The sequence below is a fragment of the Ascaphus truei genome, chromosome 2, assembly GCF_040206685.1.
Source record: "Ascaphus truei isolate aAscTru1 chromosome 2, aAscTru1.hap1, whole genome shotgun sequence".
Taxonomy (NCBI): Eukaryota; Metazoa; Chordata; class Amphibia; order Anura; family Ascaphidae; genus Ascaphus; species Ascaphus truei.
The window spans coordinates 46,310,296-46,454,474 of NC_134484.1; the positions used below are offsets into that span (position 1 = coordinate 46,310,296).

The following is a 144,179-nucleotide window of genomic DNA, read 5'->3' on the forward strand; positions in this document are numbered from 1 at the left end:
CAGGCTCCTCTGGGGCAACATCGTCATACTGTATGGCAGCCCCCTTAGGAAGGATGTTCTTCTGCTCAATCTCCTGGTAACGAAACTCCAACTCATCTGCCATCTCCTGGGGAGAAAAGGCACCTACAACCCACCAATGGTCGACTACGTTATTCTTTATCAGCAGGAACCGTGTACGGTCCATACCCTTGTGGTATCCTGTAAATAGCGGGGCCCACTACTTGTCATGGTGCTCATACCTTGACACTGCACTGGTGGTACCTGTATCTGACTCTATTTGCGATGACACCCCTGACGTGGCCACCTCAGTAGAGTGCGAGCCTCTGAGCCTACCTCTGATCACATTGGTAATAATGGTGGGGTTCATCTTCTGCACTACCTTGCTCACTAAAGCCGCTTCTGCAGTGGTATGGGACCCTCGGGCCCTCCCTCTATGCACAGGAGAAAATGGTACAGGGTTAGATACATGAATCACACTATCATACGGTATCTTCCCATCAGACCCTTGATCACTGAGTTCCCAATCCCTCCAATCTGTAGAGTACTTGGGATTCTTATTTAACTTATCCCTGCTAGGGCCCGGTGTCTTGACTCAGGACGGGGCAGGGGCAGTGGCCGGGGCAATGGCGCTAGGGACAGGGACTGGGGCATTGGAAATGTCCAGGAAAGAGTCTCTCTGCCGGGCAAAGCCACGACCAGTGGGCATAGGTTGACTTTCCCTTTCCGGCGCGCTTCCTGCTCCTCTGGAAATGCCTTGGGCCTTCAGTGTGGCAAGTGCAGCTGCCACGGCTGCTCTTCTCGGGGAGTACAACGCTTCCGGGCCTCTTTGCCAGCCGGACCCAGAAGTGACGTCATCACTGGTGCCCGCGGAATCTCCATCCGCTCTGTGGTCTCGCACCGGAAGTGCGTTGAGGACCGGAAGGGGCGGTGGTGAGCCATCCGGATCACGGACAGGCAGGTAGGCCGCAAGCCTCTCTCTCTCGCCCTCTGCAGGTTCTGTCTTTGCCTGGCGGGAGTAAGAGGGTGGGGGTGTCTCCTTACCGCTCCGCTGCCAGCTGGTGATCTTGGGTTCCTCTGGAGCCGTCTCGGATCCCGTCTCCGCCGCACTGGGAGTCACCACGGCCGTGGGACTTCTACGCGCCTCAGGCCACACCAGTGCTCGCCGTCGGTGGGTGTCCGGACTCGTCTGCTCCCTTTCTCTGGTAAGTTGACCGCCATCTTTGTTACAGCTGGGGTGGTTCGCTGGCAGGCGCATCGCCACCGATGATCTCTTTCCTCCGAAGACGACTGTGCCGGTTCCTCCACTAGGGAGTCACCTGGATCTGTTGCCGCACCGCCAGTGAGTATTGGTACGAAACAGGCCCGCTCCGAGTTCCGAGTATTGGTACAAAACGGGCCCGCTCCGTTACCCACCTCAGCGGTGATACAGGGAACCAGGGCAGCCTTCTCCGCCGCCTCCGCCGCCTCCGCCACCTCCGTTAGGGTTCCTTGCGAGGCACTTCGTGGCGTCTTTAACATAGGCCATGGCTCGACAGGCCATAGATAGAATGTGCCATATTGAGGGCATCGTGCTGTCGTGCTTGGGGCCAGTCCGGGTGTCCTGCAGTGTACGCACAGGCACCGGAGATACTCTCGGCCGTCCAGCTCCACCACCAGGAAACCTCCTGGAAACTGGAAGGGTGTCATTTTTAACTCAGACATCTTTTGCGCAGGGGTTGAACAGTTCAGTTCTTTAGCTCCTTGCTCTTCAATGGTTAGGCAAAAGTGAAGTTCCTCGCTCTCACTTCCTGTCCCTCCTTTCTCTGGAGAGGACAACTCTGATTGGCTCTTGATGTGCCCCCTCCCTCTGGTGGAAACAAGAGGAGGGGCACTCTCTCGCTCAGTGTGACGTGGCTGCTTCTGTCGGCCCGTCACTGCACAGGTGGGTGGGCTTTCAGCTTTCACGCCGCTCCTTCTGCAGGGGATCTGGATTTGGCGCCAAATCCCTGCACATCGCTCGCCACATTTCTCTTGCAGCTTGCTTGCACGCGGCACGTGCACGATCCAGGCTTGGCGGGAGTCGCCATTTTGGAACGGCTGCTAGCTGCTGGGCCATGGATGATGCTGCTGTCACCATTTTTAACTCCTTCATGCTCCGCAGAGCACATGTATTGACGGCCGCCATCTTTAGTGAGCCCTCCAAATGTACAATATCGCTACGCTCAGTGTCTAGTGTGTAACTCGTTCCTAGACACTGACTGCTCTCTGACTGCTCACTGACAGCTCTCTGCATGTTCTCTGGATGCTTTTACCCACTGATATGATGTATGGCATACCCCAGGCAAGGCAGAACTCTTTCTTGGTACACCGCACTCGCTGACTGTTCCTGCAAGTACTCTGTGGTGTGTTTTATGTGGGGGCTGGCTAGTGTACCGGGCATCTACCTAAGTACTGGGTATAGCCACACACCCCATTTACAACACCCTCTTAGGGTACCCAGGGCGTACTGTGCGAGAGGACATACTCTCCTGACTACCCCTGATGTGCAATTGCGCCCTACTTTCTACAGCACTTGCATGGAAGATGTACCTAACACTTCCAGCTCTGCTTTGCTGTAAACCTGTCCTCCAAATGTAACCCATCTATCCCCCCCCCCCACCCCCCGGGTCACAGATCGGACCCCTAGGGTATACGGTGGTCTGGCTACATATGTCTGGGTGGTGCATACACTGGCGACACACTTTATTCGAGCTCGGCTAGTCCCACGAATTCGGGTATACCCGGGTGTATTGAGGTTTGTGACTGTTTTCTGCCCGAGTGCATTGAGGTATTTTCCAGGCAGGGATTGAAGCATTTTATTCCCGCTGGCTGCAATACTGCACAGTATATATATATACTGCATTACAATTCATGAATTTATGCCATCTGGTAGACACGCGAAGCATTGCAGCCTATTAAATCCTAATCATTATCATTTAACAGATCAGCCGCCCGTCAGCCAGGCATGAACCCAGGCTGGGAAGGCAAACGCAACGGGGCTTGTCAGAGGTGAGGAGCGGCGCATTCCAGGTATCTGCCAGGTACATACTGGGTATTTTCTCGAATAAAGTATGTCGGTGCAGTACCTGCTGGCAAAAGAAGGGCCTGAGTCTCCCGCGATGGTATGGGGGACAACAAGGACAGGTTTCTGGGGTTCTTGCCTTCATCTTTTAGTGGTGATACAGCGCCTCCATCTCTGGCAAGCCCTATCAGGATAGGGTGAAATCCTTCCAGAGAAACACCCTCAATGGGGTGAGAGATTTCAGTCTCAGTCCTTGGTAAAAGTAGCAGCTCTTTATTGTTCACAGCAGCACACAGCACACAGCAACAGCAATCAGGTACAGGGTCTTCTCTCTCCAGACTGTACCCCTTCAGGGTGGGCTGTCTGGGGCTCTCTGTTCCTCTACCACCACTCCAAGTCACAGGCACTCAGGGTGGGGCTAACTCTTCCCTCACCCCCTAAGCAGGGTGAGGGGCACTGGACCACCGTAGCTCTATCAGCTCTACTCAGGGCCTGCCTGAGCTCCTCCTCCAAATGTAATACATAACTCTCTTAGAACCAGAACAAGACTCAACTAAGTAAATAGCAAAGAAGCAAGAACCCAAATAAAGCACTCAAATTTGAAGGTGTTAGTGACAACCTTAAAAAATCTTTAATATTAAACTGATTAAAATAATTGGTTTTAAAATTCAACAAAGACACACATATATTAACCCTATGTCAAGTGTATGTGACACTCCGGGTACTACAAAGAAGCGAACAAGTGAGGTGGATTAAATCAAATGTCCGGTGAGGGAGCTGGTGTTCAGTATTCCCTAAATACAGTTGCTTCAGTTGAAGCAGAGGTGAGGATGCGTAGTAAACCTGCCTATATGAAGCAGGTAATAACCAACCAATTAGGGATGTAGTACATGTATAACTAGTAATAAGAACAGCTGACAGATACCAGGTGACGGTGTGGCTGAATGAGTATGCCTGTGCACATATTGATAAATGTGCTCAACCGTCTGGTACTGTACTAACCAGGATACTGTAAGTAAACATGCACGTCCCTAAACATAGATGTCACCACTAAATGCTGCCTATAAGAGGAGAATCTCCGAATAAATACAGGCTAATAGCAAATACTTCAGTGGATGAGTGACTAATAAATGCCCAGTGACGGTGTGGCTGTGTGTATGCCTATGCACATATTCATGAATGTGCGCCACTGTCCTGGGTAATGCTGCCACTGTAGGAACCTTGGTAGGTATTAAACTAACAAACAATCACCTCTCCGACGATCTCGAGTGAACTGTCAATACTCTAGCCCAGTATCAGAGGGGATGCACGCGTGCGGTCTGGCAGCTGCTCGCAAATGCGAGTCTGAAGGCTGCCACGTCAATACTGACCCTGCGCGTGCACGTGACGGGTGCCGACACGCGCGTTTCGCGAATTAAACGCTTTCTCAAGGCTTAGGTATGAGGGGGGGGGGTCCCGTAGCTGCAATCTGGTATTTTATATGCTTGCGAGTGTTTCGATTGGTTACCTGGTTCAGCCTAGGAGCGTGCTCAAAGAGTGCTGATGTTAGTACTTATATACAGCACTGCTAAGTGAAACAATGAGAGGCCCTTAGACATATATATAAATAATAGCACAAGGGGATGCATCAGTCATTGAAATTAATAATCTGCTGATGCTCATGCTGCTTCGGCTGTGTGCTAAATTGCACACTGTCTGAAGTGAGGTATAGGGCTATATGTGAGGTCATAGTTTGATTATGTGACCCCAAAAGCAAAGATGTTGACTATGCTTATGTATATATGGGTGAAATAGTAGGTTATGCTCTTAATCAGAATAAACATCATAGTCTGCTAGTGGAATGTACTAATAAAATTAAGAATACAATTAGACAGTCATTAACCTTTGTGAATGTATATAGAGTAAATTTTAATGTCAGATTTTAAGTGGCCCTTGTTAGTCAGCATGAAAGTATTAAATCATGTAATTAGCAATGTGCTGTTGATAGGTACATGTGACAATATCCATATATATATACAGCTAAACCCCGTTATAACGCGGGTCTCGGGGTCCACCCCGAGACCACCGCGTTACTAACGGGGTCGCGAGAAAAAAAAATGGCCGCTGCGCTTTAGCGCATATTCATCCCGCGGGACAGGAGATGGGAGCGGGCATGTCCCTCCGCTCCCCGCTTCCCCCTGTCACCGCGGGACAGGCCGCGGGGCAGGAGATGGGAGCGGGGATGTCCCTCCGCTCCCCGCTTCCCCCTGTCACCGCGGGACAGGCCGCGGGGCAGGAGATGGGAGCGGGGATGTCCCTCCTGTCCCCGCTTCCCCCTGTCACCGCGGGACAGGCCGCGGGGCAGGAGATGGGAGCGGGGATGTCTCTCCTGTCCCCGCTTCACCCTGTCACCGCGGGACAGGCCGCGGGGCAGGAGATGGGAGCGGGGATGTCTCTCCTGTCCCCGCTTCACCCTGTCACCGCGGGACAGGCCGCGGGGCAGGAGATGGGAGCGGGGATGTCTCTCCTGTCCCCGCTTCACCCTGTCACCGCGGGACAGCCCGCGGGGCAGGAGATGGGAGTGGGGATGTCCCTCAGGTCGCCGCTTACCTCAGAACCATGCTGCCTGCATGGAGGTTGTAGCGGGGGGTTTCTTCTCCCCACCGCTGTCCCCGGTGCTCCCGCTGCCTGCGCGGGAGGAGGGGGGGGAGCGGGTGGTGGTGCTGGTCGCGGCCTTTCCTCTGCTCCGACCCCACCCCCCGTCTGTGTAGAGTGAGAGAGTGTGTGTGTATGTATATATGGGAGAGAAAGTGTGTGTGTGTGTGTAAGTGTCTGTGAGTGTGTGTAAGTGTCTGAGTGTGTGTGTAAGTGTGTGTAAGTGTGTGTGAGTGTCTGTGAGTGTCTGTGAGTGTCTGAGTGTGTGTGTAAGTGTGTGTAAGTGTGTGTGAGTGTCTGTGAGTGTCTGAGTGTGTGTGTAAGTGTGTGTAAGTGTGTGTGAGTGTCTGTGAGTGTCTAAGTGTGTCTAAGTGTGTCTAAGTGTGTCTAAGTGTGTGTGAGTGTGTGTAAGTGTCTGTGAGTGTGTGTAAGTGTCTGAGTGTGTGTGTAAGTGTGTGTGAGTGTCTGTGAGTGTCTAAGTGTGTCCAAGTGTGTCTAAGTGTGTGTGTGTGTGTGTAAGTGTCTGTGAGTGTGTGTAAGTGTCTGAGTGTGTGTGTAAGTGTGTGTGAGTGTCTGTGAGTGTCTGTGAGTGTCTGTGAGTGTCTGTGAGTGTCTAAGTGTGTGTAAGTGTGTGTGTGTGTGTGTGAGTGTGTGTGAGTGTCTGTAAGTGTGCGTGAGTGTGCGTAAGTGTGCGTGAGTGTGTGTGAGTGTGTGTGAGTGTGCGTGAGTGTGTGCAGTGTGTCAGTGTGTGTGCAGTGTGTCAGTGTGAGCAATGAGCAGTGTGTGTGCAGTGTGCAGTGTGTGTGCAGTGTGGCAGTGTGAGCAATGAGCAGTGTGTGTGCAGTGAGTGTGTGCAGTGTGTCAGTGTGAGCAATGAGCAGTGTGTGTGCAGTGTGCAGTGTGTGTGCAGTGTGGCAGTGTGAGCAATGAGCAGTGTGTGTGCAGTGAGTGTGTGCAGTGTGCAAAAAAAAAAAATGTAAAAAAAAATTTTTTTTAAAAATTGAAAATTTTTTTTTTTTTTTTTTAAACGGGAGCCACGGGAAAACCGCGTTATAACCGAATCGCGGTATAACGAGGCGCGTTATTACGGGGTTTAGCTGTATATACAGTGTTCAACAAACCTATACATTTGCTCGCCCCGGGCGAGTGGATTTAACCCCCGGGCGAGTAAATATTGGCCCAAGCAACACACGTTTGGTACTAGGTGGCGAGTAGATTTTTTTGTGTGGCGAGTAGATTTTTTGGTGATTTGTCAACCACTGTATATATATATATATATATATGTCTGCAATAACATATATGCAATTCACCTATATATATATATATATCTACATATATATATATATATATATATATATATATATATATATATATACTGTATATATAATAGAAAGGTTAAAACAAGGTAAGAGAGAGTCAAAAAAAGGAGAACAAAATGCGGGGTGCTGGGAGAGGCCAAGCGGAATATATAACTTTAAATGAATGGTGTAAACAAAAACCCTTCATTGAGGCCCTTAGGTGATGACGTTTGATGTGTATATATCCACTTAGCCTCTTTCTGCAATAAAGCGGTATCCCAGTCCCCATGTCTTTGATCCATGGAAAACTGATCCATGCCAATAAACTTAATGATGTTATGGTCACCTTGGTGAACATAATTAACATGTCTCGCTAGAGGTTTGTCTGTTTTATTTCTAATAGTGCCAATATGTTCAAGCACCCTAAACTTGAGGGGGCGTCTCGTCTTTCCCACATATACCTTTCCACATTCGCAAATTGCTTGGTAAATTACACCAGAGCTTTGGCAATTAATGAACTTGCGAATGTTATATGTTTTGCTGCCATTCCAATTGGAGAATACCTTGGTGGTCTGCATGTGATTGCATGCCTTGCATCTCCCACATTTGAATGACCCCTGGGGTTTTGGGGGGAGCCAAGTTCTTGGGACAACTGTGTTGAAATGGCTGTGGACTAAAACGTCATTGAGATTTTTTGCCCTCCTACTGATCATGGAGGGGTGATCATGTAGGAACTCACTAATGATATTATCGGCCTTCAGGATGTGCCAGTGTGTTTGAATTATGTCTCTGGCTTGTTGCCATTGAGTATTATAAGTGCCGATAAATCGTACCACTTTGTCGTGTGGCTTTGGTGTGTTGTCTAATAGCAAAGAACCACGTGTTTGGCTCTTTTGTATGCCAATTTCACTATGCGTTTACTGTAGCCACGTTGATAAAACCTTTTGGCCATGTGTACTGCTTGTTTCTCAAATTCGATATTGCTACTGCAGTTGCGTTTCAATCTGAGAAACTGACCAATGGGAATCCCATTGATTAGTGACCTGGGGTGGTGGCTACTGGCAGTGAGAAGACTGTTCGTGGCTGTAGACTTTCTGTGAATTGTTGTGTCGATAACATTATCAGTACCTCTTGAGATGCAGACGTCTAGAAACACTATGGTGTTACGGTTGTGCTCTAGGGTTAGATGTAAGTTGAGTTCGTTGGTTTTGAGAATTCCAACGAACTCTTGAGTGTATTAATGGGGCCATTCCACAGCATCATCACATCATCGATATAGCGTACCCATAAATCGATGTGTGATGTGTATGGCTCCATTTCCTCTGTAAAAACCAGCTCGGATTCCCACCACCCAAGGTATAGGTTGGCGTAGGAGGGGGCACACTTAGTACCCATGGCCGTGCCTTGAATATGATGATAATATGTATTGGCAAACAGAAAATAGTTGCGGGTAAGTACAAATTCAAGTAGCTCGGCCATGAATACATTGTGTGCTTGATAGAATGTGCCCCTTGTGTTTAGAAAATGCATGACTGCTTTTATACCGGCCTCGTGTTTGATGCTTGTATAAAGTCCTTCCACGTCCATGGTGACAAAAAGCGTGTCTTCAGTGATCGCTATGCCATCTAGTCCCTTAGTACATCCTTAGTATCCCTAAGGTATGACGGTAAGGACTGGAAAAAGGGTCTCAAAATGCAGTCAATGTAGGAACTAGATTTTTCAGTCAAGTTCCCAATTCCCGATACAATGGGTCTACCAGTTGGAGGTCTCTTATTTTTGTGTACTTTGGGAAGGCTATAAAAGGTAGCTGTTTTAGGGAACTTAACTGCCATATAGTCGAACTCCTTTTGACTGATTACCTTCATGTTTAGTTCCTTCTGTAGGATGTTTATCAGATCTTTTTGATACTGGGTTGTGGGATCAGACTGTAGAGTTTCATAACGTTTTTGTCAGAAAGGAGTCTCAAGTTTTCCTTTTTGTATTCATGTGTGTCTAGTACAACCAAGTTCCCACCTTTATCAGCTGGTTTGATGGTTATCTCTTTGTTATCTGTGAGCTCTTTCAGTGCTTTTCTCTCATGTACTGATAAGTTGTTATGTTTATGGTAGCGAGTGAGTTTCTCAAGATCATGTGTAACTAGATCGACAAAGACATCTATATTTGCATAGCTGTCACCAAATGGAAGAAATTTAGAATTCACTTTAAGGTCCGTAAAGGGACCTTCCCCAACTGTTCTCACAGAATCTCCCTCCAATGCTAGCAAGCTGTTGTAGGCTGCCATATCTGTGCTCTCCAGACCAGGGATATTGAGCAAATTGGCCTGTCTGGTTTCCCTGGATTTGAAGAACTTTTTCAACTTCAGTTTGCGAGCAAACAGGTTGACATCTTTTACCCACTCAAATGTATTAATGTCTGTGGAGGGGGAAAAAGGTAGCCCTTTGCTAAGCAATGTAAGGTGAAATTCACTGAGGGGGAAATTAGACAGATTAATAATTTGAGAGGGTATTTCCTCTAATATCTCTGTTGTTTCCTCCCTTTCTTGGTGCCCCGGCTGGATGATGCCCCTCTGGGCCTTAGCTCCCAAACCTTTCCCTCGTCGTGTTTTTGCCTTTCTTTTGGGGCCGACGCTTGCTGCCCTAAAAAGGAACCTGGGAAGGTTGGGTGGTGGAAGTGTCATTAGAGGTGTCCCTCTCTTCTTCATCAGAGGGTTCCCAGTTGGCGGATGAGTCCTGACGTTGAGGTTTGCTTGTATTTTTAGATGTTTTTTTCTTTTTAGCAAATTTGTAACGATAGATTTTATTTTCATCAAAATCTTTAACATCCCTATTATACTTATTTCTTTTTCTTTCCTTTAGTTCATTGGAGAATTTTTCAATATTGGTCTGAAGTTTTGACTCTAACTCTATAAACCTTGCATTAGTCTGCCACGTGTCAACTTCTTTCAGCTTATCATCAATTGTTGTGTTAATGTCTGTTAATCTTTTTTTCTGATAGTCAACTAGAAGTTGCATCAGCATTTTTGAACACTGACCCAGGACCAGTTCCCATGAATGGTGGAAATTGTCATCAGCAATATGATGCGCAGGGGCAAGGTTAACCCTTAGTCCTCTAGGTATTATCTCTGTTCCTAGATATTTCTCTAGACTATAAACCTCCCACCACGTGCGTATTCTTTGTTTGTCCAATTTGTCCAATTCATTAAAATAATTAGAGATATCTGGTACTGTGTCATTGTCATCAGCTGCATATTCCGGTGCAAACATGTTATCAGCTTCCTGTTGCCATAGCTGAAAATCTGGGCGACTCGAAAGGAAACCTGACATGGTGATTGTAAGCGAGCTGGGGGAGATGAGGTCAAAGAAAACCTCAGAAACAATGGATAATCAAAGTGTAAACCCCGCTACAGCTAAATACTGAGTATGTATGAACAGTAAGGTGCTATGGGTAATATAATATGTAAATAGCAAAGAAGCAAGAACCCAAATGAAGCACTCAAACTTTGAAGGTGTTAGTGACAATCTTAAAAAATCTTTAATATTAAACTGATTAAAATAATGGGTTTTAAAATTCAACAAAGACACACATATATTAACCCTATGTCGAGTGTATGTGACACTCCGGGTACTACAAAGAAGCTCTGGTGTAATTTACCAAGCAATTTGCGAATGTGGAAAGGTATATGTGGGAAAGACGAGACGCCCCCTCAAGCTTAGGGTGCTTGAACATATTGGCACTATTAGAAATAAAACAGACTAACCTCTAGCGTGATACTGTATGTTAATTATGTTCACCAAGGTGACCATAACATCATTAAGTTTATTGGCATGGATCAGTTTTCCATGGATCAAAGACATGGAGACTGGGATACCGCTTTATTGCAGAATGAGGCTAAGTGGATATATACACTTCAAACGTCATCACCTAAGGGCCTCAATGAAGGGTTTTTGTTTACACCATTCATTTAAAGTGATATATTCCGCTTGGCCTCTCCCAGCACCCCGCATTTTGTTCTCCTTTTTTTGACTCTCTCTTACCTTGTTTTAAGCTCTCTTTTATATATATATATATATGTGGAGGTATCAGTACCGTGTTAGCCGAGCTTCAATAATAAAAAAAATAAATAGATGATACCGTTCTGTGGCTAACGAAATGCTTTTATTTGTGCGAGCTTTCGAGATACACTGATCTCTTCTTCCGGCGATGTTACAATGAAATGAAGCAATATATATATATATATATATATATATATATATATATATATATTATATATATATATATATATATATATATAATAGGTGAATTGCATATATGTTATTGCAGATATATATATATATATATATATATATATATATATATATATATATATATGGATATTGTTACATGTACCTATCAACAGCGCATTGCTAATTACATGTTTTAATACTGTCATGCTGTCTAACAAGGGCCACTTAAAATCTGACATTAAAATTTACTCTATATACATTCACAAAGGTTAATGACTGTCTAACTGTACTCTTAATTTTATTAGTACATTCCACTAGCAGACTATGATGTTTATTCTGATTAAGAGCATAATCTACTATTTCACCCATATATACATAAGCATAGTCAACATCTTTGCTTTTGGGGTCACATAATCAAACTATGACCTCACATATAGCACTATACCTCACTTCAGACAGTGTGCAATTTAGCACACAGCCGAAGCAGCATGAGCATCAGCAGATTATTAATTTCAATGACTGATGCATCCCCTTGTGCTATTATATATATATATATATATATATATATATATATATATATATATGTCTAAGGGCCTCTCATTGTTTCACTTAGCAGTGCTGTATTTAAGTACTAACATGAGCACTCTTTGAGCACGCTCCTAGGGTGAACCAGGTAACCAATCGAAACACTCGCAAGCATATAAAATACCAGATTGCAGCTACGGGACTCCCCACCTCATACCTAAGCCTTGAGAAAGCGTTTCACTCGCGAAACGCGCGCGTCGGCACCCGTCATGTGCACGCGCAGGGTCAGTATTGACGTGGTAGCCTTCAGACTCGCATTTGCGAGCAGCTGCCAGACCGCACGCGTGCATCCCCTCTGATACTGGGCTAGAGTATTGGCAGTTCACTCGAGATCGTCGGAGAGGTGATTGTTTGTTAGTTTAATACCTACCAAGGTTCCTACAGTGGCAGCATTACCCAGGACAGTGGCGCACATTCATGAATATGTGCATAGGCATACACACAGCCACACCGTCACTGGGCATTTATTAGTCACTCATCCACTGAAGTATTTGCTATTAGCCTGTATTTATTCGGAGATTCTCCTCTTATAGGCAGCATTTAGTGGTGACACCTATATTTAGGGACGTGCATGTTTACTTACAGTATCCTGGCTAGTACAGTACCAGACGGTTGAGCACATTTATCAATATGTGCACAGTCATACTCATTCAGCCACACCGTCACCTGGTATCTGTCAGCTGTTCTTATTACTAGTTATACATGTACTACATCCCTAATTGGTTGGTTATTACCTGCTTCATATAGGCAGGTTTACTACGCATCCTCACCTCTGCTTCAACCGCAGCAACTGTATTTAGGGAATACTGAACACCAGCTCCCTCACCGAACATTTGATTTAATCCACCTCACTTGTTCGCTTCTTTGTAGTACCTGGAGTGTCACATACACTCGACATAGGGTTAATATATGTGTGTCTTTGTTGAATTTTAAAACCCATTATTTTAATCAGTTTAATATTAAAGATTATTTGAGATTGTCACTAACACCTTCAAAGTTTGAGTGCTTCATTTGGGTTCTTGCTTCTTTGCTATTTACCTATTATATTACCCATAGCACCTTACTGTTCATACATACACAGTATTTAGCTGTAGCGGGGTTCACACTTTTATAATCCAAGACTCAACTAAGACTCACTAAATTGGCTGTGCACTGCCCTTTATGACTTTGGCAGGCCCTTCCCCTATGTCTCTTGCCTTAGACATAGAGTCAGGGGGCCTACCTCCACCAATCAGGGCAGGGCTTGAAGCGGGGAAACCCATGATAACTACTGGCAGCCTGTCCTTAGCAGGGCTTACACCAGTAGGAAGATAGATATATAGCCCAATTTATTTCCAGGGCTACACCTATATCTTGCATTTAGCCAAATTCCCTCATAGCCCCCCTCCCCTCCATTGCTCTCATGCCCCAGTGTTCCCTCTGTACATTCCTCCCTTTTTATTTGTATGTTGTTGCCCCAAATAAACACTTCAACAAGTAAGAAGGTTCCCTTGCTTGATATATGGGATTGAGTTAACCTGCCTGTCCCTACGCATCTCTCAGGGTGTGCTTGGGCCAGAACACTCACAATGCGCCTTGGCATATTTTATCTTGTACATGAATGCCTGATAGATAAGAAAGCAGGAAGTCTTAAACGGTTATTATTACATATCACTCTAATCCCAAACGAAGGGAAAGTGTGGACCATTAATTTAAAGCAGATGCAAGAAACTAAGGAAAATCACAATAATGTACAGATGTTGCAGGCTCCATTGCCCCTCCATATTGCACAACACATCCTGTTATAACACAATATCACAGAATTTGCATATAATTCCATGGCAGTAGAGGTGCCGAATATCGCATCAAAAGTGAAAAATGAAGCCTAAACGTACCCTCTGTTCATATCTATGGCAATGCATGGGCCAGGGTTGCAGCATAACATAGAAATGACTGTGCTAGGTGATTCATTTGGTAGTTATTATCATTATAAGTATTATATTATATTATGGTATAAGTACTGGCGTGACTAGTGCTGCTTTTACAGCAGCTCTCATTTCTGTCATCCATATTGCTGTCTTCTCTCCGGATAACGTACTGCCAGGAGATACATAAAACCAGTCATTAAGTCTGTTTTGTACTTTAGTATTGGAAGGCAGTGTCTCAAGGACTGCTCACCTTTTGTCTTTCTTTTGCAAGTTATTTTATCCTGGATAAGGGCACTATGTAAATGTTGTTATAAATAATAAATCAATAATTTTGATAAAATACAAAACAAGTGTACTCGAAAAAAACAAAACATCCCAACTTGAATAATATTTAAACTCTGGTAAAACAAAACTTAAATATATTAGTCAAAAGCATTCTTTAGATGTGAAAGTAATACAATACTGTATATTATTATATATTTTTATGGAACATTCATATTTTTCTTATTCATTTAAGGCAACCTTAAAATCATCCAAAATGTACAACATTTACAATAAATATCAGTCTTATTACAAAGCATATAGGAAAGGTGGCAAAACTAAACTATAGTAGAAAGTGGTGTTCTGACTTCAATGTGGGGAGAGCTTTCCATTTCCATTTACAGTACAGAATAATGCTCACTATTTTTCAGGAGAATGCATCTTAAAATCTAGAATAAAATAGCTTCTTGGACTTTCTCTCTGCAGAGAAGCTCTCTCTCTTCCTGCTGACTAAACTACAGGCACCAGGCACAGCACACCTAGGGTTAAACAGGTTCCTAAAAGAATTATTTTCGTCATGAGTGATTCAAGCTCAGCCAGCTTCCTGTTCTGGGGTCTATATAAAAGCCAGTCGGGTTAAATCTGGGGGATATCCTAGGAGTTGTCAGAGAAGGACTGTGTGTTCCCAGCCTCTGAGGTTTCCCAGCAGACCACAATGTACAAGGTCATTAGCTGCACGCTTGTGGTGGTAAGTACTGTGTGTTTCTTCCACACTCTCTGTGGCTGGGTGGGTTGGTTTAGCTTCAACTTCTGAGCTGCAATAGTACAGTGCCTCTTATTTACAGATTCACGTTAAGATTTTCCAGGGGGAAAGTAATAAGACTTCATTCAGGTCACACATTTTAGAATTCAGATAGCTTTACTTGTGTTTTTCAATGACAGCTCAGAATAAGGGATGGTGTAGTATGGGTTAGCAGCACAGTTGTAGAAATGGTTGCAATGCTTTTGAATGGATAATCCTGATAGGAGGCAGTCGCTCCACATGATAGATGTTCTATAGAGTTTGTTGGGGGTGATGCAGTGACATCTATCAAACATTGGATCAACATGTGGTATCTATCTGCTGATATGTCTATTAATATGATTGACACCCAACATCTCCAGTCAGTGAGACTCAATTCAAATGAGTGATGTACATTATGCAAGGTTTGGATTTATTTGGAAAGTAAGCTTAATGATTTTATGCAGCTTACATGGCTGACTATATCTGAATATGTTTGAAGAACTGAAAGAAATTAAATCCTTTTATCCTCACTTTCAATCAATGAATAGCACTGAATAGATAACAAGCACGCCATGTAATCTCTGTTGCTTGTATTTATATCCATTTAAATACTGTATGTTGAAGTTGCATTTAATAATAGACGATCACCAACATAAAGGTACATATTATATAGAACTTGTAAGCGTTCTTCAAAAATTCCATTTATTTGTGACTGAAAATGGATAATTACATTAACATGTAATCCTATTTTAAATTACTTTGGAATTCCCCTGCTTTATGACTCTAACCTACATAAAGCAGACATTCAAATAAATTGCATCCAGGTGCAGGTTTAACAGTTGAGAAATATAAAACCAGTGACTGTAACTTTTAATTACTTAATTATGTAATCAGATAACATTGATGGGAAGAGATACAAGGATTCAAATTATATAGAAGTTCAAGATTAATTCCCTAATTTCTTTGATATGTTTTGGTATATTTTTTAAGATGTTTTCCAAAAATACATTAAAAAATATATATATAAAAATATGTATATATATTGAAGAATATACATTACATTATACTATATTCATTCATTTGCGGTTTCTGTTTAGAACTTGAGATAGTGAAAAGATAAGTTTACTTTACTTAACTCATGCATGTACTTACTGAATAGCTGCTCTCATTCTGCACTAAAGTTAGTGCCCACGCTTGATAAAATATTGACTCCACAGAACCACCATTTGAAGTTTGCTGTGAAAGAAGTTGGGATCAGTACGTTTTATTTGAATCACTTTGCTGGTATTTGCTTGCAGCATTTTTACCACTCTTCTTAGCTGTTTCACTGTTATAGAACCAGACTCGCCTCTGGAACAGTGCCAGAAAGCAGCGCATTCATTGTACACTGTTATTATCTGGTGTACTGAAAGTCCTCTTGATGCAAAGTATTCAAAGCAATGCAGAACAAAAAGAGAAACTATAGTTACCTTTGGTATTTATAGAAAGGAGTAAGCATTGTATGCATTATTTCAAGTTTCATGGCATTCAAGTGTTCTGAAAAGGAGTTCAAAATGACTGGTAGCCGTGTTGGTCCTGGAGGAAAGCAGGTTTGATGTACTGTAGGTTGTGGTGCCTTTTAGCCGTTCAACATTACAGTTCTTCATAGAAACATAGAATTTTATGGCAGATAAGAACCACTTTGTCCACCTTGTCTGGTCATCTAACTATCTGCTGTAAAACCTCAGAGCTCATTTAATCCTTTTCTTCCTTTTATATTTATGATTGTCTAATGTCTATCCCAACCATGTTTGAATTCCATTACTGTATTTGCCCCTACCCCCCCTGCTGGGGGGCTATTCCATGAATCCACCACCTTTCCATGAAGAAGTACTTCCTTACATTTCCCCTGAGCCTGCCTCCCTCCAGCTGCAGAGCATTTCTCCTTCTGTGAAATATGTTTCCCCCCTGTACTTTGTTGAAACCCTTTATGTATTTGAAAGTCTCTATCATATCCCCCTCTCCATCCTCGCCTCCAAGGTGTATATAGTAAGGTCCTTTAATCTTTCAACCTCTCTCTCTCTCTCTCTCTCTCTCTCTCTCTCTCTCTCTCTCTCTCTCTCTCTCTCTCTCTCTCTCTCTCTCTCTCTCTCTCTCTCTCTCTCTCTCTCTCTCTCTCTCTCTCTCGCTCCCCCCATCCCTTCTCTCTCTTTCCCCCATCCCTTCTCTCTCTTTCCCCTTCTCAGTCTTGCTCTCTCCCCCACCATACAAACACACACACACACACTACCCTCCCCACCCCACAATACAAACCCACACACACTACCCCCCCACCCCACAATACACACACAAAAAAGCTGCCCTACACTATACACACACAATACACCCCCTGTCCCACAGTACACACAAGCACACACAATACCCCGTGCCCCACAATAATCACACACACACAATACCTGCGCCACCGTACACAATACCCCCCACATATCACCACAATAACCCCCCAGCCCCATATAAGCCCCCATCCCCCACAATATCTCCACACCTGCTGTCCTCGCCCACAATAGCCCCATATGTCCACCTCCCCCACAATGTCCCCACACCTACCCTCCATCCCACAATAGCTCACACCTTCTCTCCTCCCCAGAATAGCCCTAAACCTGCCCCATCCCCCCCAAAAAATAGCCTCACATCTTACCTTGGGGGAGCCTATAGTACCGTGCAGCCGTCTTCCGATGCGCACCAGCGGGGGGAGAGGTGGCGGCGCACACCTGTGGGGTAGAAAGGGCAGTCATCGTGCACGGAACTCCTGTCCCAGCTCTCCCCACTGTCGTCTCACGATTGCGGGCTGCATGACGACACCTTATGGGCCGCATGCAGACCGGGCCATGAGTTTGCCAGTCCTGGTGTAGATAATGCACCATTTTAGTAGCCATTCTTTGCGCAATCTCTACTTTAATTATATCAGACTTCATTTCAAAATGCTATAACAAGCACATTCCTACCATTTTTGCTACCCTCCCAATCCCTAATTTTCCACTGTGGCCTGAGTGAATGCACCCAATAATTTGTAACGTAAAACTCACAAGTCAAAGAATGATTAGGTAGTACAGTATGTATATATGTATGTATGTATGCATTGATGTATGTATGCAGTAGTTATAGATAGTACACTCTAATACAGTCATCAATAACTAAAACTGAAGGGGCAAGACTGCCTGACCCCTCGGCTTTTTCCATGAGTGGGCCTCCTCAGTTCAATATGGAACCACATCTGATTATTTTCTTAGACTCCTTTTGCCAAACCTGATATAGTTCTCTATCATCTTTCTTCTGTGCCTGCTAATATTTAATACAAGCTGTCTTTTTATCTTTTACAACACCTGCCACCCACCGGCTTTTATTTCCGTGTGCTTTTACTAACCTCCCTGACACAAAGGCTGTTGTTTTTAGTATGGCACCTTTTTAGTTTTTCCCACTGTGCCTGCTCTCCACTCAAATACCCCCCAACCCTGCCAAAGAATCCCTTAGATATTTTCCCATCTCTGAAAAATCAGCCCTTCTAAAATCCTTGATTGTAGGAGGCCTAAATCCTGCTCCACTTTTTAGAAAATATGTGAGCATAACCATAACTTCACAACCAAGAGAAGCAGTAATAATGAAAGAGACGTAAGTAGATGTCATGTCGGAAAAAAGCAACTTGTCACAATGTCAAACAAACTCACCACTTATTACAAATATCCTAGTTAGGCTTTAAAAGAAGTAAATACTGCAATTATTTAAATTCCTTAAATGTTTGTGTGCATATATTCTCTTTAATCTTGAAAGGTTTTGGTTTACAAGAGCAAAAAGGTCTAATAGGGTGTCATATGAATGATATCAGTGTATATATATATGCATACATAAATATATTTGGGCATATTTCACATTAAAGGCATCAAGCAAAATGACCTCAGATCCCCTAGAGCAGTGGTTTCCAACCTTTTTTTGGTTAAGGAACCCTAAGTGAATTTATGAGGAACCCCAAATAATCTCTAATAGAAACTCTGTGATCGGATGCATTGTAACTTCTTCTGTATTTGATACAATTTTGAAATGACCAGAAAATTGCAGGGAATCCTTTAGAGATGCTCAGGGAACCGAAGGGTTCCTAGGAACTTTTGTTGAAAAGCACTGCCCTAGAGAGTATATAATATTGTAATGCTATACCTAGGGTCTTAATGCAGTTACGGGCAGTCCTCGCTTATCCAACAGAATCCGTTCTGGAAGTAGTGTTGGATAGTGAAATCGTTGTAAAGTGAGTCCCATGTTAATCAGTGGCAGTGAGCATTGGATAACGCCCGTCAGGAAATGTGATGTCACTTGGAGGCGACCCGTAGCACACTAGCCCTGCAGCCGTGACGTCACATTTCCTGACGGGCGCAAAGAGGGGAGCTCTGATTCCAGATACCGAGCAGTGGAAGCCAGCCAAACACCTAGGGAGGCGGTGAGCAGTTCGGCAAACCTCCAATTTCACCATTTGTGTGATACATGCTTGTTTTTTATTGGCACATTGTAAGTGCGCATTTTTATACCTTCGTTTTATACATAAAGATTTATCAATTTGATCGCACTATGTAGCTTTCTCTCTCATCTTATATATTATGTAACCATTGCTGACGGAGCGTTTGGAAGGGGGGTCCTTACCGCAACGATCTGTATGGGTGGCAACCCTATTTGCCAGGTGCCTTTTATTTGCTGACGTCTTGTGAGTAGATCAACCATATGAGCCAAGACACAATCTAATATTTCATTGATTCCATTTACGTCTGCACTTATTTTTGTATCTTTTGTTTTCTTTTACCTATATGCTCGCCCTGGATTGTTTGAGAAACTGCTTTAACCTTGGAACCCGTGAAACAGCTCCCACCAGAGGGTTTGAGCTGGGTGTTTAAAACATTATCTTTTTCACTACCTAACACTTTTATTTTTATTTATTCACACTTTCTTTTAAGTTGTTCGCGCTTTATATCACTTTTTTCACAATATAAGGACTAATATGGAAAGAATGTAATAACTAGCAATGCGCAAACTTTGCAGTTTTTGTGAGAGAGTGAGAGAATATACCCCCTACAACCAGTGGAAAGATACCAAATAAGATGCTATTTGTCATTTTAATCTGAACTTTCTTATTTAAAAAGCTGTAACGATCTTTTTGGCAAATGTTCGTTTTTTTCTAAAGTTCGAGCGAAACATAAGCAAAGTCAATATGGACAGGTTTGGGCACCTCACTAAAAATTGTTGGAAATGTCCAGTTGGTGGCAGTGTAGAGCCAGCATTTGACATTTTCAGCTTTGAACTGTTGCATTCTTAATTGGAGGTTAGTATCAGTCAGTGCTGCTGAAAAGACCTATAACACCTTGGATGCCTTTTTATGATGTTTAATCATGTTGCTGTGATAGGGGCCAAAGTAACACCTATGGCAGAGAAAGAGTTAAAGAATGCACGGTATTGTATTTTTCATATGCATTACAACAGTCGGGGAAAATAAAAATAAAGAATGAATTATTGCAGTTTAAGTTACCTTGATGTCAAAATAGTTCAAGTTATAAATAGCGACATCCTAGATCACAGCTCCAAGTATTATCCTATATATTATCCTATTATCCTATTTCTGATTAGATTATAATCATAGTTTTAGCTCTTGGTACAGCAAATTAAAATACTACTTGTGAGCACATTCACATCTCAGATAGGTCCGCAAACCTGCCTTTACCTCTCGGCATACACTGCTTTCACTGCAGCCAGGAATTCTGTGTAATTTCATGCAAATGAGCACTCAGTGTGCCACTTTTTGCTTCATATCATTATAACATGGATCCCTATAAACGTATGCCTGCCGTATTACGCAGCTTTTTCAGCACAACCTGGGTTAAAGAAATGCATGGTCAGTAAACCTACTCACAGACAGATGTTTTGACCTTTTGTGTCTCATCAGTGTGAGGATGAGTATGCAATGTGAATCTGGTAGTGCTTACAGCTAGACACTTAGAAAGTTATGCCGAGTACACACTGTGAGTGCTCATTTGCATGTTATTACCCAGAATCCCTGACTGCAGTGGAAGCACTGTATGATAAGCGATAATGGGAAAAGGCAAGTCTGTGGACCTGTCTGAGACATGAATGTGCTCACAAATTATCATTTTATTTGCTGTACACTGTACGGTGGGAGGTTTTTGTAACTTTTTTACTCTGAACTTTCTTTGTCTAGTCCTGTGTACCAAACAAAACAAAACCAGCATTCCAGCTAGTACCGAGCTCCTATCGAGGCTGAATCAAAAGAAATGGGCCCAAGGGATAAAAACAGTGCTTTTACCTGATTATAAAAATGTTACGTGGTAAGGTAATATTGCAACATGTACCTTTCACACTATACCACATATTGTGGTCTTCAGTGTGTCTGGTTATACAGTTTCAGCATTTTGATCAAGTTGGAGAATGCCTACGGTTACACAACAACCACAGAGTAACTATTTTAATGTTTCCTTTTAACATTTAGCTCAGTAAAAACTATATTTAGAATTATTTGAGATATGTATCCTCTCTTTCTTAATGCAGCTCCCTTATTGAAACCATTGGCCCTTTTCCTCAATTATCATAACCCAAACTACAACAGTTTGTACACAATAACAATCTCTGCTGTTTGACTTGCAGCTGTTTGGTTTACTATTTCCTCTTCACAATGACTACATACAGTCCGGAACCTGCTATTTCCCAGGCAGCCTTCATACCTAATATTTGCATCCTAATAATTGTATTCCCAGCATGGTTTTGTCACTCGCTTTTGCAGACTCATCATAAACACTGACCCCACTGACACATTTGATAGCACGTGGATTTGTGTGGTTCCTTGTTATTACAAACTTAGTTGGTTTTACCTAGGAGACCAGCAGTGATGGGGGCACTTGTAATATTCAAAGCAGTGATGGGGCACTTGTAATATCCAATGCACTGTGTTTCTACATTTAATTGACTGTAGGTTGAGAAATCTAATGCCAGCTGGTACACTTCCAAACCAGTTTCGCATAGTGAATAATTTACTGTACACTGACCAGATGTCTACTGTAAGTAGCTGTTAATAGTATTTAAGCTCCTACAGTTGTTTATTACTCTTTTGGCAATAAGTGTCATCTCAATAGCAGTCATCTAGTATTTATTGTGTGATTAGTGCGATTGAAAAACAAAAATAGAACAAAATTCCAAGTATAATGTAGTTAAAGAAAATAATCCACACCTACAAACAAGTGGGAAACAAGCAGCACCAGTGAAATTCCATGTTGAAATGGTAGAGTATCCATCACACATCACTCTTCCGATAGTTCTATTTCCATGATGCCATCAAAATTCTATAAAGGATTTTAAAGTTCTCATTTTGGAACAAGCATAAAAAGGGACAAAATAATTAAATGCTGATATCTTTCGTGAGCTTAGATTTTAGAAGAATAACAATAGTGACTTTAAAAGAAGCTCTAGCATCGGTGTTGGAATGGTGGTGAAGGAATTTTTATCTTTGAGAAGTGTCTTAAACATATAGGTAGAATGTAACCTGCGAAGATCACAGAGCCATCTCTAAAATCACTAGGTGCATTAGGATTTGGTTCTCTCATTTTAACAGCTCTTCTTTGTCACCTTTTCCAGTTTTTTTTTTTACGAGAGGTAGGCAGTAAAAGTAAGAAAGTCTCTTATCTGTTTCTGTTGTTGTAGCTGTAGGCTTGTGCAGTCCAACCACTCACAGGAATAACAGTCGGGTCTTTCCTCTGTCAGCATAGTAGTATGCTCAGGAAAAACTCTGCACAGTCCTCCTTCTCCTTATGTCAGCCCAAATGTGAGCTAAGGAATCTCTCTCCTGTTTTTTCCCATCAGACTTCTCTCAGAGCCCTATCAGCCAGGTGGAGTCTGGTTCATTTCCTGTGTGCAATTAACCAACTTGCTTCTGGATTTAGAGGCAGTTTCTCTCAAACAGTGATAAGTCCCTGTTACATACCTCCCTTGTTTGTGGGAAGCTCGGGCTTACCACGGCCAAAGCCCATCCTTCCACTCTCACTCAAGAATACCCTGCGACTCGAATGAGAGTGGATGGAGAATGAGGACCCTCAGTCTGACTGGGATTGGAGCCCTTTCTCCAGGTTATTAGTGTCTCCTCCAGAAGGTGCTTAAGATCAGCACCCCTCATTTCCAAGTACAGTCTTTCTTCTGACCGCTTGGTCATGAGTTTTCCCCTGTGTCAGGCGACCCTTTCTTTGTAGGCAGAATGTATGGCGACAGTCGCAGAGTGTTTCCGCAAATAGCTTTCTCTCGTCATCTTTTTCATGGACTCCAATTTAGCACTAAATGTCCATTCCTTGTAACCCTTGCTCAGGTCATGCAAAGCCTCTGTCAGCTTACTTTTGAATTATGTCTGATGTCCGGAATCTATTTCTACTATCCTAGACATGTGCCATTTCATGGTATCACTTAAAGAACATTCAAGAATAGCTATTTGAGTTTTCAGCTCTTGAAGCTGTCCTTCTGCACTTCTTTTTCCACTCAATGAAGTTGCCAGTTCAGCTTCTTTGGAGTTGGGTCATGATTCCACATCTCCCAGTAGACTCAAAGCAAGGCTTAAATCTGTTTCCTTTTCTCTATTTCTGACCTGTAGCTGTTGGTGCTCCTCCTGGACACTGTCCAGCTCCAGCCGGGCCCTCTCATTGGCCATGTGCTCCAGAAATTTGTGGGCATCGGCCATCTTGAACCTCATGGTGCAGTGTCAGGCTGGCCACTTGACGAACAGACCCCTCTTCCACTTTCTTCATTTTTGGTGAGCTGTATCTTGAACTCAGTAATCTGCATCTGCAGAGCTGTAAGTTGCTGGGATGTGTGTTTAGCTGTCAGCTTTAGCTCTTCCACTTCTAGGCTTTGCTGCAAGTTCAACTCTTCAGCGAGAGATCCCTGTTTCTTGAGTGCATCCTGCAATTCTCCTCTCAGGGTCTTCATCTCTTCACTGTGCTTTCTCTAAGCTTGTTTCCACATATCCTTCATATTTTGGAGCTCTGCAGATTTCATCACCAGGGTCGTCGCCTCTTTCTCCTGGCGTACTGACTTTTGGTGATAGAGCAGCTGATCTGCTTCTCCATCTCTTGCTCTAGTTTCTGGACCTTCTCATGCTCCCTCTCACACAGAGCCACCTGGTCTCTAATCTTGGCCTCCAGCAATGGTCTGGTGATGCTCAGGGGAGCCTTCAGTTCCTCATGCTGTTCTGCAAGGACATACTTGGTTCTTAGACATTCGTGCAGTACTTGTACTTCTTTAGCAGTCTGCAGATTTTGTTCCTGCAGAGATCGCTGCTTCTCCTTGGCATTCTGGAGGTGCGTATGCAGACCTTGAAGTTGGTTCTGCAGTAGGTGCTCTGCTTGTGTGCGTTACTCCAATGCTTCTAACTTTTCATATTCAAATAGTTTAATCATTTTTTCTAGCTCATGAAGCTTTTAATTTTTTTCATTGACATGGTCAGTCAAATCAGAAATTTCTTCTTTCAGCTTTGTATTTTCTCTTTTTACGGTCTCTGTAATATTCAGGGCCTCCTTGTAGTCCTCCTTCCATTTACATACTTCTGAGTTGAGACTCCTGGCCTCCTGGCGTGAGACTTCTATCTCTAGGATGAGGGTGTGAAGCTCCTTTTTAGAGACTTTAAGATCCATTCTAAGACTGTAAATAGCTTTTTGAGAGATGTCCAGCTCCTCAATGAGACGGTGAAGTTCCTATTTAGAGACTTCCAGTTCTGTATGATGATTGCTGATCTCTTGGTGGGAGGCATCCAGTTCTATGCAGAGAATAGCAACCTCGTTCTGCGATATGTCCACCTCTGCCCGTATACTGTTGACCTTCTGGTGTGAGGCATTCAGTTCTATGAACCTCATTCTGAGAGACTTCCACCTTTCTATGGCAATTGTGAACCTCTTTCTGAGAGACTGTAATCTCTTTCAGTGCATCCTTATATTTCTGTTTCAACTTACCAATCATGCTCTATACTCTATGTATTTTTATATTCCAAAGATGAGCTGCGCTATTCTCCACTCTGGGTCCCTCTCTCAGATCCAGATAAATGTACTTTTAGTTTTGCATTTTCCCTTTTTGTAAATCAAAATGGCCACTGGGTCAGCATCCCTCCTGCATGCTACGTAGCAGAAGCAGCTGCAGTCTCAGAGAAAGATATGCCAGCTTCCTATCGGATGATCCCAGATGCCATGTTGAATCTTTTTATTTCATCTCACAGGCAAATTAAAAGGTACAGTCGAGCTGGGAACCACATGTTCCAGGAACTGTCAATATTTGCAGTTTAGATATGAATAAACACAAAAGGGAGGAAGAGACATCTCAAGATCCTAAACTCTTAAATCAATGATGTGTCTGAATGATAATGATTAATTATTGGTTCATTGGTTCTTCAAATCCACCAGAGCCTAAGAAGGAGGTTGCAGTCTCTGCAGGTATAACAAACTAAAGTTCGAAGGATGAAGAAACAGATAGCCACTAAATGAAACTGCACTCATCTAAAGTGAGGATTTAGGTAAATGAAACCTAAAATATACCTTTTATTGGATCAACTAAATGCTATAAGTGGAGCACTATAATTCAGACTTCAACAAGAATTAAACCAATGAATGGGATGATGGGATGGTGATTGCTTTTAATTCATATTTATGTTTGAATTTTAGTGCTCCACTTATAGTATTTTAGTTGATCCAATAAAAGGTATATTTTAGGTTTCATTTACTGTATTGAAATCCTCACTTTAGTTGAGTGCAGTTTTATTTAGTGTTTCTTCATCCTACTGTACTTTAGAAATATGGATAAACCCCAACTCTGAAAAACAAAGCAGGGAGGAATGTTATTTGCTTCTTGCACCAACCGCATCTCAAATCTAATAACAAAACTGTCAAACTTGTGTGAGAGTGAACGTTACTTGTCTGGTTTACTTTTGCTTACAAGAAAAAAATGAGAATGTGGCATATGTCATTTAAGATCCTTACTGCACTTCTAAAGGAGCAAGCCACAAAACAAATTTTCAGTACTTTGTACAGTATTACACTTTGGGTACACGTGCTATGTACTGTATGTGATCCTTTCTTATCTTGCTTCTGCTGTAACTCTGGGTATGACTGCTGGGAAGTTTGTAGGTTTCGTTTGATCTCACAAATGACTGCAAAACCTGGTTGGTCAAAAATACTTGTTCGTCTGCTTTCTTTCTTTCTTTCTTTCTTTCTTTCTTTCTTTCTTTCTTTCTTTCTTTCTTTCATTCTTCCTTCCTTCCTTCCTTCCTTCCTTCCTTCCTTCCTTCCTTCCCCTGTAGTTTATACAGTTATAGGCTAAGAAACCCCCAGTGATGTCAAGTTTCCAGTAGAGTGTATGCCAATCTTAAAATCCATTTAAAAAATGACATTATTATTAACTAACACTGATATAATAATTTTGAGAATTACAGCTTACAATAATTAAGTTTATATTCTAAATATAAAATCTGATTATTTTAACTTTCACAGAATGTAATTGTAGACTGTTGAGTAGGGAGCCTAATTCAATTACTAGCGCATTAAACTCAGCATCTTCCCCTCAGTGGAACATTAAATGTTTACATAGATAATATTATAGTTATAGTATTTAATCTTGTCCCTGGAGTTTTTTTCTTCATTTTAAATTTTGCAATCTCCAGACAGACTATTGTTACAGTATCTGATTCATTTTCGAGGTTCAAGAATTAATGTGTTTTAATCAGCTTCCCTTAGGTTAGATTTTACAAAATACTGTAGTCATTTTTCTTAGATTACAGACCAACCCTGAATCAATTAGAAGTCAATTATAAACATTCACTACTGTAGTGCCGACAAGTATTCTAAAACAAATCTGGGGCAATCACCAACAAGACCCAGGTACATCCTGGGTACATGCTGGGTACATGCTGCAACATTTCAGTGACATTTCTGCAGACAGACTAATGGCCCATTGGATTAATAGCAGGGGTCCCTGGCAGTCCCATTCAAACTGAATGGGACTGCCAGGGACCTCTGCTGTGTTAATCTGATGGGCCATTAGTCTCTGCAAAAATGTCACTGAAATGTTGCAGCATGTACCCAGCACGTACCTGGATCTTGTTGGTGATAGCCCCAGATTTTCCAAGGCAAGTTTAAGGCAAGTTTGAGAATAATCGTCGGCGCACCTGTACATCTAGCGATTGCAAATGGTGCTAACAACCTTCCATTTATCTATAGCTTACTTATATTCAGAGAAAATTTGTACCATTTTAAGATTTCCTCTTTATATTGTCTTGTTACAGAATTATTTACATGTCCCGGCAACTCATTGTCACCATGTTTTGGTGTAGTACCCGTTTTCACACCATCTGCTAACTGATTGACTCACTGACTGATATACTGTATATCAAAGTAATTGTTTTGATCAGTTCTATCTATTATGAAGGCTGTTTTTGGACCTCATCTCTCAGCATTCTTTAGTCTGCTAGAATATGGTCCTGTTGTGATCGGAATTGTCTTGCTTTATTTTCTCCGTCACATGGATACATCCAGATCAAACCTCAGAGATGTTTGTAAAATGCTTGAGGGAATTTCCTAATACAGTGTTTCCCAACTCCAGTCCTCAGGGAACCCCAACAGGTCAGTTCTTAAGGATATCCCTGCTCCAGCACAGGGGGGTCTATCAGCGGCTCAGTCATTTTGACTGAGCCACCTGTGCTGGAGCAGGGATATCCTTAAGACCTGACCTGTTGGGGTTCCCTGAGGACTGGAGTTGGGAAACACAGCCTTAATCAATATCAAACTGTTTCACCTAATCCAGCCCCTGTTAAGTAGCAAGCTAAGCCTACCTACAGTAACACTATTTTAAAATGGTTTCCAGTATATAACTATCTTTATTAGTGTGGGATACTCCACTGGATGTACAGTATAACTGATTGTTATGTAATTACTTGTAGGGATGTTTGGGGATGATACAATCAGCATAGTGGTCAGAAATAGTGATACTGCAAGCCTTCATTTTCTTTTAAGAAATTGGACATAGAAGGGACCTGAAGTGTTTAACATCTGGCTAAAGACATATTCTTGATGAGTGGTCAGATAATTAATACTTCCTCTGTGTGTCTCTGGAGATAAACTAACGATGTTAATAAGAAAAAACAACAGGCAGAATGGCGCACTGAGTGGCAAAGTAAAATATTTGCCACTCAGTGCGCTATTCTGCCTGTTGTTTTTTCTTGTCTGTGAGCTCCCCTCCGGGAGCTCACATTTTCAGAAGGTGTGGAGTCCCTTAGGCAGACGGCAGCAAGAGGGCTGATTTTCCATTAAAACAGCACCAGCGCGGAGTGACTTCTCTGTTTTCTAGCGATGTTAATATGTAGGCATTTTTTTCATTGAGAATGGCTCTCATAAGACCTAGGCAGGTCTTGAATGGCATACTGTATAACGTTGGATCTTTGTGTGATACCTTACATCGGCGCTTAGTAAATTTCCCTCCCAAGGTCTTCTTTTTCAGAAGGATATAATATGATGAAACAGTGCTAGTATTTAATTCTTCATAATGGTGTACTGTATCAAAAAGAGGTGTGGAAAGTTTGAAACAGTACAGTTTGTGCATAAAGGCTTCTTACAATATAAAATGGTGATAGAAAGATCTTATATACCTTGGTAGGGGTTAGTGAGGACAGCCAACGATCCACATAGCAGGGGAGGACCCCCGCAGAGACATCTCCACACACCGGATGATGCCCTGGAAATAATAGTCCTGTTCCTGCATCAACAAAGAGGGCGAGAAGGGCCCGCTTTCCCCGGTCACCGCAACCAGTAAGTCACACTTATAGTCACAGTGTGGCAGAGCAGCACTTCCCAAAGACTGGGTGTTAGAAGTGGGGCTATGACTATAGTGTTCCTGGCAGGGAGTGTAAGCAGCCACTCTGGGTAAAGGGCGAAATAGTTCATATAACAAGTCCCGATAGCCTGTCGCAACATCCTCCGATATTCCCCCGATGAGCCTCTGAAGCTGCCCTATCATCCGGAGAATGGTAGGCTCCTTTCCCGGGTAAGGCATGGCACGATCAGGGTCCCCCGGCTGGAAATAGGGAATGTGCACATTGCTGACAACGGGACCTTACCTCTAACTCCCCCCGAGAGCAACCATAGATGGGACAGAGTAATTGTAACAAGTCCTTGCCCTCAATAGTGATGAGGAGAACTCCTCTTGGCAATGCCAGTCATTGGGCTATAGATTCAGCCCTGGCAGTAGATGACATCTTGGAGAGCCCGGTAGTAACAGGTCTTGTCTGAGAGGTTACCACGTTTGTCTGCAGGGTGTGATAGCTGCATCCGGCTAAACCCCACATGGCAACCATTGAATCTTGTCTCCTTCCCCTGGTGGATCCAGGAGTCCTGGGCACTGTACAAGGGTTTGGCTATGGCTTTTGCACCATGCCACACATACTTTGCAAAATCAGAGCTTGCTTTTGTAAACTCTGCACACAGTTCTCCCGATTTTGGTGGGAATGACTCCTCGGCTTCAGGATCCTTCTCATGGACCCTGAATTTACTTGAGTGAGTTCCATTTTGGGGTTGCTATTTTGCAAGCAGCCACATGGCTGGTCATACTCTACATGCACTGTTCACCTCCTCCGCAGGTGGGTAGTCCCAGATTGGGGGTACTATATTGCAAACCGTCCACACCGTTGAGCACTCTACCTCCCCCTGCCATTCTAGGACATAGTAGTAGTAGTTGAGCACACGCCTGCAGTCCCAAATTGGGGTTACTGTCTTTCAAGCGATCCATACCGTGGGCATACTAAAGCGTGTCCTCGGCTGATACCATGGGTTTCACACATCTCAACCCTGGAACATGTAACAATTTTAGAGTGCCTCGCAGGTAATTCCCAATTGGGGGTGCTGTCTTTCAAGCGGTCCACACCGGAAGCATATTACCCATGTGCACTCGGCTGATACCATGGGTTTCAAGCACATTACGGTGGGCTTCAGGCACCTCTCAGTTCATGCAAATGTCCCAGTCAAGGTAACAAAATGGCCCTGATACAGTGAGTGCCCCATTCACTTCTCAGTTCGGCAGCAGTGAGCTTGCACTCATAAGCTGGATGCTTCCCTGTAGCGAGCACCCCGGCTTGCAAGCAGTGGGGATAATTGACACGGATACAGCAGCTGAGCTCCGCTTCTCCTTCCGCATTACCCCTTCCCTTTTGGCTGTTCCCCTTGCCCAAAAATCTCAGCAGTGCCTCCAAATGTAACACCTTTCCTCCCCCACCCCCCCCATATATATGTGTGTATATATGTGTGTGTGTGTAGCGCACTTTCCCCCACCCCATGGGAGATATGGCAGCTACGGTATGTGTGATGCTTTACCTGCGGCTCACAGGAGGCCTGAACCTCCGCTGCTGGGAGCCTGGGGTGTACCTGATTAATTGGTTGACAGCACCTCCACCTGCGCAGGATCCTAACAGTGTTAAAGGCCATGTCTATACATACTGCGCCATATGAATGCACACACAGCTGTCTCCTGCACATTCAAATACACAATGTAATTCTATCCCTATATACCAATAGGGTCCACATAGTATCTACACACACTTACAGTATAGTAATGCAACACCCTCTTACATTTCTACACCTGCCCACACCACTATATACATGTCCACCACACACACCTTTTGTAAAGCGCTGTATACTCTGTGGGAGCTTTACAAATTTATATTTACATACACACACACATCACTTACATTCAGGGACCATTTAACACCTCAAGTCATAAAACGCATACTGCACAGGGGGAAGGATAAGCTTCAATTACAGATCACATTCCAGTATGTACTGTTTAAAAGTAAAAACCCCTTTTTTGGCTTCATTTATTGTGACATGGCCGGAAGAAGAGATCAGTGTATCTTGAAAGCTCACATAAATAAAAGTTTTTCGTTAGCCACAGAATGGTATCGTCTATTCATTTTTGATTATTAAGCTTGGCTAACACGGTACAGATACCTCTACATAATCTATCTATCTATCAATCTATCTATCTATCTATCTATATATATATATACTGGGTCCCCCGTCTGCCCCCTACCTCTGGCTGCAGCTGCGTCTGGCAGCGGAGGCTGGAGGAGAATGTGGGGCGGTTGCGGCTGACGACCCGGTCGCCGGAGACTGTCGGCGGCTCACTTTGCAGGGCGCCGCCATCGTAGTTACGATCACGCATGCGCAGTGCTAGGGCGCGAGGCGGCCACAGAAGGAAAGGTTCTCTGCGGACTACAAGCCCCAGCAGCCCCTGGGACTTCAGCTCATGTTACACCGCAGCCAATAGGGCGCTAGTATTCCCCTGGTGAGGAGAATTGATACATTCCCCAGTTGTAATCCAGGGGGAGCATGAAGGGAAATAGAACAAAAGACAAAAAACAATAAGATGTAAGTCAAAATCAAGCGGTTTTGACACACAATGGTCTCTGCTAGAAGGATTTCTCAACCAGGTAAGTGGAGTCTCCAACTCTCAGCTCAGCAGCAATGTGTATGCAAAAGAAATGATAACCATAGTGCAGACCAGTACAATGAAAAACTCGACTTTATGAGGTTAAAAATGAACACTTACAATAAAAACAAGTGGTTTAAGCATATGTCACAATCATTGTGATCAAGGAGAGAAAGTTGTTAACTTCAGGCTCACCCGCCTCCTCCGGTGTGACTCTGTGTGGACCACCACTCTCTGGGACTCTGCACCTCCGGCGGTGAATGCCGTCTTCCAGGCCTTTTCCCCTCGTGGGATCCCTCTTAAGTGGGTTGTTCTTCTCCCATTCGTAGGTGTTTGCAGGCACTGTAAGGGTCTTAACTTGGAGCTCCCTCTCGGGTGGATGGTCCTGCCTTACTCGCTCCGATGCGTCACTTCCACTCAGTCCCGATACGTCACTTCCGGTCGCGGTTGTGTGAGTACAGTATCTGCTCCCAAATCTCTCCTCTCTCCTCTCAGGGTGGCTACCACTCTACGTGTTTCGCCAAAAAGGGTGCGTGGCTTCCTCAGGAGTGTCAGGAGAATAGATACAGTGCATGCACTTGGAGCACACCAGTCGGAACTGGGACGAGGAAGGGGTAGGGTGTGTAGGTGCAGGGCGACTATGACACCTGCACTAGGCCAGAGACCCCCTTAGGCCCAGCTAGGCCCCGACTCAACTCCGTTTGTGGTTGTTGCAGGGACAGGCCCATCAGTTAGGGACACGGCCCTTGTAGTACCAGAGAGAGGGACACAGCCAGAACGAGGCGGCGAATTGGCGATCCGGTGGTCTGGGACGAGACCACTATATCTATCAGAGACTATCTTCAATGGTGATATCATCCACGTGGTAGATCACCCCACATGGTGGCGTGCATCGTCGTTGACTACAATCATCGCTGGATCTGTGGATCCCATCCCCCCGTTGTGGCGCTACCGGGTGCTGGAGTACCCGGCAGGTATCATCAAGTGCACCAACTTTACACATGGTAGTTGTGGACAGCGCTGTCTCACACATTCGGGTGGGTTGCTACTTGTAAACCAAGGGCCCCTCAATACTTTGGGGGATATTCGATCCAAGGTGGACATTGTGTTGGAGGGCAGTGTGAGGATACGGCCGTACGTGACCTAGTTGGTGTGAACTGGTTATCATTGTTATTCTTATTCATGAAGTAAAACTGTTACTCTTTCCAGTGTGTGTATTATTGCATGGGGTCCTGTAACGGGGTTATCCCACATAGTAAGATCCGTACAGGTGGAGGCGTGGTCACCCGACAGATCAGGCACACCCCAGGCTCCCAGCAATGGAAGCCCAGGGCTCCTGTGATAATGCACCACATATACAGTAGCTATCATATCTCCCAGGGGGTGGGGGAAAGTGCGCTACATATATATATATATATATATATATATATATATATATATATATATATATATATATATATATGATATGTTATGTGATATAGTAACTCAAGGAATTTCTGGCCATGCCCAAATAGAAGCATTTGAGGTTCTTTAGGGGTTCAATGTTTTTAAGCTGTTTTCTTCCAATATACAGTTTATGTAATAAATTGTTTTTCATTTTGGTAACCTGACTGCTTGTTTTGGGATTTCTCTCTTAATATATAGCAATACGTTACCCAAAGACTGTAGTCCAGTGAAATCAGAAACAGCACATTGCAGGGTTTGATTGTCAAAAAGTTGTATTAGGACAAAGCACAATACAATGGAATTAACCAATGTTTCCGTCCCAGAAAACGGGACCTTCCTCATGGTGGTGCAGAGACATGGACAACCCGCAGGATAGTGTCCAGGCATTGGTTGCTAGGAGATCCTCCTGCTGCGGGCATGCCTGTGTGCACCTAAGGGGTAGAAAACTGTTCCTGTACCAAGCGGCCAGGAACAGAGGCAGGCAACACGACAAACATTAACAACTAATGTGCCACCAAGTGAATGTGTGGGAGGAAATATACAGAGCACACATATGTGTGTGTGCAAAACAGAGAAAAAAGCAGTGCATCTAATCAGCATGAAAACATGTACACTAAAGCTGGGTAGGTACTGGACGCTGGACTGGTGAGATCACATAAAGGCCAAATAAATGTGAACATAAAACATGAGGTAACACTAACCCTACTGAACAGGGATGACAGACATTTATAGGGAACCAGAAGTAGTTCAAAATGTCCTGAAATTGGTTGTAAAACTCAGGATCCTCAGTAGTCCGGTACACAGGAGATGCAGGAGGCGGTGGATCTTGAGCCAGTTGTTGCCTGCAGCTAGCGATTCCCAACTCATTGTATCCAGGTGCCATGTGGCTCAGGTGTGTACTAATCATAATTGTTTGTTCTTGTATAGCGCTGCTAGTTTTACGTAGCGCTTTACAGAGAAATGTTTCAGACACAGTCCCTGCCCCATAGAGCTTACAATCTATGTTTTTTGGTGCCTGAGGCACATGGAGATAAAGTTACTTTCCCAAGGTCGCAAGGAGCCAACACCAGGAATTGAACCAGGCTCACCTGCTTCAAACTCAGTGTCAGCGTCAGTGGCTTTTACTCACTGAGCTGCTCCTTCTCCTGTGTATCAGTAATCTGTCTGCTAAGTCTTTAGATGCCCAGAGGTCCAAAGCAAAAAAATGCCTGTGTTACCATCCGCCGTTGTCGATCATCACAAAATCCATTAGTGCGTTTTGGCTGGCCCATGAATGTAAAGAAGTAATGAGTTAACAGTGTGTGTGCACTAAGCCCAAACTCGACAACGGATCACACAATTGGTTGCTGTACTGCTGCGACACACTTTATTCGAGCAAATACCCAGTATGTACCTGGCAGATACCTGGAATGCGCCGCTCCTCACCTCTGACAAGCCCCGTTGCGTTTGCCTTCCCAGCCATGGTTCATGCCTGGCTGACGGGAGGCTGATCTGTTAAATGATAATGATTAGGATTTAATAGGCTGCAATGCTTCGCGTGTCTACCAGATGGCATAAATTCATGAATTGTAATGCAGTATATACTGCACCGACACACTTTATTCGAGCAAATACCCGGTATGTACCTGGCAGATACCTGGAATGCGCCGCTCCTCACCTCTGACAAGCCCCGTTGCATTTGCCTTCCCAGCCTGGGTTCATGCCTGGCTGATAGGCGGCTGATCTGTTAAATGATAATGATTAGGATTTAATAGGCTGCAATGCTTCGCGTGTCTACCAGATGGCATAAATTCATGAATTGTAATGCAGTATATATATATGTACTGTGCAGTATTGCAGCCAGGGGGAATAAAATGCTTCAATCCCTGCCTGGAAAATAACTCAATGCACTCGGGCAGAAAACAGTCACAAACCTCAATACACCCGGGTATACCCGAATTCGTGGGACTAGCCGAGCTCGAATAAAGTGTGTCGCCAGTGTATATATATATAATATGTTGTATCGGAAATATGATATGTGATATGTCCACTTATAGCGTTTAATTTGGGTTTGTTGTTTATCAAAGATACCAGCTACCAAATTATTCATCTGTATTTAAGTCTCTGTTCCACTTAGCTATATATAGATTTGTGTATATCGTAATCTATTAACTCCAGACTCAATGTCTCTCATCTGTATATATAGTCTAGATCCTATATTTAGTAATACTCTTGTTGTCAGATCTGACTAAATTTTCTGGTCCCTTCATTATCAATAAGCTTGATGTGTCATTATGATGATTTGCCAATACACTATCCAAATATAACATATTATTGACTTCCAGTCCTAAGTACAAATCTCTCTATTGCTGGCACTTAAAGAGTTGGCTCTAAATTATTTGCTAAAAAGAACCTATGCCAATTTAGTGAGCTCTGGCAGTATTTAAAAATTGTATATATGCATATTCTAGCCTTAACAATGTATACAACTTGTCTTAATGGTAGGGGCATTAAGCTCCATTTAATTCACCTTCTAATTGTTCTTGTGTGTGTATGAAATTTTGTTGTGTTTTCTGTTACCCAACCTAGCGATTCTAGTTGTCATACAACATATATAGTGTCTAAATTTCTATTCTAATATCAATTGGCACAATTAGATATATGAGGTTAACTTATGTTCCTCAATATGATCCCTGATTAGTTTATGTACTCAATATGATCCTAGATTAGGGAAACAAGAGATTATGGCATTACAGCCAATTGACTCTATAGGCTAAGGCATAAACCAGTATTGTCAAATGTATACATTATGTAATTATCTCTTCCTAAAGTACACATAGGTATCGCCAGTCTGGGTAATAGGAACATTTGGTTCATCTTGTGTTCACCATTCGTTTTTAATTAGTACCCGTCACGGAGGTAAAGTGTTTAATATAATTGTTTGCAAGCATCCAATCAGTCACAGGAGGTGGGTATATATACCAGGGGTGGGGAGACACAATGGTATTATGCCCCTGAGGAAGCCCTAGAGGAGAAACGCGTAGGGCAGACCCTGCAGTCATTGCAGGCATTGCAAACCGAGCAGAGTGAGACGCGCTGCAGAACGGAGTGGAGATAGCGCTGTGACGTCATTGGAGGTCGAAGTCTCGCGAGAATTGGAGCCGGAGCACGTGACGCGGAAGTAAACCAGGCTAGCAGCAGTGCAGTGAACCGGACAGCTTACTCTACGAGTGTGAGAGACTCAATTCAAACTCTCAACTGCTTGAAATTATTTCACACCATGTGAGTGAGATACTGTTTGTTATTTTTTAGATCGTTTTTACAATAAAAGGTTTTATACTATTTTTGTTCCATTGTCCCTCTGCCCCTTCCCCCCCCCCTCCCTGGTGAGCTATATCCCATGTTAAGGAGACACGCAGCTGCAGATGAAAAGGTGACCCCTGAAGCAAGCAGCAGTCGTGGAGAGTCTGAGATCCATGCAAACAGCAAAGAAATCCCAGCAGCAGTGTTCCTGAATCCCAGTGGTGGATTAAAGGCTTATATTTGGCTGATTAAGTGTAAGTGTATATCTTACCACCTTAACTCTGAAAGTAACAGATATACTGCCCTATGATATTTTTCTCTTTGTTTCTTTCCTGGCTTATTTGCGCCTAGGTCATTTCTTCTCTATATATATATATATACTGTGCAGTATTGCAGCCAGCGGGAATAAAATGCTTCAATCCCTGCCTGGAAAATAACGCAATGCACTCGGGCAGAAAACAGTCACAAACCTCAATACACCCGGGTATACCCGAATTCGTGGGACTAGCCGAGCTCGAATAAAGTGTGTCGCCAGTGTAGCTGTACCTAGCTCAGGACCATTTTTTAGCATCCATGCTACATGGCGGCTGTATCTGCCAGCCAGCTGGGAACACAGAGGCTCATCTGTATTGCCTCAGATGAGTCGAAAAATGATGATACATACATACATGAATTGATGGATCCAACACAATTGAGGTACTCAACATTGTAGGCACATAAAATCAGCTCAAGTATGGCATCCCTACTCAGTTAAGGGTGCCCTTAGCTGTCTACAGAAGCATGGCAATTTGAAATCCTCATTAAGCCCCCTGGGTGAAGTGTGCTTAGTTGAAAAATTATTTTGGCTTCCAGGTGAAGTAGTTCTTTGTTGCGGTCACCACCCCGGAGTATTGCAGGTACGTGCATGATTGGCATGCATCTCAAAGTAGCCAAACTGTGGTTGCGTTCCTTAAAGTGTCTTGCTACAGGCTGGAACTTCAGGTCGTCCCTGTATACTGAAGAGCCTTTCTGATGGTGGAGGGGTGTTGACAGATCTGTTCTTAGAACATACGTGACGTTTTCCCAATATAGTAGAGCTCACATGGGCTGGAGATAAAGTACACCACATATCTTGTTTTTCACAGTTCATAAAATCACTTATCTTCAGTTGATTGCCATTATGTGGGTGGAAGTATGTTTTACCTTGTAGGATGTATTGGCAGTTGATAAAGCCATGGCATTTGTAAACTCCTGGAGTCCTGGGCAGCCAGTGGGGTTGAGTAGTGTATTTAGAGACAGGGTCTGACCGTGTCAGGTAATTATCTAAATGACGTCACCTCTTAAAGCAGAAAAGGGGTGGTTTTGTAAAGTGCTGGCCAATGCGCCTAACACTGGCTAGTACGTGCCAGTGCTTCAATATGCGGTTTTTGATTAAACATGAAGCAACTTGGAGGCGTGGCTTGGAGCTCAGGCAAGATGGACGTGTAGTGCTTAAGCTCCTGGATAGCAAAACCACAAGCTTTATCCATCACAGGGCATCGTCGCTCTAATTACCAAAAAAGACACAGATTTAGAGTGTAGTAGAGCTGGGGATCACCACAAACTGAGACTTGATCAAATCGGACTATATTTGGGGAAATTACCCACTTATGGGGCCTAGATGGTGTGGCTGCATGTAAACTTACTGTAGGCCGAAGAGACACGAGGCCCTGCAGTATCAAACGGATAAACAGGCACTCAATAAAACCATAAAATCAGGCACTCACACACAGATGCAAAATACAACATATTTGACTTTATCACAGAACAGAAAAGTATAAGAACAGAGCTGAAAAAACGTGAGTTGGATTCTGCCCTCTCCTCTTGAGACCCTGGAGAATACACAGGCGAGCTGACTCGCAGATCTGTCCCCCCAACCCCCCTTTAAACAATTAAATTGGAACCTGGTCTGCCTCCCACTCCTGCCAACCCAAATTAGGAAAATCTCTCTTCCTGGACACCCCTCCTCCCACGGGTCTCGGCTGTAGCAGAGCTGTCAACTGCCAAGCCTGTCTCCCTATTCCCGAGCGCTACACACCCCTGTCACTCGGCGCCATTCCACCTAGGGGGCTCACGGGTGCTGCGAGCTGTACCCACACCTGAGCCTCAGTCCCCCGGGGCCTGATCGCCCTTCCTCACGAGTGCTGCAGCCTGTCCCCCGCCTGAGCATATCTCCCCCTGCGCGCTCTGGAGGAAGAAGTGAGGGAGTAGCCAGCAGACTATCAGCGGGACATGGCACCCAAAATGGCTGCCATTGCTCTGTGAGGGAGAGAGAGCTGAGTACCGGTCATACCTTCCCCCGGCCAGCGGTCCGTCAGAGCGCGCCTTCCTGCTCCGTGGTCCTGCGCTCCCCCCCCCCCCCCCCCACACCTCCTGCCGTCCCTACTGGGGACTGAGACTACCTGTGGGGTCTGCGGGGGTGGCGGAGGGCTCGGGTGCGACTGGAGGCTAATTAACATGGCCGCCATGGCTCTGTAGCTGCACGCAGCCCTTACCTCTCCCGGCCGGCAGAAAATCTGACCAGCGCGCCTTCCTGCTATTCCCCCCGGCCTCCCTGTGCTGCCATCGATCTGCCTGCACTGTTGTGGTGCGGAGGGGGGCTGAGAACAGCTGCTACAGCAGGATCGGAGCTGCCTGGATCTCTGCGTTCCAGCCTGCGTGTCGGCGAAATCCAAGATGGCCGCCGCAGGTTGGATTTAAAGGTATATCTCCCCCCAGGCACATAAATAAATAAAAAACACCAAAACACAAAAACTAACCAGCCTGAGTAACACACAAGCATATGCACCACAGAAAAGCTGAAAAACAGGGCTCTGAGTTGTATTCCAACACACTCTCTCCCCAGCCCTAATCTTCACAATAAAAAAAAAAAAAGAAAAAAATATATATATATACAGCCACTGTGCAGAAAAACCTCCCCTGACGTTGGAGCTCCCCAATGCTTGGCTACCTACGATTAAAAAATAAAGAAATGAATGCGCGAAGGCTAAGGGAATGGATGCGTGAGTGAAGAGCTCCTTCCCCCTCGCCAGACTAGAAGCATTTAAAGTGCACTAAAACTAGCGTGAACGCCACAAAACGGGATTAAATCACGATAGGAGCATACAGAGATGCAAGCCAAAACAAAATCGGGCAAAACCAAGGCAGTTCTCACTACCTACTTTAATAAAACTGATCCGGCCCGCACCCACAGAATGGGACCCTCACCACCGCATGTCACTTCTGATTCTGAGGATGATCCGCCTATGGAACAATCAGAACTCCGGTCCACGGAAGCTATGACACGCAGGATCATGAGAGAGTTCTGTGATGAACTAAAATCTCACTTACACTCTGAACTCTCTGATCTTCGCAGAGACATTGCCGGAATTGGCGCCAGAACCGACGAAGTAGAGACGCGGCTAGATTCAACGATCAAAGCGGTCCGCAAAACTGAAAAAGTGACCACAAACTTGCAGGCACAAATAAATGAACTTGCGCTTAAACAAGAAGATGCCGAAAACCGCGATCGGCGCAACAACATCAGGGTGAGAGGAGTCCCTGAGGAGATCGCTGATCCGGAGGAGTTCCTCACAAAATGGCTGACAAGCCTGTTCCCTGACAGGCCTGAAGCGGATCTCCATCTTGACAGATGTCACAGGGCCCTCAGGTCCAAGCCCCAGCCAAACGATCCCCCGAGAGACATCATCGCAAGGCTACACTTTTTTAGAATTAAAGAAGCAGTCTGCCAAATCGCACGCGCAAAGGGATCCGTGGAGTTTGAGGGGATCAAACTCCTGATTTTCCAGGACCTCTCACCGACTACCCTGCTTAAGCGCAAAGCCATTGGCCCGGTCACCAGACTCCTCCGAGACAAGGGGATCAAGTACCGGTGGGTATTCCCCTTCGGTCTCCAGGTCCTAAAGAATGGAGCCGCACACATACTACGCTCCCCTGAAGACCAAGTCCGCTTTCTAGTGAAGCTGGGCCTCAAGGAACAAATTACGCACCTGCAAGTCGCAGAAACAGCCTCCCCGGAGCCGGGCTGGAACCGAGTGACTCGCCAACGCAGCAAGTCACGGGATATGGCCCTTAACTGAGGTCCGGCAACAACCAGTTGAGCCTTAAAGCGGCACGACCACTGGACTGCTCGTTTGTCCATCCACGTTGTCCATAAAGTTGGGACCTTCAAAAGTTTGGTTTGAGACGGCGGCCATCTTGCTACCCCCGCGGAAGCGCTCTGCACTCGGAGGCGGCCAGCAGCCATCTTGAAGGGTCCATGCAGCACTGCAGAAGAGGGAGACACAGATGACGGGGGCGCCCCCCACTCCCTACAGGGGGCACACTAAAGAGTCCCGATATATGCGGTTGACGCATCTGGCGGCCGCTTCTCCCCCCATATCCACGCCCAACTCACCCCTCGGTGTGGACAGCTGATCCTGCGGCGTCATGGAGGCGTCATCACAAAGGACTTCCCGTTAGTCCTGGGGGGAATGTGCACACCCATGGGCATAGTGGCACAGAACACCCAATGTGATGGGGGGGGTGGGTCAGTGTTTATCGGAGGGGGTTGGGTGGGGTGGGGGCGACGGGACACGGGGCATGACCGCCACTATATAGAAAGAGAGTCATGGTTCGCCCCCTCCCCCCCCCTGCCGCCTGTATTATATATATATTGTGCGATACCTGGGGAAGACAAGCAAGGGAGGGACTGTGAGCTAGAGGTGCTAACTAGTGATCTCCACATTATCAATGCCCTTCTTAGCATCGTAAGAGCACTGATCCCACAGCTGAGACCCCCCTAGTATAAATCCCTCCCTATGAGGAACTACTCTCCTGACAGGTAGCTGTCCCCTTAATGCAGACATCCACCATAGCGTCCGCCTGGCTGGTCTCTGGGTTACCTTATCCCCATATAAAAAATAAAATAAAAATAATGGGGAAAAAAAAAAAAAAAAAAAAAATTGTTGTTATGCAAAGTTCACGCTAGTTGTATTTTCATCCACAAAAGTCGAGGGGGAGTCTTCTCCCTTCCCTGGCTATCGTCATGAAGCCGACATGGCATGTCCTAGCTTATTATAGGACAAGCCACAAAGTCCTCTGGGAGGAGCATGCCCCAAACTCCAGGGGCAACTGCACAGGCTGTGCAGATAATTGCTGGCAATTTGCCCTCCCAAAGGCAAGAGATCCACAAGAGTCTTTGACCCTTATTGGTTCTCCACTGTTGTTTATGTTACTAATGTTTTTTGTCTCCTTTCCTCCCCCTCCCCTCCCCACCGGAATGCCGCGACATCTGTCCGAAATCAATGACCGCCTCTGCAACACACTCGCTCCAAAGACACTGGATGTACAGGTACCACACCCCACCACTCTGTATAACACACAGATCCCACTTACACTAGCCCTCCAATACATCTTACCATGGGGCTGACTATATTATCTCACAATGTAAAAGGCCTCAATAGCCCAAGCAAGAGAAAGGTAGCTTGTACTGACTATCAAAGAAAGCAGGCGGACATTATCCTAATCCAGGAAACACACTTTAGCTCTAAGAACACTCCAAAATACCTGGACAAACACTTCCGACAATTCTATACCTCCTCGTCTACTACAAAAATACGAGGAGTAGCCATCATCTTTCACAATAAATGCCCTTTCCATCTAGAGAAAACCCTCAAAGATAAGGAAGGCAGATACCTAATCCTAATAGGCACCCTAAATAATCAACTACTAACATTGGCAACACTGTATGCCCCCAATATCCAAGAGCCACAATTCTTCACGACCTTTTTCAACAAACTACATACAACTGCCAAGGGTCCCATAATTGTAGCAGGAGACTTTAACCTAGCTCTAAATCCCAAGCTCGATAGGTCACATCAAACTCAGCGTTACCCAAAGGCTATCCCAAAGGCCCTACGTAGGGGTCTAGCAAAAAACCAACTGCTAGACATATGGCGGGAACAACACCCCCACGACAGGGATTATACCTTCTTCTCCCACCCGCATTCAACTTATAGCAGAATCGATTACTTCTTTATCTCTAGCAGACTGGTCCCGCAGATCTCCCATACAGGGATCCATGATATTTCATGGTCAGATCATGCGCCTATAGAGCTACGGTGCACCCAGCTAATTCTGGACAGACCTAGAGCAAACTGGAAACTTAATGAAGCCCTATTAAAGAACCCTTTCACCGCTCAATTAGTGGCCAACGAAATAGAGCAATTTTTCCAACTGAACGATGGTTCAGTAGACTCCTATCTATCCCTATGGGAGGCTCATAAAGCCACGCTCAGGGGCACACTTATTAGTATAGCGTCTAGAAAAAAGAGAGAACGTGAATACAAGTTAAATTTACTACAACCTAAATTGAAAACCCTAGAAGACAAACATAAACAATCCAATAACCCCAACCTACTCAAACCAATAAGAGATGCCAAAATAGAAATAAATCTTCTATTAACATCCCAGGCTGATATGTCCCTGAATTGGTCAAAGAGGAAATTTTTCGATAAAGCAAATAAGCCAGATACTATGCTCGCCAACAAACTGAGAGACAGACCCCCTAATTATAGTATACAAGCCATTAAAAGATCCTCGGGCTCTATCTCTGGCAATCCATCTGTAATTGTTGAAGAATTCAAGTCATTCTATGAGAAACTATATAATGGGGATAAAATAGTACATAACCAAAATACCGAACGATCTCGTGAGTCATTTCTCTCGAGTTCAAAACTACCAAAGCTGACGGTTGAGGAGAGAGGGCGACTGAGTCTCGACTTTACCATAGAAGAGCTAGATCTAGTTATAGACAACCTTAAGACCTCGAAGGCCCCGGGTCCAGATGGCTTCTCGGGCCTCTATTATAAAAAATTCAGCAAAATTTTGGCCCCATACCTGCTCAAAATGTTCAACGCGGTTTTGGCAGGACAACCCTTCCCCGAAAACATGCTCCAAGCGTCAATCTCCGTAATTCATAAATCTGGCAAAGACCCATTAGATTGTAAAAGTTATAGACCTATCTCGCTTATCAACACGGACATTAAAATCTATGCTAAATTGATTGCCAATAGATTAAGTCAGATCCTACCTAGACTAATACACCCAGATCAAGTCGGATTCATTAAAGATAGACAAGCGGGAGATAATATCCGTCGAATCGTTGATCTGCTAGAAGTAGCCAAATCGCAAAAAGTAAAAATTATGGTGTTAAGTCTAGATGCAGAAAAGGCCTTTGATAGGATCGACTGGGCATACTTAAAAGCTACACTTGGAGCATTTGGTTTCGAGAATAAATTAATATCAGCTATTATGGCGCTGTACTCTGGTCCGACAGCCAAAGTGATGCACCAAGGCTACCCCTCGGACATATTTAAGATCAAGAGTGGCACGAGACAGGGTTGCCCCCTCTCGCCCTTACTCTTTGCCATGTGCATGGAACCGTTAGCGGCACATGTGAGAGAGAATCCGGATATTTCCGGTCTCAAATTAGATAATCAATCCCACAAAATAGCCCTCTATGCTGACGATGTGCTAATGGTCTTGTCTAAACCACTCACCTCCCTCCCTAACCTCTTCAGCCTATTAGATAAGTTCAACAAAATTTCAGGATTTAAAATAAACCAGTCAAAGTCAGAAGCCCTGAACGTTACCATTCCAAAACCAGAAGAAAAACTGATCTCTTTAAACTTCAACTTTCGCTGGCAACCTAAGGCAATTAAATACTTAGGGGTATTTATTACAAGTGAATATAAATCAATTTATAAAGCAAACTATCCCAAATTAATTAAAGCACTGAAGGAGGATATAAGAAGGTGGGCGAAATTCAATATCTCTTGGATAGGAAAAATATATAGCATAAAAATGAATGTTCTCCCACGCATCTTATACTTATTCCAAACCCTCCCAGTACCGTTAAATTTGAAGGAAATTAGAGATCTACAATCCGCCATTTTTACATTTATTTGGGGAGGCAAAAAACCTAGAATAAATAGTCAGATCCTAATGAAACACCCAACAGAAGGGGGCTTAGCAGTACCTTGCTTAATTTCATACTATCGAGCGGCCCAATTATGTCAACTCTCCCAATGGCAAACAAACCCTGATTTGAAGCGATGGGTCGCATTGGAAAGCAAAGCCTGTTCCCCATTGGAACTAAGCAACCTATTATGGACTCCAAAAATAGCAAGAAAATCCGCTATACTTCAGCCGCTATCCTCAATGACCAACTCATTAGCAATCTGGGATGTTACCAAATTTCGATGCGGACTTACGTCCAAAAAATCCCTGATGACAACCCTATGGGGTAACCCACACTTTGCTCCGGGTATGCCTAGCGCTAACTTTCAAATTTGGAAACAGCATAATATTATGAGATTACAAGATCTGGTGGTGGACAACAAACTCATATCATTTGCACAAATTAGAGAAGAGAAAAATATCCCACAATCAGAATTCTATAGATACCTCCAGATCAGAGCCTTTTACAACAACTCAACCCCATATCCACCATTGACAACTTTCGAAAAGCTCTGTCTGAATGAGACTAATACGAAGGGACTCACATCGCAGATGTATAGAGAAGTGATCGGTTCTGGAATTAAAGTCACCCACAAACTAGGCTACATGCTAAAATGGGAAACAGACTTAGGGGAGACCCTAGATTTAGACGAGTGGACACAAATAGCAACAACAGCTGCTAAGAGCTCGATTTGCACAACATTAAAGGAGAACGCATATAAGGTCCTAATGAGGTGGTACCTCACCCCGCTTAGACTATCCAAATTTGTACACGGTAGTTATCCGCTCTGTCCTAGACAGTGTGGAGAACCCGCTGATCTGTTACATATGCTGTGGTCCTGCCCCCGGCTGAGTCCACTATGGAAAAAAATCATCAATTGGCTTCAGAGGCTTTTAGGCCTCGACATCCCATTTGACCCCGGGCTCTTCCTTTTGGGAAGAGCACGACAGGGCTTCTCAAAGGCAACTCTTAAACTAATAGCTCATTTTGCTACAGCCGTGCGGTGCGAGATCGCAGCATTATGGAAACAAAGTGAAATTCCTGTTATCCCCAAAATTCGGAACAAAATTTGGTTCATATGCCAGATGGAAAAATTGACAAGTTTAGTCAATGACACTGGCGAAAATTTCCTAAAAGTCTGGACGCCTTGGCTGGCCCAGACAGACATCCCTGGGGTGGAGAGTTCCACCGTTTTGCTTTAATAGTAGCTAGATGCGTTCTCCGGTGATGGAGTAGCCCACCCAGCAGCAACAAATTAAACTAGACATCGGTCTCGGAGGCGATGAGCAGAGTCGCGGCATCCCGTCCTCCCTCCCCCTCCCACCCTCTTCCCCTCCCCCCCCCCACCTAACTTTACTTTATGATTATTTATTATTTAAGATTATGTCAATACTTATAACTATGTTTTGATGACAATGTTTGCGCTCAGCTGTTATACATAAGAGATATGAATAATGCATGTCACAGTACTGGAAATAAAATGTATATATGCTGTATTTTCACAAAAATAAAAAATACAAGTTAAAAAAAAAAAAAAAAAAAACATGAAGCAACTTGAAGCAGTGCTACAGTAATGTGCTGACTACACAATAACGGTCTTGTTTGTCTGGTCTAGGTTCCGGGTGTAATAGTGAGCTTCTGTCAACTACTGAATGCTAGCCATTTCTAGGGCAGTCTTAATTTCAATCTAGTAACCTCTGTGCCATTGTCTGTAATGCTACCTCGACCCCAGCTGGGTCACTTTTGACTGCGTACCATGAGAAACTGAGAGTATGGGAGACCTGCTTTCAACGGTACAGGGTGATGACTGGAGGCATATAGTAGGGTGTTTTTTATCTGTCGGTTTGTGGTATATCTTTGTGGCTAGAGAACCATCTTTTTATAGACTGTAGTGTCTAGAAAGGATACTTCTACAAAGCTGAAATTCATGGTAAAGTGTATAGTAGAAGGTATGTTGTTCAAGTAGCCAATGAACTGTAGTAGTGTTGATTCAGATCCCTTACATCAGGGGTGCGCAAAGTTTTTTGGCAGTGCCCCCCCCCCCTTTGTCTTGGTCACTGCACTCGCACACCCCCTCCCGAGTGACCCGGCGTCATTTGACGCTGCGTTGTCATGGCGACGTGAGCAGAAGCTGGCTGAATCCCGGTAAGTACAAGTTGCAGAGGCCTCGCACGGTCCCCTGGCATTTAATTTAAATGCCTCTGGGAAGTGTGCGGGGCCTCTGCAACCGACCGTGCCCCCCCACAAAAATATAACATGTCTGACTCCCGTGTTAAGTAATATGGTTTATAGAGTATAGATTGGGTTAAACGGTCCCCCCTAGAATGACGAGTACTACAGAGTATACAGTCCCAAATATTGTAGGGTGTAGGAGGACATGTGCAGAGGTACACAATGGAGACTGTTTTACGGTGAAATTAAAACAAGGCTTTATTGTGCCTGTCGCTTTAAACACAGCAAAAATCAACATAAGAGAATAAGCCAAACAAAAAAACCTATCTCTGCTTTGGAGACTATCTACACATGTAGCTCAGCCCTTTCTGACTGGGTTGGTTAGCTAAGCTATTTACCAGCCCCAAATCCTGGAGACATTTATCAATACACATAGACATAGATAATAGTCTTATACAAAAAGTCTTATCTGTTAGCTTGGCTGCTGTAGGGGAAGCTTCTCTGCTCTCTTGGAACCGCACCCTTGTGTGCACAGGCAATGTCAGGCTCCAAGTTTAGAATCTTGTCCCCTTTGTCTTGTGGTCAGCTTGTCGCTCAAGACATCCATCCTTCCTTGGTTCAGCCCAGTTGTGGACTAAGGAATCTCAGCTCTGTCTCCTAGTTCAGCTCAGGTGTGAGCTAAAGAGTCTCGCTTCCTGTCTCAGAGGCAGGGTTTTTCGAACGCCTGTAATCAGCCAGGTGGTGTTGGATAATTGCCTACCAGCAGTTAACCACCACACTGCTGGATTAGAGGCACATTTGTGAACAGGGATAAGTCCCCTGTTACATACCTCCCCTGTTTGTGGGAAGCTCGGGCTTACCACGGCCAAAGCCCATCCTTCCACTTTCATTCGAGATCTTTCTGTGACTTGAATGAGAGTGGATGGAGGAAGAGAACCCTCTGTCCCGCTGGGATTGGAGCCCTTTCTCCAGTTTATTTTTGTCTCCTCCCGAAGGTGCTTGAGATCAGCACTCCTCAGTCGCTCGAGGAGGACTTTTTCCAAGTAAAGTCTTTTTACCGAGTGCGCGGTCATGAGATTTCTGTTGCTTCGAGCACTCCTCTTTTTGTAGACAAACTGAATGGCAACAGTTGTAGAGCAGTTAGGACTAGCCCTTAGAGTTTTCCGCTCTTGAAGCGGTCTTTCTGCACTCCTACCTCTGTTTGTTGCCTGTTGGGCAGCTGCAGGTTTGGCTAGTGCTTTCTTAGGTGGCTCAAACTTCGTAATCTTGTTTTGAAGGTGCTTGGAGTCCCCAACTCTCACTGTACCCTTGTCCTCACGGGCATTAGTTACTGTGTGATACCGGTGCTTGGGCAGAGCCAATACCATTTCCCGTATTGGAGGAATCTGTAAGTTACTGGTCTGCAGAGTCTCACTCTGTTTGAGTGCGTCTTGCAAGTCTCTTCTCAGGGAATTTATCTGCGCACATTGCTTTCTCTGAGTCTGTATCAGTGTCTCCTTCATATTCTGGAGCACTGTAATTTTTGTCGTCAAGGTTGCCGCTGCGTCTCTTTTCTCCTTGGTGTACTGACTCAAGGGAATGGAACAGTCTCTCTGTCTCTCCAGCTCTTGCTCCAGTTTCTGGGCCTTCTCCCGCTCCCTCTCATACAGAGTCACCTGGTATCGAAGCTCCGCCTCCAATGATGCTCTGATGACATGCAGCGTGGCCTGCAGCTCCTCATACTGCTCTGTGGGGACGTACTGGGTATTCAGACGTCCCTGCAGCGCTTGTACCTCGTTAGAAGCCTGCAGCTTTTCTTCCTGCAGCGTTTGCTGCTTCTCCTCGGCATACTGGAGGTGCATACGCAGACCTTGCAGTTGGTTCTGCAGTCGGTGCTCTGCTTCAAACTTTTCATCTTCCAAAAGTTTATTTATTTATTTAAGCTCGTGCAGCTTTTCATTCTTTCCCTTGACGTGTTCTGTCAACTCAAAATGTTATTTTTTTAATCTTAAATTTTCTCCTTTTTCAGTCTCTGTACTATTCAGGGCCTCCTTGCAGTCCACCTTCCATTTTTGCACATCTGCTTGGAGGCGGGCTGTCTCCTGGCATGACACTTCCATCTCCAGGTTTAGGTTCTGAAGCTCCTTCTGAGAGACTTTGAGATCTAAGTTAAGATGTAGGATAGTTTTCTTTGACATGTCCAGCTCCTCAGTGAGACTGTGAAGTTCCTTTCTGGAGACTTCCAGTTCTGTGCGGCAGCTGTTGATCTCATGATGTGAGGCATCCAGTGCTCTGCGGAGTGTATGAACTTCCTTCTGAGATACGTCTACCTCTGTCCAGACACTGTTGACCTCCTGTTGTGAGGCATTCAGCTGTATGCGAAGAGTGCATCTCTTGCTGAAAGACTGTCATCTCCTTCAGTGCCTCCTCATACTTCCACTTCAGCTTAGCCATCATTTTATCAGATTGGCTCTGCTTTTCATCCATGGCGATAATAGTAGAGTTTGCAGTATCTAGCTCAGTCTTGAGATCATCCAATTCTGTCCTGGCCAAAGAGTACATTGTGAGCACATCTTTCTGTAGCTTCGCGTTATTTTCCCAGAGCCGATCACAGTCACGCCTGGCAACCTTCAGGGCATCCCCAGGGCTGGTCAAGGGATCATCACTCACCGGTTCCGGCTCTACTTCCCTGGGTTGGTTGATTGAGGTTTTTTCACTATTAGAACCGGACAGACACTTCTTTGGGGTACACGACTTCTGCCTTGGGCCCTCTGGATATTCGGTCATCCGCGAGATGACTTCTCCATTTTCTCTAGGCTGCACGGCATTTCGGACCCCCTTTTCCTCCGCAAGATCTGCAGATGTGTCTGTTCCTTCCACGGTAAGTAAAGAACCGCTTTTCTTTTTTTGCCTTTTTGTTTTGGATGACACCGTCCCATCAGGAATACTGGGGTCTCCTTCTTCATTTGAAATTTTAGCAGCGTCACTGGATCCACCTGGCTTTTCTTGCAACTGTAACAGCTGACGGAAATACTCGGTGATCCACTGCTCCCACTCTTTCTCCTGCTGATCATATTCGTCATCATAGGGAGCGGTCTTTCCGGTTCGTACCGAGTTCAGGCACCCCCACCATTCTTGGGGTGTTTTGTGGGTGTGACTCAGTTTGGGTTCCCCCTTTAAGAGATGTCTTCCTCCTCATCGGACTGGAAGGGCAACTCTTCCGTGGGGTAGGGTTCATTACAGGAACGCTGCATCTTTTCCTCCATTTTGGGGCTATCAGGTGTACTTTTCTTCCTGACCTCAGGAGGCGCTATTGCAGCTGTTGCCACTGTATTTGCTAGAACCCCAAAAAGTAGTCCTACAGGTGGGCATATTTTGCTTGTAGAGGTCGTAGCTCTCACAGGCCTCTCTGTAGACTTTTTCTTCCCTTGGGTAAGTTTTACAATATTAGCATTCCTGTGCATGCATTCACTCTCGTCGTCTGAATAAGGCCTGAAGGGACACTGCTCCGTGTGGTGGGGTTCTTTACGCCAGGAACACATTTTCTTCCCTATTTTTACAGAGTCTGTATTTGACTTCAGCTGGGTGGCAATTTTAAATTCCCAGGGTTCTATTTCTTTAAATACAGTGCTTGCTAGCTGCCCATTTGCTTTACACTATTTACTTGCTATATGCAATCCCTCCGCTTCAGCAACAGAATTTGGTTTTCTGCTTGAGTTCAGTAATTTTCAGTCTCATCTTTGGATATTATGGCATTCACTCTTCACACTTTGGGTGCCTGTTTTACTCCCAAGATACATAGGCAGACTTTTTTACTTGCAGAAAAAAAAACATTCTTTGCAGTGGAATATTTATTTCACTCCCGGCAGGGTGAATCAACACTCAGCAATTGGCTTTGGAATACGTTTTACACAGTTCAGCAATCCCTTTTTCCCCGGTAGGGCAATTTTACACTCAGCATTTGTTTGCTGAAAATTCCCCTGCTTCAGCACAGTCTTGCATCAATTTTCACACTTTTCTGCATATACTCCATTCACAGCTGGTAGTCCTATGCAGTGTGGCAACCTTTATTTGCAGAATCAGTACCGCTCGTGGGTCACCATCTGTATTCACTGCTTCAGCGAAATATTTGCAAACAACAAACGCCTATCCCTTTTAAGGGCTAACTCACTTCTTGAACCCTGACTATGGCTGGAAGGCAAACCCCCTATTTCAATGACCATATTACACTTTATTGTGATAGGCACTGTGGCAGGACGGCCTCGTGGCGGGGTCAGTAAGACGCTTGACACGATGGGAAACTTTAAACACTAGTGGTTTATTAGCCACAACCAAAATAAGCACGGGTGCACTGTCCCTTTAAGAAACTACTTTCTTGCAAATTAAAGCCTAGTCCCGTTAGGGACACTAACTCACTTCTTGAGCCCTTACTAACAGGACAGCCATCTAATCTGGTCATGCCCAAAACATGCTACACAAACGATAACCAATAAGCATAATAAGAATAAAGTCTTATCTGTTTTGCAGCTCCAACAGCAAACAGGAACACGGTTCCAGGGAGCAGGCTGTGTCCAGCCTCGCAGCGATCTTGATCTTTATCCTGGGTTGGGGTCCCAGCTGGTCCCAGCAGCCTAGCTCCTCGCAGGACTGGGGACCAGAGCAACAGCAATGGCTTCCCAGCCGGGAGAGTTCTCTCCACCTTCCTGTGGAAAAACAAGCTCCCTGTGTGTGTGTCACTTCCTGCTTTTAAACCTGCAGTCTCTCAGGCCTCCTGCTTAATTAGGCTGCAGGTGTGCTTCCTTCTGTCTGAGGAGATTACCACTCTGTGAACTGGCTGCAGCGTTTCTCCATTCACTATTCCAGCCTACTGAGTCAGTGACTCTGTCACATATCCCTCTCCCCAGCGAAACATTGTCCTGTGGAGCGGCCCGTTGCACCATTCCCGTGCACCAGCATTTTTGGCGAAAATGTCTGACGTCGGCCCTTCCCTCCCCCCTTTTTTTTTTCTTGCCTTCCAATTTAGGTATTTTCTTTTTTGGGTAATTACCAGGCCATCTGGGCCTGAACACTCATCCTTCTCTACCTCTTTCTCTTGTGCCGTCCTGAGTCTAGGGTTGAAGCTCCGCCTTTGTTGTGTCCCCTTTTGCAAATGTCCCCAAGCCTCCTGCTGTCTATCAGCTATCTATGCCTTCTTCCTCTTGGGCTCAGAGTCTCCCTTACCCTGTAGAAGAGCCAAGACCTCAGTTAGCTCATAGTATTCACTCACCAGTGCTTGTCCTGCTTCTCCCTCTGTTTTTTGACCTTCCTCAAAGGTTTTTTGTACTTCTTCGTCTGAATCAGAAGTTTTCCTGGCCCTTTTCTGAGAAGAACCCACACAGATTAAAGCTTCCCATGATATAGAGCTGGCAACCTTTTTCTTATCTTCCGGGCTCTTTTCCAGCTTTGGTTCCTCACCATTTTCTTTAGCTTCCTCTTGATTTTCAACAGAACCAGCACTACCAGTAGAGGACATGGTAGCACTCTTTGCTTTTTCAACCTCATCTTCTTTGTCACTTTCAGAAGGCAGCTTTGCACGCTTTTTAGGGGTGACCATTTTTCTAAAAGAGACCCATGGTGTAATGCCTTCCTTCTTTCTTTCTCCATCAGAAGTGGCCCCTTCACCTTCTGTTTCAACAGTCTGTGCTGTGTCTCCCATTACATTTTCTGTAGGAGAGGTCTCTATAGACTCATCAGGAGAAGAGGGCGAACTGTCTCCTCCATCTACCTCTGCAGGATCACGAGACTCCAATGAGACAGGTACTTGTTCTGTCACATCCTCTGCCTTTGTCTCTTCTTCCTTCTTTCCTTTATGCTTCTTGCCTGAAAGCTTCTTTAAACCAGATCCAGTGAAAAGCTTCCTTAGAGGGCTACCTTGAAGCTTAGCCTTCTCTTGTGAAGACAGTAACTCTGCTTCAGTGGTGATGGCTTCTGGACCTTTCTCCATCAGCGTATTTTTAGTGTTGATTTTCACCTCATTTATCTTTATAACTTCAATTTGGGTGGGGGTCTTATCAACCCTAAGTGCACCCCATGATGCCGCTCTATTACCGTCGGCAGACTCGTAGGCTTGGGCCTTTCTTTCTTGTCCCTTTAATTTACTCCATTGGGAGTGTTGCTGGATAACCTGTGATGTCTATCTCATCTTATTTTCCAACTGAGTGGTGTCCAACATAGCCACATGCTCAGTCTTTAGGGCCTCGAGTATCTCGTCCAGGTCACGCTTTTGTTTCTCCGCCAACTTGCGGCCAGCACGCTCAGACTCCAGGTCCTTCCTCAGGTCATGAAGCTGTCTTTCTGCATATCTTTTTTCACTCAGTGCCGCTGCCAGTTCATCCTCTTTGGCGTTGAGTCGCGACTCCACATCTCTTAGCAGGTTCAGCGCAAGGCTTAAATCTGTTTCTTTCCCTCTATTTCTGACCTGCAATTGCCTGTGCTCCTCCCAGACCTTGTCCAGCTCCAGCTGCAGTCGGTCCCTCTCATTGGCCGTGTCGTCCAGCAGCCTGTGGGTATCAGCCATCTCGATTTCATAGCGCAATGTCAGGCAAGCCACCTGACGGACGGTCACCTCCTCCCTCTCGGCGAGTTGTATTTTGCGCTCAGCAATCTGCGTCTGCAGCTCTTCAATTTGATCCTGCAAATCCCCTCTCAGGGCCTTCACCTCTTCCCGGTGCTTGCTCTGGGCTTGCGTCAGCGCCGCCTTCATCTTTTGGAGCTCTGTAGTTTTTGTCGCCAGTATCGCCGCTGCTTCTGTGTGCTGCTCCAGGGAGACACGTTGCATCCTCTCTGCATTCTACAGTGCTTCCTGCACCTCTAATTTTTCTTGCGCCAATTGCGCCTTCACTTTCTGCGCTTGGTGAAGCTTCTCAGTCCCATCACTAACCTGACCGGTCAGGTTTAAAACCTCTTCTTTCAGGTTTATATTCTCCATTTTCACAGTCTCTATATCCCTTAGGACCGTCTCATTGGCTTTCTTCAAAGTACCTAGCTCTGTTTTGAGCGCGCTAGCTTCTTGGTGAGAAACTTCTAAGTCTTTGATGAAGTTTTGCACATCTCTCTGGGACATCTGATAGCACAGTCTCCAGTCAGGACTTGTTCTCTCTGATTCCATGTTAGCAATTGCGGTGTTGGCTTTATTCAAGCTTGTCGTCAGCTCCTCCAACTCACTCCGCAAGAGTTGCTCTGTTTTCTTTAAAGTCGCATACTCTTGTATAGCTGGGAGTATACACCTCTGTACCTTGGCATTAGCTTCTTGCTCCCTATTCAATTGTTTCTGCAAGACATCATAATCACGCTGGGCAGTTTGGAGTGCAGAAATTAAGGCCTCTTTTCCCTGGATCAAGGATTCAGCTTCCCTTTGCTCCTCCTTTTCCTTTGCCACCGTTCCTGTGACAATTCTGCCCATCACTCCGGTCTGCAGCACATCTCGGTGGCTTGCTGACGCCTGTTGTCCTGATATCGCAGGCTCAAGTGGTTCGGTCACTTCCTCTGTGACTTGAGAAATATTTTTATTTTTCTTCTTTCTCTTTGTTTTATTAGTTCCAGAGACATCAGTGGTACTGGGCACACACACACTGGACACTTTTGCAGCTTTCATCTGCGGGTTCGTCTCTCTTCCCGGGGCCACATATGCGTCGTCATCATAATCATCATATGGCCTGAAGGGACACTGTTTTGTATGGTTATGTACATTGCAAAACTGACAAATGACGGCGGCCATTTTAAAACCCCGTTTTTTTTTGGTTTTTTTTCACACCCGACGAGGCAGACTTTGCACAACACACGTAAGTTGTTCTTGCTTTACAATATTTGAACCTTCTGGGTTCTTCTTAGGGCAACTTTTTTTTACCAGACAGGGCAACCTTTGCTCACAGCACTAGCTAGCTGCAAATTCACTCACTTCAGCAAAAGGCATTAGCTTTACACAGCAATCCTTTCATACCCGACGGGGCAAAATTTACACCCAGCGCTTGCTAGCAGTAACTTCCATGCTTCAGCAAAAATCATTTTTTTTTCCGCTTGAGTTAAGTGTCTCAACACATCTTCATCTACTGACCCCCAGAGGCGTAACATCCCACTTCTGACACCACCTGTGGCAGGACGGCCTCGCGGCGGGGTCAGTAAGACGCTTGACACGATGGGAAACTTTAAACACTAGTGGTTTATTAGCCACAACCAAAATAAGCACGGGTGCACTGTCCCTTTAAGAAACTACTTTCTTGCAAATTAAAGCCTAGTCCCGTTAGGGACACTAACTCACTTCTTGAGCCCTTACTAACAGGACAGCCAGCTAATCTGGTCATGCCCAAAACATGCTACACAAACGATAACCAATAAGCATAATAAGAATAAAGTCTTATCTGTTTTGCAGCTCCAACAGCAAACAGGAACACGGTTCCAGGGAGCAGGCTGTGTCCAGCCTCGCAGCGATCTTGATCTTTATCCTGGGTTGGGGTCCCAGCTGGTCCCAGCAGCCTAGCTCCTCGCAGGACTGGGGACCAGAGCAACAGCAACGGCTTCCCAGCCAGGAGAGTTCTCACCACCTTCCTGTGGAAAAACAAGCTCCCTGTGTGTGTGTCACTTCCTGCTTTTAAACCTGCAGTCTCTCAGGCCTCCTGCTTAATTAGGCTGCAGGTGTGCTTCCTTCTGTCTGAGGAGATTAACACTCTGTGAACTGGCTGCAGAGTCTCTCCATTCACTATTCCAGCCTACTGAGTCAGTGACTCTGTCACAGCACATAAGGTTTACCTGCTTCAGCAGTCTCTCTCTCTCCTCCTGGGATTGGGGAAAAGAGTCCATCCGTGGTTTTGTAAGTATCAGTGCAGTGTAGATTTCCTGCCTGGGTTCGTCTCTAACTCTGGTCTCTGCTGCATGAGATATTTTTGTTTAGGCTGTTTGTAGGCAAAAAAGCACAAAAAAAATTTCACAGGAAATCTCCGGTCCTTTCCAACTTCAAAGACCACCTACATCCCACTTCTGACACCATATGTAGGAGGACATGTGCAGAGGTACACAATGGAGACTGTTTTACGGTGAAACTAAAACAAGGCTTTATTGTGCCTGTCGCTTTAAACACAGCAAAAATCAACATAAGAGAATAAGCCAAACAAAAAAACCTATCTCTGCTTTGGAGACTATCTACACATGTAGCTTAGCCCTCTCTGACTGGGTTGGTTAGCTAAGCTATTTACCAGCCCCAAATCCTGGAGACATTTATCAATACACATAGACATAGATAATAGTTTTATACAAAAAGTCTTATCTGTTAGCTTGGCTGCTGTAGGGGAAGCTTCTCTGCTCTCTTGGAACCGCACCCTTGTGTGCACAGGCAATGTCAGGCTCCAAGTTTAGAATCTTGTCCCCTTTGTCTTGTGGTCAGCTTGTCGCTCAAGATATCTGTCCTTCCTTGGTTCAGCCCAGTTGTGGACTAAGGAATCTCTGCTGTGTCTCCTAGTTCAGCTCAGGTGTGAGCTAAGGAGTTTCTCTTCGTGTCTCAGAGGCAGGGTTTTTCTACCACCTGTAATCAGCCAGGTGGTGTTGGATAATTGCCTACCAGCAGTTAACCACCACACTGCTGGATTAGAGGCACATTTGTGAACAGGGATAAGTCACCTGTTACATAGGGTATCAATCTTTGCCAATACATCTGGACATCGTGGAGTGAGAATAGTGATATAAGTGAGCAAATGAAGCTGAACGTAACAACTTGCACCCCTATTGTGGGAAGTGGCCTAGCAATGAGACATCATAGCACAAGAAGGGGATGACTGGTGGAGGGCTCTCAACCAATACCGGACCCTCGTAAGTTAAGCCCCGCATATGTGGCCAATTCACCTGGGGCAGCTCCGTGCAAAGAAATGAAGAATCACTTACTGAGTCTCGTAGTTCCGTCCGGTAGGTGTGCTCCTGGCTGTATGCTGTCAGCAGAAGAACCTCTCAATGTAGAGAGAGAGAGTCAGCGGGCACCGCTGGACAAAAATGTAAGGCTGGACTGTGCTAATGCAAACGGAATAAATTTATGAAACATGCACAAAAAATGGAAAAAAGAAGGGAAAGGTCCTCGGTGGAACTCTAACGCGTTTCACCTCTATGGGGCTTTGTAAAAAAAAAAAAAACGCCTGTGCCCCCCCACAAAAATATAACATGTCTGACTCCCCTGTTAAGTAATATGGTTTATAGAGTAGATGATGCAGGTTCATCTAAGAAATGCCTATGTGGTTTGGAGTTTGCAGTTGTTGGGAAAACGAGAGTGACTAAACACCGGAGCACAAAGTTGTGTTTAAAACAATGTGAGAGATTGCATCATTCAGCAGCATATAATTATGTAATAGTACTAGTTTAGCAACTATAAAGACCCCTATTTTAAAGAATGACAACCTTAATACAGTGTATCAAAAAATAATTTTATCTAACTTTTTTAAAAACATAATAATGTTGGCATGCCAGTATGTAATATGGAAATATGCATTGTTAGTAACACAATCAAATTATTTTGTGTTTCAGTTGTTGCACGTCTTTATTACAAGGTCTGTACAAGAAACAACTTCTCCAAAGTACAGTCATGGTGACCTCAACACATCTCTGCTTTTTATGTGTGACCAATGTCCTCCTGGAACTTTTGTAAAACATGACTGCACTGCTGACCAGAAGACAGAGTGTGCTGTGTGTCCTACTCATCATTATGCAGACGGGTGGAATTCTAACAAGGAATGTCTGTTTTGCAGTACCGTCTGCAAGGAGCTTCAGTTTGTGAAGCAAGAATGCAATTCCACTCACAACAGGCTTTGTGAGTGCATTGAAGGTCGATATTTGGAATTAGAATTTTGTTTACCGCATACAAAGTGCCCTCCGGGTTTTGGTGTGATACAATTAGGTATGTACAGTAGCTATATTTTACATTTAGTGTCAGTGCAACAAACTAATATATAAGTACAACATATACTTTTAAGAAAGGAAGAAAATAATTTTATGCAGGTATTCCGTTTTTCTTAACTTACACTCTCTCTCCATATACTTCACGTTTTTTCACAACTCCAGGGTCCCTCCGATTGCTGAGATATTTTTTTTTTTTACTTCTGCCAGTACTTGCAAGGAAACACAAAAATGGCTGACGGCTCACCCAGCCAGAAGCTGCAATGTTACCTCATGATGATCTCACAGCTTTCTCTCGGCCCCGGAGTGAGGTTGATCCCATTGGCCATATTGTTTCTCCTGAATAATAATTTTTATAAGGGAATTTCAAACTTAAATTAATTGGGAACCTGGGGGGATTCACACATTTTTATGTATAACAAACTCTGCAGGGATAATGGAGCTTCTAAAACATAGAATGAGGTCTCATAAGCTTATGTTGGACCAATAACAAACCTATATGTATTGCGCTAGGACTGGAACCGACTCCCGCCGTGAGCAACATTAAAACAAGATGGGCTGTTCTGTTATTTGTTTGTTAGTCAAGCTGTGCAGTACATTTATAATGTATCTAGAAATAAGATCATAAAGTTTGTTCAAGCACAGAAAGGAATCACTCGTAGCTCATAAAGTTTACTTGCGTATCAATTATTTATTCCTGAGTAATGGGAAACGTCTCTATGGATCAACAACACTTTCACATGGAAGTACTCAGAAAATTAAACAATTAGGTCCTTTACTTAATGTGATGTAACTTAGTTGTTTGGATGATATTTTAATCTTAATGCACATTTTAAACATACCTAAGTCTTTCTTCCCGTTTCTGAAAATATTAATGTTACAGCTTATCCTACTTGGAATATAACAGCAACGAAAGTCTATGTTAGTATTCATATTTTTTGTTCATTTACAGGTTCTCTTTTAAAAGTCCAAATGTACAGTATGTTGAAGGTTGGAAGCACTGTGCAGTTCAGTAAGACAAAATACATTTCTATAATCATTGAGTTCAACATGTTAATTTTAAAACCAATATTTACTTTCGTAAACTTGTTTAATACCAAAAGTATGTTTCAAGATTCCTGTCTAGTTTGTGGTTTAGAGAAAGATGTAATTAAAGCAAAAATACACTTGTTTGTTTTTTATGGTCTGCAGCGCACATTGTTTGGGGTATTGTTCTAAAGTTGCCCAAATCTTTGGCCTTACAAAATAAGACAAGGCAGATAACTTTGCCAAATATGCGGGTAATTAAAAGAAATGGCTACTTAGTTTATATTACATGACGTGTACAGAGATAAACACATCATAGCACCGTGTTAAGTAATACTATCTGTATATGGATCAAAGATTCAAATTTAGATATAAAAGAAACTTTCACCATCCTTTTGATTGCTTTCAGCAATGTTAAGCACAGACGTTGCATCCAGAATTTCTTACATTCAGATTCAACTCCAAAATCCCTGTTTATGGTGGCAGTCTCTTATTGTTCACTCTGTATGTGATGCAAGTGTTTTAAAACTCTAGGTATGTCCTGCATGTTTTACCTTTGTTTGCTGTTTTATACTGTAAATGTTGAACAAACATAAATTATATTCTTCTTAGTCCTACGGCAGCACAGCAGTGATATTGAAGCTCCTCCCACTAGGTAGGACCTTTGGTGGAGGAGCTATAAAATCATTCCATTGCCTCATTGTCAATGTTTTTTCTGTCCTGTCTGGAGGTATGATGGAAGGCTATTTTACATTTCAGGATTTGTTATTTTTAGAGGCTTCCACAAGGATGTAACAGCCAGATAAGAAGATGACATCAACCAGACATTTTAAACAAATACTGTATATCCATTCTAACAAGAGTATAGTGAAATATGGGTGGATTCACCAATGTGAAAATAGAAATAGCTTTAAAAAATGAAATTCTGATGTCATGTGCAGCATGCAAACCTGCGGTGGCCTTTACCTGTGTCTAGGTCTTCAAAAGCCTGGTTAGCACCTGACCTTTTGGCTGAAGCCTAAAGATTTTTCCCAACATCAATTTGTTTTTTTTTTTAATGTGATGATTCATTTGATTTTATCTTACTCAGTTAGAGCATTTGCGCTTTCAGTTATTATCCAATAAATGCTTTGGTTATAACCATGGATGGCGGACTTAGCTTTTAAGTCACAACTGTGCGCAATTCCATTTGATTACTTTTCATTATTTGGATCTAAATAAGAACATATTAATGAGAAAATCTCAGGAACTAGAGATGTAGTAGATGAAGTAGATTTCTTCCCCAAGATCAAAGGCATAATCGTCTCAGAAAGCCAGATTTGATCCTAGAATATGTTGATGGAACAAAGGTCCATAAGATCTCTAAAGCAGGACAAGAATATTCAGATGTCCAATCACACCAGACCATTAAATGTAACAAAGATAAGAAGCACCAGTCTTTTCTAAACCAAGGAGATTCTGATTGTGTGGCAGATGAGGACAGGGGCAGTACCCCAGTTGGAGGGAGATTAAAGTTTTTCAGTCATCTCTGGAAACATATTGACTACTAATTAATGGGTCCACCAGTCTACATAACGGGGCTACACCATAGAATTCCTTGCTTACCCAGAAGAGAAGTTAATTATTTCCAAGACCTCTTCCTGTCCCCTAAAGAAAAAAGCTCTAGAAAAAGTTGTTGCTCCATTACAATAAAGGTTTAACATGACTTATTGTATCCTTTTTTTGGTGCCAAAAGTGAAAGGAGTATTTAGAACGGTATCGAACTTAAAGAAATCAACAGATTTGTCAAATATAAGTGTTTCAAGATTGAAACAGTAGTCAGTCATAAACATCTTGCAGTCAAAATAGATCATAGCATCACTAAGACCATCAAGGATGATTGCCTACACATTCTGATTTGCAATTCCCACCAGAGAGTTGTGATTAATGACATGGAAGGGATCATAAAGATTTTTCCAGTTTTCAGAGCTACCTTTCGGCCCGTCATCAGAATTAAGAATATTGACCAATGTAATGGTGGTAATGGCAGCAGCCTTACACTTAGAAATCATAGGGGTTATACCATGTTTATATGAGTAGATCATAAAAGCAAAATTTTCAGACCAATTGGAAGGAAATATTTCAAGAGGCGTTCAGTTTTTAACGAAATACAGATGAACTATCAACTGGGAGAAAAGCAAGTTGGATCCATCACCAAACCTCCAGTCCCAAGGACTATTTTGAATACTAGCAAAGAAAAGATATGTCTTACTCTCTCAAAGTGCAAGATGCTGGTCAATGAATGCAAATGACTAGGAGCTCAAAGATGGTCTTTGGTAAGAACTGTATTAAGTTACTAGTCTGATGGCAGTGTCCATTAGTTCAAAGTTCAGATTGCAGCTGTTAGCACCCTTTAAAGGAAAAGCTTTGACATCCACTCATTTAGTGAGAAGTTTCACTAACGCTATAACAATACTTAGACCTGTAATCTGAATTATTTTACCATCCTGGGATTTGTTTGGTTTTTCCATTTTTTTTGTCAAGCACCATTAGACTTTTCAGCAAGCTATAAAGAAATTGCTAACTCTTAAAACAGCATTCTAAGTGGCAACACGATTAGCTGAAATAAGACTAGTCTTCCAAATCACCATAGATTATTTTTCATCAAGACAAAGTAGTATTGAGGAAAGTTTTAGAATTCTCGTCTAGGGTATTATTATATTTCCATAGTAAGCAATATATCATTCTTCCTTTTTTTGTCCAAAAATACAGAATAGTAAGCAAAGAGAATGTAATTTCTTGGACTAGCTTAGACATCTATTTAGAGTAAGATACTTTGTGGGCTGTAATACCTTTCAATGGACCAACATATTAATCATATAAAGTTGTCTTGTGCATAAACTTTCATCAGATGTCATTTCTAAACTGGAGATGGGATGCTTAAATACTGTACACATCAATTTCATCACAGCACTCTTTGAATGAGGTTTTCAGATGATTAGCATACTGTAGCTGAAGTATTGTCCGCTGTACTGTACTGTACATCCACGAATGAGTTATTTAGAGGATATTATCCTAAGGCCTGTGCATTCACCTCAGATATCACTGTGCAGTGTGAACAAATAGAGGTGTGACTGGGGCTGTAGTCACCCAATTACATGTACTATAGGTGTTACAGTTTTCCATAGTGTATCATAAATGCAGTTCTGATTCAAGCTATTTTTCTTGGAGTTCAAAATATTGATGTGTAACGGGTGTTCCCTCTGGCCTGACCCACCCAATCTCATATTGGCCCGTGTAGTCTAACCAGTCCCCCATTACAAGGCGTGTGTGGTGGTGCACCTGCAAGTAACAGGACTCTTGAGTCTCCCGCTTGGTGTTATTAGGGGATGTCATCAGGACAGGTAGCTGAGGTAGTGGGTGCGAGTCCAACTTACTTCATGTGCAGCGCCTCCACCTCATCAGGATCTGTGCTTCCGCAGGGAGATGGTCCTGGTGAGGAACTCCTTCTTGGTGCCATCCACTGTTGAGTAATCTCACACTCACACAGTGGGGTTCTTTTTCTCAAGGACATCTTTATTGCATACAGGGATGTAGCAGACTGCCCCATGCAGCTGCCAGCTCTAGCCGCACATCTCTCCGTGATGTCCCTTTGCCAGGTACGCCCTCCCGTACTGAAGTGGGATTCCCTTTCTCCTAGGGAGATCACCGCTGTGCCAGGTCCCTGGACACAGTGTGGCATAGACAAACTTAATCTATCACTCTGCTGCCGCTAGTTACTGCACTAGGGTCACAAAAGTGTTACTTCCTCTCGGTACCTTCGGGTTACTATTTCTTCACCAACAACAACACTAACTGTCAGTGTTGTGCCCTTTATACTCCAGGGGGCAGGCGCATCTCTGAGGTCACTATCCAGGGACTCAGAGCATACAGCCACTCCCTTCCTTACACAGGGCACCACACAAGGGTGTGAGGGAAAACCTCCATAACTCCCGTTGGCAGACCTGTATTTACCAGGACTTACTGCCAACAGGGAAGATGTATGCAGTCATTATTATGCATGGCTACATACTCCCCCTGGTTAATACCCACCGTCCCGGCTGGGACCTAAATTTGGTGTACCTTGCGCCAGGAAACACTGCAAAAGAACACACAAATAACATAGCAAACATCATTGCATGGACATAATAATGTAAGCCCAATACACTCACTGACCAGCAGGGAGCGTTAAAGAAAACAACAGACCACTCTATTGGATACTCAATAATAATGCCGAGGATCTGGCTTCTTCTCCTTCGCCCCGCGGCATCATGTACAGTCACGCTGTATTCTCTGGGTACTCCTCGCTCATTGCAGTATACTACCTTATGCATATATACACTGCGCCCTATCTTCCATACCCTCATCAGTTGAGCTACCCTCTTCTCAGCCTGTATCCCTTTTATGGCTCCCCCTCTCTCCACGATATAATACTGTATATCAGTTTTGAGCCATCTCTCCCTATTCTCCTCTATCTCTCGCATTAGAGGTTCAGGGACGTAAGGGTAATCAAGCCCATGGGACTTCCTATACTTCGCCGCAATAGCCCGTTCAGCTCGACACGACCTGGTCAAGCCACCTTGCCCAGCCGCTCCGGGCAACACCCATGACAGGGGCTCATCCGTTTCTACCGGATCATCCAACCCTGCGGACCCCTTAGGTATAACAAGGCCTGCCTGGATTCGATCCCACCTTACCCTTAGGGCCCTAAGGTATGACTCGTCGTCAAAGTCACCGGCAGCCCACCAGTGATCAACCACCCCCTCCCTCTCTAAAATAAAGCGGGTGCGGTCGAACCATGATACATACCCCTCGTACAATGGGGCCCACCACCTAGTCTCCTTCCGTTCCTCGGAGCTAGGATCTGTACTCTCTTCTATGGACTCCTCATCAGGCCCACCAGAAGACACCCCAGATGTACCCTCAGATCTCTCATTAACTCTTTTATACTGAGAGGTGTTTCGTACTGTGATACTAAGCCCACTAGGACAATCGCTAGATACAGACACTTGCCTAGACATACTCCCTCCTCCCTCCGACCCATCATCCGACGTACCCAAGTCCAGGCTTCCAGTCCAATCACCGGAAGGACCCCGTGACTCCCCGGACAACCCTAAGCTGGAACTGGACCCAAATAAAATAGTGACGGGCACAGGGGCTTTAACTAGGGCCTTGGGGCTAACCTTGGGTGTGGATGGGGTTTGGGGACGGGACCGAACAGTAGGGACTGACAGGGTTTCGACCTGCTCTCCAGCGATACCTGTCTTGACGTCGCCACAAAGTCCATCTTTATGCTCAACAGCGGAGCTTCTGGGGTTGCAGTTCAAACGTCCGTTCCCCCTGGTAGTAGGGGATCGTTTCTCGCTGCTTCACCTCAGAGGCGGCACCATCTCCCACTCGGGGCCTCCCTGGTCCGCCTTCACCACTTCCGCACACGCACGTGCTGCGACGCCATCTTGGGATGGATCCCCAATCGAGATCTCTTCCTCCACCATGACATCCGGCAACGCCCGTCTGCTGCGCGATCCAGTCTGGCTCTGGACTCGCTTCTCCGGCTCTTCCTCCCCTCGGTTCTGCAACAGGCACTGTGTCTTAGCACCTCGCAGGGTCGGGGTTGATCGACCCGCATCCGATCCACTAGTCACCACGGCAGTGGGACTCCGGCGATCGGGAGGTCGCGGTACGGGAGACTCTCGACTCCGCGTCTCCACACCAAGAGGAATTTCATCCCTCCATGGCGTACCAATGGTATGACAGTCTCGTCTGATGACCGTCTTACTCGCCAGCCTTGCACACTCCTCATCCGAGGATTCCAGTTTGCAATTCGGCCGAGGCATCCCGGTAGGAGACCGGCGATGGGCTCCTCGGTGATCACCTCTCCGATGACTGAATTTCTCTATCGGAAGCACTAATGATGGCTCCGACTCTGCGGGACTGGCACTCTTGTTCCAGAGAGCTCCCGGCTGTTCTTCTCTTGGAATCGGGACATACCCGGCTACTCCCACAGCCTGCACCGGTACGAATGTGGTCATTGGCCACATGTACTGCAGTCCGCAGTGGGGGCATCGGGCCTCGCTGCCCACGGCTCCGCCCGGCAGTCTGCACTGCAGGCAAAGACATGCCACAGTCTCCACACCCTCCACACGGATTATCAGGAAGCCTCCTGGAGCCGAATAAGGGTGAGTGGAAATCACAGGACCTTGGTCCACTTTGTCAGCAGCTTCAGCCATCTTTACCAGCGGAGGCACTCGTCTCAGAGGTCTATACTGATCAATGGCTCTTCGCAACTGAAAGGCATGGGCAGAGGTAGCAACCCTTCCTCCCATTTTCTCTGTCGACATCCGGTGTAACCGCAAACCACTCCCCCTGGTTGAAACTAGGGGGATGTCTCGTAGATTTGTAGGCTGACCCAGCACAGGTGCGGAGTGAGTCATAGTCCATGAGGGCGCGGCTCCAGCTTTCGCGCCAAACTCCTCAGCGGGGTGGAGTTTTCTCGTTGGCGCCAATCCTGGCCAACAATTAGCAAACTGCAAAGTTGCAAGACTTTCTGCAGCATGCCCACGCGGCGTCCCGGGGAAGCGGGAACCGCCATTTTGGTAAGCATTGTCCTTTCTTCCATTTAAGGCAGCGTCTGGCTGTTTGTTAATTGGGGTATAACAAAGTCCATTTCGTTCCTCCCATCTAAGCACACTGTCCTGCTCATTATTCTCAGGGGTATCATCCCGAGAACAAAAACACGACAAACACGGCGCAGCCACGGCTTTCACGCCATTCCACAACAAACTCACAAAAGTCTCTTCTGTAGCTTGTTCTTCGTCTGACCGCAATCCTGGACCTTCTGCTCTATGCAGATCCTCCATTCTCGTGGTTCTCTCTCTCCGCCATCCTGGACCTTCTGTTCTGTACAGATCCTCCATTCCGACAGGTCTCTCGTGATCGTTGAACACGTCTCTCGTGATCGTTGAACACCGATTCTCTGTACGTGGAGCTCCGCTCTGCGGGGCAGCTACCACATCTGTACAATAAACATGCCTTGTGCACCACCTTGTGTACCTAACGTAGATCTGACTCGTGTTTGCACTACCTCAGGCTAGGCTCACTCTTTCTGTGTCTACTGTAACACGTTCCTCCAGTCTGTGCTCCTTGGTAAGTGATCTGGAATGGAGACTAGAGTACTCTGGCTCTTCCATGCAGTACTTTGGGCGTCGACCTACTTTTGGCTAGCCTAGTGCGGACCCTTCCAGAATTCCTGCTCTCAGTTACCAGTTTACCCCTTCAGGCGTCCCCCGCTAGCGCTACCTCAAGGCGACTAGAACAGCAATAGCCCCCGGCTCCAGACTCACTAACCCCTAACGGATCCCAAGGCGTCTTTGCGGCATGCATATCCAGCATCTCCCTGACTACCCCTGGCTCCGTCCCACGCAGCACAAAGTGGCAGCAGACACTTCTCTCTTTCCTAATGTGTGCCTAGCAAAAGCCTGTCCTGTTGACAGGTATCTCAGCAGCGCCTCCAATTGTAACGGGTGTTCCCTCTGGCCTGACCCACCCAATCTCATATTGGCCCGTGTAGTCTAACCAGTCCCCCATTACAAGGCGTGTGTGGTGGTGCACCTGCAAGTAACAGGACTCTTGAGTCTCCCGCTTGGTGTTATTAGGGGATGTCATCAGGACAGGTAGCTGAGGTAGTGGGTGCGAGTCCAACTTACTTCATGTGCAGCGCCTCCACCTCATCAGGATCTGTGCTTCCGCAGGGAGATGGTCCTGGTGAGGAACTCCTTCTTGGTGCCATCCACTGTTGAGTAATCTCACACTCACACAGTGGGGTTCTTTTTCTCAAGGACATCTTTATTGCATACAGGGATGTAGCAGACTGCCCCATGCAGCTGCCAGCTCTAGCCGCACATCTCTCCGTGATGTCCCTTTGCCAGGTACGCCCTCCCGTACTGAAGTGGGATTCCCTTTCTCCTAGGGAGATCACCGCTGTGCCAGGTCCCTGGACACAGTGTGGCATAGACAAACTTAATCTATCACTCTGCTGCCGCTAGTTACTGCACTAGGGTCACAAAAGTGTTACTTCCTCTCGGTACCTTCGGGTTACTATTTCTTCACCAACAACAACACTAACTGTCAGTGTTGTGCCCTTTATACTCCAGGGGGCAGGCGCATCTCTGAGGTCACTATCCAGGGACTCAGAGCATACAGCCACTCCCTTCCTTACACAGGGCACCACACAAGGGTGTGAGGGAAAACCTCCATAACTCCCGTTGGCAGACCTGTATTTACCAGGACTTACTGCCAACAGGGAAGATGTATGCAGTCATTATTATGCATGGCTACAGATGTATTTCAGTTTCCATGTTCTTCTGTCCTAAATGTTGGTGAAGTTAATTCTAAGAACTAATACAGATAAATCTGAAGTAGAATGTCTGGGTAGAGTACAGTGTTGACCAGCTGTTCTGGCGTTAGGGTCAGAAATGGTGTTTCTGTGATGGTACATCCTTTTGTGTAAGCTTTCTCATTCATATTAGGGCATTTCATACATTGGATAATATATACTACATTTCTTAATTTGCTGGTAAATGATCATTTTACTTTTATGGTTACTCAATGTGCTGTGTGGATTGTAGTTTCTGTAGAAATGTGTTTGCACAACCTCAAGAAGAAATGTGAAACCTGCAAAGTAGCTGTAGCAGATGTATCCCTAGATGGCAACCTGTATCTGATAAGCAGGTTAGAGAGATTGGTAGGTTGCTTACTGACTGTGATGGGTGGTTCAGTGAATATATTTCTGAGTGTCTCAGCTTCTTCAGTGATCAGTGGTCCTTCAGTGGTGGTAATATATTATTGTAGGTGATGACCATGAGAGCACTGTGGGTCTGTGTTTCCTTTTGTATTAGAGCAGCTACTCGCTTGTTAACACTTCATACCTGAGGACCCCCTGCCTCATGATACTTATCCTCTCAACACCTGATTCATGAACGTATAAACCAGATGACAATATCTCAACTACATTATGCTAATCATTTAAACGCGAAATTCAGAGGAAGACCCCTTCTGTGGTTAATCTAATTTGTTATGCATTTAAGCCTCCCATGTCAGTTTAGAGATCACATCTGATGAAGTGATCTCCGCAGTCTCGAAAGCTTATGCCCAAGACAACCTTGTACAAATTATTTGTTGCTTCATTAAAAGGTAACACAGCCACAAAGTATCTTACTCTTTCGGGGACCAACATGACTGATAGACCCCTTCAATGAGCATCTATTTAGAGAAAACAGCAGCTTGGAATAAAGGTGAAGATTCAATAAATTATTGCTTTGAAGACATTACAAGTTTAAAGATGATGTAATACTTATACTTTTACTTGTTTAATTTGTATAAAAATGTTGTTAATCACCTATATTTCCCCTGTAGAACATAATGCCACTGCCATTACTCCACTTTGGTCTGAGAAAGAGATTGCTACGTTAAGCTCCATAGTCAGTACAGTTAATGCATGTGTGAAACGCCCAGGGATTGTTTCTGAGATGTTACTATTCCAGCAGTTTCCTGTTTTTGGTTTTTGCTGCTGTAGCGGTGATACGGACCACTGTAAATGCCATTGTGCATGCAGGACTTCCGATTTGAGCCTAAGTTGTAATACAGTTTTCCGCTGTCTCAGATGATTATGTCACTGCTGATCTCCTCCTCTCCCTCTACTATTTGCTCTCTTACCCCATTCTCTCGCATCTTCTAAAACCTCTTGTTCCTACTATAATCCCTACACTCTCACACATTTTTAACTCCTCACTCTACTCTGGTACCTTTCCCTCCTCCTTCAAACATGCAACAGTTATACCATTACTCAAAAGCAGCAAGCTTGACCCTACCTGTCTTTCTAACTATCGACCTGTCTCCCGCCTGCCTTTTGCCTCTAAACTCCTTGAACGTCTTGTCTTCTCTCGCTTGCTCCACTTTCTCAACCCCTATTCTCTCCTAGAGCCTCTACAATCTGGCTTTCGCACTGCTCACTCGACTGAAACAGCCCTCACTAAAATAACTAATGAGCTCCATGCTGCCAAAGACAGAGGTCATTACACCCTGCTCATACAGTATTACTCGACCTCTCTGCAGCATTTGACACTGTGGACCACCCTCTTCTCCTTCACATTCTCCATACTCTTGTTATTTGGAACAAAGCTCTATCCTGGATCTCCTCTTACCTCTCCCATCGTACTTTCAGTGTCTCTTCTGCTAACACATCCTCCTTCTCTATTGATTTCTCTGTGGGGGTACCACAGGGCTCTGTCCTGGGACCTCTTCTCTTTTCCCTGTACACACTTTCTCTAGGTGACCTAATCACATCTCTTGGGTTTAAATATCACCTCTATGCTGATGACAATCAAATTTAATTTTCAACCCCCGACTTAAACCTGCTGTACAGACCAAAGTTTCTGAATGTCTCTCTGCGATATCATTCTGGATGGCCCTACGCCGACTTAAACTTAACATGGCAAAACCCGAGCTCCTCATACTTCCTGCCAAATCTGGCCCTACTACCTCCTTCCACATTACTGTTGGAAGTACTATCATTCACCAAGTAGCCCAAGCACGCTGCCTAGGGGTCACACTCGAGTCCTCTCTCACATTCTCCACTCACATTCGAAACGTTTCTAAAACCTGTCGCTTTTCCTTTACAAAGATACACCCTTTCCTCTGTTGTTCGACTGCTAAAACTCTGACTCAGGCACTCATTCTCTCCCGTCTCGATTAACTCCTGCTGTCCGGCCTTCCTGCCTCTCCCCTTTCTCCCCTACAATCTATCCTAAGCGCTGCTGCCAGAATCACTCTACTCTTTCCTAAATCTGTCTCAGTGTTTCCCCTGCTGAAATCACTCTCCTGGCTTTCTATCAAATCCCGCATCTCACACTCAATTCTCCTCCTCATCTTTAAAGCTGTACACTCTTCTGCTCCTCCTTACGTCTCAGCCCTAATTTCTCGCTATGCACCATCCCAACTCTTGCATTCTGCTCAAGGATGCCTTCTCTCTACCCCCTTTGTATCTAAAGCCCTCTCCCGCCTTAAACCTTTCTCACTTACTGCCCCGCACCTCTGGGATGCCCTTCCCCTCAATACCCGACAGCACCCTCTCTATCCACCTTTAAGACCACCTTAAGACACACTTGCATAAAGAAGCATATGAGTAGCATAGTGGATAATACTAGACACATGATACATACAGCTTGGCCCCCTGCAGACGCACTTACCAGAACTCCCTCCTACTGTCTCTGTACGTTCTCCCTACCTACCAATTGGATTGTAAGCTTCTCGGAGCAGGGACTCTTCTTCCAAAATGATACTTTTATGCCTGAAGCACTAATTCCCATGATCTGTTATTTGTATTATTTGTTATTTATAGGATTGTCACGTGTATTACTGCTGTGAAGCGCTATGTACACTAATGGCGCGATATAAATAAAGACATACATACTGTACATACAAAGTGTACTAAATTGTAAGTTTGGATATTGTTTTTACCTACTATAAATCTATTGAATAACCTTGATGTGCTCTGTCTTTTCTTTTCTGTGGTTTCTCTCACTATAGTGAAAAACAAGTTAATACACATTATTGCTGCATCATATGCCATTCACTTAAATAGAAGCTGTGTTTTACTTCACTTCTCACTATATTAAATAATTGAATATATTGTACAGTAGGATTCAAACTGGCTTCATCCTCTTTAAAAGCACCGAGTGTACCACTGTACTAGTCCTTCTAGATATCCTTTACTGTCCGGAGTGTTAAAGAGGCCTATGTATTAAGCATCACAAATGACTTTATAGGGCCAAACTTGGCACACAAAAATCTAATTTAAAATTGCTTTTCTGTACGTCTATGTACCTGAAATTTCTTGATCTGTGCCACAGCATAAAAAATATGTTTATTCATTGTCTTTGGTGCATAGAGATGAAACACACTAGGTGTGCAGATGTTGATAATATGTACTAAAAAGAATGTTGTTGTTCATCAAAAAAGGAGAAAATGCATCAAAATTGTTCACCAAGTTAAACCTGGTATAATAATAGTCTGTTTATATTGTTAGCACATACTTAGGTTGTTATGAAGTAGCACATACAGTATGTTTAATTACATAGGTTAACAAAATGTATTATTTTCACAGTATGGCGATTATAAATAATACTAAACACATTCAGATGTACTGTAGCAAGCTTTATTTTACCCACTGATAATGCAGAATATTGCATTTTAATGCAGAATATCACAGCGTTTCCACAGGATTCAATGGCAGTGATAACGCAGAATATCACAGAATATCTCAGCAGAACATGCTGTCTCAAGCAGTAAAATTTACTAGATCTGTAAATACACAACATCCTGTTTCAATTCAAATGGTATCAATCGGGTATTCATCGTGATGCAATCCATCAATATTCATTTCAAACAATTAATTATACATAATATGGATTAAGCCTTAATACATGAGGAACGTTTTATGTTAGGTTTGTACTACTTTTGTTAGTGTTTCTAATAAAATGTTGTAAAAAACAAGCAGTTCAACATGAGTTCTTGATAAACAATACATGTCCTAGGAGTCCTGGGGTGGTCTGGTCCCTTTCCAGACCACCCCGGGGCTCCTAGGACGCGTATTGTTTACTGAGAACTCGTGATATACTGTACCTTGTCCTTGGCTTACTCTGCTAGACATGCTTGATTCACTCTACAATGTTACCCTTTATGGGATTTAAGTCCTCCTGATAGGATGAAGGGATTATTTTTGCATAAGCATTTCTTTACTGGATATTGGTAGTGTTAGTGTAACATGGGATTTATCCCTGTTCACAAATGTGCCTCTAATCCAGCAGTGTGGTGGTTAACTGCTGGTAGGCAATTAACTAACACCACCTGGCTGATTACAGGGATTAGAAAAAGCCTGCCTCTGAGACAGGAAGAGAGACTCCTGAGCACACAAGTGAGCTGAACAAGGAGACAGACGTCTTGAGCCTGCCAAAAGAGACTGCAAGCTGACAACAAGACACAGGGGATAGTACTTCTATACCTGGATCCTGACATTGCCTTTTCACACACGGGTGTGGACACCAGGAGAACAAAGAAGCCTTCCGCTACAGCAACACAGCTAACAGATAAGACCTTTCTTTTAAGACTATTATCTATGTCTATCTAAGTATATGAATGTCTCTATGATTTGGGCTGGTGAATCGCTGGGCTAACCATGCAGTTAGAGAGAACTGGATCACAAGTGTATATATACTCCAGAGTGGAGCAGATTTTGTTTGCTGATTTACATGTTTGCTGTGTTTAAAGCAACAGGCGCAATAAAGCCTTATTTTAATTTCACCTTAAAACAGTCTCCATTGCATACCTCTGAACACGTCTCTTACATATGGTGTCAGAGGTGGCCCTTGAAGTTAAAAGGAGCCCCGGAGATTGCCTGTGAAATTTTTTTGTGCTTTTTGCCTGCATACAGTTTTACAAACAGCCTGAGCAACAAAAACAAAGATTCACCTGCAGCAGAGATCAGAATTAAAAGGATACACATCCAGGCAGGAAATCTACACTGCACTGAAGAAAGCCACAAAACCACAGATGGACTCTTTTCCCCGAGGAGAGAGAGAGACTGTGCTAAAGAAGGTAAACCTTACTTGCCTATCACAATAAAGTGTAATATGGCTGTTGAAATAGGGGCTTTGCCTTCCAGCCATAGTCAGGGTTCAAGAAGTGAGTTAGCGCTCCAATGAAAGGAGCTAGGCTTTGTTTATTGTTTTCTTTAAAAAAAAATTGTGCTGAAGCAGTGAATACAGATGGTGACCCACGAGCGGTACTGATTCTGCAAGTAAAGGCTGCCACACCGCATAGCACTACCAGCTGTGAATGAAGTATATGCAGAAAAGTGTAAAAATTGATGCAAGACTGTGCTGAAGCAGGGGAATTTTCAGCAAACAAGTGTTGAGTGTAAAATTGCCCTACAGGGTAAAAAAGGGATTGCTAAACTGTGTAAAAGGTAACTCAAAGCCAATTGCTGAGTGTTGAGTCACCCTGCCGGGAGTGAAAGAAATATTCCACTGCAAAGAATATATTTTTTTCTGCAAGTAAAGTCTGCCTATGTATCTTGAGAGTAAAACAGGCACCCAAAGTGTGAAGAGTGAATGCCATAATACCCAAAGATGAGACTTAAAATTACTGAACTCAAGCAGAAAACCACATTATTTTGCTGAAGCGGAGGGATTGCACCAAGCAAGTAAATGATGTAAAGCAAATAGAAGTTTTAACTTGGCAACTGCACATCCAGTATACCTAATTAGAAAGAATGCGTGCACAGTAAAGCTAATGTTTTAAAAATTACAAGAGGAAAGAAAAAGTCTACGGAGATTCTGTGAGAGCTACGACCTCTACAAGCAAAATATGCCCACCGGTAGGACTATCACAAGCTGGTTTTCTAGAAAATTCCCTGGCAAAAGCTGCAATAGCACCTCCAGAGGTCAGGAAGAAAAATACACCTGATAGCCCCAAAATGGAGGACAAGATGCGGCGTTCCTGTAATGAACCCTACCCCATGGAAGAGTGGCCCTTCCAGTCCGATGCGGAGGAAGACATCTCTTACGGGGAACCCGAACCGAGTCACACCCACAAAACACCCCAAGAATGGTGGGGGTGCCTGAACTCGGTACAAACCGAAAAGACTGCTCCCTATGATGACGAATATTATCGACAGGAGAAAGAGGGGGAGCAGCGGATCACCGAATATTTCCATCAGCTAATACAGTTGCAAGAAAAGCATGGTGGATCCAGTGAAGCTGCTAAAATTTCAAATGAAGATGGAGACCCCAGTATCCCTGAGGGGACGGAGTCATCCAAAACAAAAAGGCGAAAAAAGAAAAGCGGTTCTTCACGTACCGTGGAAGGAACAGACACGTCTGCAGATCCCGCGGAGAAAAAGGGGGACCGAGATGCCCTGCAGCCTAGAGAAAATGGAGGATTCGTCATGCGAATGACCAAATATCCAGAGGGCCCAAGGCAGAAGTCGGGTAACCTAAAGAAGTGTCTGTCCGGTGCCAACAGTGAGGAACCCTCAATCAACCATCCCATGGAAGCGGAGCCAGAACCAGTGAGTGACGATCCCTTGACCAGCCCTGAAGAAGCCCTGAAAATTGCCAGGTGTGACTGTGATCTGCTTCGGGAACAATTGAAACTGAAGAAAGATGGTTACGCAGAGCTACTGAAAAATAACGTGGAGCTACAGAAGAATGTGCTCATGATGTACTCTTTGGCCAGGACAGAATTGGACGATCTCAAGACTGAGCTAGATACTGCAAACGCTACTATTACCGCCATGGATGAAAAGCTTAGCCAATCTGATAAAATGATGGCTAAGCTGAAGTGGAAGTATGAGGAGGCACTGAAGGAGATTAGTCTTTCAGCAAGATGTTCCCAATCTTCGCGCAGCACTGGATGCCTCACAGCATGAGATCAACAGCGGCCACACAAAACTGGAAGTCTCCAGAAAGGAATTACACAGTCTCGCTGAGGAGCTGGACAATTCTAAAGAAACTATTCTCAATCTTAATACAGATCTCAAAGTTTCTTAGAAGGAGCTTCAGACCCTCAACCTAGAGAAGGAAATCTTACGCCAGGAGACTGTCATTCTCAAAGCAGATGTGTGTAAATGGAAGGAGGACTACATGGAGGCCCTGAAAATTACAGAAACTGCAAAAAGAGAAAATTTAAGACTGAAAGAAGAAAAATCTCATGTGACAGACATCGTCAAGGAAAAAATTTTAAAGCTGCACGAGCTTAAAGAAATAAATGAACTTTTGGAAGAGGAAAAGTTTGAAGCAGAGCACCGACTGCAGAACCAACTGCAAGGTCTGCGTACACACCTCCAGAATGCTGAGGAGAAGCAGCAATCTCTGCAGGAAGACAATCTGCAGGCTCCTAAAGGAAATAAAAGTGCTGCAGGAACGTCTGATTACCCAGTATGTCCCCAAAAAGCAGCATGAGAAACTGAAGGCTACCCTGAGCATCACCAAAGCATCGCTAGAGGCTAAGCTTAGAGCCCAGGTGACTCGACACAAGAGGGAGCACAAGAAGGTCCAGAAACTGAGACAAGTAACTGTGGCCTAAGCAAAGAAATTCACAGTGCTTCACAATACAATGAAAATGTGGAAGCAAGCTCAGAGAAAGCAAAGTGTGCAGATAAATTTCCTGAGAAGAGACTTGCAAGACGCACTCATAAAACAGGGATCTCTCGCGAATGAGATTACAGTACTACAAGGACAAGTATTGACCCTGACCAAGCATCAGTCTCCCACAGCCATAAAAACCCAAAGGAAAAAGGGTACAGTGAGAGCTGGGAACACCACTCGCCTAAAAAACAAGGTTGCAAAGTCTGAACCACCTAAACAAGCACTAGCTAAACCTTCAGCCACCGAACAGGGAACAAAAAAAGCTGAAGCTGAAAAGATGGGACATTCTCTGGAAGTGGATTTGGAATTGCAACTCAATCCCAAAGAAGCTGAACTAGCAACTCCATTGAGTGGAAAAAGTGCAGAGAGACCGCTTCAAGAGCGGAAAACTCAAAGGGCTATTCTTAAACGCTCTGCAACTGTTGTCATACAGTCTGCCTAAAAAAGAGGAGCACCCGACGCAAGGGAAATCTCATGACCGCGCATGCCGTTAAAAGACTATTCTTGGAAAAAGTCCTACTCGAGCAACTGAGGAGTGCTGATCTCAAGCACCTTCGGGAGGAGACACGAATAAACTGGAGAAAGGGCTCCAATCCCAGAGGAACTGAGGGTTCTCTTCCTCCATCCACTCCCATTCAAGTCACAGAAAGATCTCGAATGTGAGTGGAAGGATGGGCTTTGGCCGTGGCAAGCCCAAGCTTTCCACAAACGGGAAGTATGTAACAGGGGACTTATCCCTGTTCACAAATGTGCCTCTAATCCAGCAGTGTGGTGGTTAACTGCTGGTGGGCAATTAACTAACACCACCTGCTGATTACAGGGGTTAGAAAAAGACTGCCTCTGAGACAGGAAGAGAGACTCCTGAGCACACAAGTGAGCTGAACAAGATGACAGACGTCTTGAGCCTGCCAAAAGAGACTGCAAGCTGACAACAAGAGACAGGGGATAATACTTCTATACCTGGATCCTGACATTGCCTTATCACACACGGGTGTGGACACCAGGAGAACAAAGAAGCCTTCCCCTACAGCAACCCAGCTAACAGATAAGACTTTTCTTTTAAGACTATTATCTATGTCTATCTAAGTATATGAATGTCTCTATGATTTGGGCTGGTGAATCGCTGGGCTAACCATGCAGTTAGAGAGAAGTGGATCACAAGTGTATATATACTCCAGAGTGGAGCGGATTTTGTTTGCTGATTTACATGTTTGCTGTGTTTAAAGCAACAGGCGCAATAAAGCCTTATTTTAATTTCACCTTAAAACAGTCTTCATTGCATACCTCTGAACACGTCTCTTACAGTTAGATTACATTGTTTGTATGTCAGTTACTCTGTAAATGTCTGCATATACTTATTTGCGCTCTGTGTCATTATATTAATTAGACATTACACTATACATTGTGTATTATACATTTTATTTGTATAAGGAGCACTGAGTGGAAGTTTAAGGGAAGTACCATAGATCCTTCTGATCTGTGGGAACGAGCAAAAAGAAGGGGCTCACACCCCGAAACGTTGCGCCCCTTGTTTTTCATCACACTTATTTCCCTTTTGGTTTTCCTCCCATTTTCCCTTTTTTCCTCCCGCTTTTCCCTTCCCCCTCCTCCCTTCCACATTTTTGTTGATTGTTCACCATTTATATATACACTTGTTCCTGTGTTATGTTCCATTATCACTGTTTCTCCATTATTCATTTGTTACTATAGTACTGTAGTGCCGACAATTATTCTAAAACAAACCTGGGGCAATCTCCAAAAAGACCCAGGTACATGGTGGGTACATGCTGCAAAATTTCACACATTTCTGCAGACAGACTAATGGCCCATCGGATTAACAGCGGGGGTCCCTGGCAGTCCCATTCAAACTGAATGGGACTGCCAGGAACCCCTGCTGTGTTAATCCGTTGGGCCATTAGCCTCTGCAGAAATGTCACTGAAATGTACCCAGCATGTACCTGGCTAGTTGAAGGCAAGTTTTAGAATACTCGTTGGCTCGTCTGTACATTATTACATCGTATTGTCTTCACGACAGTGTACTCTGTGGTGATTCTATTTATCAATACAGATATATTTGGCTTATCCCTTTTTGTCTATATCCTTTTTACCATTGAGTGCTGGGAACTCAGTTGGGTGTTGTAGGGTATTGGTTAATGGTTCTCTGCTCCACTAAAATCCCCGTTATTAATGCTAATACTTTCATTAATGGTTGTCATTCTTGCATCTCATTAGCTTTGAGGATACCTGTTAAATTGAAGTAAACGTCCATTCTAGATTTCAGGAATGATAGTTATTAGGTGCAAAAGTAACAGCCTTCTGTGGATCCACCCCAAGATGTTTTTGTCAACCACTGCAATTCAATGGAGATGGACGAATCCACCCAAGTCCCTTTCCCAGATTTTCGCTGATGTTACACCCAAAATCCATTTCACAGTATAAAATCCGCAAACGGATTATAGCGCTTTCAATCCGCACGGATTCATCAAAATCTGACATTGGATACAACGTCGTGGACGGATTTGTAGAATCCAATCCGCAGATTCCGCAATCCGTTGGCGGATTCTTAAAAATCCGCTAAAGGATTGCTGAATCCATGGGTTGGATTTTACAAATCCATCCACGGTTTGCGGAATCCGCAAAGTGTACTGGGAATAATAATAAAAAATCCGCAAAATGCAAATCGCCCTTTTTTAACATTGATCCTCTGAAATCCGCCAACTAAAGGAAACGGCCGCGTGGTGGTAAAAGGAACGAAATCCCTTGCACATTTTAGGCACATGTTACATGAGCAGCATGAAGTGCAAAATATGTCACTGTCATTCTCACTTGAAAGTCAAGAGATCTATGTAAGAAAATTCACAACAAAGTGTTTCTTTAATGTAATGCCCATCTGTTATGCTGATTTGTTTTTCACATCAGAATTATATTTGTGAGGCTATAAAAAGACATAAAATGACAGATTCCGAATTTGTTATATCTCATTATTATATGCGCATGGCTTAGAGTTCACATTTTGTCATCCCCTAACCGCAACACAATGCAAATTAGAAGTTACTTTGATACATTTGCATTATTTATTTATTGGTTCCATTATTTTACTCTGATGATATTTCCATTTTAATATTTCTCTAGGGACACCAGAGAGTGACACCGTTTGTGAAACATGTTCTAAAGGAATGTTTTCAAATGAAACTTCAGCTAATGCAGAATGTCAAAGACATATGGATTGCAACAAGCTGGGTGTTAGAGTGGCTTACGAAGGAAACTCTGTACATGATGCTGTGTGCCAGGAAAACCGAGAAGGATCAACAGAAACTTGTGAAATAGGTATATTTAATCAAAAGAATTCTAAATGTATGTATTGGTTCTGTTAATGCAATTTTAAAGCATCTAATCTAAGATTTGATGTATTAGGTATTCAGTATCACAAGTATGCTGCCTAGGGGTCACATTTAACACCACCCTCACATTTTCCTCTCACATTCACAATGCAGCTAAAGCCTGCCGTTTTTACCACCATATCATTACAAAGATATGCCCTTTCCACTGTCCCACTACTGCTAAACCTACTGCTGCGGCCGAGTTTATTCGAGTATTTGCCCGGTCTCGGCCGCAGCAGTAACCAGGCGCGCGCCGGGATGTGCCTGGCGCGCGCCGAAGCCACTCAGGAGCGCCCTCCGATCGGGGCTTTCTCCCTCCCGCTGCCGGGTCCGCCGGGTCCCCCGGAACCCCCTGCCGCCGTCCCCCACATCGCGGGACACCAGGGCTCCCTCGGGGAGCCCTGGATGCACGTGCAGGGGGCGCAGGCACCCGATGACGCGTGACCGCGCGTCGATGACGCGTGACCGCGCGTCGATGACGCGTGACCAGTGCGGCTAGCATGCCGGGGCATCCCCCGGCTTGCGGAGCTAGCCGCACTCAAATAAATCTGGTCGCCTCTGTATAATGCATGCCCTCATTCTCTCCCATCTCAACTATTGTAACCTTCTACTGTCTGGCCTTCCTGCCTTTCACCTGTCTCCCCTACAATCTATCCTAAACAGTGCTGCCAGAATCACTTTACTCTCTCCTAAATCTGTCTCAGCGTCTCTCTCCTACTGAAAGTTCTCTCCTGGCTTCCTATTACATTCTGTATCTCTTACAAAATTCTCCACCTCACTTTCAAGGTTATACACTCTTCTGCCCCTGCTTACATCTTAGCCCTAATTTCTCGCTATAAACCTGCCCGACTCTTATGTTCTGGTCAAGGATGTCTTCTCTCTACCCCTTTTGTATCTAAAGCCCTCTCCCGTCTAAAATCTTTCTTACTGACTGCCCCACCCCTCTGGAATGTCCTTCCCCGCAATATCTGACTAGAACCCTCTCTCTCCACCTTTCGTACCTTTCTTAAAACGTATCTCTTTAACGAAGCATATGGGTAGCTCATGGGGCTGATACTACACACCTAATGTGCACTGACCTTGATCCCTTGCAGATACACTTACCATAACACCCTCCTTCTGTCTGTAAGTTCTCTCTAATTACCACTTCGATTGTAAGCATTTTGGGGTGAGGGACTCCCATTCCTATTGTTACTTTCATGTCTGAAGCATTTATTTCCACTATGTGTTATTTTATTATGTCACGTGTATTACTTTTGCATGGTATTGTAATAGCAACACTTTGCCCTCCTTGTGCATGTGAATCCTGTGCACCCTCCCACAGAGTGCTAATACTAGTTTAATTTGGAAGGAGAAAGCTTATTTTGAAATAAAGCAGATAGAATGAAATGCAATAAAATTACTCAAAATGATTTCATGCAATTCAACACGTATAAAAAAATAATAATACCGCCAGTATTGGTCAAATACAGCATCAAGGAGAAACTCCCGATTAAACAATTGACCCCTCATTCTCAATAGTACAGTGAAAAGAAATACATAAGGGTATATTTTCTAAACTCCGAGATTGCCTTTCCATGATTGAAATCAATGGGGCCTTTGTTTCAGATCACATGGATTGGCGATCTTGCACCTTTGAGAAGATACCCCACAGTATCGCTGCATCACTAGTCATTCCCTTAAATACAAGCTACAGTATGTGTTACTCGACGATCTCAATATATTGAATGCATTGTACAGTATGATTGAAACTGGGTTTATCCTCTTTATCTTAGAAGACCTCTGATTTTCTAAACTATGTTAATTAATTCCATATCAGTAAATGTTTTACAATCCTATTTATCAATGAATCAATAGACCAATTTTTGCTCATTTTCTCTTTAGATGTCTCACTTTGTGAAGAAGCTTTATTTCGGTTTTCTATTGACCTCCCAGCCAACTGGTTGACTGTGATTGTGCAACGTTTACCCGGCACAATTGTTAAATCAGAACAAATAGAATGGATTAAACAAAACCATGATGCACAAGAGCAGGTTTTCCACTTGTTTAAATTATGGAAGAATCAGAACAGAGAACATGATTCTGTCAAGCGTCTTATTCAAGGTGGGTAAGGAATGAGGAGGAGGTTTTAGATGATGTGATTTTGAATATTATGCCATTCATGAAGGTAATGATAGCTGGATAGCTACTGTAGTGCAGATGAGTATTCTAAAACAAATCTGGGGCAATCACCAACAAGATCCAGGTACATGCTGGGTACATGCTGCAACATTTCAGTGACATTTCTGCAGACTAATGGCCCATCGTATTAACAGCGGGGGTCCCTGGCAGTCCCATTCAAACTGAATGGGACTGCCAGGGACAACTGCTGTGTTAATCCGATGGGCCATTAGTCTCTGCAGAAATGTCACTGATATGTTGCAGCATGTACCCAGCATGTGCCTGGGTCTTGTTGGTGATTGCCCCAGATTTTCCAAGGCAAGTTTTAGAATACTCGTCGGCGCACCTGTAGGTGTGTGAAAAGAAACACGCATAGCCCATATGCTAACATTTCTAATATTTTCTGTGTAAAAGGCGACTCTGGGCCATATTTATTAGGCGGTGCTATTCCAAAAAACACTTTCCAATGCCAGAAGACATCTTGTTGCGAAGTCAACTGAAAACAAATATTCTAGTGTTGGAAGGTGTCTTGTGGATTAGCACCATGTGTATGTGGCGCTCAATATGATAAATGATCAGTGAACAATCAGTGGCCTAAAACATCCTGGCTAAAGATGGGTGAATTTGGATCTGCAGCGGATCAGCCGGTTCCTTTGGTCCACGGATTTCAGCAGATCAATCTCAAAGAGGGCGATTTGCGTTTTGCGGATTTTAAAATTATTATTACCAATAAACTCCGCGGATTACGCAACCCGTGGACGGATTTGTAGAATCCAATCCATGGATTCACCAATCCGTTGGCGAATTCGTCAGAATCCGCCAAAAGATTACTGAATCCGCGGATTGGATTCTACAAATGCGTCCACGGGTTGTATCCAATGGCAGTTTTTGATGAATTCGCGCGGATTGAAACCGCCCAAATCCGTTCGCGGATTTTACACTGTGAAGAGGATTTTGCGGATATCAGCGAAAATCGGAGAAATGGATTTGGGCAGATTCGCCCATCTCTACTCCTGCCTGGTAGACCAATCCTTATGACTTGTGCAGTATGCTAGTACTTGGCAAGTAAAATTTCATAAGCTTAATGCCATCTGCAGCACGACCAATTCAATCAGAATTTATGGAAAAATGCACCAAATATAACATTGGGAGGCTTCAAAAATCATTAAGCAAAAAAGTGCATATTAGAAGGAAACACAATTTCAGAACATTACAGTAAAGAGCAAACTCTAGTAAAGTTTCTGGACGGTCCGGCATGTTTTTCATAGTGGTTTGATTAGCTGTGTTACCCTTCACAAATGCCATTTTGGAAGGGTTGATATAAAAACGCGCTAAGAGGTGCAACAGATGCGTCTTCCAGAAAGGATGCCAAGAAAAAAGAACGAACCAGGCTGTAAATCCACAGGTAGAGGTAACATCTCAACAGGCATTCCATGTATATACCAGACATATCCCCATCTTTGTTTAGCATATGTGCAACCAGATGTTATGCATATTACTAGACTAATCTTTTTGATTCTTAACATGAGTTATTAGATTGTTCACTTGCTGAGTATGATTTTCTCTTGAATGTATTCTCTGGTGCAGGTAGTTTACCTGTTGAGAATTGTCGCACTCTAACAAGCAGCTAAATCATGTGCAACTGACATAAAGGGAAGTAGTTGTTGAACAGACGGTACATGTATTTTGTGATCAAAGACAAACTAATATGCAGACATTCTGGTTTCTCTATAAACCATTTTGCATTTGCTTTTTTTCCACATGCAAAAGCTTTTCACTTATCTTCTAAGCCACTATAGAAAATTATAATGATTGCACTTTGGTTATTACATTAGACTTTTGCCAATATAAAAGACTGCTGTTTAAAAAAAATAATAATAATTGTGAAATGAGAACCTAAAACAAAATGGCAAAAATTACATTTGTTGATGAATTTTTGCACCTGTAATAAATCTGTCACCAAGGATGTGGCATAATTGGCCGATTTTATTTATTTATTTTGTTGTTTCGTCTACATTATAGAAACCAGTGCTGGAGTCCTAAAGTAAAAAGGTGCAGGAACTCTCTTTTTTTCCTCACAACACTATCTTTAAAAGCAACTAAAAAAATCCTTGTTTACAGTTTGCTGGGACAAAAAAAATCAATACAATAAACAGAATATTTCAGGATTTCACGTGCCCCCTCCTCACCTGCTTCACCCCATGTTCCCTTCCGTACCTGCTTTTACCCCACACATGCTCCCGTCCACACCTGCTTCTCCCCCACATCCATCCCATCCATACCTGCTTCTCCCACACATGCTCCCGTCCACACTTGCTTCTCCCCCACATGATCTCCTCCTCACCAGATTCTTCCCCACGTGGTCCCCTCCTCACCTGCTTCTCCCCCACCTGCTCCCCTCATCATCTGCTTCTCCCCCCACGTCCTCCTGCTCACCTGCTTCTCCCCCAGATGGTCCTCTCCTCAACAGCTTCTCCCTAGAGATGCTCCCCTCCTTACCTGCTCCTCCCTAACATTTCCCCCTTCTCACCTGATTCTCTCCCTCACATGCTCCACTACTAATAAATTAATTCACTGGCTTGTTAAAAATCCACACTCGGATGAAATCTGAGGGGGAAGAGAGAGAGTGTGGATTTTTAACAATCCGCGATACAAATTTTGAATTTAATATGGAGTCTGGGTGTGGATTCTTAAAAATCCACCCAGATTGTAATTAAGATTAATCCGCTCAGATTTTTAGTATCCAATCTGCAGATGAATTTTGGTAGGGGGCTCGGATTTGGTCTAAAAGACACGGGAAACAGATTTGGACTGGTTCGCCCATCTCTAACGGTCAGTGCCCCACCGGTAATGGACGGCGCACCCAGGCAGATGAGACAGGAAGTTGGGCTTAGTTTATGGCGGGCCTGATTTGCTGGTTCAGACCACCTCCAGGTAGAAGCTCTGCACCCACGTTCCCCAGGTGAGGCCTAGAGTGAAGGAGGCAGAGTTTTTACAGAACTGCCAGAACAGTGTTCTGACTACTAAAATAAGTGTCGGAACGGTGTTCCAGCACATTCCTGTTCCACTCTAGCCCTCAGAGAAATACTTCATACCATAAAAATTATAAAGATTGTCGCTCCAAAACTACATAACAGATTGCATCAAGGCAGATAAAAGGTGTACACTGTTCCTTCGAATAAATGCTTCAATGTAAAGATATGTACAACAAACAAACAAAGGAGCGCAAAGAGCCCCAATAAATGTGAATGTTAGTAGGCAATACTAGAACAATGGTATAATTATACCGCCCTCCTCCAAACAAATAGCGGCACCTCCTCAGTGAAAGAGAGACAGAATTTCCTATGAAATCAAGCCTTGGGTGTTATTCAAAGTAAAAATGTGTGGGGGGGGGGGGGGGAAACAAAGAAATAGATGAGTAATCTTTGTGTATGTGGATCGTTGTAGGAGAGAGTTTAGAAGAAACTGACTCTACAAGAAATAACGGTTTCCTTTTCTACACTATTTAAGAAATTGCACCCTGATTTAGAAAACTACAGTATAGTTTTCGGTCTGGCGATTATTGATGTACCATTGATACATGGAGTATTCATCAAAAATACAGTGCATGCAAAGTTCAGGACTACCGACAGTATAAAATAATTTGTGAGGAAGCACAAAATAAGCAATCCATGGCAAAAACATCCAGACAAAGACCTTTAAAAAGGGTGACCAATTTAGGAGTAGTCGCAGGAGAGATAGTTGAAAGGCTCCTAAACCTGCATTTAGTAAATGTTTCTAAAGCCCCGTCCATAGTGGAACGCTCTAGCTTCTGTGCTCCTCCGTGACGCTGAGTCGCGCTTGAAATTCAAACTTGTTTGTATTGCGAAGCGCCCCTCTCCCTGTAACGCATGTGCGCATATGCATTGGCGTCCAAGTGTTTGTTTCGTCAGAAGCTATGTAGCTCACGCCGTATCCTGCACTATGGACGCGGCCTTAGCCTAATACTGTACAATATGGTCCATTCACTTCCTGGGTGGCAAGCTGGGCTTTTGTGAGGTATATCCAATAAATGTTTTTTTATTGTTGAAACTGCGTGAACTTTGATATATAAAAATATCTTAATATCCGGAAAATAAATCTGTAAGCTGAATCTTTAATAGAATGTGGCTCTTCACAAAAAAAATAGCGAAACCGAGCAAAAATCTGAGAACAGACATTTTATTTGTTAATTTTTCACTTTATTAACCCCTTCATTGCCCTAATGACTTACAGTGTATGTCATAAAAAGTGCCACCCCCGTGGCCATAATGACGTAAGCTGTACATCAAGGCCAGCTGCTCATGTTGTAAAGGCTGCCCTCGATCCGCGGCTACACCGAAGGGGCAAATCCTGCACTTCTCTTCCGGCGACCGGAACCCAGAAGGGGTGGAGGAACCGTGTCCACGGATGTAGCGAGACCCTCTGGAACTGAAATCGTTAATGTTGTTCATTTTATCCTTGACCCGGCTGATTCTTATTGTGATCTTTATTTTCATGCAGATGTCGAGGTGTGTGAGAAAGGAGTGGCAAAACACATTCGGCACTTGAACATGACCGCTAAGCACCTGACAGCTTTAATGCAAAGTTTACCAGGAAAGAAGATAGGTGAAGACGATGTAGAAAGCACCCTGAAGATGTGTGACGAACCAAAACAAATACTAAAGCTTCTTAACCTGTGGAGAATTAAAAATGGAGGTAATACAATCAAAGGACTCGAACTTCTGAAAACCAAAAAACTTCCTACAACGTTGCGTAGAAGAGTAAAGAAATTGGTCCGATTTCTTAACAGTGTTGCAATGTTTACACTATATCAGAAATTGCTTTTAGAAATTATTGGTTATCAATCACAACCTGCAAAATTAGCCTGTTTGTAACAAATTCCTAAATTATATTTTGTCAACTGACCGTTTAATCTCATCTTTACCAGGGTGAAATTGAAATCCTCTTCTGCTATCTGCTGCATAAGCTTTTTATTTATAGTGTTTTTATGGTATAAGTAGCAGTCAGGAACTTAGTAGCCTCTCTGTATGGCAGCAGTGCGGAAGGAGTAGAGGTTGGGGATTAAGTTACTGGGTACTCTTGGGTAACTGTCAGTGTTGCTCTTTGTGACGTTCTCAAAACCATTTGTATTCCCTGTACGAAAATCACATCGGTAGCAACAGGGACTCAAAACATACAGTATGTTATCAGTACTATGTAAAATGTCTAAATAATAAGGTATTTAAAAAAATAAAAAATAAAGTTAGTGAAGATACAAATCAATTCTAACAGTACATGTAGAATTTAAGAAAAAAAAAAAAAAGAATGGTGTTGTTTTCCTGTTTCTGTACCTCAAACATAAATGCACCAAACCTATCGGTGCTTGTTTAAAATAATGCTCAGTGGCAGTAAGGAAGCACGACTCTGCTGTGCCATCCTCAAATAGTGACAAGCAAATTCATTGCAAGCACCTTTGGCAGCTAAGTGGTTCATTGTAGAGACGGGCACATTTTTTGCCCAAATTTCAATTTGCTGCATAAATGTTGTGGATTTTGTGTGTGCATTTTCGAATATATTTGCCACGGCAGGGTTTTCTTTTTAAATATTTGATTACGCTAAAATGAGAAAGTAGCAAAAATAAGCAAGTTCGCAAGGAGAGCTTTCACTTGAAGCCGAAATACCGCAAGGAAAAAAAATGTATATATATTTTTAACCATGTTCGCAATTTTTTTTTTCATTTCCCTTCAAAATCTGAAAGAAAAAATAACACAAACCGAATTTCAACAGATTCACCCATCTCTAGTTAATAGAGCAAGTGTATTGGAGGTTCTACTTCAATAAACTCATAATGGTTTGATTAGAGCAAGATTTTGTAGTCAATGAATATGTTGGAATTCTACAAAATAGAATTGCATGATAATTACAAATTATTTAAAATAGTGCCCTAAAAATAACTTTAAGAAACAGCATTTTTCCAATCAGAGCAACACTACAGTTTTGCTTTCGAATAATATTAAATCAGTGGTTTTCAACCTTTTTTTGGTTAAGGAACCCTATAATTATATTGTGAAATTCTGTGGAATCCCAACCCTCTCTAATAGCGCGTCTGAGATCAGATGCATTGTAAGGGACCCCAAACCTTTCTAATAGGGCGTCTGAGATCAGATGCATTGTAGGGGACCCCAACCCTCTCTAATAGCGTGTCTGAGATCAGATGCATTGTAAGGAACCCCAACCCTCTCTAATATCACGTCTGAGCTCAGATGCACTGTAAGGAACTCCAACCCTCTCTAATATCGCGTCTGCGATCAGATGCATTGTAAGGATCCCTAACCCTCTCTAATAGCGCGTCTGAGCTCAGATGCACTGTAAGGAACCCCAACCATCTCTAATATCGCGTCTGAGCTCAGATGCATTGTAAGGAACCCCAACCCTCTCTAATATCGTGTCTGAGCTCAGATGCATTGTAAGGAACCCCTACCCTCTCTAATATCGCGTCTGCGATCAGATGCATTGTAAGGATCCCTAACCCTCTCTAATAGCGCGTCTGAGCTCAGATGCACTGTAAGGAACCCCAACCATCTCTAATATCGCGTCTGAGCTCAGATGCATTGTAAGGAACCCCAACCCTCTCTAATATCGTGTCTGAGCTCAGATGCATTGTAAGGAACCCCTACCCTCTGTAATTCTGTGTCTGAGATCAGATGCATTGTAAATTTTTCTGTATTTGGAACCATTTTCAAATGACCTGTAAATAACAGAGAACCTTTTAGGGATGCCTGGGGAACCCCTGTTGAAAAACACTGTGTTACAATATAAAGTATTGTGTTTTGACTTGAGTGTAGGTTTGTTGAGATGTACCAATTAACATATAAAACACGGAAATCTTCTTTATGAAGTTACTTTGTAACATAACAAAGCTACTCGGTGCAGAAACATAACACAAACGGACATTTACTAAAAACTATAGTATTACAGTAGTATAATAGACTGCACTATAGACTATAATAGACACATACATGTGTTCAGGAGTAGTCAACTCCAGTCCTCAAGGGCCCCCAACAGGTCAGGTTTTAAGGATATCTCTGCTTCAGCACAAGTGGCTCAGTCAAGACTATGCCACCTGTGCTGAAGCAGGGATAGCCTGAAATGGAACCTGGTGGTGGCCCTTGAGGACTGGATTTGGTAACCCCTGTTATAGGTTTAGAGCCTCCATAGTTACAAAAACCTGCTCATTTTCTTAGTAATTGCTTACAATATCCTAGCTTGCATTTTCCTTGAAGCCACAGCAAATTGATTTATTTTTTGCTACAACTCTAGGGAAAAATAAAGCGGAAAACACCTGCATAACTCGGTGTTGTTTATTGAACCTGTAGTGGCCATGTTAAGATGGCGTAGGGAAACCCCAGGCCCAGTGTGCCATCATCAGGCTGATTTCAGTATGTATAATAAAAATGGGATGGAGTCAATTTGCGTGTAATTAGCCTAGCTAGGCTACAAAATGATACAATTTGCAAAAATATGTGTGGTCTTGGATATCGAACTTGTTGGTGATCTGCCAGGTCCAAAATTCCTCTATCCCCATGGTACAAAGTGCAATGTGTTGGTTTTCCCCCTGAATTAAAGCAGCAAAACACCTTCCACTACATATTTTGTTTGTTTTTATAGGATTGAGGGGTCCCCGGAGCTGAACTGTGTTCATTTTAGTTCTGAGGACCCCCGTCTTCCAGAGATACTTACCACCGAAAGGGGTTGCCAGAATCTCTGTGGAGTTTAAATGTCCAGGTCACGCAGGTCAATAGGAAGGCACAAGGGGGCGATGTCATGGCTTCCTGTCACGTTAGACATTTAAACGCCGCCATTACATTAGGCACATTAAGTTCCTTATAAAAAAAATCGGAACATGAAGATCCTAAAGCAGTGCTCAAAAAATACACCCCCAAAGAGAGTAGTATTAATGCTTGAAGAATAAATGTCCATCAAAATTGAATACCAAGACACTGATAGACAATGTCCTCGGGTGCATGAAAAATGATAGTGATTATCAAGGGTCACATATTTACTCCAATGTGGAGGAGAGGCAGAACATTAATGGCACATATAGGGGGTGTCTGTGTATCTCACGAGGGAAATGTGCCGACCTCCCATTAGACCCAGACCATCTCTGCCCTGGAGCTAGACTTGAAAAATAATAAAGCAATCCAAGAGTGCATATATGAATGATGTACTCACACTTGGTAGATATCACCTGAGAAATCCCCCTGCTTTCAGCCTAAATCAGGAGCAAAAAAAAATAGCGTCTCATGGGGGAATCCTTCGGCGATGCACTGTGACGATGCAGGGAAAATTACGGAATCTGGAACGCCCGGCAATATAACAAACTTTATTGACTCCTCAGTAACATGGACAAATTAACACAGAGCAACTGATGAAAGAAACCTCTGAAGCAAAAGCGAAATACGTCAGAGGTTCCTTTCATCAGTTGCTCTGTGGTAGTTTGTCAATGTTATTGAGGAGCCAATAATGTTTTTTTTTATATTGCGAGTGTTCCAGCTCCCGTAATTTTCCCTTCATCGAAACACAGTGCATCGTCCAAGGGTTCCCCCATGGGAGGCCATTTTTTCCACATTAAGTTCCCTGGCTGCAGAGATACCGGCACCCCCAATAAGGTCTGTCTGGAAGCAGTGAGTCCGCAGTGTGTCCCTGGAGATGAAATGAACACGGTTCAGCACTGGAGAGCCCATGCTTCAATCCTTGATCTAAAATAAAATAAAAATGTAGTGCAAGGTGTTTTGCTGTTTTTAATTGAAATGCCAAATGTATGCCACTGTTCTCTGAAATGCATATGTTCTAACCACATGAGGACATAATCAGTGGGTTGTCAATTCAGTCACTGGATGTATACTGTCAGGTAGAATAATACTGTAACACAGCAGATGTCAGAAGAAGCTTGTGACATTGTTTGTACATTAAGATAGGTTGCCAACTGAGAATATGTCATATTTTTATAGTCATTATGGACCCCTTTCTCTGTGTGGCATGAGCATTGAGTTATAAAGTAAGATAACTCATGCAGTGCCAGAGGTGCTTGTAGTGCTTTGCTATTGCGATGCAATGCATAGAAGAAACCTCTGGCACCAATGCAGCTAAGAAAAATGGCCGTTCTACTGTTTATAGTGTTCTTATTGTAGTGGACATGGTCTCTGTCTTATATTTGCAGTCTTGTGTACAAACCACAATTTAAGAACAATTGTGTTCCAGAGATAACCTAAATAGGCTAAAATGATAATATGCACATTAATATATAATTCTTCTTTTTTTCTTTATGTCCTTTAGTCATCCTAGCCTAGGTCCAACTAACAAATGTTAGTTTGTACACACAGTGAGCTGCAACTGGGGAGGAATTCTATTCTTTCCCTACTTGTGAGATCTCTGTGTTTTCAACAAGAGTCCTTACAGGCAATCCTCCCCTCCTCCTTATATTGGTTGGCTTTAATAAGGATAGGGTGGGCTGAAGCTAGAGGAAACACTGCATTGACAAACAGACCCCACGTTACAAACTGCGATGAGAAGAAAATCTTGTTTGATTACAAAAAAAAACACTTTGCATTCAGTATGGCTATATTTGTTTTAACGAAGACAGTTGGATTAAGCTCTTTTTGTATTAGCTATGAAGGATTGTACCTTTTTTAAATGTTTGTCTGTGAAAAAAAAAGGTTTTCTGTAAATGTTCTTTCCATGTAAATGTTATTATAATACAAAAGTATAAGTAATAAAATATATAAAATCTGCATTAGAATTTGTTGTTTTATTTAGTTACACAGTAGAAGAGATTTTAAGTGTGAGCACGTTTATTTTGTATTGTTTATTTGTCCACGTGCTACTTATTCCGTTACTTTAAACAGATCGTTGAGATGAGCCGCCTCCTGCTTCAGCTCATTTTTGTGAAGACTTCCAATATTGCTTAAATATTGAAACAGGACATTGTATTGGCATGCCATACTTGGCCCTAATACAGAGGTTTCACTTTTTTTTTATTTTAGCTTAAAAGGGGTTATGCACAAAGCAGTGATAAGTGTTTTTAAGTGAGATAAGTGCTTTATGGCGCAATTTATGGCGGATTTTTTTTTTAGCAATGACTGTGCTTTGATGATTAAAAGCCTTTTAAGCACGATACTGCAGTGTTATCACTGATTTGCGAATCACGCTGCATGCAATATTGAGAAATAAAGGCATTTATCTCACTTAAAAACACTTTTCACTGCTTTGTGCATAACCCCCAAAGAGACTGGATGAGCAATGAAACCAGGAAAACCTAAAAGTTAAAATGATTTAATTCAACATAATAATATACTACTTCTTTCAGCTTGGCTCGCGTTCCCTGTGGTTGCATAAGTATGTGTTACCCGTAAACTGAATGAATAATTATTCCAAACAAGCTGATGAAGGAAAAGCATGGGACTGTGGGGGTTATGCACTAAGCAGTGATAAGTGGGTTTTCTGGGTTCTATGCATAAAGCAGTGATAAGTGCTTTTAAGTGAGATAACTGCCTTTATATGTAGCGTGATACTGCCTGCTGTGAGATTCACAAAGCAGTGATAACAGTACAGTACCGTGCTATAATGCTACTTAAAAGCACTTATCACTGCTTTGTGAATCTCACAGCAGGCAGTATCACGCTTTAATGGCTTTTTATCTCACTTGAAAGCACTTATTACTGCTTAGTACATAACCCCCTGTATTTTTAGTGTCTAGATACAGTAGGCATTATATAGTTAGGAATTAACATGATGACATGTTTTCAGTATTCCCCAGCGAGCAAAGTCCACATTGCTTTGAAAACACTATCAAATTAATAATTACAAAGAGGAAACACGAACCAAGAGAGACAGATATTCAAGAGTCCTCGTGGTCCTGATCCTAAGGATTAGTTCTACTTTCCTTTACAAACAATTTGGGCTAACCTGCTGTCACCAGTATTACCACTGAATTACATGGAAATGCTGGATGTCCGCATCAGGGCACGTTATCTTATTTCTTATCTTATAAGGGAGGTGACTCCCTTATAACTCACATATTTTGAGATAAAGCCCTTATCAGAAGGTATACATACGGTTGAGGCATTAATTTTTCTGCTCTGCGGAACTCCTTTTCTGTAGTATATAATGCAAGTATGTATATCTTTATTTACAGTGTTTGACAAATCACCCAAAAATCTACTATCCCAACATAAAAATCTACTCGCCACCTAGTCCTGCCCCCAACCCCGCCCTAGTCCCGCCCCAACCCCGCCCTAGTCCCGCCCCCAACCCCGCCCCCATGCCATTTAAAAAAAAAAAAGAATAAATTCATAGTAAGAACAACATTCGTTTTTGACATTAGTTTATATATTGTATTACATTATACTACAATTAGTCCTTGTTACATGTGTGTGTGTGTGTGTGTGTGTGTGTGTGTGTGTGTGTGTGTGTGTGTGTGTGTGTAAATGTTCCTGAACCCCATAACTAGTGCCTGGACGCCCCCGCGTCACAATATCTAAAGCAGCAATCCCGCCTGGGATCTTACCTGATCCGCAGTCCCTCAATGTCCAGGTGCCCTCATTCCCGCAATGTTATACATTGGAGGGGAGGTGTTCCCTACCTGTCTTGTGGGTTAGGGGGGGTTCCGATGTCTTCCGTGTGAAGCTTGAGTCAGATCTGGAATAAAGCAGTGTGGGTTATTTCGGTGTAGTATAGGGCAGTTAAGATATATAGGGTAAATAAGAGATCCAGAGTGTGAGAGAGAGACAGAGAGAGACACACACACACAGAGCGGCACACACACACACACACACACACACAGAGAGAGAGACACAGAGAGAGCGAGAGACAGAGAGAGAGAGACAGAGAGAGACACACACACAGTGTGTGAGAGAGACACAGAGAATAGAGAGAGAGTGAGAGAGACACACACAGAGAAAGTGAGAGACACACAGAGAAAGAGAGAGACACATAGAGAAAGAGAGAGACACACAGAGAAAGAGAGAGACACACAGAGAAAGAGAGAGACACAGAAAGAGAGAGACAGAGAAAGAGAGAGACACACAGAAAATGAGAGAGACACACAGAGAATGAGAGAGACACACAGAGAATGAGAGAGACACACAGAAAATGAGAGAGACACAGAGAATGAGAGAGACACACAGAGAATGCGAAAGAGAGAGTGCGACAGAAAGAGTGCGACAGAAACAGTGCGACACAGGGAGAGGACGACAGGGAAATGGTGAGGGTGACACAGGGAGAGGGTGTGGGTGACACAGGGAGAGGGTGAGGGTGACACAGGGTGAGGGTGACACAGGGTGAGGGTGACACAGGGTAAGGGTGACACAGGGTGAGGGTGACACAGGGAGAGGGTGACACAGGGTGAGGGTGACACAGGGAGAGGGTGACAGGGTGAGGGTGACAGGGTGAGGGTGACACAGGGTGAGGGTGACACAGGGAGAGAGTGACACAGGGAGAGGGTGACACAGTGAGAGGGTGACACAGGGAGAGGGTGAGGGTGACACAGGGAGAGGGTGACACAGGGAGAGGGTGGCACAGGGAGAGGATGAGGGTAACACAGGGAGAGGGTGACACACACACTCACTCACAGACACACACACTCACTCTCACACACACACTCTCACACACACTCACTCAGACACACACATACACTCACACACACTCTCACACACACTCACTCTCACACAATCACACACACACTCACTCACACACACACACACACACACTCACACACTCACTCACTCACACCCTCTCACTCACACACACCCTCTCACTCACACACACCCTCTCACTCACAACCACCCTCTCACTCACAACCACCCTCTCACTCACACACACACACACACACACCCTCTCTCACACACACACCCTCTCACTCACACACACCCTCTCACTCACAACCACCCTCTCACTCACACACACCCTCTCACTCACACACCCTCTCTCACACACACACACACACACACACACACACACACACACACACACACACACACACACACACACACACTACAAGAAACGGAGCCGGGAGTCCCACTCACCAGAGGTATGTTGGTATCTGGGGCCTGCAGGCGACATCAGGGGTATATGGGGGCCTGCGTGGGACATCGGGGCTTTGTGGGGGCCTGCGCGAGCATGTGCGGGACATCGTGGGTATATGGGGGCCTGCGGGGGACATCGGGGGTATATGGGGGCCTGCACGGGACATCGGGGCTACGTGGGGGCCTGCGTGGGACATCGGGGCTATGTGGGGGCCTGCGCGGAACATCGGGGCAATGTGGGGGCCTGCGTGGGACATTGGGGCTATGTGGGGGCCTGCGGGAGACATCGGGGGTATGTGTGGGACTGCGGGGGACATCGGGGGTACAGCATGTGTGGGCCTGCGCGGGACATCGGGGCTATGTAGGGGCCTGCGCGGGGCATCCGCACGGGCACGGCCCGATGGGAAACGTGGCCGGACGGGGACGCGCTGGATCCAGCAACCCAGCAACCAACTTTGCGCGCCCCCCCACCCTCCCGGTCAGACCAATCAGGGAGAGGATTTATTTAAAAACAAAAAATTAGCAAATTTTGGCGCGAGCAGGGGAATTCAAAGAGCCGCAGCAGCCTAAATCAACTCGCCAGCGGCCTAAATCCACACGCCACGGGCGTGTGGTTATCATTAATTGTCAAACACTGTTTATTTATACAGCACCATCCAGTTACATAGTGCTTCACAGCAGTAATACACATGATAATAAAGAATATCACTTGTGAGCACATTCACATGTCTTAGGCTGAGTCCATGCTCCCTGCTTGCTCGCTGAGGAGCGATGAGGCTCAGGGAAAGCGGGTGCTTTCCTTGGCCTTGCGGTTGCTTACCGCACGCACCGTCAGCGGGCCGTTTAAATTCCCCTAAGACCTGCGCTTCCGCAAGCGCGCGGAAGCATAGGTGAGCCCCTACTAAAGGCGCTCTAATTGCGGCTGTAGGGGCTCAGTGCTGAGCGGGAGCGTGCATCAGCACGCTTCCACCAGCAAGCAGTAAACATGGCCGAGGCCTTAGACAGGTCTGCAACCCTGCCTTTCAACCATTATCACCAAGCATACAGTGCTCCCACTGCATGCAGCAAGGGATTCTGGGAAATGACATGAAAATGAGCACACAATGTGTCACCTTTTGCCTGGAATATCCATTCACATGGAGCCCATTTAAGCTGATGCATCACCGTTCACACAGCTTTTAAACACAGCATGGGTCTAGCAAAGCAAGTACAAGCCACTCACAGACATGTTTCAATCTTGATGGGTATCATCAGTGTGAGGTTGGTTTATACTCGCTTTGAAATATTTCTAGACTGGGTAGGTTTACCATATACATTTTACGTTATGGTGGGTGTATATATATATACTTATTCTTGCCAACCCCAATGTGGCCGACACACCTCCGCAGAACCTGCCTGCAGAGCTAAACCAAATCCCCCCAATAGGTGAGGAGGACTAACCTGCTACATGATGATGAAACTACTTATGTTTTGTGTATTTAGTACAAGTAACATATTTGATATGCATAATGTTTTCATGAAAATTACTAGATGTCACTGGCGGGAAATTACGTTATGCCGTTCTAGGCATCTTCACCTACTGGCTGTTGGACACCTGATGAAGGGTGCAATAGACACCTGAAACATTGGGTCATCTTTTCCCCCACTAACATTTTTATTTTTTAATCAATGTGAACTTATGCAGTGCTCCCTCGGAGTGTTCAGCTTCCTCTTTCAATTGATATGCTATTCATGGTGACTGTGGTTGAATGGCTGCCTCCATAGATCAAGTACATTTATAACAAGTGCAAGTGTGCTAGAGTCAGACAACTCTACTATGAATCACTTATATACCTCTATGACATGAAACGGGGATATATGAGGTATGATTGCATTGTTAGGGACTCTGGAGTATTATGTAAATTAAATTAACTTGGTGTTCACATACATTGCATTGCCAATACCTTCATGCCTACTAAGGGATAAGTCTTTTTCTAGGCAGTTTTTTGGGGAATGCATATGTATATGACAGGTGTATGCACAGGTATCTCTGCACATGATGTATAAAGGAGTCTTTGGGGAGGTAAACAAATCAATGGCTATTCTGCAAGGACTCTCTATTTTGACTTTATGGAATGTACATACAGTAGCCTTTTTATCAGGAGGGTTTGCATGCATTCATTTCTATAGCTACAGTATATAATGACTGGGATATATATCTGGGATATAATGACTGGGATATAATGACTGGGATATATATATATATATATATGGAACACACAATAGATGCCGCAATCAAATCACCCTTGTGTGATTAAATAATCAGTTAACCAGAGGTCAGGGTAAAAGGTAACCCTCTGGTGGTGCTACCGACCCAAAGGAATAATATGACTAAAAAGGAGGGAGAGTAGGGTCAAAAAGGTGCACTCAAATGCTGAATTATGAAAAATAGAAATGGACTTTATTAACAAAGAGTATAAAAAACACAAAAGACAGACCCACACAAATCACATGTCAGATCGCTATGTGACACAACGTAAAAACATCAAAGAGGTACAATTGGTCTGATAAGAGCCAAAGCAGGGTAACAATACTGTATATCATTACAAATATAACATAACAGAACTAGGGGAAAAATATTTCTCCCCAAGTAATGTTTACTGAGATCGGCCGATCCAGAACAAGAGTAGCAATGAATGTAAATGGTAAGTAGATACAGACCACAAGGAAAAGATTGGATATATATTGTAGTAAATATACATAAACCTCTTAATGATGATGAGAGATAGTTAGGCACATAGCTAGAAATACATAAAGTTGTGACCCTTAAATGTGCTGTAAATCAGCTGAATAAAGTGATGCCCAAATTGAGCTGCACATGTAAGATAAGTAGCAGCAGTGGTAGATCTATAAAGTGCACTGGCAGCGCTCATACACTGCCGACACAGTTTATCCGAGTGCGGCTCATTCCGCAAGCCGGGAAATGTCCCGGCTTGCGAGCCGCACTCCCTCAGCGTGCCGCGCATCACCGATGCGCGGTCACGCATCATCGGGTGCCAGCGCCCCCTGCACGCGCGTCCAGGGCTCCCCGAGGGAGCCCTGGTGTCCCGCGATCGCGGGACGGCGGCAGGGGGTTCCGGGGGACCCGGCGGACCCGGCAGCGGTAGGGAGAGCGCCCCGATCGAAGGGCGCTCTTCCGCTGCTTCGGCGCGCGCCCGTCACCCTGCGGCGCGCGCCAGGATACTGCTGCGGCCAAGAACGGGCAAATGCTCGAATAAACTTGGCCGCAGCAGTATAAAGTCCCCTGAGATACAGAGCTCAAAAATAATGAGCAGTGGTGGTGTCTGAATAACACAGGGACATAGAGCACTGCTGTGTGTGGTGTGCACAAAGCACTGAGGAAATCCAGTGATAAATACCAGCGTTACTCAGTCAGGCAGCAGGAGAATCAGATGATAAGGACCAAAGTCTTGCAGTGGGACATCAGCATTAAAACGGAGGAAAGTCTCACGCAGTATGGTAAGGCACACGGGTCACAGGATGGAGGGGTGCTGTCACAGCTCTGCTCCTACGGCCGTTTCGCCAAAAAGGCTTCTTCCGGAAGAAGGGGTATGTATCGCGACTATGACATCGGTATTCTGGACATATAGGGAATTGAATAAGGTTGACAATGGTACTCCTTAGCAATCCCAGTCATTTTGAGATTATAGTAAATTGTTTCGAAGGCCACATTAATTTATCTCTTGTCCCCTATATTAGTCTTTGGGTCAGTCCCTCTCCCTCTCCCCTCTCTTTCTATTTTCAGATGACTTGCCTGCAGCTGAAACCTAACCATTTGGTTGCCTTTATTACTGAAGTTACAGCTATAGTATACAATCCCATGTATTGGTGTCAAATTCTCAAAGCCACAAGGCCAACCAAACTATCCTCACTTTATCCGATTGGACTTCCTATTTTTGGACTTTGTCCTTAATAGGTGTGTAGCCTAGTACCCCTGGCTATGTGTTACCTGGCCCTAGCATCTAAGTCCTGGTAAGTGCAGGCAGTGCTGGGGTTAAATCCCTTTCACATGGACCAGGATGTGAGTGTTGGCACACTAGATAAATTGTTGCCATAACTAGGTGTAGGCTGGATGGCAGTTGGAACCGTCATGCCTGGGGAGGGGGGGGGGAAGTGTTAATGGGTCGCACGTAGTGTGATGTGACTTCGGTACCTCCTCTAAAGACTGCCCAGTATGAGGCAGGGACAATATGGAAGAACCAGGCGCTTACCTTAATGACAGAATTTTCAGAAGAGCGATGAAACCAATTATTGTGGTTAATTGCTAATGATGCGGAGTTGTTCTTGCGATCCCTTCTGCTTCTACCCCTAATAAAGGGATGATCCAAAGCCCTTATAGAAACGTATAGACAAAACAAAGTAGGGGGAGCGAGGGATAAGTAGATGCACAGATAAAACAAATACAGACAATTAACCACAGAGTGATCCCAGTAAAGGGGGGAAAGTGGGACGGTGAAAAATTAAAATAGATATATACTATATAATAAATGCTTACACGGCCGTGTGTAAACCCAATCCCAAGATGGTATCTTTGTGGTAGATGGTGACCCTTCCGCAGTTGAGTGCAGGAGGGGTCGTTGTGGTTCACAATATAAATATATATAAAAATATATATAAATACTCACACGGCCCAGTGTGAGTAAAGTCGCAGGGCAGTTGTCTTTATGGTATACACCTAGGTTCCCCGTCAGAGATATTCCCAGGGGTGTTGTGTACGTTACTGCTGGCGGGCAGGGGGTTCAATGCAGGTCTCTATTTCAGTTCCCCCGTTCTGGGCTTCTTCCCCTCCCCGTTACAGAGAGGGGCGTGGGTGAGGCAAAATAATGTATTGGGATCAACAGTGCTCTTTATAACTTCAACGTTTAATGCACATAAATAAAATCCACAATAAATGCACTCACATAGTATTACAATATGCTGGTTGTTCTCCCGTGGCTGCGGTTTGCACCGGTCCCCGGCCGCTCTCTCCTCCGCGTCCGGAGTTGGAATTGATGTCAGTTCCTGGCGCGGCTTTGACTGTAAACTGCTCCCCTCAGCTACGGATGCCCCAGTGTCCCAAAAGACTTCAACGAATTAGAGCAACGCGTTTCGCCGATTGGACGGCTTCCTCAGGCTCATTCAATGACGTAGGTAGGGTCTGATAAACTTATATAGACCCTCGGTTTGCTAATTGGTTAAATAGCGGGAGGGGTTTGCTGCAATTACTTGCAATTAATGCCATATGCTCCATATAGATGATGAGCCTCTTGTGGTGTTCCTTAACACTCTATAATTGTGATCATACAGATTCTTGCGTCCATTTATAATTTTGTGTACCCTTTTATTGGCAGGTGTCTTGGATATTCTACAATAACCTTTGCCTTTGAGTTTGTCCTAAGTAAAAAATATTGCTAACCCTTGTTGACAATCTATAACGTCTAACATCCATACTCGTAATGTGCAATCATTTGGGCTACATAAAAAAGTCTAAAGACAACTGTTTTCAGACAAATCGCTATATAAACACATAGCAACACAAATAATAAACTTGTTAATAATCATTTTTAACTTGTATTCCCTTTTTTTTTTTTTTTTTTGGTGCTTATCTAAGGTCATTATGCAAACCTTATGATCTAGGTTAATTTCAATTTAGAAAATGGAACTACTATCTATTTCACAATTTATATTATCTCCCTTACTTAGTCATATTATACAGTCAAATTGGTTTATACATTGAGGTCTAAAAGCAGCAATTTTTCTACAAATATCTATAAAAACATAGTCTATTTGTCTATAGTGTTTAAAAAATATTCAGGCTAAAATGATATTAAGAACAACAATTTTTATACAAATCACTTTAAAAAACATAGTTTATTTCTCTATGGAAAAATTATTTTAAAAATAAAATGGTATTCATGACGCTAACTGAAATTGAATGTTTACCGCTCTACGTATGTCTTACTAGTTGTCAGGTTAAAGTTGAATTTAAAATTCCTCATGGAATCACAATCTATTGTTGATGATATAAATAAATACATACAAAGCATTAGAAATGTTTCTCAATACAAATGGGAAAAATAGAGGGGGATGGGGTTGGGGAAGGATAAAAGAGGGGGATGGAGGAATAGGGGATGGGGAACAGAAAACGAGTATTAGTATTACAACCCCATGGAATTTTGCATAAAGTCTGTTGGGGTTGAATGGGTCTCTATTTGTTATAACCTCACTTATAAAAATGCTGGGATGTCCAAATCTGCATTTAAGCCGTTTGGTGTTAAAGTCTTAAGCTGATAGATCCAGAACGTTTCTCGCTGTCTTAAATGCCTGAGTCTATCACCGCCTCTCCAATTCTCAGCAACAAATTCTATTCCCCTATAATGCAGTCCCGATGGGTCCCCCCCATGGGCCAAACTGAAGTGGACTGGTACACTGTGACTTGTGAGGCCTCTTTTGATATTGCCTATGTGCTCCAGTATGCGGACCCTAAGACTTCTTGTGGTTCTGCCCACATACTGGAGCCCACACGGGCACTCAAGGAGATACACTACGAAGGAGGTCCTACAATTTATAAAGTGTTTAGTTTTGAAAACCTCCTTCGTGACTTTGGAACTGAAATTTAGCGTCTCTTTCTCCGCCTGTTTGCAGGCTTTGCAGTCAAAACATTTAAAAAAACCTATAGGTTTCGGTAGCCAACATTCTGTCTGAATTTTTTCCTCTTTTCTGAATGCACTAGGCACTAGTTTGTTCTTAATATTGTTAGCTTTCTTAAAAATGACTCTAGGTGACTCCGGTAAGTATTCTCTTAGGACTGTGTCTTTGCACAAAACGTGCCAGTGTTTTTTTAAAAAAAATTTTATATTCTTGGCTTCCTCGTTGAACTTGGTAATGAAGGGCACTACGTAATCCGGGTTCTCTTTCTTTTGTTTGGGTACCAACAGATCGACTTTACTAAGTTTTGACGCTCTGGATAGAGCGTTTTCGATTATCTCGGACCTGTAGTGTCTATCCTCAAACCTAGTTTTCAGAATATCAGCCTGTTCTTTAAATATCTCTGTCAGAGCAGTTCCGCCTAATACGTCGGAATTGCCCATAAGGTATGTTATTAAGCCATTTTTGATGGTGGCAACTGCTGTTTAGGAGAAAACTGCTAGCATCAACCTCCTTGAAATAAGTTTTGGTTTTTATGAGGTTGTCTTCTACGTATATCGTTAAATCAAGGAAGTTGATGCTACCAGTACTCCTCTCAGATGTGAAGACAAGGTTGACGTCATTCTTATTAATATGATCCAAAAAGAGGTCAAGGTCTTTATTGTCTCCCTCCCAGATAATGAGCACATCGTCAATGTATCTCTTCCACAGGACCAGATTTGCTCCAAAAGGGTTGCCAGCCCAGATGTTCTTCTCCTCCCAGTGTGACATTAAGATATTGGCATAGCTCGGAGCAAATCTGGTCCCCATTGCGGTGCCACATTTCTGCAAAAACATCTGCCCATCAAACCAGAACAGGTTGTGTGTTAAAATAAATCTTATTCCGTCTATTAAAAATCTCTTCTGGTCTTGAGGGATCGTATGATCATTCTCAAGTGCAGAGGTTACCGCAATACATCCATCTGCGTGTCTTATTGAGGTGTACAGAGATGTGACGTCGCAGGTGACTAGTATGTAGTTTTCCTGCCACTGCACAGAGGACAGGACACTCAAAACCTGCAACGTGTCTCTTAAATATGATTTTGAATTAGTAGCATATTTCTGCAGATAAATGTCTACGTATTCAGAAAAATTTTGCGTGAGGGATCCTATGCCCGAAATTATAGGTCTCCCTGGTGGTGTCTGTCTGTTTTTGTGAATCTTGGGCAAGCCAGTGTGGGGCAGGGTCACTAACCCCTTCCCAGGTATATAAGAGGCTCCTGACCCAAATTTGAAGAGACGGGTCAAGGATGTAGCCTTATCCCCAATGGGTGAGGTGTATCTGCCTTACCCCATCAGGCGGTAAGGAGGTGGCGACTAGCCTCAAGGGCCTCAAGTCCTTGGGTTGCCTAGTCAGGGAATAGCAGTGATGCAAGATACGAGGGATGATGTTCCATGACTGTCGGGTGTAGTTCAGTACCTCTCTTGCAAGAGAAGGAATCGGGTAGCTGGCCTGCCAAATAAAAGGTGAGCCATTCCAAATCTCTGTGTCGTTACTGGAAAAGAGAGTTCCTGTAGGGAATACTATCTGCCTCCGGCAGCTACCCTACAGGATGGATGCGCTGCACTGATGAAGTACTGATATGTCCCGTTGCTACTCCCACTACCATCCACAGAAACTCAGGCTTCCTGGTCTACAGTAGGTGAGCTAACCAGCACCGGTACACACGTAGCATGCAGATCTCACGTAAGGGGGGGGGGGGTAAAGGGTGTTACAGGTGGTTTTGCATTTATCTTATTATTTACTGGAATTTAGTTATGTGTAACCCTCCTTGCCTGATTCTTAAAGAATTGCACTGACTATATACATGGCTTTTCTCAGTCTCTGTTACCTTGTCAGGGTGCTGAACTTCTGTGCGGGTGGATTAAGGACGGGCACTAGGAAAACTTTGTAGTACAAACAATGAGTCTCTCATCAGTCACTGTCAATATATTTACAGGTTACATCACATTGTTGTATTGCTTGTATTATCATTTTCTGCTTCCCTAAGTGCACTCATCTTAACACCCTAGTTAGGTACTAACACTTGACTTGATTTGGTTTTGCTGATTTGTCCTCTTTGTGTATAATGTCCATTATGCTATTGTATGTCACTAAAGAGCCCCTTGCGGGCTCTGGCCAACTTACCACTATCAAGGGATCCATGTCCCAGTTCTGCATACTAAGTGCCACTTCAAGGCAGACTATTATTGTCGGTTTGGCTGGTCCTGTTACGCCCTGGAATCTCTCTCTGAGAAACATCTGTAGGGTATATGCCTCCTCTGCCATTTCTATAGGTAATATCTGAAGGGACACCTGCCCTAACTACCACACAATAAACTGGGACAGACCCTTCTTTACTTACTTCTATACACACAGGAACATATCTACAATATATACAATGAGGCTCCTCAAACTCTTACTCCTCAAGCAACCTGATTGTAGAACAGTCTACCTGGGTATATATCATAGTAGTGAAGTGGATGTGGCTTATTTTCTGCCAAGTCACCCTGAATGTATAATACGAGAGGGGAGTTACACTGTGACCCATATAGTTAACCAACTATGACCCTTAAGGCTGCGTCCAGGGTCAGCGCTTAGGCGTTGACCCGTACTGAGGCGCGCTGACGCTTCTCAGTGAGCCCCTGCAGCCGCAATGAGAGCGGCTTTAGCAGGGGTCTTATTCAAATGATAGATTTTCACGCTCACAGGAGCGCAGGGCCGGTCACGTGAGCGGTTTGCTCAATGAGGGCGAACCAGCTCCATGACGTCACAGGCCCCACCCCCCCGACACGCCGACATGCATCACTCATAGTATCATATTTCTCACATCTTCTTTTCAGACAGTGATAGAACATACTGAACATATATCAATTCTTCTTTTTTTTTTTTTTTAAAGAAAATGACATATTCATATAATCTGTTTGGGTGAATGTACCCACACCATCATAAGGTCCTCCCTTTATGTATTTAGATTACTGCCTACTATCTGTCCTATCTGCCTACTATCTGTATAAAAATGTATATAAAGATAATTCTCAATTAGCCCCTAACCTACAGTATAACATATTAGGGTCTATCTGGTTACTATCTGCCTATCTGTACTTCATAACATAGGAAGTTATGGACTCCCTATATATGATATAATTAAGATGCCTACCTTATTTACTGAAACTCTCAAAAGCTGATCTCCAACCTTTTATGTATATCATGACTACAGTACTTTGACTTCATCGTGAGATGGTGTACGTTTATTGATAGTTTTTCTTGTTATTGGGAACTTGTTTTGCGCAAATATACAGTACTTATTGGTGCCTTTCATTTGTGCTGCAGTATATCGCTGATGTGTTATTTCATATGTTACATTATATCACTTGGCAATGGGACGCCACTTCTGATTTGTTAAGACTTCTGGGTAACAGGGTTGCGTGCCACAGGAGGAGTTAGGAGCACACTTGCACATGTTTCTGATGACATCAGAAACCACACAATGCCTGTAATAAATAGTGGCGATTGAGGAACCACATTGAGGATGTTAAAAGGGAGTGTGGGCACGAGGCGTTTGTCCAGCTGAATGTGTATGTCCGCTCGGTATGTTATGTTTTTGCTCTTATTTTCTGTTATGATGTTTCAATAAAGCTGCAAGATTTTTAATGCTTAAAGCAAGAAGTGCTCTGACTACCATATTTGGGTCGCTGAGTTTGAAGCTTTCTCCATGAACAATATATCTGCTTCCTACTGCTGTGATATCGGAAATGGAGATGTCAATTTAATACAGGCATACCCCACATTAACGTACGCAATGGGACCACAGCATGCATGTGTAGCCAGGTTCCCTCCGGTCCCCCTGTCTGCCGGTTTCTTTCCCCCTTGTGTGTGTGCTGCGGCGGGGGCGATCGCGTTCCCGTGGGCTCCCGATGGCAGCTGCGGCAGGACGCCATCGTGTTTAATGTGTTTGCGCATGTGCGGAGGCTTGCGCGTAAGCAGAGCAGTCGCGGCGGCCATGTTGTGGTTGGCGCTGTGTTCGCGCCATGCGCAGAGGTTGGCAAGGGTAGCAGTGGCCATTACATTTGTGCAAGAGCTATTGGAAGTTGCGCATGCTCAGTTAAGAGTAGCGGTGGCCATTACAGCTTCAGACCTGCGCAGTAGAGATCGCGCATGGGGTCCCCATAGGAAAGAGGTCCTGAGTGGACTACATCTCCCAGCAGCCTCTGGGGAATGCCCTATGATCCCTGTCACATGCAGTCAGACAGCCACTAAGGCTTACAGATTCTCTGCAGCAGGGAATTGAATACATTTTTGTGAAGCACATGAGTGAGTCAGGCTGAGGACACAGAGGGGGAAGAAAGGGGCAGAGAGCTGCGAGCGTCTGCCCTAGGCCAGAAATCCCCAGGCTAGAGCTGAGGCCCTGACTTCCCACTAGTGAGGGTGGGTGTTCATAGGGACAGGCCCTTAGGTAAGGACCCTGTGCCCCTTCAGCTATGTGATAGTGCAGGGAGAGAGAGAGACCCTGTTGCAGTCTTTTGGTACAGGGACCCAGTATAGTGTATTCTGCATGTTCCTGTATGCTGCGTTGCTGATCCAGAGTCTGTCCTTACGGTGGGACGTTCGGCTGGACCCCATCCAACGCGGAGGTACAGGTCAGCGCCGGACCAAGCGGCGCCGGTAGACCCTTTGCGAAGACACCCAGGTGCCGGAGAACCTGGGCAGGTATTTACAGCCTTCCACACGTGCACCAACTTTAACTTGCTCACATGTGACAGGCCTGTTCACACACTTGGGTGGGCTTGGACTCTTTGGACACGTGGTTGGGAAGGGGGTGTAAAGGTATAGCCCAGTTAGGGCTAAGGAGGTTATAGCCCAGTTAGGGGCAAGGTTATAGCTGCCAGCTAGTGGCTGAGGGTGGTATATATATCGTTATGCATACTGAGGATGTTGCACTGTTAAAGTATGATACTCTGTGTTGTGTTGGAATACAGTATGATGTGATGTTATTGTGTTATTTGCTCGTTCAGTAAACCTTTTAGCAATAACCCTGGTGTATGTGGTTTCTGGGTGGGTTCCTATGCTAGGCCCATTCTACATTCCTATAGAATCTTACATAAGTGGAGGCGCTGACCGACGAGAACGTTCCAGAGGATTCACCCCAGGCTCTCACTAGCAGAGGCTCAGAGCTCCAGTGAGCCTGACAGGTATACTGCACCACACCTGGTAACATATAGGTTCCCCCTCACATACACTCTATATGCGATTGGGTGGGGGAATACCCGTTACATTTGGAGGCGCTGCTGAGAGCAGACCTGGGGTGCCCTATTCTATTTTTGTGTCAAATTGTCCAATTTAATTTTTCACCATGGTTGTACCGTCAAGGCGGGAGGTCCTTTACTGGAGCCTAATGCAAATTTTTTACCCCCACCATGTGGTGGCCGTAGGAGGCCTTCCCGCACTTATACCCGTCACTGAGGTCCGGGCTCATATGCATAAACTTCGTGGGTGGTCCTACGCATGTGTTATAGGTGAAAAACAAGAACCCACGTCCACGTGGAAAACGATACTTTTCGTGGTAACCTTCACTGAGGATATATGCCTGTTAGAGGCACCGTCCACACTGTTTGTGTCAGGGGGCCCATCTGGGGGTTACCCTTTAGTCTACGGTGACCCAATAAAATGGTGTGTCCCGCCAAAGCAGGAGAGAGCACGTACTGCTGACTACCAGCCTGCACTCAATTGTGTTGCAAAAATCTGTCTGGGACTGGCAAACCAGAGCCCCGCCCCCGCAATGTGAGTGACTCAGTGCAGAGCCAGAAAAACCCCTTGAAAGAGTGTGCCGCCATTCCTTTAAATTCCACCAGGGGGAGCAAGCACAGTGAGTCTCAACCAGTAACTGCTGTCTCCACTGAGGAAAGTACAGGATGCCGTGAACCACATCCTCAGTTGTATGATGTTTGGCCAGTAGAAGGACTGTGTATAACGTTTCTTTTGTGCCCGTGCTTACAGAAAGACCTTAAACTCTCTGGTGGTATGAATTTTGAGCTCTATCAGCTACCAGGAGGGGTTCAGACAGTGAGATTGGAAGGAAAAAGGTACGTTAGAGGCCTATGCCCCAAGTGTGACTTTCCAGATGGCGAATTGAGCTGGGGACCCAAGTGCCTGCTGCGGGGCACAGTTCCTGAGGCCCATGCTGCTGCGGCCTACAGAACCCACAGAGGAAGAGGCTGCTGACCTCTCTACTGGGGTGATCGATGCTGTTGACCCATCTACCCCAGCCACAAAGGTTTTGGAGGGCCCATGCGCTCTAACCCTGGTTCTAGACTCGGTTCCACACTCAGAACCGCAGATTCCAGAATCACAGGGTAAGGTGTCTCTAACCCCATCCTCTCTTAGTGATTCCAGCGACCAACAACCAGCCGTGGTGATGCGCCAGCCGGCGGACCACACAAATGAAGCTAAAGATAAAGAGACATTTATCCCATCTGCTGCGGACCCGTGTGCCCTACAACTGCCAGTCCAGCCTACTACAATGGTACCATCAGTCCCCGGCTTGGGATCAGTACCTGCTAACAACGCCAAGGGTAAGGTGAATGCCCAGAAAAAGTTAGGTGCACTTCCGCTAGTGGCACCGGAGCAAGACTGCTTACTGCTAATAGCCAATTTCGAATACCAGGTCCCCAGATGCTGTTCCCTTGTGGAAGTGTCTCTTCTCCCTTCTATCACTGACCCTGATCAACCATCAGTGGTGATGCGCCTATCAGCGAGCCACTACAGCAGTGCGGCAGAGGCAGAGCGGTTTACCTGTGACTTGGGCCCGCTGCACATCGACATCCCTCGGCAGCCAGCGCTGGTGCGGCCGGAACCGCGGAAGAGTCCCACGGCCGTGGCGACTCCCAGTGTGTCAGAGGGACATCCAGAGACGGGACCAGAGGAAGAGGAACCCATCGCAAGCCAGCGGAGTGGTGAGGAACCTCCTTACTCCCCACAGGCTCCGTTGGAGGTGGTCGTGGAAAAGGCCCCAACTAAAGCTCATGCTGAGCAGCAGAACATTGCTGGGCATCTCTGTGCCTGAGGTGAGACTGCTCAGGACCTGACGGTGGGCCCGTGTGACACCATAACCGCTGCCATAACTGAACTGATTGTGAGTCCGTGCGCTCCAACCCAAATGGTCCCAGGACTGGGATCCAACGCTCCCGAGTTTCCAGAAAGTGAGTGGACTGCCCCAGAAGTGCCGGGGACAGGTCCCCAGACAGCCGAGGTGGTAACAGTCAGCTTTCCTGATGACATCTGGCCACCGTGAATCAATGCAGTGGTAAGGTATCAACCCTTTACCTCCTTCAGGATTTAACAAAGACTTTGAGTACAGAGACATTGCTAATCGCTCGCTTCCCAGTGGAAGCCTCCCAAGTGCTTGGGGACAAGGACTGTGTTGTGAATGCCCCATTGAAATTTGCCTCCTCTAAGCGCAATATGAGTGCTCTGTCCTCCATGTGGTGGACCGAGGAAAAGGTCAAGACCTCCTCGCCTACCGCATCCCTGCCGCGGATGGCCGGGTAAAGGTCTGGCCAAGAGGTCACTGTGCTATTCCTTCCACCAGGGGAGGAAGTAGCTTGGAACAAGTGACTGTTGCACATGACCATAATCTCAAAGAGTCTACAGAGACTCCAGTGTTGGTAACGGAGATAACCCAGGCGGAGGCTCACAAAAGTCAAAGTGAGGTTCCCCTACATTATCAGTTAGGGGCACCCCACCATTGGTCTCAGCAAACAGCTAACACTCAGCTGGCCTCGGGTATTACTGTGTGTGATATGCCATGTACCAATGACGTTAAAGCACCTGTGATAAGTTGTATATACTATGCACTGCATTTTCATTACATAACTTTATTGTGCTGTGTGACGCTGTCCTCCAAGTGGGGACGTTGGGATTTCCATCTGGGGGAGATTGTAGCCAGGGTCCCTCCGGTCCCCCTGCCTGTCGGTTTCTTTCCCCCTTGCGTCTGTGCTGCGGCGGGGGCGATCGCGTTCCCGTGGGCTCCTGGTGGCAGCTGCGGCAGGACGCCGCCATGTTTAATGTGTTCGCGCATGTGCGGAGGCTTGCGTGTAAGCAGAGCAGTCGCGGCGGCCATGTTGTGGTTGGTGCGGTGTTCGCGCCATGAGCAGAGGTTGGCAAGGGTATCGGTGGCCATTACATGTGTCCAAGAGCTCTTAGAAGTTGTGCATGCTCAGTTAAGAGTAGCGGCGGCCATTACAGCTTCAGACCTGCGCAGTAGAGATCGCGCACGCGGTCCCCATAGGAAAGAGGTCCTGAGTGGACTACATCTCCCAGCAGCCTCTGGGGAATGCCCTATGATCCCTGTCACATGCAGTCAGACAGCCACTAAGGCTGAGTCCCCAGTCTTCACTGTGACATGCGCGCCCGGCGGAGGGGGCGGCGCGTGCACAGCGCTACACTGCGAGCTGCGGTCTGGGGGGAGAGGGAAGGTTTACGACGGGTGGGGGCGTGGCAGTGGGTTTGCGGGGGCGTGGCCATGACATCCCGCGGCTGTTTCGCCCTTATTGGCTGAACCACCGGCGGGTGCATGGCCACGCCCCAGTCGCAGATGTTGAGGCCGAATTCCCCTGCCTCCCTGAAAACCTGTCGCGCACCTTTCCCCAGCAGGTAGGGACTGGGACTGGCCGGACTGGAGGGGCGGGGCTTGATAGCACAGCGCACGCCGAGCCGTGCGCTGTGGTGGTGACTGGGACCGCAGCCTAAGGCTGACAGATTCTCTGCAGCAGGGAATTGGATACATTTTTGTGAAGCACATGAGTGAGTCAGGCTGAGGACACAGAGGGGGAAAGAAGGGGGGCAGAGAGCTGCGAGCTTCTGCCCTAGGCCAGAAATCCCCAGGCTAGAGCTGAGGCCCTGACTCCCCACTAGTGAGGGTGGGTGTTCATAGGGACAGGCCCTTAGGTAAGGACCCTGTGCCCCTTCAGCTGTGTGATAGTGCAGGGAGAGAGAGAGACCCTGTTGCAGTCTTTTGGTACAGGGACCCAGTATAGTGTATTCTGCATGTTCCTGTATGCTGCGTTGCTGATCCAGAGACTGTCCTTACGGTGGAACGTTCGGCTGGACCCCATCCAACGTGGAGGTACAGGTCAGCGCTGGACCAAGCGGCACCGGTAGACCCTTTGCGAAGACACCCAGGTGCCGGAGAACCTGGGCAGGTATTTACAGCCTTCCACACGTGCACCAACTTTACCTTGCTCCTCACATGTGACAGGCCTGTTCACACACTTGGGTGGGCTTGGACTCTTTAGACACGTGGTTGGGAAGGGGGTGTAAAGGTATAGCCCAGTTAGGGGCTAAGGAGGTTATAGCTCAGTTAGGGGCAAGGTTATAGCTGCCAGCTAGTGGCAGAGGGTGGTATGTATATCGTTATGCATACTGAGGATGTTGCACTGTTAAAGTATGATACTCTGTGTTGTGTTGCTATACAGTATGATGTGATGTTATTGTGTTATTTGCTCATTCAGTAAAACTTTTAGCCATAACCCTGGTGTATGTGGTTTCTAGGTGGGTTCCTATGCTAGGCCCATTCTACATTCCTATAGAATCCTACATAGGTGGAGGCGCTGACCGACGATAACGTTCCAGAGGATTCACCCCAGGCTCTCACTAGCGGAGGCTCAGACCTCCTGTGAGCCTGACAGGTATACTGCACTACACCTGGTAACATATAGGTTCCCCCTCACATACACTCTATATGCGATTGGGTAGGGGAATACCCGTTACATATGTAAAGCGAAAATGTACTTAAAGTGAAGCACTACCTTTTTCCCACTTATCGATGCATGTACTGTACTGCAATCATCATATACGTGCATAACTGATGTAAATAACGCAAATAACAGGCTCTATAGTCTCCCCGCTTGTGCACAGCTTCGGTACACGTAGGGAGCCAGTATTGCTGTTCAGGACGTGCCTACAGGTGCATGCGTGAGCTGTCGTTTGCCTATTGAGCGATATGTACTTACTCGCGAGTGTACTTAATGTGAGTGTCCTTAAACCAGGGTATGCCTGTATATCTTTAAATAAAAGTTCAATCCCCCTTGAGTAATATTTTTTTTCATTTCCTCCTTATTTTGTCTCTGGACTGTGAGTTACTGTATTAGGCCTCTAGCAGTGCTAGTTCTCCTTCATTCTATGTATAGAAATGTTCTCCCTTTATCACTTTACAGTACATGTCTTTAGGTGACTTCTAATTTACCTTTGCATTTAAAACTAATTCCTTTTCTCCTTCTACACAGTGTCCCTGTCAGGATACATCCCCACTGTAAAATAAAATATTAAACGTGTATAAAGATTCCAGGACAGTGTTAGTCTAGTGAAATATTATCAAAGGTATCGCTAGCGTGCAGGGAAAGTCTCTATTCATTACATTTAATTAGATTTTTTGGAAAGCTGTGAGTGCATGCGAAATGTTTTGTTAGCAATCGTCAGTTTGTTTCCTCTTTTCTTTTAATGTGTATGTGCCCATTTTTGGAAATCTGATCATGAATGACATGCCTGTTTTGCCTTATTAATTTGAAGTGAGCCTACTATTGTGCAGTTTGGGACTTACCAATATTGTCACAAAAACAAATCTTGTCTAAAAAAAACATTAAAAAAAAAAAATCACTCAGTGTTCAAGATTATGTACATACCAGTGATAGGAGTACAAATAAACAAATCTTCTTGCTATATGAGCAAGCAAAGCACTCTCCTGGTTCTCCCTTTACGATTTATTTGAGTAACTTATTTTCTTCTTATGCGGATATATCTGTGGTTGTATTTCTGGTACTTGTTTTGGGCCCTCTCCTCTTGCCTCTCTATTCCTTTTCACTTGTTGACTTCATTACCTCAGTGTGTATGCACACACACACACACACACACACACACACACACACACACACACACACATATGACTTAGCACCCGAGGATTCCTATCTTCTACCACCTCCCTAAAATTCACAAACGTCTTGATGATCTACCAGGATGACCAATTGTATCTGGGGTGGAGTCGAAGACAACCGGCGTGTTGCAATATGTAGATTACTATCTCAACCGTATGCCAGCTTGCTGAGATCTCATCTGCGGGACACACTTCCCATCCTCGACCTAACCTCAGATATTTGTTGGAAGGACACTTATTTGTGGGCCACCTGCGATGTCTCTTCTTTATATACCTGTTTAGAGCATCGTGAGGGTGTAAATGCTATTAGATACTGTGACGGTAGTGGTAACTGGCATCACAAAACTGTGATGAAGCCGAGCTAGCTACCCCTACATCCATGTAACTTGGCCACCTATGTAAGGCTTATTTCAACCAAATGTATTTAATATATGGGGGAGAACAGGGAAGGTACAATGCACTGTGTATGTGAGAATGTATTCCAAAGCACTTTATTCCCTGTTAATGCAATCCCCAAGTCTAGTTGAGCAAGCAGTATGAGGTAAAGTGTTTTGTGATCTACTGTACGTGGAAGCACTGTGATGTGATTTGGGAGTCAGCCCTGTAAAGTGTTAATTGGATTATGTGACTTTATGTACTCATTTCTTAGATACCAGATTTGCATGGGAGTTGCATTGGAGGGGTCTCTATGATTTAATCAGCTGAGGTTCCTCCAGATAAATGTGCATTGAGGCAATGGTTGGGAGCGTGGAGGTGTTACAGACATTTGGTGAGTGTGAAAGAGTGGACAATCAGGTTTGCTCTGATTTGCCAGCAGCCCCACCCCTATAAAGGATAGCAACAGAGGGCTATATAAGGGGTGCTGCTGGTCCGAGGATTAGATTCCCTCAGAGAGGCTAACAGAGGGAGAGACACTCTGGGAAGGAGTGTGGACATTCCCTCAGAGGACTATCTGAGAGACTGAGAGACATTCTGTGAAGGAGTTTGGATATTTACAGTGACCAGCTGGAGATACATGTCACAGGCACTGCTGTGTGATCAGCCCTCTGATATCCTGGGCGAGAAGCGGACAGGGCAAGCCTTCTTGAAGCAGGCCCCATGCACCTAGCGAGGCTAGAGTCTACTCCCCAGGCTCCCAGTTGGTATTGTATCTTGTTTTGTACATCGTGATTTGTCTGCTGGCGTGCCAGAATAAACAGAGTAGAAAGATAAAAAATGCTGCACACTAATAAAAAATCAAAAGAGGATACAACTACCGGTGCTCCTGGTTCAGGATTCTCTGTGTCAATCCAGGGTTAACGAAATTAAGAAAATCAGGGCTCCACTCCATTTCTGCTTTTGAGAAAGGCCTGTGTGGCCGACACGTCAAGTCTATTTCAATAAATTAGTTTAGTGCCAGAATAAACCCCATTTTATTCAACAACTTTGTCCTGTCTGGTGCTAGTGATCCCGGTGGTTTCAGTGTAAAAGTACTGGGCTCCCATGACAGGCTTTTTCTGGTGGTATAGCCGTGGGATCACGAGGCTTTGTGTTGGGATTTCTTGCGGGTAATCACAGCTCAAAGACGGTCTTGAATTTTCAAGACCGCAGGACAAGTTGTTCCAGACAAACATTGTACAAACCTGATATTTTACCATTCGATCTAATTTATATTTGATGGCTTGTCCAGGAGGAAGTTATTGTTCTTGGGACAGAGAATCGTTACTTACTAATGGTTTGTACTGAGCATTGGAGCAGTTCCATTCGCTGGTCATTTTGTGTCAAGTATTTCTCCACAGGGTGGAACATTCCGTCGTTTTCGTACAGTCGTCGATCCACCTCAGTGGGGTCCATGTTTGTTGGGCTGAGCATACTGTAACGGTGCTCACCACAAACAGGACTTAGACCGCAGGGCTGAGGTGGGGATGCAGACAACTGCCGACGTGCAACCACGAGACCAGGTCCGGATTGCAGAGTCAGGGTCGTGTAGCCGGGTCAGGGTAGGAGAGTTTGGGTAGATTGAGGTACGTGCCGTAGTCAGGGGTTGGAGAGAGAAGAGGAGTCGTAATCCGTAGCCGTGGTCTAGGAAAGGAGAGAGCGGGAGTCCAGTAACGAGCCGAGGTCCAGGGGTACGAGAAGACAGAGGTCCGGATATGAGCTGGGGTCCCAACGAAGAGAACAAGACAAGGCAACGGCACAGCACAGCAGCGAGCGGCTTGTAGCAAACACGGTACATAAGGCCCAGGACATAGTGAACTCAGCGTCGCTGAGCCGGGCTGAGCCGCGCTGAACAGATGCACAAAGACCCTGCATCTGTTATCAGCGTGGCTATAGTTTCTCCCTCCGCATGCGTGCTGATGCGTGCGGAGGCTGAGAAACTTCCCAGAGACAGGCAAGTTTGAAATTTGCCGCTCGGGGAAGCGGAGGAGCGGTCACGTGACCGCTCCCATCCAATGCCGGTACGGCATTGTAACTACAGAGCCACCAGACCAGCAGAGGTGTGTGTGTGTGTGTGTGTGTGTGTGTGTGTGTGTGTGTGTGTGTGTGTGTGTGTGTGTGTGTGTGTGTGTGTGTGTGTGTGTGTGTGTGTGTGTGTGTGTGTGTGTGTGATGTATGTGTGTGAATATATTTATCAAAGTTGCACAATGTTAATAAATTATTTATTCTCACAACATGTCTTTTTTTTAATTTTTAAAATATTATATAATATACACACACACACACACACACACAAACACACACACACACACAGGTTCCCCAGTGACACACAAACACACAGACCACTTCAAAGTGACACACACCCACACTGACAGCTACCAAGTGACACACACAATGATACCCGCCTCCCAAGCGAGCTTGCTGTCTCCTCTGCCAGAACAGCAATAAGCTCCTGGTAGAGCGAGCAAGCATCAGCGAGCAGCAGCACCAAAGTGTTTACTATGTCCCATGCCTAAACAGTAGTTTATGCTCAGCCAGTTTGTGGGAGGACTTGCTCAGTACTTAAAGGGCAGGCAGCCAACAGTAATGGCAACACACAGCTGCAGGGTAATGAGAAATCAGACATAGGCTGTCCACTGATAGGCAGGGGTCGAGTGCATCGCAGGTGAGGAGCAATTGACTGAATTAACCCATGTGCTTCTGGAAATGCGGTGCCACCATGTATTGGAGACAGGAGTGTCCTCTGTTGTGTCATAAGAGGCGGTGCAGGGGCGGAGCCTAAGTCAGGTGCCGGCAGGGGTATTGTGGCGCTCGCGCGCAGTGCACGTGTGAGGGGCATCACCCAATGTGTCACGGAGGCGGGACCGAGGTCCAAGCCTGACAATCTAATCCTCTGACTTCTCTCCCCAATCTGCAAGAAGAGCTTTCTAGGTTTGGCTTGATCTCAGGCTACAAAATTCATTCAGCCAAGTTAGAAGCTCTAAACCTGACTTTATCAGACATAGAGGGAAAATTAATCAAACTAAATTTTAATTATCATTGAAATAATGCAAGATTGAAATGTATGGACTTTTCTCACTAAGAACTATCAAACGCTCTATAAATATAATTACCCAGAGCTTTTTACTAGAATAAAACGGGATCTTTTACTTTGGAGATTGAAGGAAAATCCGTTATTTCCTTCCCCTGGCTTCAGAACCAAAAGGAACCTATTCTCTGCAGAGAAAAACTGAGGACAAACTGAAGGAAAATCCGTTATTTCCTTCCCCTGGCCTCAGAACCAAAAGGAACCTATTCCCTGCAAAGAAAACTGAAGCCTTGTGACTGGATACACAATCTGCACCATTTTGCAGCAGACTTCCCCGGAGAAGTTTTTCACGCCCTGCCACTGTTATCTCCAATTTTTGATGAACTTTTCAGGCCTGGGAGACGAACAAAATGAAACGTAACGCACACCAGGTTTCAAATCCTTTGTCTCAATTTATTACTCATAGGGTAATGATTTTTATACAGAAAGAAAAAAGATATTAGTTAGAGGCGTAACATAGGCGTATCATAGGCGTGACATAGGCGTATACTAGGTGTGTCTTGGGCGTAGCTTTAATTAGAGGCGTGATTTAGGGGCAGGACATATTAGTGGCGTGACTTTTGAGACGTGTCCCTTTTCAATACAAGCAATGTTCTGAATACATAGCTTATTCATTGTCTGTTATCAAAAGAGACCTTGAGTCTTAGCAACTTTATTTCACTACCTTGCTTCTTGCAGAGAACCATTCTATTATATTCTACACTACCGACACACTTAATCACACTGCGGCCAGATCCGCAAGCCGGGAGATTTCCCGGCTTGCTAGTGGCCGCCCCTCGGCGTGCCGCGCGTCATAGACGCGCAGTCACGCGTCTTCGGGAGCGTGCGCCCCCTGCACGCGCGTCCAGGTGCTCCCCGAGGGAGCCCTGGTGTTCCGCGATCGCGGGACAGCGGCAGGGGGTTCCGGGGGACCCGGCGGACCCGGCAGCGGTAGGGAGAGCGCCCCGATCGGAGGGCGCTCTTCCGCTGCTTCGGCGCGCGCCCGTCACTCTCGGGCGCGCGCCAGGCTACTGCTGCGGCCAAGAACGGGCAAATGCTCGAATAAACTTGGCCGCAGCAGTACTAAAACACCAGGAAATTGACATCACAAAAGTATCTAGTAATATCCTGGCCAGGGAGAATGAAATGCAATTTAGCAGAGAAACTGAGTGCATTCAGGAATTATATTTCAGCAAAAGGCTGACTACAGAATCTTAACTAGTTATGACCAGACAAAATGAAAGCTTAACATGAGTGCACATTCTGGGCCTGACATATTGGTCCTAACAATTCCCTCCTTTTTGTTCTCTAATAGAACAAATACCCTTACTAGGTACGCTTCTCTATGACTATGGCCTTATGGGGACCAATAGTATCATAGACTCTGTTCATGGCCACATATGAATTATTAGTTGCATACATGGCGTGAGATGAAACTGAAGGTTTCCTTGAGACAAATGAAAGCATTGCACACTTAGCACAGTGAAAAATAACAAAAATTGCTGCGATTATACTAATCACTACAATAAAACCATAGAGAATTTTCATACCCAATTCTCCGATCCAACTAGTGAGTCCTGACATCCAATTTAAGCTAAGGCCTGAGGATTCTTTACGCATCCTTGCCTGAATTTCCTGTAACTTATCCATATCTTTATGAATAGCGCCAGACTCGTCTTCAATATAGGCACAGCACTTCTGTCCTACAAGTTTACAAACACCTCCTTGTGAGGCTAACAGATAATCAAGAGCCATTCTATTCTGTAATAATACTGTTTGGATCTGCTCTTGTTCATTAGTCAAACGGATGATAGCATCACTTGTCTGATTAAGAGCATCATCAATATTTACCATCAGCTCACTCAATTTAGAATAGAGATCCAGAACACCTAAACTAGGTATAAAAACCCCAGCTGCAATGCGGGCTGGACTAATGGTCCTGGTCAGATCTTTTCGATTTCTCAGCCTTCCTTGGGGTAATGTGTCAGATACATAGAAAGTGGGAAGGATGAAACCCAGATAACAAAGGGCAGTGTGATTGCAGGGTACAATCTTAGTGGCCCACATGCCACACAACCAATAGAGATATATATATATATCATTAAATATTTCTATAGATTAGAAAATGGCTTACATCTCAATATGTCACAATCTAAGGGTCAGCTATTTGTGAGAATTGGTGGGGGTTAATTTCTGCTAAGAGCGACTGCACAAACATTCTTCTTGCACACATCTTTCATACTGCATTTACTCAGAATGGCAAAACGGACCAAGATGGCTGCTTTGGTCAAAATGGCTGACTTGTGATCCTTTCCTTGTGGTTGACTCACGTCCCTTTGTGACCTCCCACCTTCCTCATATCAAGTCTTCTCAGTCCTCCCATATCCTTAAGAGACAGTCTATTTAAAGAACAGAACAGTTAACCATTTCATAGTCCTGATGGACCAAGATGTCCAAGTTGTGCATAACTGCATTCCTTTCTTTTCCGGCCATTATATCAGCCCAGTTGATTTCTTCTTTGGTCTCTTCTTCTGGGGGACTGGCGACATCATCACCGCAGAGAGGCATAGCGTCGGTGGGGGTTGCAACGCACTTCTGGATCAGAGTTTTGCTGTACTTAATACATAGAGAGCAATGAGTAGGACAAACACACACATACAAAAACATTCGCTAGCTTCGCTCAAAGCAAATCAATCCAACCACCAAGTCCCCATGGTCCCTAAATCCTGGATAAAATACATAACATTGTGCTTTAACTAGGGCGCATACATGCCCCTCCTTTTGAGGCTAAAATATAGTCTAGAGCTATTTTATTCTGCGGGGTCATTAATTTAAACTAAACCTATTCTTGGTTAAATGAGTAAATGTCTGTGGCTGTATGATTTAGGATATCCCTGTAAACCTGTCATACAGTAACCCAACTCCTACATTTGGGAATAAATTCCTTGAAACATATTCTTCCCATAGACTACTTTTTAGCACTTGTGTATTGGGTGCATCTCTTCTGTTTCTAACTCTACCTGTGAGCAATTAACATAACCGTGTGTTTGACTGATAAAGCATTCTCCCACCGGGATATCATTCTGCAGGGAGATTCTATTAACCTAGAAATCCAAACAAAATAAACAAAGTTAAACAAATAATACCTTATACTATTTTGTCATCCTTATGGGACGCCACGTACACAAACATAATGGAGCATACATTGTAACTGAAAAATAATAAAAACCTGTAAAAATAAAAAGTTCAAAGTTCGTGTGTTGAGGCCTGGACATTTTTGCCTATGACCTTTTTCCCTTGATGATTAGTGGTCAGAGAGTATTGTGTCCATCAAAACACTTATTTGCAGGCGCTGTGTCTTTGTCTTTATTAGCTGTTTGTGCCTAGGCTGGCACTATTTTGACGTGCTTGATGTGTATCCATGATGATAAGAAATTTTTACTGCAATGCTGGTGATGAGTAGCATCTAAATGGCCTTTTCATCTGGGATGAAGAGCGTGCTTGCGTAGAAAATGCTTGACCATTAACCCGTCTTGCGTAGGTGCACTTTCAGCTTTAACCTGTGCCTAGAAAGACTCAAAAATATATATTAGTTGCATGCAATACTTATTAATTGTTTTATTACCAATAACATGGTCCTTAATTAGTTACTTTGAACTACTGATGGTCATAACTCATCCCATAAGTGTCTCATAGGGAGAGAATTTATACCTAGAAATAAATTCTTGTATTAATAGGGTTACTACTATTATTAGCATCCGCAATATTAAACAGAGATATTCCCTATTAACGCTCCTCAAATTTTAAATTAAGCAACCACTATGGACTTGACTTTGCTACAATCCAATTTGGGCCTGACATATTGGTCCTAACAGAGATATCATCAAATCTCCTGGATGGGCTGTATTATTTCAGTCAAGATGAATATACTCCCGAGATTGCTTTACTGTTTCCAGACACTTCCGGTCGCTATCCCGATAAAATATTTAAAGGATCTACAGAATAAAATTATGCAGTTTATATGGGGTAACAAAAAATCGAGAGTGCCGAGATCAGTCATGCTCGCTCCCAGTGAAAGACGGGGTCTGGCGGTCCCTGACATTAGGAAATATTATTTGGCCTCCCATTTGAAACAGTTAATCTCCTGGCATTCTCAAGAAAATCAATATAGATGGGTGGATTTAGAAAATGGTTTCTTCAAAGTCTCACACACAAAGGCAACACTGAACAGATCCCTCTGTAGCTCGTCATTAGCTTCTATTCCCTTTTCCAATCATTCACAGGGAAGATCATCGACTGGCATTTTGCAGTGCATCTTCAGGGTTGGTCAAAGAATCGTCATTTATTTGTTCCGGCTCCACTTCCCTGGTATTGTTTGTTGAGGGTTACTCACTATCAGAACTCAGAACCAGACAGACACTTCTTTTGGGCACATGACTTCTGCCTTGGACCCTCTGGAGATTCCGTTATTCCCTGGATGAATCTTCCATTCACTCTAGGTTGGAGGGCATTGTAACCCCCTTCTTTTATCGCAGGGTCATCTGCTGACATCTCTGCAACTTTCACGGAAAGCATGCTCTTCCTCTTTACTTTGGAAAGCTCTGGCACATCAGGGATATTGAGGTCCCATTATTTGCTAGAAACTTTTGCAGTTTCCCTGCACCCACCATGCTTTTCTTGCAGTTGCAGTAGTAGTTGGAAATATTCAGCGTTCAGCTGTCCTGCACTTGCTGTCGATGTTCAAGGTCCAGGGCATAGAGACAACTCGTCCGTGTGACCTAGTCCAGGCACCACCTGGAAAGGGCAAAGGTACCATCGTCAAGTATCTCTAGCTATTCCTATGGACATTTTGTCTTTTTTTATGGACATCTAGAAACCAGGTTACGGTAGGGTTAAAATACCCTGAATCAAAAAGATACACCTTGTATATAATCAATTGAGGGAGTGGCCGCACAAAAAAACAACTCAATCATCTCCATTATAAAATGAGGAAAATGCCATGAATTTATCACCCCCTGATGAAGTGATTGATATCATGAAACGCGTAGGGTTGGCGGTTTATTTTGAGGTTTTGCCATTAGCCCAACTCCTGAGGAGAAGACCTGGTCCCTCTGGTTGTCTGAAAAACGCTGCGGAGGTAGATCACACAGCTGGAGATGTCACAGCAGCACCATCTGCACTGACTGAGGACACAGCAGCACCTGCACCAACTGCACTGACTGAGGACACAGCAGCACCTGCACCAACTGCACTGACTGAGGACACTGCAGCAGACAGACATAAGGATCCAGATACTACAGAACCCGACAGGACCTTCTGAGTGGGCGCCACACTTCCACTTAAAAGTGTGAAGGCTTTTATTTATGGACACCATGTGAGTGCAAAACCATATGTGTTTTTTTATATATATTTTTATTAAAACTGTACTTCTCTATGGGCGTTTGGGCGTTTTCGCTGCTTTCTTTCCCCATATGCACTGAAGGAGGAGTGTAAAACCTCCCACACAGGGCAGCACACGCCTGAGATCCCTGGTTCTACTTCAATTTTGGAACTATTTATTTCACTACAAATAAGATTTATCACCATGTGATTATTTTTATTCTATAGGACTTTATTTTATTATAGGCTATAAAGTATAGTTATTTCTATTTGTTTATTGATTTTCACTGTGCTTATATTGGATAATTAGTTATCCTCTTATTGTATATCCACTTTTGTGTTATAATCTTTGTACCTAATTTAAAGCATCACTTTAGCAGCACACTAACATTTTCCTTCCAAGCGTGAGGACCTGAAAAAACTGTCAAGATCGATATCAAGTGTAGAAAAGTCAATTTTGGCGGTAGGGATAAAGGATAAACCCTTTCTCTTTTTTGCTTTTTATGTTGGACTTATTTCCCTTTTTTTCTGTGAGATAATATTTTTCACCTCTGCTGTGATTTTTTTGATCAATTTATATATGAGGTGTATCCATTTTTGGATACCATTTTTGAATACCTCAATACAGAGTCGATATACACTGGCGACACACTTTAATCGAGCTCGGCTAGTCCCACGAATTCGGGTATACCCGGGTGTATTGAGGTTTGTGACTGTTTTCTGCCCGAGTGCATTGAGTTATTTTCCGGCAGGGATTGAAGCATTTTATTCCCGTTGGCTGCAATACTGCACAGTACATATATATATACTGCATTACAATTCATGAATTTATGCCATCTGGTAGACACGCGAAGCATTGCAGCCTATTAAATCCTAATCATTATCATTTAACAGATCAGCCGCCCATCAGCCAGGCATGAACCCAGGCTGGGAAGGCAAATGCAACGGGGCTTGTCAGAGGTGAGGAGCGGCGCATTCCAGGTATCTGCCAGGTACATACCGGGTATTTGCTCGAATAAAGTGTGTCGGTGCAGTACTGTACTTTGTTTATGAGTGTGGGGAACATCATTATATTTATAGTATTTGTGGGAATTTTTAGGGATTCCCCTTTATCCCCTTTACTACCCCGGAGAGCAGGGGTGCGCAAGCTTTTCATTCTGCGCCCCCCCCCCACCCCCCGCGTGCTCTCCCCCGCTGCTCGCGCCCCCTGCCTTACCTGGTGTCCGGCGTCTTCTGACGTCACAACGTCATGTGACATCGCGTTGCCATGGCGACACGTCGCTGGAAGCCGCCGGATACCAGGTAAGGGAAGTTACAGAGGCCTCGCGCGCGCACTCCCCGGCACTTAATTTAAATGCTTTGCGGAAGAGCGCATTGCCTCTGCAACCATGACGCCCCAAACCCCAAAAATCTCATGCCCTACCTGGCGCCCTCCAGTTTGTGCACCCCTGCCTTAGAGATTTCCTATAAATTGTTCTTTGGTGGGCTGTTTGCAAGTTTATATCTCTAATGACCATGCATAAAACCAAATGATTTTTTATTTTATTTTTTTACTAGCAGCAACCAGCAACAGGTTTTGCTGTATTTGTGCTAAAAGAGCAGATAAGATGAGTCCTTCTAAAATAAATACTGTTGATTCAGTGACCAAGGCAGTGTTACAAAGTACAAATCAAGAGCTGGTTGCAAAACTGAGGCAAAAACACTGCACCATATTCCTAAACGCACAAATCTTGTATTCTGTGGGCCGTTTTCTTTCAATGAATCTGAAGCAGGATTTTTGCTCCAGTTTTTCAGCCAGGAGATAAATATCATATTTCTCATTGCCTTTGTATAATATATGCTTCTTATTATTTGTACCCAAGATTATCTAACTAAGAAAGCTTTAAAAGCTCTAGAGCTGGCAATGTGATTTGAATGAGAGAAAATCTGCGAAGGAGATTGTAGTTGAGTTGTAAAGTGTTATTCAATAATCAAAAAACAAAAGGGGCAAAGAAAAATTGGCGTTAGCATTCCTCCAAAATAGAAAATGAGTGGAGAATTTCCCAATAGAGTGGCAAGAAAAGTTTTTTTTTTTCAGCAACTGATTGGCACTGCACCTATAATATGCCCCATTAAAAATAATATTTAGGTCCACAGACAAACCTTTTTGTTATAGCACATCATTTCACTAAGAAAAGGAAATGCTTTTGCGAGTTATTATCTGTCCAGCCTTGACTTTCCACGTTTTATTTATTTTTCCTTTAAGAGCACATTGATTTTAACTTGACGTCACTTGCCGAAGACTATAAGTAGTTGACTTTATAATTCAAATGAGATTTGCCACCTTCACTATGTTACCCTTTTCTTAGAACTTTTAAATAAGGTAAATATTGTACACCATGTTATCTGTTCTTCTGGAACAATGATACTAGCAATGGATTTAATTTAACCCTCGAAATGCCCCATGGTGTTTGCCGACATATATTAGGTGGCATTATGACGTTGCCCGGTGTCATGGACTTGTTAATGTCGAGTTTGCGGGGAACTGATATTGTGATCAGAACAGAAGGACTTCCTGACATCAAGCAATAGATCAGGGTCATGTGATTGCTATACTAAATTATCACATGACCTCAAAGCTGAAACGTTTTGCTGTGGACCTTCTGCAGCAGAAAGGGTCTAAGGGGCAATTGTGCCGGTTATCAACTTTGAGCTAAGCACATCATATGGAAGAGTGTCCAATGAGAAGTGCCACACACTATTTGTTTTCTAAACAAATCTCTGTTTTAGTTTTACGGATTAACGCCATGTTCCAGTGACATCATCTGTCTGGAATTAGAGCTTTATCTGATTATATCACCAGTGTGTGGACAAAGCATTGGTGGTTACTGGAGGGCACGGTCATGCGTGACTGAGTGTGTGGAACTGTATATATATGTTCTGTATTCTTTGCATGCAGTAAAACTGTTATATATACCAGCATGTGTTTTATTGTATGGGGTTCCTGTGACGGGGTTATTCCACATAATAGGATCCTGTGCAGGTGGAAGCGCTACTGATTACCGACTCAGATACACCCCAGGCTCCCAGCAGCGGAGGCACAGGCCTCCTGTGAGCCGCAGGTAAAGCAGCACATACACCATAGCCGCCATATCTCCCAGGGGGTGGGGGAATATGTGCTACAGGTACGTGTACATGTTTGCTTTTTTAGAATTTAAATAATAATAATACTTTTACAAGGGAAAGTGAGACAAAAAATTTAATTGAAGTGACTAAGTTAATATAATCAATGTACAGTATTAAGTATTTATACATTTTTACTCCATTATTCATGCCATGTTTTATTTCTTTCAAGTATGGTAATATTTAATTCTGCAAATATATATATATATATATATATATATATATATATATATATATATATGTAGCGGTCATGTAAAATGCCTACAGTCATCTCTCCTGCTGGCAGCAAGGCCTGGTAAGTGTGGGCATGCCAGCAGTAATCATGGAGGTTTTCCCTCACACCCTGGTGAGGTGTCCTGTGTAGCTATGGGAGTGGTCACAGACTCTGACTCCCTGGTTGGTGATGTCAGAGGTTGTGTCAGCCCCCAGAGTACATAAGACACAGCACTGTGACTAACAGTTAGTTCTTGCAAGGTGTTTGCAGCGTTCCCGTTCTATCAGGAGTAGAGATATTGCAGAGTTCAGAGAATAGTTAACAGTTATGCTATAGTGGCTGATTTAGGAGTCTGTGTCCAGGGACCGGGCACAGAGCAGTGAATCCCTAATCTAGGAGACATACCTACCAAAGGGAAGCGGCTGGAAAATGATTGGCTAAGTACACCCCATTGTGGAGGGCAGTTATGCCCACCAGTACAATAAAGATGGAGCTGATCAGAAAGACCCCTGTGTGTGAGAGTATGATTACACAGGAGGTTACACCACCGAGGAGTTCCTCACCAGGACCATCCCCATGCGGACGCAGGGACCCTGATGAGGTGGAGGCGCTGCACTGGAACTAGGTGAGACTCAGCACACTACCTCAGCTGCCTGTCTGGACGGGTCCTCCCCACACACCATCATGCGGGAGACTCAGGAGTCCTGTTGCCAACAGGTGCACCACCAGACACTACCACACTGTAATGGGGACCGGTTAGACCACAGGGGCCAATGTGAGATTGGGTGGGTCAGGCCGGGCCAGAAATACCGTTACATTTGGAGGCGAGCTGCTGAGATCAGATCTGTCATCAGGACAGGCTCTAGCTAGGCACACTGGGAAACAGGGATAGAGTCTGCTGCCACTCTGTGCTGCGTAGGGACGGACCTAGGGGTGGTCAGGGGCTGACGGGATATTGTCAGTTCGCAGGGACAACCTAGGGGCCTGAAAGGAGTGAGGGGTCTGGAGCCGGGCTATAGCTGACCGAGTCACCTTGAGGCAGTGCTAGTTGGTAGGATGCCAGAAGGGATAGCCTGTTAACTTGGTCAGGAATCCTGGAGAGGGTCTGCGCTAGGCTGACCAAGAGAGGTAGTCGCCCCAAGTACTGCATGGCAGAGCCAGAGTACCTAGCCCATTCCAGACACTCACCGTAGGGAGCACAGACTGGGAGGAAGGAGTTACAGCAGACACTGAGAGAGTGAGCCTAGCCTGAGGTAGTGCAACACTGGGTCACACCTAGATAAGGTACACATGTGGTGGTGCATCTGAAGCTAATCTTTATTGTGCCGGTGTGGTGGCTGCCCCGCAGAGCGGAGCCCCATGTACGATAATTGGTACGAGAGTGAGACAACCCAAAGAATGGAGGATCCGCGTGGTGCGGAGAACCCAAAATGGCGACCAGAGGCTGATGGGGAGGGCACCCGTGGCGTGCACCCCACTGAAGAGCAAACAGTCGCCAAGTTATCGTTAACCAGTCTGCTCTGGAGCGGAGTGAAGGCTGTGGCTGCCCCGTTTTTATCCTGTCTGGGACAGCGAGGGGCCACCCTTGAAGAGTGTGAGTAAATTGTAATAATTGGGGGAGAACCCCGCGAGGAGAGCAAACAAACGGACTTTTTGGGCTTAAAAGTCAACCAAAATGGCGGTTCCCGCTAGCTAGGGACACCGCATGGGACAGTCACAGAAAATGTGGCTGGTGCAGGACTTGCAAAAAGCTGGCCGGGAATGGCGCGAACAGCAGAGCCCCGCCCTGATGGGGGGCATGGCGCGAAAGCTATGGCTGCGCCTGCATGGACAGTGACTCACTCAGCCCCCGTGCTCAGTCAACCGCTTAGTCTATGGGACCCTCCCCTGATTTCTACCAGGGGGAGTGAATTTCAACTATGGCCTGTGGGAATGCACCCACTGGGCCCAGGGACTGATATCCAGACGGCGCCACTACAAAAGGTAGTTCCGGCCGTGGAAGAGCCGTGCAAAAAGGAGGGTTATATTGCACAAAGGGCGGCTGCAAGGAAGAGGCGGGAACTGGCCGCGGGAAAAGACCCCCACCCTTGTGGGGAAATTGGCGCGAAAACGCTAACCACGCCCACCAGGACTGAGAAGGGTGCGGCCTTAATTAAGGGGCATGATATTCCCCTGTGGGACCCGCCCATAATTGCAACCCCTGGGGGCGGGTTCCAGCTCTGTCAGAAAAGGGAGGAGCCGAAGCAGGGAGTGGCGGATCCAGCAACTTCCACCAGTCAGTTGCGAGGAACCACTGAGAAGAAGAGACCTGTACAGGAAGTGGCTCCTGTGCAAAGAATGGCCTGCTCCTCCACTGTGGGCACGATGGTCTCCACCCAGCCCTACTCAGTACCCGGCGGGTTGCTAGTAGTAAGGGTGGCCAACACCGAGACGGTGGTCGGGCTCTGCCTACAATGTGGGCTGCCCGGAGGCACGGTCAACACGGCGGCACGTTGCCCTCATTGCGGGACTTTATACCTGTGGCCTATGCCCACATTTATTCCAATCCAGCCTGCTGACCCCCCGGTGGACATGGCAAGGCGCTCCGCCGAGTCCCCGGGCGCGCTATGGATCAACCGTGCGAGTCCCGGAGACAAGGGACTGGAGCCGGTCAAGTCGGCTGGGTCAGTGGCGATCGAGGCGGTTGAATCACCCCCCGCAATCGGGGAAAAGAGACTTTCACTCCGCTCGGAGACCCCTAAGTCAGGGAAAGGGGATTACTCGGACGAGGACCTCCGTGAGCTGGCGGTGTTAAAAGCGGAGCCAAAAAGGCAGACCGGAAGGACGACACCCCGTGGGGTGAGTGGTGGCCTTGAGAACAGGGCGTCCCCCGCAGATCGGCGAGCCGACAGACGGAGTCCCGCCATCCCAGGACCTGATCTAGGAGACGGGAGAGAGACGCCTACACCCCTGCGGATGGGTAAGCCAAGCAGCCCTATCACTTACTTGGTTGCAGCAGGCGGCGAAGCGCTGGAAGGGCCGCGCCAGGCCCCGAGCGCACGTGGAGTGACGGCATCACTTCCGGTGGCGACGGCGGAGCAACCGGATGTCGTCGTAGAAGAAGAGATCCCGCATGGGGGTCCCACGCAAGATGGCGACGCTTCCGGTTCCGGGGAAGACATCGCTTCTGGTGGTGACGGCGGAACCCATGGGGAAGATGCGGCGACGCTTCGGTGATTGGGGGAAGGTCCCCAATCACCTCAACGGCTCAGAAGCTGGACGGGCGATCTGAGGACTGAGGAGGGTGAAGTATCATCCTTTGAAATATCCACGGACAGCCGGGAACGGGTCGCAGCCCCGTGGCAATCGCTACCCCGTCCGTATGCCTAACCCCATGCCCTAGCTAAAACCCCTACCCCTGTCACACGGTCCCCGGGTTCCCCGCCTAGCCTGGAATCAGTGGACATACCCTCAGAAGAGGAGGTGAGACGGACTGGGGAAAGACAGCGCAGTGGCGCTACGGAAGGTATCTCCAGGGGAGGGGGAGAGTTGGGCAAGGCCGCGGTAGGCCGGTGGTTGCCCCCTGCAGTTCCGGCGCCGGTGAAAAAGGCCCCGGGATCTTCTAGGTGGTCTGTACCGCGATCTGAGCGGTCGTCGGGGGTATATTCCCTTGAGGATGATAGGGAGTCAGGGAGGTCGAATAGATTCCGGGAGAACCGTTGGTGGGCCCCACTATTTGAAGGGTACTCGGCCTGGATGGACCGTACTCGGTTCCTCATCCGGCGAGAGGATGTAGTGGACTACTGGTGGGCGGTGGGAGAGTTCACCCCAGAACAGAGGGACAGGGAACTGCAGGAGCGCTGGCTTCAAATAGAGCATAGGGAGATAGAACTTATGGGTCCCAGCATCTTGTCAGACCCCGTGGACCCTGACGAACCCCTATCATGGGTGCTACCCGGGAGGGCAGGTAAGGCTGACCTGACTAGGATCAGTAGGGCCGAACGGGCCATAATGGCTCGTTACAAGTCATCCCACGGGTTGGAGTACCCGTATGTCCCTGAGCCACTAATGGATGAAATAGAGGAGAATAGGGATAGGTGGCTCAGGGAAAATATTGAGATGCACTTAGTCAGTAAGGGGAATGATGTGGTGGGGAAGAAGGCAGAGGAACGGATAGAGCACTTGATCCGCATATGGGCCATTGGAAGAAATATCCACAAACACAAGGTAACATATAGGCCCGAGAGGGGATTACCACGGCATTACTCAGTTACAGTTCTCGATATGGGGGGTAGGGAAGTAAGGAAGCCGGACCCCTGTCACTATTTTTAGGTGGTACTGCGCATTACGCGGGTCCGTGGCTGCTGGTCGGGGCGGGCTTGGCGGATGACTGTATTCATGTATACTGTATTTGAATCGTGTGATGTTGATTATGTTTTCTGTTACAGTGCTTCCTGGAAAGAGGTATACAAATTTAGGTCCCAGCGAGGACGATGGGATTCACCAGGGGGAGAATGTAGCGGTCATGTAAAATGCCTACAGTCATCTCTCCTGCTGGCAGCAAGGCCTGGTAAGTGTGGGCATGCCAGCAGTAATCATGGAGGTTTTCCCTCACACCCTGGTGAGGTGTCCTGTGTAGCTATGGGAGTGGTCACAGACTCTGACTCCCTCTTTGGTGATGTCAGAGGTTGTGTCAGCCCCCAGAGTACATAAGACACAGCACTGTGACTAACAGTTAGTTCTTGCAAGGTGTTTGCAGCGTTCCCGTTCTATCAGGAGTAGAGATATTGCAGAGTTCAGAGAATAGTTAACAGTTATGCTATAGTGGCTGATTTAGGAGTCTGTGTCCAGGGACCGGGCACAGAGCAGTGAATCCCTAATCTAGGAGACATACCTACCAAAGGGAAGCGGCTGGAAAATGATTGGCTAAGTACACCCCATTGTGGAGGGCAATTATGCCCACCAGTACAATAAAGATGGAGCTGATCAGAAAGACCCCTGTGTGTGAGAGTATGATTACACAGGAGGTTGCACCACCGAGGAGTTCCTCACCAGGACCATCCCCATGCGGACGCAGGGACCCTGATGAGGTGGAGGCGCTGCACTGGAACTAGGTGAGACTCAGCACACTACCTCAGCTGCCTGTCTGGACGGGTCCTCCCCACACACCATCATGCGGGAGACTCAGGAGTCCTGTTGCCAACAGGTGCACCACCAGACACTACCACACTGTAATGGGGACCGGTTAGACCACAGGGGCCAATGTGAGATTGGGTGGGTCAGGCCGGGCCAGAAATACCGTTACATATATATATATATATATATATATATATATATATATATATATATATATATATATATATATATATATATATATATATATATATATATTGTGACAAACGCCCCTCTTTTGTAGTGCTGACGTCTGTCTGGGTTCTTCCCGACACAGTCTTCTAGGGTTTTTTAATACAAAAACAGGATCATGCAAAGTATTAAGCTGCTTAACTCAGGCTTCTGCCTGCTTTATTTTCATCCAAGTAAGGTACTGCAGCTTTAACATGTGTAGGTTAGAGGTACTCAGATACTTTCATTCAGCAGTTCACTCATTTCATTGTTACAGTATTTCCCACACTGTTATTTCAAGTAAAAAGAAACCAAATTATATAAACAAAATCCTATCCCTTTCAGGGATCTAACTACACATCAAAATCAGTCTCTCTAACAGCTGCTGGCCAACTAAACTGGTTCCCCAGCTTAAAACAATGCTCTCTCATTTAGGGTCACAAGATACAGCACAGTCTTTTAGCAACAGCAGTAACCATTTGTTTGTCTTATCTGTTTGGGGTGTCCAGGCAAATCCTCTTGTACTGTGATACGTGGAGAGGCCGTCAACCTCGATACTGGATGCAGGAGAGTAGCGACACCCCCAGCCCCCAGGCTCCAAGGAGAGAGAGTCAAATGCAAAACCTCTCTGCTCTAAATACCTGTGCATGTGATTAGAAGAGCAGGTGAGGGAGAACTAGAGCATTGTAATCTGTGGTCTGGATTTTCCATCCAGCTGCCTGAGTTAATGGGAAGCTGTGGAACGGATCATTTTTAGCTATTCCTGCACTTTCTGCTCTAAAATGGGGCAGAAAGCTGCCTAACATCTTTGGACTATGTCACAATATATATATATATATATATACACATTAAACTTTTGTGATCTACTGTATACAGTATGTCTGCTTTGTGAACAGAAGTCATAAGTTGTAAACTCCAAGCTTCTAATTTTGAGCATATTTTTAGAAACATGGCATAAAGGTTATCCACACGATGCTGCCTTCAGACATGTACACAGTGGCATCTTCAGTGATGTTCATGTACATACAGTACCTGCTCAGTTTTGGACTAAAACGAATATACTTGAGACAACGCGCCGGAGAACATCTTTTCTTCTTTGCTCACATTTGGAGGGACGTTGAACTCTCTCCTGGACTCTGGCTGCTAAATCTAAGTATATCTAGATTGGACTCATTACCTTCCTCCGTTATCACTATTAAGTTTGTTATCACTGTATATTTGTAATTAACTCATTTATATTAGATTAGTGTTTAGCGCTGCTTTTTTTCTTTTTATATATATATACTTGCTTTTGTACCCGCTTCGCCCGGGAGCTGCCGGCACATCTCCCCGCATTGCTGCCGCATCTCCCCTCATTGCTGGTACATCACCCCGCCCCGCCCCTCCCCTCCCCCCCACCCCTCCCCTCCCCCCCGCCCCCCCCACTGCCGGAACATCTCCCCGCGCTGCTGCCGCATCTCCCCTCATTGCCGGCACTGAGCCTGCCCCCCCGCTGCCCCCCCGCTGCCCCGCCTTTCCCCCCTCCCCCCCCCCCCCCCCCGCTGACGGCACATTTCCCAGACCCCTCCTCCCCCCCTCCCCCTTGCTGCTGGCACATCTCCACGCACTCCCCTCCCCCCGCTGCTGGCACATCTCCCTACGCTGCTGCCGCATCTCCCCTCGCTGCCCGCACATCTCCCCGCCCCCCCTCACTCGCTGGTACATCTCACCCCGCTGCCGGCACATATACCCGCGCTGCTGCCGCATCTCCCCTCGCTGCTGGCACATCTACCCGCCTTCCCCCTCCCCCCCGCTGGTACATCTCCCCCGCTGCCTGCACATCTCCCAGCGCTGCAGCCACATCTCCCTGCCCCTCCCCCCGCTGGTACATCTCCCCCTGCTAGCTGACAAATCTTCCTCCTCCCCCCCCCCCGGCTGGCACATCTCCCCCGCACATCTCACATCAAACACAGAGACACACACACACACAGCCCCGATCCAGCCAAATACACGACCCCCCCCCCCCCCCTCCTGCTCTAACATTTTAGCAGGAAACCCGATGGAAACTTAGAATGTCCAGAATTTGGGAGGTGAGTCATATTGGAAGCTCAAAATAGTTGCGTTGACATACAAATCCGCAGCACAATGTTCAGTAAAAGTTTTGTTGTGCTACGTTGTGCCGTTTGTGAGATTTTGCTGCTTCGGACATACAAACAAGCAAACAAACAAATGGAATAACAAACTTAGAAATATAGTATCGATATATGCATTAAACGTTTGTGATCTGCTTTATATGTCTGCTTTGTGAACAGAAGTCATAAGTTGTAAACTCCAATTTTCCCATTTTGAGCGTATTTTTAGAAACATGGTGCTTCATAAAGGCTATCCACACGATGCTGCCTTCAGACATGTACACAGTGGCATTTTCAGTGATGTTCATGTTCATACAGTACCTGCTCAGTTACACAGAGAAAACATCTACAAAGAAGTATTGAGTTATACTGTACACTGTATTGTCAGATCACTGCAAACAGCTACAGATCTGACTCAGGCAACTCATGCAAACCGACCCTAATACCCTAGCAGACAGCTTTCCTGCTCCCATTTGTATGTTCCGGTTGTAGGTCTGGGATGGGCTTCCTCCCTAAGTTCCAACACATGCTCTAGTACTGGGTTTTTTGGTACGTGTTAGAAAATAATGTGAAATTAATAATTTGTTCACTAAAGCTTGGTAAAGGATCACTGGGGTCTGAAATGTTGCCTGCTTGTTAAACATCAGAGAATTCTGATGCCTGTTTTGCAATAAAAAAATTTATTTATTTTTTTCATTTTTCATACCAGTACTGTGGACTTCATTCTTTTCATGATCTTTTCATATTTTTGGAGCCTAGGTGATGCTTCTTAGTCCAATGTGCACTTTCTAGTATACAGTATTCTCTATTTTTGTTATTTTTGGCACTTGATTTTTGTCTCGGTATTATTATCCTGTTTTCGAAGCTGTTCCACTTTTTGACGTTAATGTTCAATAAAGCATGGTATTTTATTACAAATTGTGATATACTGTGCTAACATTAGCACTGACTTCTCTTTGCAAATGTGGCAAAAATGTAATGTGTGATATTTAATATGCAATTATATTTTCTTTTTTCACTCAAACAGAAATGGAAGCACAACACATTTTGAAAAGTAGAAGCAGTTTTCCACTATAAAATATCAAATGACCATAGCTTCCTGAAAAAAAAATATGCTTCCACTTTTTGTTAAAGAAGCATTGTGTGTCCAACACAAACTGAATTATTCACAGAACATAACAGGGGATACCTTAATTGTTAAAACACTGCTTTATGCTCTATCCTGAAATACCCTAAATATTGCAACTAAAACATCACAGGTCTCTTCAAGTGAAAACGAATTATGAATAACTGTTGATGGTCCAAGGCATCTTATCATAACCTTATACAAGGCTACACTTCTCCAGAATTGAAATTGTGATTCTTCCTGTCTTGCTTTAACTCTGCTCTTTTTCTTGCCAAACAGAGCCACATTACCTCAGTAATAAACATTCATACACCATGCTACCTCTTCTCTGTCTTTGATTCCCTTTGTTGGCCTCCCTAAACAGCATGCTCCACTCCTACTACACCCCAAGACTTTTCTGATTATTTCGAGGGCAAAGTGGAAGCTGAATGCAAAGAATTCCCCTTTGTCCCTTTCACACCTCTCCTTCCTTATAATCCTCCTTATACTGTTGACTACCTTTTTCCAGTTACAGAGGAAGAAGTGTTTCAGCTGCTCTTCTCTTAAACCTCCACCACATGCAGCCTCAAACCCATTCCCTCCCCTCTGCTTAAACCTCTCACTTTGACCCTGGTCCTGTCCTCACTCGAATGTGTAACTCTTCTCTTTGCTCTGGCACTTTTCCATCTATTTTTAAGCATGCTATTGTCTGACCCATTCTCAAGAAAAACATCTTTCATCTACCTACGTCTCTTTCTTTCTTTTTGCATCTAAACTTCTGGAATGCCTTGTTTTTTCACATACAGATGTAATAAGATTTACTGCCTCCATTGCGGCACCCAAAGGCAGGACATTTTGCGGCCCAAGAGGATTAAAGCAGTGTCCATCGTCCCGGGCCAGACAGTCTGTAATAGCTGCACAGTGGAGTCCCAGAGAGAAGCTGTCTCTCTGTGTGTCTCCCATAGCAGCTCTTACAGCAATCCAATGTTTTATTATTTTATTGTTATATACTGTATTGAAGCAGGGGGGCTGTGGAGGTGAACCCCATTCATTTCAACTCCGGAGTCCCCCTGTTTCTGGTGATATAGACCTCCATAGGGGATGCCGGTAGCTGCTCCGGCTGAGGTTTAAAAAACTCCCGTGCCACACCACGTGGGCTCAGGCGGAGCGGCAACTAGCAACCCCTTTAGAGGTCTGTATTGTATCTAGGAAGACCTCCACTACTTCTCTCTATATATGATCTCGTTGGGTGACCTCTTTAACTCCTTTGGCCTCAGCGCTCTTCACTTCCTGATGGCACTACTTCTGTATATTTACAGATGTAGCAGATGTTATTGCACATGTTATTGCTAGATAATGTATTACCGTGGGAGTTTGTTTGAACTAAATGTAATGAGATTTGTGTAAGGGATAGGGGGCACGTGCCTCTCAGCGAGTCTCCGTCACCCAGGCTCCCAGTGCGACTGCTCGTTCCAGACCCCCTCCCCGTTGGCTCATTAACTCCTCCAGTCGGATGCCATGCCGCTCCTTCGCAGCGCACGCCGCATCCTCCCAGACGCGGCCTGGTACGCGCGCAGGGGAACCTTACAGGGCGTGTGCACACCCGATCCTATTTGCCGTCCTCCCGCACCGCTGGCTCCGCCTCCCATCAGCTACAGGCTGTCTCCACCACTCACCTGGCTGACTCCCACTATGGGCACCTGAACCTATCACTGGGCTTGCTCAGACAGGCCTCTCTGCTCCACCTCTTGCTCTCATTGGTCCTCCTGCATATATAACCCCAGTCTGCCCTCTCCTTCCTCGCTCTGCATAGTTCTTCTGTGGCTTCGGTTTTTCGGTCGTCTATGCCTGGCTCTCTTCTGTATTACAGCTCTAGTTCCTGTCTTTGCCCCCATTGGATACTCTTGGATTTGATCTTGGCTCTCGTTGACTTCGTGTACCTCGCTACTCCCTGGACTCGGCTTTGGACCTTACTACGCTGCTCTCTCCTGCCCCTGACCTACGGCTCTCGGATCTCTACCCTCGGACTTCTGGCACTCCGGACATAGCAAGTATCACGTTAACCCTTTCTCACCAGGCCCGGCAACGCATCTTACCACACTCCGGGCACACCCTCACTGCTGTGGGTGCGTGTTATACCCTTACCCACCTCAGTATTGGGGACTGGCCAGGTCTGCTGGCATACAGGCGTTACAATTTGCTGTTGGTGTCATGCAATTTGCAATACAACCAAATGGAGTGATAATGTGCCAAACCATGGGGATTTTGATAGAAATAGCTCAATTTTGCTCCTGAACATGCAATAACAGGTGCAATATTGTCTGCTACATCTGTATCACATATGGCAGATTGCCTATTAGCGATCTCTAACTGGGTGGCCCTTCATTGCCCCAAACTAAATATATCTAAGACATAGCTCATTATACTCCCTCTGAAACCAAGCCCTATTGTTCCGTTCTTCATTAAAGTCAACAGCACCACTTTTAACGCACCCTCGCAAGTACATTGCCAAGTGGTTACATTTCACTCCTCCCTCTACCCTCATATAAATGGTGGTATAAAATCCTGCCATGGACCTTCTGGCACTGACGGATTACATTGTAAGGAACTGATGAGTGGGTCTCTCACAAGGGAGTGGATACATATGGCTGGAGCAGGTAAAATGGGATGGAGCCCAAAGCATGGCCATAGAGATGGACTGAGCATCACAGACTTGGTGCAGGGCAGGATCAGCAGACAAACGCAGTACAATGGATGGGGCAGAATCTAAGGTTAAACAGGCTGACGTCAGGGCAGGCAGCAGGCTGGATAATGGTGGAAACAGACTGGGGTCAGGGCAGGCAGAAAGCAATGATGAAGTCAGGCTGGCCAGGGTCAGGGCAAGCACAGGGCAAGCATCATAGCCAGGCAAGCAGAAGATCGGGCAGCAAGGAAGTCAGTCATGAATAGTAAATGTTCTGATAGCACAGTTTTATGCAATGGACAAAAAAACATTGATTTGGCATACAGCAAGTGGAAGGGGTCTCCTTTAAAGAAAGTTATGGGTAGTGTCCAAAAGGTTTTTTGGAAACAGGTGTGAGCAGAAGAGCTCTCCAGCAGCTGGTTTAGCTCACACTGCTAGAGCTGCTGCTCTGAATAGCAGAGGTTGTGGATTCTGATTAGAGATGAACAACCCAGTTCAAATCCGTTTACTGGATTTTTTAAAGACAAATCCACCCCCCCCCCAACCAAAATCCGTCCACCAATTGAGCACTAAAAAATCCATGTGGATCAATCCAAATGTGCCAGTGTGGTTACAAATCCACAAACGGATTAATCCGCAGAGAGCGAGAGAGAGAAAGATATCCTCCCCTGCAGATTAATCCGTGTCCAGATTGCTCTCTAAAATAAAATACTTATTCTGAAACTTCAAATTTTAAACTGATCTGTAGAAATCCGCGGACAAAAGGAATTGGCTGATCTGAGGAGGATCCAAATCCACAAGAAAAAATGGCCCATCTCTACTGATCACATAAGGCCTAGCACAAGTTACTGCTGTTCTGAGAAATCACATGATCACTTCCAGGTTCCTGCAGAGGATGATCGCCCCTCCTTAAGTGTAGTCCATGACAGTGCGCCACAGGAGCAGCCCCTAAAAAAACAAGCAAAAGGCCATGATGTACAGTGTACGTCATAAGATCCCCTAGGGTGGCACTTTTTATGACATACACTGTAGGAGTAGATCTACGCCTAAACTATAAAATTAAACTCCTCTCCCTTAAGTTTCAAAACTCCCTTCTACACTGTACCTCCATATACAGTACTCTATCTCAACTCTGATGGATGCTCAACCCAATGATATCTCATATTTGCACATGTAACATCACAGGGTACTGTAACTCACTGCCAGAGATCTTCGATCTGTGCCCAGACAGGTTACTGTCCACTACCACCAGAGCCTGTAGGGTAGTCTCAACCATTTTACATCCCGTATGGGCTTCCCGAGACATAGGTTTCCACTAGCCAGACACAGGGAACTAATAAAACATTTGTTTTATTATTCACAGGGTACAGCAACAGGTTAGTCCAACATCCCAGTCAAGTTAAAACACGAATGGGCAAATACACACAAAAGGGGCCAATCACTTTCCTCCAGGTTGCCGCCGAGGCTTAGCAATTCTGGGCTATGACTATAATCTACGCGTGCACTTTATTCTTGCTCTTTCATTATTCAAAATATAAACCTTGCTGGTATTTCTCTCCTTCCCCCCCCCCCCCATCACCCTTTCCACCTCCTCCCTCCCTCCCCATCACCCTGTTGTAACAATGACATCCCCATACAATGGGGTTCCCTTCCCTGGCATACAATTCCTGATATTACCCAGTGATTACAAACCTTTTTCAGAGTAAATCCAGTTTAACCCCCATGAATGTCGACAACCTCACCAACAAAGCTATAGATCACTGCATAAAACATATATGATTGTATAGGCACCCCCCTGTGACATATGCTAATGGAATAAGATTGCTGGGAGACTCTATTGTCATAGCATACTTTTGAGCTTTACTACTCACACCTGTAAACCCCCTCTCAAAGCTTCCTTTATAAGCAGACCACTTCCACTTGCTGGTTGCCAGTTCAATGTGCCTTGTGCACAAATAGGCGCAAACCTGAGATACCTGGGAGATATGCTAATAGATAAATTAGCTACAGGTGTGATCAGCAAAGCTCAAAAGTATGCTGTGACAGTGGTGTTTTCCAGCAATTGGTTTGGTTTGATGCTAGAGATCCTTGCCTGTATAGCAGAGGCTGTGGATTCTGATCCGGTTGGCTATGAAACCTGTACCCCTTCATCACAAGCGGCCTTTGACTTCTCAGTACAGGTCTTACAGAAATATTTTAGGAGGTGTGGGTTGGGAATCATTTAAATATACATTGCATTCGCCCCAGATGTTCTCCTTTTTGAGAACAGGTGTCTCTCCCTATGTTATTTTGAGGGAGGTTTCAGGGGATATGTATAGAACTTGAGACTCAACTAAAATAGCTCTCTTCGCAGCTGCTAGATTATGCCCCTAAGTCTTCTATTATGTCACTTCGATTTTAAGCTTGTTGCCTTATGTTATCATTTACATGTAGGTTTCATCCCCATTTGTTGTAGTTCATATCCCTGTATCGTAATTTTTTAAAGAGTTGCATACACAGCTGGTGCTATATAAATAAAATGATGCATATATACATTACTTCCAGAATATTTAATGGCTGGTACAGTATTTCTAATTTTCCACCCTACACAATGCTGAATCTTTTTACCCAGATTAGTTTATAGCCCAAAATAGCTAACAGTATTTTATTCATCAAACACAATCATAAGCGAAGTACTCTTGCTAAATGTTCATTTTGTGTTCCCATGTTCCCATCATAAATCCTTCTTGGTCTATTTGTTTTGCCAACTGCTACTTGTTACCCATACAAGTAGAGATCTTGCTGTAGAAAACCTCATGTGCAATCAAATCCATATAACTGCTACAGAATTGGGAACATGCCACATTCAGATGCAGTTACTTAATATTGGTGCTTTGGACATATGCCTTTGCATTGGAAGTGTTAAGAAAGTTATTAAGAAGCATTTCTCTTTTAACTAAAAATAGACTTTTAAAAATGGCACTAGGCTGGTTGTTTCCAGTCTTGTTGATCTCATAATCATTGTGAGTTCTGAATGGCAACCCTAGAAACACGGTGTGAGTGTGTTTGGGGGGGGAGGGGCTGCAATGTATACATGAAGTCTCCTTTTCTACCAGCAGTACTACAAGAGAAAACATATGTTAACAGCAAATTTAAATACAAAAGTATTTTTAGGTATTTTTACGCCATTGGCTCATGAGGTTGACTTCATTTGTTAATGAACAAACTGAACAAGGAATAAGGACGTATCAGTATACTATTTCAAGTTCCAAAATCCAAAAATATTTCAGTGGTCTAAAAGATCTGTTCCTCACAACATTGATGCAACATACTGTATACTTGGTTAAACATAAAACATTGGATTCCTTACCAAACCTTCACAGGTGTTTAAAGAAGCTATTGTTCAGCAACAAAGAGCTCCCACAAGCATCTGTCTTCATCTGAACAATCAAACCTGTGCAGAAACCAATAGTCTCCATCCAATAGTTAGAAGATCACGGAGTCTTCAGTAACGATGAACAATGACGATGAACATTTGGTGCTTTCTCAAGTTCATTACAGCTCTGTGGTCTTTCAACCCCAAAAAGTGGGAGTGAGGAGAAAGTTCCTGTGTACAAATGTAGCAAATGCATGAAATAACGAGTGCGTTACACCTTACCCATTGTTTTCGACAAAGTTACTGTTAAAAAAAGCCCCAGCGTTAATGTAATGCATCGCATTAAAAAGAAAGGTAACATCTGTTACATCTGTTTCTCTTTCTTAGTGGCAACTGTGCTGCTTTCTTTCAGTTAAGAAATTATGTGACTATTTCAGACAGTGCAATGTTAATCTCATTCTCCTTACTAGTAATACCTTGACCAAAAGGCATGGAAATCTGGGGAATGTTACAGAGGCCTGTGAAGAAGAAGAATCCGGCACACGGTCTTAATCATCAAATGAAAAGGGGTTTAATGTGCCAAGGAATCCAACGTTTCTGCAGTAATATTGCCTTTCTAAGTAATACTGCCGAAACGTTGGATTCCTTGGCACATTAAACCACTTTTCATTTGATGATTCAGACCGTGTGTCTGATTCTTCTTCGTCTCTGGATCTATTTGGGACATCAGGAGCTCCCCAGAACCAGCGCACCGGCGGTTAAGTACCCCACTTTCACCCTTTTTGTTTGAGTGCGTGCACTACCTTCATTCAAAGTTACAGAGGCCTCACATGCGCTCCCCAGAATTTCATTTAAATGCCTTGGGGAAGAGGCGTCAGGCCTCTGTAACTGCCGCGCCCCCCCCCAGAAGATCTCGTGCCCCCACCCCCTAGATTGCACACCTCTGCTTTAGAGGACCTATTGTCCATACAGAGTGTCTGGAATTTAATCCTTCACCTCTTTGCCTCAATGAGAAGTTTAAGGATCTCCAATCACTTAGATGAAATCCCCTTCTGTTATACAGCATTTGATGAGCCAAGGGGGTAATCTGAAAAGCACTACATTGGCAGTCCCCCCTGCATGTTTTGTATTTGTTTATTTTATCTTTATTCACAAGTACTGTACAGTAAAGTGTTTTCACATGTAGTTTTTTCCTTGCTCACTATTTTTTTTTTAAAGTATATACTGTATCGCATCCCTAACAATTAGCCCATACCTAAGCTCATATGGCTGTTAAGCGCTATCACTTAATAATATTACTAGTCCTCAGGGAACCCTTACTGTAAAGATAAAAACTAAATCCTAATAAGAGCAGTTGCTAGCCTGCATTTAAAACACCCCTATGCTGTTTAATAAACAGCAGGAGTTACCATGTGAACACTTTACTTACATAGGCTTTGGGCTTTTTCAAATATTAAAATAAAATGCAAAAGCGCTAGAATTTTTTTTTTATTCTTCAGGTCTCGCTTTCCATTTTAGGGGAATTGCACCTTTAACGTGTCCGACGGAAAAAACGTTTTTGGGGACTCAAATAGGGAGGTGCTTGTCAATCAAGTGTTTCTTCTACCATTATCTCTTCTCGACCTTGTAAAAAAAAAACAATATTGAGAAGAGAGATAAGAGAGAGACGAGGGATGGGCATTTGCTCAAAATTGACCTAATCATAACTCACTGACACTTTGGAAACATCCAGCCGAAAGCATAATCAGCCACCCAGTTCATGTATGGGAAGTTCCTTGGCCTATCTAGTATCTCACAAAGTAAACTTGCTGTATGGCCCATTACCTCTGTATGTCTCTAGTCAGCTTTTCCTGTATGTGATATGCCATTTGTATTCATCCAACCTTATTTTATATATCCAGCATTATGTTCCCCACTACTGTATATATAAACAAACTTCCCACCTGTCAAATTGTATGCCCTAATGGTCTTACTATTATCTTCACAGTTTCATGGTCCCATTGTATTTCTCATATCCACCATGCGTATCAATCACCCAAACATAATTGGCTATACTGTATATGTCACATATGGTATAATAACAATGAATGAAACAGTTTTGCCTATGGCTATGACAGGAAAGCCCACAGAGGATTGAATTGGTCTTGTATGTTTTCTCCCTATGGTGAAAATATAATTGAAGGTTAGTTACCAAAGTCTCCTATCTATAAATTGGGGCAAATATGCATAAAATAGAATCCTATAGAAAGCATTAGGAATTGTGTATTTGATATACTGTATTCAATAGAGCAGTTCTTTTCCCTCCAGTTTTTTAGCTTTAAGTCTTTTATATACTTTATGAGTCATATATAAAAGTTTTAAAGCTTTAAATCGGGGTCATATAATATGACCTCTATTTTTTCTTACAGTACCTCAGAGGGAGTCAATCTACTGTACAAATACTGTCAAGACACTCCAGGTCAATGTGTGTGGAGATCAAATTATTAATAACAGACTAGCAAATGGAAATACAAAACCATGGCTAAGGGAATAATGACACAGTGGCCTTTGGACTTGGTTTACCCATATGCAAACCCCAGAGGCGTGCTAAGTCATGTAACATGACTAGTATCACAAACTGGAAGTTACAGTGGCTGTGGCTTGCATACTTTCATCATCGGGGGATAGGGTGGGAGGTGGGGGGGTTGTATATATTAACCTTCATCAAGGCACCCATAGGAATGTTTTCCTGTATTTTTATTAAGTCATTGGAGTGTGATGCCCTCTTTGTCTCACTAAAGAAGAACAGGCGGACAGAAGAAAAACAGGCCATGTCTTTTGTCCACCTGTGACTGTGACCATTGAATTGCATTTGACAGTTCTCCTACTTCAGCCAATATTCTGCGAGAAGAGGAGCAAGAAGCGACAACCCAAAGGAAAAGGTGACGCAGGACAAAATGAGCAATGAAGCATCTCACTGCCCTCCAAGACTTCCTATGTCATTCATATGTAGAAAATGGGCAACATACAAGGTAGATACATGTACAGGTGCGGCGTCGAGTATTCTAACACTTGCCTTAAACTTGCCTTGGAAAATCTGGGGCTATAACCAACAAGATCCAGGTACATGCTGCATACAAGAAAAAAAATAGAGAAACAGCGCAAAAAACCTCATGGTGTAGTAAATAAAATTATATTGTGATAAAAAACAGTTGAGTATTGCACGTACATCAGATATAATAATTACTAGCAGGACATGTATATGGACATGTTACCAATCAGCAACAACTGGTGGGTTGGTAGCGATCACCGGGTAAAATCTCCTCTCACGTCTCCCGTAAGCAGTCCCAGCAACACTCCACTCGCTCAGGTAGAAGTCAGCTGATACACGGCGTGTGTACCGGAACTGCTGCGAGAAGGTAAGTTTTCCCTCTGGTTCCTTGGCGTCGATTAGTGTGCACGGCATCCACTGAGTACGCGCGTTGATGACGTCATCAGATGGCGCCGACGGATGTCTCACGCAGTCTACAGCCAGCCAGAAGAGTACCGGAGATTACCGGAGATTGTCCCGTATAAAGAGTATAACGGATAGGATAAAACCACAGCGGGTAGTGTTAGGAATGCGCCCTCTTTATCCAACGCGTTTCGTACATATAATGCACTTCGTCAGGGATAACGGAGGGCTCTAATTGGGCGCTTAATATACCTATCCTCCTCCTGTGATTGGCTGTTGATTTTGAGTCCAGCCCCTCATTGAGGGAAGGCATATTATAAGAATAGGCTAATACTTAACCCTTTATAAAACATTTACATATTCAAAAACTTTATTAATAAACACTGAATGAACTCCATATGGAAAACACTAAAAAATAAAGAAACATACAGCTAAACCCCGTTATAACGCGGTCCTCGGGGTCCACCCCGAGACCACCGCGTTAGTAACGGGGTCGCGCTAATTTTTTTTTTTTTTAAATGGCCGCCGCGCGCCTGATCGGGAGGGAGGGAGTTAATTAAATAAATAAATAAAAAAAAAGTTTAAAAAAATGGCGGCGATTCATCCCTCCTCCCTCTCCCTCTCAGCCCCCTCCCTCCCTCTCAACTCCCCCCCCCACCCCCTCCCCCCCACCCCCGAGGTATGCCCCCGCAGGGCAGTGCCCCTCTCTGGGTGCAGGAGGGTGGGTTACATGTCAGCCGCACGTTGTACTCACGGTCACAAGTACAACGCTGCAGAGGCTGCAAAATGGAGACGGAGCCCCCAGGAGGAAAGCTGGGACCGGAGCCAGATGCTGCTAGAAGCAAAGCATTCTGGGAGTGGACGGGGCTGCCTCTGTCCAGCCTCATCTGCCCCTCACAGGGAGGGGGGATCCCCATAGAGACCTGCCCCCCTCACTCCCAGCCAGGGCACAGGGGTGACCCCAAAACAGAGACCTGCCCCCCTCCCTCTCCCTCCCAGCCCCCCTCCCTCTTCCTCCCAGCCTCCTGGTTTTGCGGTGCGTGGCAACGTGTGTCTGTCCTCCCAGCCAGATCTGCTGCTGCTGCTGCTGCTGCTGCTGCTGCTGTTGCTGCTGCTGCTGCTGCTGCTGCTGCTGCTGCAAGAGGGAGGGGGGGGGGGGTTGGGCTGCTGATATGTGAGGGGGGGGTGGGCTGCTGACATGTGAGGGGGGGGGGGGTGGGCTGCTGACATGTGAGGGGGGGGGTGGGCTGCTGACATGTGAGGGGGGGTGGGCTGCTGACATGTGAGGGGGGGGGGGGCTGCTGACATGTGAGGGGGGGTGGGCTGCTGACATGTGAGGGGGGGGTGGGCTGCTGACATGTGAGGGGGGGTGGGCTGCTGACATGTGAGGGGGGGGTGGGCTGCTGACATGTGAGGGGGTGGGCTGCTGACATGTGAGGGGGTGGGCTGCTGACATGTGAGGGGGGGGTGGGCTGCTGACATGTGAGGGGGGGTGGGCTGCTGACATGTGAGGGGGGGGGGGCTGCTGACATGTGAGGGGGGGGGTGGGCTGCTGACATGTGAGGGGGGGTGGGTGGGCTGCTGACATGTGAGGGGGGGTGCGTGGGCTGCTGACATGTGAGGGGGGGTGGGTGGGCTGCTGACATGTGAGGGGGGGTGGGTGGGCTGCTGACATGTGAGGGGGGGGTGGGCTGCTGACATGTGAGGGGGGGGTGGGCTGCTGACATGTGAGGGGGGGGTGGGCTGCTGACATGTGAGGGGGGGGTGGGTGGGCTGCTGACATGTGAGGGGGGGGTGGGTGGGCTGCTGACATGTGAGGGGGGGGTGGGCTGCTGACATGTGAGGGTGGGGTGGGGTGGGCTGCTGACATGTGAGGGGGGGGTGGGGTGGGCTGCTGACATGTGAGGGGGGGTGGGCTGCTGACATGTGAGGGGGGGTGGGGTGGGCTGCTGACATGTGAGGGGGGGTGGGGTGGGCTGCTGACATTTGAGGGGGGGGTGGGTGGGCTGCTGACATGTGAGGGGGGGTGGGTGGGCTGCTGACATGTGAGGGGGGGGTGGGTGGGCTGCTGACATGTGAGGGGGGGGGGTGGGTGGGCTGCTGACATGTGAGGGGGGGGGTGGGCTGCTGACATGTGAGGGGGGGGGGTGGGCTGCTGACATGTGAGTGTATTGTGAGGGCTGTGTGCAGTGAGTGTGTGCAGTGTGTGTGTGCAGTGTGTGTCAGTGTGAGCAGTGTGTGTGCAGTGTGTGCAGTGTGAGCAATGAGCACTGTGTGTCAGTGTGAGCAGTGTGTGTCAGTGTGAGCAGTGTGAGCAATGAGCAGTGTGTGTGCAGTGTGCAGTGTGCAGTGTGAGCAATGAGCAGTGTGTGCAGTGTGAGCAATGAGCAGTGTGTGTGCAGTGTGCAGTGTGAGCAATGTGCAGTGTGTGTCAGTGTGAGCAGTGTGTGCAGTGTGTGCAGTGTGAGCAATGAGCAGTGTGTCAGTGTGTGCAGTGTGAGCAATGAGCAGTGTGTGTGCAGTGTGAGCAATTAGCAGTGTGTCAGTGTGTGCAGTGTGAGCAATGAGCAGTGTGAGCAATGAGCAGTGTGTCAGTGTGTGCAGTGTGCAGTGTGTGTGCAGTGTGTCAGTGTGTGCAATGAGCAGTGTGTGTGCAGTGTGCAGTGTGTGTGCAGTGTGTGTGCAGTGTGAGCAATGAGCAGTGTGTGTGCAGTGAGTGTGTGCAGTGTGTGCAGTGTGTGCAGTGTTAGTGTTTAAAAACGGGAGCCACGGGAAAACCGCGTTATAACCGAATCGCGGTATAGCGAGGCGCGTTATAACGGGGTTTAGCTGTATATTAATATAAAAATAAAGAACAATAGTACCATATGTTAATGTTAAACATGATAATTGATGTAAACGAACGTAAACGATTTGTCTCAACTTGCCTGAGTTCCACCTCCAAATGTAATACATCACTCCACTCTGAACATAGGACTCTGCTTAGACTGACTAAATTGGATGTGCACTGCCCTTTATGACTTTGGCAGGCCCCTCCCCTGTGTCTCTTGCCTTAGACACAGAGTCAGGGTGCCTACCTCCACCAATCAGGGCAGGGCTTGAAGCGGGGGAAACCCATGATAACTACTGGCAGCCTGCCCTTAGCAGGACTTACACCAGTAGGAGTATAGACATATAGCCCAAATTCTTACCAGGGCTACATATACATAATTGCAAACATATAAATGTAGTCTTGTCTAGCTTTGACAGTTGTTATTTTCAATTTAGGAAGAAGAATGTACTGTAGTGCATGAACCCTTTTTAACATAATCTCAATATTTGGAGAACTTTAGAGACAAGCTGGACTGGCACCATAGAATTATTCAACATATTTTTTATCAGAAATGTTGTA

General features: G+C 44.9%; 1 protein-coding gene across 1 annotated transcript; it reads left to right on the forward strand.

Moving 5' to 3' along the window:
- The first annotated feature begins 14,608 nt into the window (after positions 1 to 14,608).
- On the forward strand, positions 14,609 to 86,897 carry TNFRSF11B (TNF receptor superfamily member 11b). Its single transcript, XM_075582395.1, has 5 exons — positions 14,609 to 14,696; positions 56,689 to 57,058; positions 77,439 to 77,633; positions 79,571 to 79,789; positions 84,368 to 86,897. The coding sequence occupies exons 1-5, from the start codon at positions 14,664 to 14,666 to the stop codon at positions 84,739 to 84,741; spliced, it is 1,191 nt and encodes a 396-aa protein (XP_075438510.1). The 5' UTR covers positions 14,609 to 14,663; the 3' UTR covers positions 84,742 to 86,897.
- Positions 86,898 to 144,179: the final 57,282 nt, after the last annotated feature.

Coding starts and splice junctions, on each gene's coding strand:
- TNFRSF11B (XM_075582395.1), top strand. CDS start 14,664: ATGTACAAGGTCATTAGCTGCACGCTTGTGGTG. Junction 77,634..79,570: donor AACAGAAACTTGTGAAATAG/GTATATTTAATC, acceptor TTTTCTCTTTAG/ATGTCTCACTTTGTGAAGAA. Junction 79,790..84,367: donor TGTCAAGCGTCTTATTCAAG/GTGGGTAAGGAA, acceptor ATTTTCATGCAG/ATGTCGAGGTGTGTGAGAAA.